Raw genomic sequence first — 144,179 nt, 5'->3', positions numbered from 1 at the left:
GGCCTAAGCACCACCGTCTATATTTAAGCACCTGACACCTTTATACAACCAAATTCTGAAACTAATGGATAAAAATCCAGTTCAGTGGATAAGGGACGAGCTACGAACTCTAAATGCAGCACATCTATTTGGAAATATGTCAAACAGTGTTGTCACTTTTAAATAAATAAATAGCAAAAAATAGAGTCTGGCATTTATCCAGTGACCATAAAGGCTGCAATGAATGCCATGACCAATGGTCAAGTGCAGATTAACATGTCACCGTCTTTTACTGCTTTGCTTAGCAGGAAAAAAACTGTGACTGTAACTATGACATGATAAACTGCCACAAACAAAAAGGAGGGAGAAACTAATCACATACTGTCATGTGAAAATAAAGTTTTCACAGCTCTCTATGAAGTCCTGAGAAAAGCTAAGTCCGCCCCATGATTCAGTAGTATGCAGAACCACCTTTAGTAATGGTTTTCTGTACTTTATCAGCCTCTCGTCATTAACACGACATTGTGGAGGGATTTTGGAGCACTCTTCTTTACAGTGTTGTTTCCATTTATTGAGGTTTGTGGGCATTATTTTTTGCACAACTCTCATTTAAGGTTCCACCACAGTCATTTCCATCGAGTTGACGGGACCATTTCAACACGTTGATTCTTTTCTTTTTCAGTCATTCTGTTGTAGATTTACTGCTGTGCTTGGGGTCATTGTGCTGTTACATGGGCCATTTTGGGCCAAGCTTGAGCTGTTAGGGTGATGGCCTCATATTTCACTCTGGAATACTTTGGTATACACAGGAGTTCATGGCTGACTCAGTGACTGCAAGGTGTCCAAGTCCTGTGGCTGGAAAACAAGCCAACATCATCACCCCACCATCAACATAGTTCGTTTGAGGTGTTTGTCCCTTTTTTTAAATCTTCACCAAACATGGAGCTATCCATTACTTCCACTATCCACTTCTCCAGATTTAACTTGGCAAACCTAAGTCATGTTGCCATTTTCCTGGCCGCCCGTACAAACAAGCCAACACTGTGATGAACTTTAGCATCTAACATGCTAACTAACATGCTAACAGACTCCATGCTAACAGAGTCGGAAATGTAGCTCTTGGATTTTCCACTCCTGGGAAGGCTGTTGCATTGTGTTAACAGAGCTCCAGAGCAGCAAACTGCCAACACTTCTGCTTCCATAGAAGTGTTCACACTTGTTCATGATGAATTAAGTGCATTTGATAAGCAGCACCTGGCTGCTGTTCACCGTCTTAATATCTATAGAAACTGTAAGGGTGTACTTAGTTTTTGAGGGGGGCTGCATAGAGTACCATGAATTTTTTTTAAGACACTGATCAGCCAGAAAAGCATGTTTAACAGTTGTCAGAAGTTTACAGTTAATCCAGTGATAGATAAAATACAGAATACTTGCAATATACAGTAAATTTAACTTAGAAAAACCTATTTCCAAAGGTAAAAATTAGCATTGAAACACAGTGTAATCGCTCGCTAAACCATTGGAAAACTACTTGGATCATATACATAGACATATATCAGTACTGTTGCAAGTATATGCTAAGAAATTTGTATCCATCTCAATCATTTTCTGCTTTTCTCTGGACTTTCTGCCTTTCATTATTGCTTTTTTTAGATTAGCAAAGACTGCGCACAGTTTGTATCCCAGCAAGAGCCAAATAAGCTGCACATACCTGCATTTGGTCAGGCTTAATAGCGAAGGAGTTTCCCTATAATAAAAGAAGACAAAGACAAGAGAGACACTTAAACTTTATCTTTATAAATCTAAACTTGATGAGTTGATGATTTTTTGACTTGATAACGAGCCATAAACAATGTTATTTACTAGAATAAAATGATAAATTGCAGCAACACCCTAACAAAGAAAAGCTCTCTTCTAAAGACCTGTTTGTGATATCAGATGCTAATCTAAACCAGCCCACTGATAACAATGTGAAAATACAGCATCAGCTTTTTAACATCTTGACACCATTACTTCACGTAAGTAAGGTCTTACAAAAGCCAGGTTCATCCTCGTGGCTTGAAGTGTCCAGCGGGAACCCTGCAATAAAGAAAAGACGCCATCTGTTACTGTAAAATTTGTTTAAGGCACAGCAGATGGGATTTCCTCATTTTCCCTGGAAGGGATAATAATAATAATAATAATAATAATGAAGAGATAGTGTATTTCTGACATGTCCTCTAAGAAATCAGTTTTAAATCAGTCGAATTACAGGAAGAAACGGATACAGGAGGAAAGAGAAACAGGAATGTTGAATGTGGCTTTGAGGTTTTTCTATAATCAGATGGTTGTGTTGACTGTTGGTCAGAGGAGAACATAACAGACACTTATGGGATTTTGCAAGAAAGTTTCGCCACAAGACCTTGATCTTGTGCTGACACAGAATGCAGTCTGTCCAAGTAGGAAGGGAACTGAGGCAAGTTTTTCTTTTTGATTAAAAAGTAAGTAAAAGCTGTGACTGTAAATGTTGCTTAAACTGGGAATAAATGCCTGAGTACAACAGTAGAACACAATTTAAATAATACTTAAGAATATTTAATCATTATTAATGATTGGCTCTCTTCCACAGTGTGTTTTTTTGTCCTGTCTTCCTCCCCTCATCCCCAACCGGTCACAGTAGATAGCCAAGTCTCCCTGAGCCAAAGGGTTCTTCCTGTTAAAAGGGAGTTTTTCCTTCCCACTGTCACCAAGTGCTCCTCCACAGGGCGTCGTCTGATTGGTGGGGGGGTTTCTTTTTATTATTGTAGGGTCTTTTCCTTACAATACAGGCGACTGTTGTTGTGATTCGTCGATATATAAATAAAACCGAATTGAACTGATGTGCTAATCACATTCCTAGAGCTTATTTTCATTGGGCATTTAACTTTAGTATATGGTGTATAAAATATGGGGTTTGGATACATAATGGAGAGTAGCTCATTGTGAAGGTTAATATGTTTTTTTTCCCAACCAAAAGTCACTCTTCCCTCTCAATCTCATTCAAAACACACGAGTTCAGACTAACGAAATCAAAAACAAAAGACTGCATCACTGCCAACCTCACTACGATTCACTGGCTACCTGATTCAACACAGCTGATTTAAATGGCTAAATTACCTCAACATGTCTTGAGATTCTCCAGAGGCCTGGTAATGAACTGATCATGTGATTCAGGTGTGTTGACCCAGGGTGAGATCTAAAACCTGCAGGACACCGGCCCTTGAGACCTGGAGTTCTCCACCCCTGTTTTAAAGTCTTCCATGGTCTTGCTCACAGGTGTCGAACTCCAGGCCTCGAGGGCCGGTGTCCTGCAGGTTTTAGATGTGTCCTTGATCCAACACAGCTGATTTAAATGGCTAAATTACCTCCTCAACATGTCTTGAAGTTCTCCAGAGGGCTGGTAATGAACTAATCATTTGATTCAGGTGTGCTGACCCAGGGTGAGATCTAAAACCTGCAGAACACCGGCCCTCGAGGCCTGGAGTTCGACACCCCTGGTCTTGCTGCTACCTACTGTCATGGTTCTGGGTTTTAAACCCAAGGTATTACATTTTTGGACTCTGAATTTCAAAAGCATTTTTTCTTTGTGTTTGCTTTTAAGCTTTTAGTAATGTCATTGAAGGTGTGTTGGTATGTAGTACTGTTTTATATTCTGATCTCTTGCGTAATCTAGCCTTCCCCGTATCCTTTTGTGTCTTGATAAGCCTTGATAAGGCTGTCTTGATAGTGGTTACTTGGTTAGTCACTTCCTTTTTTTATTTTAATACTCTGTGTCTACCCTCGTGTCTCACTCCCCTCAGCCCCACACATGCCTGCGCCTCTCTGAGCCTGATTCAGCCGGAGGTCTCTTCCTGTTAAAAGGGAGTTTTTCCTTCCCACTGTTGCCAAGTGCTTTGTTCGTCTGGTTGTTGGGGTTTCATCTGTATTATTGTAGGTACCAACAGTTGCCTTCACAGCCACAGAAACTTGTATTTAGTTTTACTTCGCTTTTAAGTTTTGGCTATTTCCCCACCTGTTCCCTCTCCCCTTATTGTCTTGTGTATATGTTGTCTCAGACTCCTCTTGTCCTTGTATTGTCCACATATCTGGCATTTGGATTTAATCGTCCTATTCTGTATTTGGGTCCGCAAAACGCAGTGGTTCACAACACCTACATCACAGATTTACTCACACCTCAGACACATTTCATCTGTTCCTGCACGCTCATTACAGAAGGACATTTTGTGTTAGAGCTGTGGATTTCTCCAGCAACTTTTAAATCGGTAAATAAATTCATTCATTATTAGAAATGTATTTATTTATGTTACCTGTCATAATATTCACACTGTTCCGGTTTAATGTCTTCTGTTTTCAGTTATTTTATTTGCGTGTAGTTGTCTTTTTGATTTTTGATTGTGAGCTCTTATTGCATTATGTAAAAGTAACTCTGTTATACAAGTTAAGTTTATTATTATTTATTATTTTGTCTTACCTGCTGATCAAAGAGAGCCCAGAACATTGGGAGGGGGATGTAGAGCACCAGAACTCGCAAAACCATCTTAATCTCCTGAATCAGACGCATCTGTAAAATAAAACACACACACACAAACAAACAAACACACACAGGTTAGATGACTTTTAAAAATATTCTACGCATCAATGAATTAATAGAAGGACTTTGCTGACGTTACCGAGTACTTCTCCTCAGCCCAGTCCAACCAGTGCTGTCTCGGTGAGTCATGTTTCGATTTGTTCCAGCGATTTTTAAGTGCAAACTGTAGGTCAAAGGTAAATAATTGGAATGAAAATGGAGTGTGTACAACGCAGACAGAAACCCAAAGTGTGAAATTCATATCTTTCTTAATGATTCTTGGCAGTAAAAAGCAGTATATCAATGTGCTTGCACTTCAGCTCTCAGATAAGTCGAGGGAGAAGTATGGGATTACTCACCCCAATGCAATTGCAGACTTCCCAAAGGATGTTTCCCTGGGGAGGAGTTCTCTTGTACAGACTGCTGCCAGCAATGAAGACAACTGTGCACGATAAATAAAGAGTCAGACTGGACTTGTTTGAGTGAAGATCACAGCGAGTGATTACCTTGATGTCAGAACAACCAAAATAATACTGAGTACCGATTTAAGGATGGTTTGTCCTCTCACAGCTGCTAATGAAGGCTTTGGGGTAATAAAACCTATCATGGTGTAAACGTGCTTCAGGCTTTGAGCACTAAAGCTCCTCCTCTGCTTCACCCTCACTGCGATCTGTCTGTGACCTCTCAAGAATTAAATCCGTTTGTTTTCAAAGCGAGGGTTCAGTTAAGCATGAATCCCATAAGGATCAGGGGTGACGGGGACCGAGAGGCAGAGACAACTGACTGTCAGGACAAATGTGGATGGACCTTGATCAAGTGTAAGGCCGGCTCGTGAAAACGCAAGCTCAGCATGCAGATCACAGCCCGGAATAAAGCTCAGATCTCGAAATGCGACTGGCAGGTTTGAAATATAGGTCAATATTTTCATACTGCAGCGCACATACCGCATTTAGTAACACGTTGCTACAAACATGGAACTGAAGATTCTAATCGAAGAAGGACAGCATGTGAGTTCAGTGCCTATTAGTGGCACTATTTTTATGCCTAAATACTGAGTTTGTGAAAAAGTTAATTAAAGCATTTCAAAAACAGCAGAAAGGGCTGTGTAAAAAAACTGTGGACAATGTAGGGCCCAGGTTTGGAGGAGGATCGTATTAATTTTATTATTCCTAACCCAGAGCAGGATGAAAAATCAGATGCTCATCAAAGTCTGAGTTTGATGCACTCAGAATCAATATCAATATCTTTATAATATACACTAGTGAGCAAGTTAAGAGAGATGAGACTATCACTATGTCGCTCAGGCCCTCACTGCTGCGTGGAATACATGTGAGTGGACGATACATGTTGAGCTTTGATATATGGATGATGTTTCGCTTCCTGTCCTCTGCCGGGCTTGTTCTGTGCTGTGTGGCTCGCTTTGATTTTCTAGATGATACTTCTGCGATACACTGTGATAACTATCTATATACATCTCCTGCTTTGGGACCGTTACTGATGTTTTTTATGCTATGTGTAACTTGATTTTACGAGATTTGTTAAAGAGTTAAAGCACATCCTGCCACAGCAGAGGTTTGTGCTCTGGCTCAATTAAAAAGGTCAGTTTTTCAGGGAGCTGACCATTTTTTGTATTTTTTTCCCTGAAATAATTGTTATTGTGCGCAAACAGAAATAATGTATTGCTTCCCAAAGAAAACTGTCAAGTTTAGAAATGCTATGTTGAAAAATCCCTTGCTCTGTTTAAAAAGCACTTAGAGAAAACTCTGTATATGTTGAGGTGTAAACTCACCTAACGCCACAACCATCAGGGCTGCAGGAACCCCAAAGGCCAAAGCATAACAGTCTCCACCAAAACACTGCACGTCACCTGCAGGAGTGGTGTGTGTTATTAACACAGCGGACCTCACTGGATATAATGTAACATGTAAAACTACGACTATACGCTCACCTCTCAATATGGGTGTAATAATAGTGGACAGGAAGCTGCCAGCATTGATTGACATGTAGAAAATAGAGAAGAACTTCTGCCTCTCTGTGGTCTAGAAGGGATCAAAACATAATCACTTACTGAGTTTAACATTGCTACAACAACTCCACATGACCACTGTTGTATTCAACATTATATAAGCTTTCAGATGAGTTTTCGGATATGTCCTAAACACTGTTTGGACACCAATAACACCGAGTAAATCTAGCACTGCAGTTTAAAGTATTATTTTTACACAGTAACAAAAGAGTTAGAGAACAACTCCAATTCCTACATGCCACAGATAACTTCTGAGAAGTATGTGTGGCTCAGTAGCTAATGTTTGATGATGGGCAGGTAGTTATCACTAGGCCGCGCCTCAAAACACGTTCTATAAAAGTTATCAGATAGCTGGGATTGGTTTCTGATAACCTTGTCTTCTTGGTGTACCGATAAAAATAATACAAATATGTCCTCAAACTAAAGAAGGCTTACATGCTCCTCGCCAAACTGGTCTCCTCCGAACGCCGCCACGCAGGGTTTGATCCCTCCGGTGCCCAAAGCTATGAGTATCAGACCTGACATGGACAGAGCACTGTAGGACACACGGACACAAAACACAAACAAACTGCTGATTCAAACTACAACACAGTGTATATTAATAACAGTACAGTACTGAAAAGAAAGAAGAGACTGGCTGAGATTGGCACTCAAAGAATCGCTGAGTGAAAACTATCGGAAACTGTATGGCACTGGGAACTGTGATGGGCATCAGTTTATCAATGACATGACGTTTATGGACCAAAAAAATAATTTTATCCTGATTCAAAACTTTTGAAATCAATGCTCAAATTCCTTCAGTGCAACAAGGATTATTAATCCTCACCTCTTCCTCTTCTAACAGTGCTGGGCTGTGATTGTGCAGAGTGATAGAATTAGCTCATGACAACTCACATGTGCAATTCGGTGCTTCCCACGGTGGGAATGGCTCCAACCGACTTGACCACATGGCCGATCACATATACAATGGACAGGTAGATGATGGTCCTGTGGGGAGCAAGCTGTGATTATGTACAGGGCATTCAGGCCTTCTTCAAAATCTCTATGTGTGCTCAGAATGATTCATCTCCAGTAACAGGCAGCGTCAGGCAAAGCTAGCAGCTTAAAAGGAGATGATGAAATACTGCACACGCATAAAATGCGCCTGTTTCCGCCATTGAAAAATACATTTTTTGCTAGCTATAAGTCAAGATTTCGAAGATGAAGTGAGACGTTTTGAGATAAAAACCCAAATTTTTGACTTATAGATGGCAACAAATGTTTGTTTTTTTTCAGTGGCAGAAGCTTAGAATGTATGCACATAAAATGAACACAGTTTGCACAATGTATTTTTGTTATTTGCTTGAATCCACACTTTAGTGCATTTACAGCTGAGAGACTCACTTGTATTTCCCGAGCCAGGAGTCAGCAATGAAAGCTCCCAGTATGGGTGTGAAGTAGCAGAGGCCGCTGAAAGCATGGTAGACAGCAGTGGAGAGGTCCTTGTCCCATTTAAGGTAGTTGAGGAAATAGAGCGTCAGCAATGCTGTGATCACACACACACACAAGCAAGCATAAGCTGTGAATCAGCTCACAGGATGGAGAAGCCCAAGCCCACACCTAAACACCACAATACATCGTAAGCCTTCAACATGACCTGTCATATTCTAAAAGTATTATTGCACTCAGAATCCTTTCAGCGAATCCTCAGCAGTTCATGAATTCAACAATACCACATGCCCTCTGTGTTTTGGTGGCTCATCCTGCACAGCCAAACATTGGTGACACCCACAGTGCTTACATTTAACCTTAGAAGATCCAGAAGTAAACATTCTGGGTTTGAGTTTGTCATTCAGGTAAGCTAAGACATTTTAACCTAAAACCAAAAAGCTGTTGGGACATTTTCTTAATAAATAAGTCATAACAGACACGAGAGTCGCTTGGGAAAGTTTAAGATGAACCCTGTGTGCTGCTAAAGCCAACATCACAACTCACGCTGTTAACTAAGCAACATCTTCATTCAAAACAGACGTCCTAGCTTTTCCCGAGCACTCGACAACAACTCAACTCTTGATCTCCGTCAGCAGATGGCATTTCCTGGCTGACTGCAATTCTGCTAGTTTGTAGCTCTTAAATTACCGTAGAGGCCACCAGAATAAATCCAAAACAACTTGGTTATTCTGATGGTTACAGAATATCAGTAATCCATTATTTTCAAACCACTTACCTCTCTGATGCGATTTCTCTTCTTTTATTTATTAGTAAAATTAATATTGTTGGTATTTTTACTAATGACTGAAATAAATGAGATGTTTGGGGTCTATTTTTTTATATTCTCTCACATTTTAGAGACAGTGTAATTAAATAAAACCCCCGAGTCTTAAGTTCACTCGGATTGAGGAAAAATGTTTGTCAGTAGCTGAAACTGTGGACACAGTGCATCAGCTTAAAACTGCAGGAAATTGCGTGGTGTATTTACATCTGTGTTTGTGTGTGATCCGGCTGAAGTAAATCTGTCACTTATGGAGATAAGTGAGGTCGTGTGAGGGAACAAGAGAGACCTTATTTGATGCCTCTCTATTATATTGCCCCAATAATACTCATAATATGTAATGTAGCAAGCTAAAATTACTCTGTGATTCCAGAAAACCTTACTTTTATTCAGGCTTTATATAGATTTGCACTGTAATATCACCCAGGCTTTTATTTGCATACCTTTCATGCCATAGTAGGAGAAGCGTTCGCAGAATTCATTCACCACTATGAAGCAGATGCTGACTGGGTAATTGGTCCCCAAAAGTTTCTAAAAGAAGCAAAATGTATTAACAGAATGAAGTTCAACGCACATTATTCTCCAACAATCACACCGAAGTAAAAGCACATCCAGAATCCACTATCTAATCTTTTTCCCCCCACCTTTGTCAAATATAAACAATAACTCGCAGGTTCAGTGAATAGTTTTATTCTTTAACAGAGAATACTCTGACATGAAAAGAGAGGAATGTAGCTGATATATTCTTCCTGTTAGTCAATCTCACAAGATACTGAAGTTAATCATTACACAGAAATAGAAGTTTTATAGGTTTAACGCTATAATGAGACCAGGCTCAGCTAAAACGAAGAAAAATATCCATCGCTTGAGATCTGAGTGGATTTTTCTGCAGTGGATGTTTAGTATTCAACTAAACACCGTGTGGGATGTTTTGATTAACAATGATCTGCAACTTTACGCTGTTGCTTGAGAGCATTTTGACAATTTAGGTCATCTGTCAGATCGTATCATTTACATCAGCTGTAGCCCTGATATGTAAAGGTATATGATTCATGTGCTTACACCTCTATATAAACTGCCTACAAGCAGTAAAACACTTTGCACAACCGGCTGCTAAAAATGGAGGCTTCTGTAGAATTTTACTGGTAATGATGTGCTCACTGATCTGGAGCTGGATGTAATTAATATGAGCTCAGTGTTTTAATCATCATCAACATCATCATCATCATAGGTCCATGGCCTCATTCAGTGAGCTTTAGGCAGTCAGTGAGTCACAGTCACTTTAGTGTATACAAGTAGATAAACACTTACTAAGAGAAGTTAGACTGGTGCGTCCCTACTTGGTAATGTTTCTTTTTTCTTTTTCTTTTTTTTTTAATTGATAAAACTTAATTTAAGGGTTTGTTTACCAAATGTGCAACGAACATATTTACTCCCATCACCATCTCTGGTTTTGTGTCATTTAATTTCAATTAATCAAAGCATGAAAACATGAAAGAAAGAAAAAACAGAAAAACAGACTCCGTTCATTTTCAACATGAGTCCATTCAATTTTATTATTTTAAATGTCATTTTAATAATCTTTTTTTATATATATATTTTATTTATTTTATATTATTATTATTATTATTATTATTATTATTTTTAACATGTTCAATGTATCATTTTTGGCATGTCAAGTGTACAGCACTTTGTGTTCAGCTGGGGGCTGATCTGAAAGTGCTATATAAATAAATTGCTTGCTTGCTTGCTTGCTTGTCTCTGTTATATTATTTTACCTCACTGTATCAACAGTTTTCTACAACTGAGGAAAATCAAAGCGTGGTAGATATTGTCCATTTTCTGCATGATAAATCTGCACAGTAAGCATATTAAAAATGATCCTTTAACGGATTTGCTATCTCCAAAAACATAATCGCTCAGGCCACATGTGGCACCAGCTTTCTCCATACAGCAGTTAGTGTGGGTTTACTTTTAAAGGGGAGGGGGTGCCTGTTGCATCATCTTACCAATAATAATTTAGCATAGCGCTTCAGTGGGAGCTTGGTCTCAAAGCAGACTTCCCTCTGTCTCCATAGCCCTCTTCTGCATGCTTCGCATACACGTCAACAACATATCTTTGCGTGTTTTATTTCCACAGACGTCCCGAGCACCGTCTGCTCCCATATGTCCCCGCGTTCCAACCCGCGTACAACTTTTCTTTTTTCTTGTTTTTCTTTTTTTTCTTTTTTTTTCTTTTACTACGCATCTTTGCGTTGTAAAAATCAGAGACGCACAACAAAAGTAACTGAGCAACTCAGCGCATAATCAGTAAAAAAAATCACAAAACAGCATGTTTACCTTTCCCATGTTGTCTTATTAGATGCGAGAGTTTGGGATCTTTACGGCAGCACCGGGAGCTCCTGACTATCATCCAAGTCCGTCCCACTCCGTTCCGCTCACTGAAGGCACAGATGCAAAAACCTCGGACACTTACACTCTTAAAGCACACTTAAAGTTAATATTCCACCACAGAAAACTGGACTTGTTACCTCAGGAAAAGCAGCGAGCCTCCGGACTTCGGTCTTTTGTGAAATATTAAAAAGGAGGTAGCAGATGAGTGTTTATATATGCGTATATTTACAACGCGTTTCACTCCCTTTTTGGGGGGGAGGTCCGCAAGTTGCAGTGAAGCGGGATCTACTTGTACAATAGAGTCGTTGTTGCACTCAGCCGCAGACCTGACTGTGGGATGGAGGGTCAAAGTGTTGTGGATGTGCGGGTCAAAGCGCATATCTCTGGTTGGATGACTTCGAGTGTATCATTTATTTCTTTTTTATTCACCCTGAGTAATATTAGCGGTGGCGGTGGTGGACGTGTGTCCCAAGTACACTTGTTAGTTAGTTGCTGTTTGAGGGATGGGTTTAAGGGTTAGGCTTAGACATTCAATGATATTAAAGGTAAACCTATAAGTCTAGAGAATACATGATGTCAAAGTAATTGCAGCTGTTGTTTCATCCCCGATAATGTACCCACAAAGGTGTGTGTGTGTGTGTGTACTTGTATTACTCATATTGTGGGGACATGCGTCTTTTACACATATATATACTTTTACACTGTCACACTGTGGGGACCCGTATTCCATTTGGGAGCAAAAAGGATGCCCACATAGTGTAAAACATTAGATGTTAGTGAACTTTGTATAGTGGTGTATTTTTGTATTTGTATAATATATTAATGTGGGCTATGTGAGTAATGTCTTCTGAAGTTGTAGAAATGTTGCTGCTGTGAGCGGATGTGTGGTGTTAATGTGGTCTAATGGTCACCACCACTAGACGCAGTTTTTTTTGCGATCTTCACAATTGTTTAAGTCTGCTAAATTTAAACATGAGCAAAACAGCACAAGATTAAAAAATGGTTTAAAGACGCCACAGTTGGAGTTCACTTTATCCATTTTTAATAAAAGATTGTTTAAAAAAACAAATTAATACTTAACAAATGTGCTTGGACTTTTAGAAAACACACATGATTTTAAAACTCACAGATACAGAAATAACTGTTAAAATTTTTGCAGTGCCATTGTTCGAAATTACTGAAAGTGTCTTACATACAAAGCCAATTTCGATTGCTTTCAAGTAGAACATGCTTTACTCATTCCAAAAGTTTTTTTCTTTCTTTCTTTTTTTTAAAGTATCATTTTTCTACTACTTTGCCTGGATCCACTATTTATAACACTGGTCAAAAACTGCAAACAACAAAACAGACAAATTAGCCTGAAATCGTAGGTGGGGCACAGATAACCAGGAGAAAAAAAAATAAAGTTGACCAGAATTATTTTTCGGAGAGGGAGAAAATAAATAAATAAGAATTTTATGATGCTATATATATATTACATACTTACTTTAAACAAATGTTTATTTGGATTTTCTATTAATATTTTCTATTAATATTCTTCTGAAATGGATCATACCAGAAGAGGTTTGAGAACCACTGGTATAACATCCCATGCAACATGCCAAACCTTGAGAGATGAGACTTAAGGAAACAGTAGATATCAGCTCCGGCTGTTTGAACATCACCCCAAAACCACCACTGGCCAACACTGTGCTGGCATTAATGACAACCAGTGTAGTAGCCAAAAGTTTAGAAGTATAGGTAACAAGTTACCGGTGCCAACATTTGGACAAAGAAGTAATTGTTCTAAAACAGTGTTTTTTCTAACTGAAATATAGTCTTAAAAAGAGGGGTGTTGTTTCGTTGGGTTGCTTCTTTTTCCAAAGCTGAATCTGAACGAACCAAAAGATTTCTGATTTGTGCAAACAATATCCTTTGCACAAATCAGACCAAAGTGGAGGGGTGTCCAATAACTGACACAGTGGTGCTTAGACAACAACCTTGTCCTGAACAGCAGCAAGACTAAGGAAGTCATTGTGGATTGCAGGAGGTCCAGCAAGACAAAACATGCTCCTCTCCTCATACACAGAGAGGCAGTAGAGCGTGTGGACAACATCAAGTTTCTGGGTCTTCACATAACATCTGACCTAACATGGTCCCTGAACACACCACACCTGGTGTGATGTCCCCAGCAAAGGCTCTTCTTCTTCAGGAAGCTAAAATGGAACAAACTCTCTTCTCAGCTGCTCATGAACTTCTACGGAGCCACAAAAGAAAGTATCATCTGTCTTAGTATGACTGTGTAGTATGGCAGCTGCACAGCACAAGACAGAAAGAACTTGGCCCAGGTGATGAAATCACCACAAGGGATTGTGGGAAATCCACTTCCACATCTGGACTCGGTGAACCCTAGACAGATCCAAAAAAAGTGCCAGACGTATCGCTGCAGACCTCACCCACTCTGGCAATGGACTGTTTTTTACTGCTTCCTTCAGGAAAGTGGTATAGGAACATGAAAACGCACCACCAGCCTGAGGTTGGAGAGACAGCTTCATTCCCCAGAGCTGTGAAATCCAATTCTCTGACTTTTTGCACATTTATTCTGCACACCTGCACACATGGATAGTGTGCATTCACTTGTCTTATAGTGTATCTGTATATTTATGTACAGTATATTTATGTATGTAAAAGGGTGTTCTCTTCTGTGCCAAGAGCTACCGAACAAAAATTCATTATGCACATATTAACAATAAAAGGATTTGTCTTCTTCTTTTTCTTCTTCTTGGGCTTGCAGCCCACAGGATCTGAGCACCTTACTGGTGTTATGGCTCACAAAGTTCTTTGGGGAAAAGAGACTTTTTCTAGTTGAACATACAGCATTAAACAGATTATAAAAGAATCCAAACAATCACAACCTTTTGACATGTAGGGATTTATTAATCACTTTGTGGGTCATGACTTGTAAGTGTAGGATTAACATTTTTCGAACAGCTAATGGAAGTGGTAATAACAATCACATGGCTGTTCAAACAAGTCACCAAAACACAGCTAAACATTTGCTTGCTCACTGGCCACCTGATCATTTTATTGTGACTATAAAAGCTATGTCTGGACAGTGACACATTAAAGAAGCTTAAAAAAATCGATTGTCTCTGTAAAGAAAGAAAATGAGTAAGGCGTGAATGAAAAATGTCTTCAGTGACAAAACAGACCACAAGAGGGCAGCATTGGTCTACGACAGTACATACTACTAACAGTAAACATTAAAACTTTCCAACAATCAGCAATAAAACAAAAATTTAAACTTAAAATGATGGATTTCCTGAAGAAAATTTACTTTATGTTAAAATGCCTTTAAAAACCTGTGCAGTATAGATTTATTTTCAGACATGATCATTGATTGGGCGTATCCACCTATTAATGTCCTTCTGTTTATGCAACTCTGGCTAACACAGAGAGACAGATAACCATGCACGTTAACATTCAGAACTACCACACACACATACACAATACAACACAGAAAAATCCCACCCTAAATACAAATATTTTATGTGCCTCAAATCTAACTGGGGACAGTAGTCCCAAATGAACTGGTGTGTGAGCTGATATAGGTCCCCAATTTCTACATAAATGAACTCACATCAAACCTCCAAACCCACACACAAGTACTACTTGTGTGTGTGCATTGACAGACATGTTCCTTAATTAAAGCAAGATTACATACTGCTTGTGTGTGTGTATTTGTGTGTGTGTTGTCAAGTCTGAACATACACAAAAATTAAAACACACCAAAGTAAAGTGATCTCTCTCCTTTCACCTCAGACAGCACTGCCATAAAGCTCCTTCTCTTTCACTTGACGTGTGCCTTTACGTTACTGCCATCTTGTGACCGCTGTTAACATTGTCACTGAAAGATGTGCTTATTTCAGTCTCATAGGAGACTACAGCTTTGTCAGTCCCTGAGGGTGCGTCCACCTCCTGTTACACCTCCTGTTACAGATGACTAAAGCTGGGCAGGCTGAGAGGCCAGAAACTCTTTTTCTTGTGGTTTGCACATGTGCATTGTGGACAAACCACTGGTCTGACAGGCAAGCTGCCGCTAGCTCAGCTTTTACTGCTCTGAGATCAGTTATGGTGTGCATTAGCAAGCAAACCACCTTCAATGATTTAGCATCATAACAGAGAAGTTCCCTCTTGCTAACCTCGCTTGGTTAACATATATGATGTAAAGAAGATTGAGCATGAAAAAGTTTTTAATAACTTCTTTAGTACATTAACAAGGAAAGCTGTGACGATGTCTCTGAACCTGTCCAGTCTAATAAAAACAGGCAAGTGTACCAGGTGCAGGGTCAGCCAGCACTTTCAGAGTAGCATCTATGAGAATGTCTAAATGTTTAACCATCTCTTTTGCCAACACTCCACGTTCATTTTTCATTCATATTTGAAATCACCCTGTAGATATTGACAGTTAACCACGTCACACATTGCTCAATCCTTTTAATTCTGCTTGTGCTGAATGCTATTTTTTGTGCGAAATAAAGATGTAGATTTTTGTTTCTGTGGTCATGAACCACTAACAGTTTTTCAGAGTTCCTCACTGGACAGCTACTACAAACTCATAATTAATATATTTTATGAATGGAGCTGGACATTAAACACAATATAAAGTATTTAAAATTAGGTCACCCTTAAACATATATAGCAGTAATATTAATCCATTTAACATTGATGAGAAATAATTTTCTTCAGAATAATTATCTCAGTTTTTATACTTTATGCACAATTTTCCACTAATACAGTTTTTTGTTTAATAAGGTGTTTTCATAGTGTTTTATTGCTCCCAATGAAATGGTTTGAAAAATTCCTCCACCGCTTGTCATTTTCAGCCAATAGTATATCATTTTTTTATAATATAGTAGATATTTATCTAACTATAGTAATACTAATAGTAATATTTTACAATTCTTCAGTCATGAAGGAGTGCAGAAGGGTGAAGATGTCAATGTAGAGGGTGGCCAGGCAGGTATGTTTGAATGTCATCCAGTTTATCTTGTTAAATTGGTAAGTAGTGGAGGAAGATGTATGTGTGCGTGTGTCTCCATTATATACTGTACAACATAAACCCAGTTCTCATGAAATAAAACTCCACATAAACAAGTGGTTAGTGAAATGAAGACTTTGAATATTAAAACAGCTCATGGAGAACCTGCTAACTTTGCTCTTGGCTCCGCCTGCTTAACTTGTCTGTCCAGAAACTGTAGGTTGATTGGTGTTGCAGGGCAAAGCAGAGTTCTGGTGATTGGCTTCACTGGTTTTCCAGCAGGATCAGGCTTCACCTCATAGTGCTTTATCAACTTCAAACACACAAAAAAGAAAGAGTACTCGTTAAAAAGAAAAACGTGGAATTGTCTATTGACATTTATTTATGTGAGCAGAAATTATACTCTTTACACTGATTACCAGCTGCTTGCCAATTGACTACTGTGTATTTTGGATGACTCAGGTCAAAGTGACTGATGAGTGGTTTGTATTCATGTGCATGCCCAGGCTGACAAAAGAGTAAACAGCTTTGAATGGGCCGAGAAGTTACTTTAGGTCAATACTGCTCCCTGAATGAAGCTAAAGAACAAGTGATTTCCAGGAAATTTAAAAAACAAATGGCACAATGTTTGGACCCTGTTTGTTTGCATATTTCAGGAATCAAAAGAAAAAACAACTTTGTGCCTTGTCTCACAGAGACTTGCAGTCTTATAGTTATAAAGTTGTATGGATCCTTTAACATAATATGCAGTGGAATAACAACCTAACCTTAGCTTCTAAGTCTTTAAAGTTGTAAGCATCAAGCTACTGTTAATTTATTGTTTTTATAATAACTTGTTCAGCAAGTATTAATTCACAGCACTCCTTCCAAACCTTATTCATTATCTTTTCCAATTTTGCACTTAAAGTTATATTTTAAGAACTTAAAGTGCAAGTTACAGTTTGTCAAAACATGCAGACTGTTTTTGGATTATGTGTATAATCTAGTAGCTTTTATCACTATCCACTCTGCTGCCTGGGCAAGACTTGACACAGTAGCTTTGCATGCTCAACTCAAAGCCAAAGTACACTGCTGTGTTGGCAAAAGTTGCTTCTTTATATGTCCTGCAAGCACAGAGCATCATTAGCATTAGGAACAGATGTTCTTACCCTGGAGAGGAGGAGATACATCTCAAGTTCAGCCACCCGCCGACCTAGACATGCTCGGATCCCAAAACCAAATGGTACTGACCCAAACGGGTGCTGCTTGGATTTATCTTCCCCTCCTCGGAGCCAGCGCTCCGGCAGGAAGGTGTGGGAGTTGGGGAAAATATTCTCATCATAGGACACGGCGTAGTGGCACAGATGGAACAGCGTCTAAGAGAGAAAACCCGTGACGTTTGCTATTGTGCTATGCCTGAACCCCAACAACCCCATCTGATTTCAGATGGCGCTGTATAGACAAGACTGCATTTATTTACTAGTAAGAGGCCAGGTGTGCTTAACATGCATGTTACCTTTTTTGGGAAGAGATGGTTTCCCACCACAATCTCATTTTCAACAGTGACGCGGGCGTTTCCTGGCACAACTGGATACAGGCTGGCGACCACAAAACGCAGCAAGGCATCAACACAGTTTCCATTTGTTCAGTAAATGCAACTCTTTGCTATCTCACCCCTTACAAACATGTAAGTCCATAAACCACATAATTGCTATGATTAAAATAAGATCAACTATTGACCATTAAACCATTATATGGTTATGCTTCTGCTGGAATTATGTATCAGGACCTTCTCCCAACTTTTAGCAAAGGGTTGCATTCATTTTTCAAAATGGTGAAGTATTCTTTCAAGTGGTTTTATTTCTTTAACTTCCATATTTACGAGCAGATAAGTGTTTTATTTCACCTTGGTTATTATCTTATTAATAAAAAGATTCCCCGCCTACCGCAGTGTCTCTCTGATGATGGCCTTCAGGTACGGCATCTGAGCTATGTCATTACTGTTTGGCACCTTGTCCCCAGGGCAAACGCTTATCACTTCCTGGTACAACTGTTCTTGGATCTCTGGCTCCCTCGCCAAATGGTACAGAGACCAGGAGATAGTGTTGGAGGTCTGCAAAACAGAGAAACACAGAGTGTAATGGTCAAAGGAGTTTGCAAAGAAAAGCGTCTGGACTTCTTTAAGTTGCTTGAAGACATTTCACCTCTCATCCGAGAAGCTTCTTCAGTTCTAAGGTCAAATGGCTGAGAGTCCCAGATTTAAACCCAGTGAGAGTATCCCCCCAAAGAGGGACAAAGGACCCCCTGATGATCCTCTAATCACATGAGCCAAGGTGTGAAAGTGGGTGTGGGACCTAATCAGCCAGGGTTTCGGGTGAGCTCATTGTGAAACCTGGCCCCACCTTGTCATGTGAATTCCTGAGGTCAGATGGCCCAGGATGTGAGTGGGCGTTAAGGCGTCTGGGGAGGGAACTCAAAACTGGATTATAGATGGCAGACAGTTGGTGTCGTAAACCACCGCCTCTGTTCAAAGATGGTCGCTCACAGTGGACATAGATGGCTTCTTTCACTCCTCTTTCAAACCATCTGTCCTCTCTGTCCAAAATGTGAACATTGGCATCCTCGAAAGAGTGACCTTTGTCCTTTAGATGCAGATGGACTGCTGAGTCTTGTCCTGTGGAGGTGGCTCTTCTATGTTGTGCCATGCGCTTGTGAAGTGGCTGTTTGGTCTCTCCAATGTAGAGGTCTTCCTCGCTGCACTGTACAGCATACACCACGTTGTTAAGTCTGTGTTTTGGAGTTTTGTCTTTCGGGTGAAACAGTTTTTGTCTGAGTGTGTTGCTGGGTCTGAAGTACACTGGGATGTCGTGCTTGGAGAAAACTCTCCTGAGTTTCTCTGATACACCGGCTACATATCTGAAGAAGCTTCTTGGATGAGAGGTGAAACGTCTTCAAGCAAGTCCAGACGCTTTTCTTAGCAAACTCCTTTGACTATGATGACCTGGATGACTGAGAACCTTCACAGACACACAGAGTGTAATGTTCTGTTGTTAATGTTTCGGCATGTTCCATTACAATCCAGTCTTGTAAGATATCCAAGTTCAGAGCTGGGCTTGGTTTGACTGAATATAAAGTTTTGTGTTTGACTTTCAGGGAGGTTGATCTTTGGGTTGAGAAATATCTTCCAGAAAACTTTCCAGCATTGATTAATGAATGGCAAACCTTTCATGTTTTTACATGATGCTTACTCATCTGCAGCATCTGAGACAAGAACACCTCATTTATATTACTCAAGATTTCAAATCCAGAACAAAGCTATTTCATATTTAAGTGGATGAAATTCTGCTTTGAGTAAATCTGTAGACAAGCATGCGACCAATGATCTTTAAAAATAACTGCTTATACTCTCATGGGCCACTTCTCAAGTTAATCAAATTTAAAATTACTATTCTGGAAAGCCAAAACTCGTACACTCATTGACCACTTCACTAGGTAGACCTTGCTGGTTTTATCCTTCACGACTGGCTTAATTATTTGTAGCACAGATTCAACAACATACCAGGAACATTCCTCAGAGACTTTGGTCCATATTGACATGACAGCATTGCACAGTGTGTGGCAAAACCAGTAGCTACAGAGGAATCAGCCCAGTGAGTAGTCTATAAACTGTATACTGAATTAAGGCATCATTCTGTATAGCAGAGTATATTTAGAGAAAATCAGCCTCCATGTGGAAAAGCACAACTGGTTTTCTAAGTCAACTTCAAATTCTTCTTTTTATATGCATTCTTTGACTTTCAGAAGACTTTTAATATGTGCAAAAATTATCTCTTAACTTGTAGCTGAGAGCTATACTCCAAGGTTGGACTGGTAATCTGCCTGATGGGCCAACACACTTGGGTCAGTATAGTTCTTTTTTTCTTTGTGAGTATAACTATACAGGCTGGCTTGAAGGGCCGCTGTGCACCGTGCATTGTGCACAGTAGCCCATTAGTTCATTTTCATTACTGACAATACAATGCCCAATCAATTCTGGTAACACAGCTGGCCCCTCCCCTACCTTCCCTGTGCACTCATGCACCTTGTAGAACAGAGTTAATGTGAAAGAAGTGTTTAATAAAGAGGAACAAACAAAAGCAAAAAAAAAAAAGGTGGAACTGAAAAGAGGAAAAGAAACTTAAATTAACCAACATGTTAGGAGCTCCACTGTCAGCAATAGTAGAAATAGAAATTAGAAGTAGTATAGAAGAAGTAAAACTGTTTCCCAGTAACTGTGTCTGTATCTAGGGTGAGTGGTGGTGGGTTGTTTTTATATAAAGGAAAACTAACATTTTTTTGGTTCTCATTAAGTGGCTATGGGAAGATGGGAACCTGGAAGCCTAAACGAATAATGGGAGACACTTTGATGCAAACAAATTTATTTTGGGAATTGGGAATGACTGAGCGGTGTAGTTATTACTCACTGTGTCTACTCCTGCCAGGAGGAGTTCAGTGATGCTGCCCAGGATCTCTGTGATATTCATCTGTTCACTGAGCAGGAGGTGTGTGAGATACGCTCCCTCCACGTCTTTGTCCAGGTGGACATTCTCCTGGATCTCCTCAATTTTCTTATTCACCAGTTCTTCAGCTATGAGAGACAACATTCATCTCATCTTATCTCATGTGAAATTTAAAAAAAAAATTGTGAGAAGACATGTTTGCCCACTAGATGGGGAAAGAGAGACACAGTTAGGGATCTTGTTGGCACACTGATTGTGTGAAATGCCACATGTAGGGTGGACTTTGTCTCTTTGTGTGTTTTGTGTGTGCTGACCTTGAAATTAGCTGATAGTGCTACTTGAAAATGTCCATGAACCCTGAACTGAACTAACCTTGGTGATCCACAACCAGTATGGAATAGTGAGTAGGTAATGTTTCCATGAATTAAATCCTACAGATTTCTGAAAACTAGAAAAATAATCTTTTTCCATTTTAAATCATGAATATTTAACAAAATGCCTGAAAATTGTTTGGTTTTTTTGCACTAAAACAGAAAAAATGTTTCAAAGTGGTTTTAAAATCACATAATGGCAGAAAGGGGATAAATATTCAGCACACCACACTTTTATTTACTGGTTAAAAATGAATGTTGCTCACCAACTTTGAAGAGATGATCCCAGGCTGCGACAAACCTTTTCCAGGACTGCAGGTAGGGCCAGAGGAACTGTGGGAAGAGGATGACGACTTGGGAGAGATGGAACATTTCCCCCACGGAGAAGATGAACTTTTGGGTTTTCTCGGGGATCACCTCACTCATGCAGCCCATACGGGTTTCAAAAAGCACTGAGCATATTCCTGTGTTTAAAAACAAAACAATGGTTTGTCAAAAGAGCTCAGTGCAATGCAACTTGACAAAACAACATCAATTTGACAGCACATGCATACAATAGAAAAACCTTCCTGCAAACAGCACAGACCACTGAAATGTGTCCAAGGTCGCTCTCGCTGATCCCTGTTCTGTGACCTTTGGAGCTGCTGATCTTGGCATCTTGTCATTCATTATTTGGCTTCCTTGGAAAAAATTTTGTTTTGTTTGTGGTTTTTCTGTTTGTTTTCTTACACATACTTTTCACCAGCTTTCTATTTTTAAAAAAACCTGATTAACCTGATAGACTGATAAACTTCATTGAGCCTCATTTCCTGGTGCATACGCGCATGTCTGCACATTAATCGTGTGTATGAATATTTCACATACAGATTTGTTCATATTTCATACCTGAATTTTTCTGTACAGTTCCTCTGACCATGCATACGAACAAACGACAGCCTGGCTTACTTAGGAATATAAACACAAGTATTTACAATTAACACTACTACTGCTACTGCTGCTACCACTACTAATTATTATTAATATTATTCTGCTATGAAATTTTGGTCATTATTTACAGTGTTCACAATATTGAAAATGCTCAGAATTGCAATAAAATAAAATAAAAATACATATAAAGAAAACATTTATATATTTAACCTTTTTCCATTTAAGCATATTCCACTGTCCCTTATCTCATCTTATTGTATCTTAAATGTTCTTATCTTTCATTACAAATGACTTCTATCATTGCCGAATGTCACTCATAGTAAAACTTTTTGGCACTATCCCATGAATGCTGGATAATCTGGCTTTTTTTTCCCTCTCAACTGGGGCTGACAGGTCACATGATCCTTGTCCTCCACCTGTTTTCTTCCTTTCTTTCTTGTTGTTTGCCAATCTTTTCATATCAACTGTGTTTCCACATTTTTCTTCTCTCAGGGGAAATGACTGAATGATTGTCACTCCTGTGGAAACACTTTTGAAAGCTGCACCTCTTCTGGCTTCCACCTCATCTCAGTCACCACTTTTTCTGCTTCACCTGGCAGCAAACGTATTTCTTTATATATAGATTAATGGAGGCACCGATAAGATGCAATTCACTAGCTGGCTGGGCAGATCCTCATGTACTAATGAGTGGTGAATGGATTTAAAAGGGAGGCTGGGGCACGAAAACAAGAACAAACAACTTGTAGTGCCAGGGGTGGTCATGTATAGACAGAGAACCAGAAGGGGCATGTATGGAGATGTTGTCCCACTGCTGAAATTCAGATAAATCATCTCCAGATTGTATGGATATTGTGTGCTGGTTCCGAATGATTCTGATTTACTAACATACGCATGGCGATGAAAACAAAATAGACTGATACTCGTATTTTATAAATCCTACAGTAAATTTGCATGCAAAACTCATTTTTTGCACCAATTAAAAATGTTTCCACACTAATATTTATGAATGAGGCCCACTGACCATTAGCCACTTGTCAGTCACTCAGCAAAGCAAACCCTGCTTTATCCTCCTTTCTGACTCTGATGGCAAGCATAATTAAACTCGGCTGTATTCAGTAAAACTGAGTGTGAGTGCTCATTTTTTGGACCTACCACTTTGATTCTTAGTTTGCTGATTGTGTTTTTACCTCTTTTGTTATTATGTATGTTATCCTTAAGTCATCCTGTTTTGGTATGAATACTGTTCAAGAGCTTGTGATGCATCTCTAGTTATTTCCCCGTGTTTATTCTTGGACTCCAGTTGAATTTTTCCACTTCACTAGACCTGACATGGAGCCACGGAGCTCATTGTTTACTGAGGTCACAGACAAGACATCTGAGGGAAAACCACCTTTCACTTTTGTCACCGAGATGCTACTGCGATCTTTTATATGTGGTCAGTTCATGTGACACAAGTTTCACATAGCGTACCTTTAAATGTAATGAGTTGTGAAAGGGAAGAAATCACATTCTGTTTATGAGGCTACGGCCAGCAGCCAGTGTATCTTAGTGCAAAGATCTGCTAGCATAAGATGGATATAACACCACCAACATTCTAAGCAAGAACGTGGCGTTCTGAAAGATGGATTTCCTTTGGATGGTGCTGCTGTCGGATTTCAGATTTATGATTGGGAAGTGGACTGTAACACTTAAAAATAATCTCGGTCAAAGTGACCGTGTTGCATTATATGACCACATTATCATATCTAATCAGCGGTCAAGGCCAAAAGAAAAAGCAGCTGTCGGCTTACTGAATGACACACAGAAAATGAGGTCTGCAGGATTGAAAAAATCAAGGACAAGAACAATTACACAGCATATTCTTCTGTCATGACCTTATATGCATACATATAAAGCCACATCATGCTGCAGTCATATAAACCACAGCTACCAAACGTGTTGTTTTATTCTTATGAAACTTTAAATGAAAAACTACAGAACAACCTGGATCTTCTTCTCGTTTCCAAGCATCTAAATGAGATGGACTGCATGAGTTTCTAAAGCTGATTAATTAACAACATTTCATTTATTTGTTTTGTTTTCTGCTGACCTTCAAAAGCAAATTTGTAGAGCTCTGCAGTCAGGTCATTGACCATGACTCCCTGTCCACTGGTCTCCCTCAGCCAGTTCACTTTGCAGATAAAATCTGACACCACCTCATTGATGGTGTTGGCATAGGAGGAGACGTGCTTGGGTTTCAGCATTCGTGGATTCAAGATGCTACGAATCCGCTGCCATTTGGCCCCCATCCTAAAAACCAATATAAAAACAAGGGAATGAGGCTCCAGAGAGCAAGTCATAGAAAATTACTTTTTTGAAAAATCATTTTATGATAATATCAATCTATAAATATAGATTTGTATATGACTTATTCTTGCTTACATTTAAATGGACTCACTTTACAGGCAAGGCTAGTAAGAGTCTACATATTTCCCTTCTTTATCAACAAATCCCATCCAAAGACCAAAGTCAACAAGGAATTAATGCTAATAACAAGTATCATTGTATCCAAAGTGCTTCAAACTGTTCAAAATAAAATATCCATAGCAAATGGGCAAGTCTCTGGAAACACGAGTGGGTGTTTGAGATCTTTAAACATATCCAAATGCATATGAATGAGTGTACCCTGAGTAGTTCCGGGTTGTCTAACAGTGTCTGAAAGCCTGTTAGTACTGCTCCAGGGTCTTAACTTTCAACACTGATAAGTGCCGCTAAAACAAGTCGGACAAGAATAAATGAGGAGCTGAGAACGTGTCTGTTATTCTGCCAAAGAAAATTGTGGTCCACAGGCCTTTCCTTTTGAAATGTTTTAGATTTTTTTATGAAACTGATGACGTCTATATTGATCTCAGTCTCTAAGACTAAAAAACAAAACAAACTAAAAACTGAGCTGCAGGCCTGGACTGAATCCCTGCATGCTGCCAGTGTTCCCTGTCAGCAACAAGTATGCATCACAAATACTAACCACAAAGTAATTTCATACAGAAGGTATGAACTGAAATGAGATGAGATTGAATTATGTTAAATTATCGTTTCCAATTTGTTAGAACTGTTTCAAGGCAAAATCAAGAGGGCATCTCACAAACATGAGGAGAGAGATGCGTAATCAGCAATCATAACCTCTATGAAGAGGAAGAACAGTAACAGTGACCTCTGTCTTAGGTCACATATTAAAAATTGTCAATCCATACTTTTAAAGGCATTGCAGTCCTATATACACCTATATATACCTACATATTGTATATTGACTGGATTATACATATGGATTTTTTCTTTTTTGTTCATAACATTGCATTCAAAGTCCACGTATTTGCTCCCATGTTAAAGAACCTGAACACCTAGCAAAGTTTGGCATAGGACAAAGTTTTTTCACATAGCAACTGACACAACAACAATCAATTTCAGACATGTTTGTTTGTAGAAAAGGAATGATCTGCAGTTGCTACATCACATGCTGTTGCAGCTTGATCGGACAGATTTCATCTGAAACAAAACAAACAGCATGCTGTCAGCCTGCTCAGAGTTACAGTGCAGTGTGGATTCAGGACACAGATGTGGTGGATCTGTGATGGTTTCACTCACTCAGTCAGGGGTCCATGGGCCTGGTTCCTGAGCTCTCTGTAGTTCCTCCAGTGGGGCATGTCTGTCCGGATTGGGTGTTTACCCTCCTGCCTCAGCACCTGCTCTATCATGTCAGCACTGGCCACATTCACCACGACCAAAGGGCCGTATTTGGACTTCCACAGGGGGCCGTATATCTTGCTGTGCTCGATCTTTGAGCAAATAATGGGAGTTAATAGGTTAGTTGCATGTTCAGTGTTATCAGGAGGTAAAATGATGTTTAAGAAGACCAACAGTTTCCTGCTGGACTTAGAAAATATCATCACATATCAGTGCTTACTTATCTTTGCTTAGACATCCTCATTATAGAAAAAATCTCTCTTACTTATCCTCCATCGTGGAAAACTTTCTCCTAAGTCTCCTAAGACTGTGACTGTCTCTCAAAGGAAAACTAATGTAGTTTTTTTTAATTCATTTATTTGTATTACAGGATTTGTTACATTTATTAAGCGCTTATTAAACCAAAATTCAATTCTAAACCCCAAACTGTGCGTGAATAGATACCACAGAGGGGTCATCTGGATGCACTGATCGCTCTAGCAGCTCCAGGGGAAGGTGCACTGTAGTTCAAACTCAGGGGGCGGACTGAACCCTTAGTCCAGAAGAAAAACGCTGTTTTCACCGTCTTTTCTAACTTACTTGCATTTGTTGCGTCGTTTGGAAATATCCCTTTATAAAAAGCCAGTACAAGGTAGTCATGAAACTCGGTCCGCCTAAATCATCCATAGTTTTCATTTTGTTGACACCCATGACGGTGCTGGTGGAGGCTGCCTCGCGGCGGAGGGTGTCCCCATAGTTGGCAGGGTTTAGTCCCGCTGTGACTCTCTGGATCCCTTTAAGCTGCTGACACTTCACACGCAGTCCGACGCTCATCAGAGATCTCCCGAGCATTTTAACCATGCAGTGCGTCTTATCTGTCCCTTCTTTGTGCCGTGACAGGAGGCTAAACAAGTGAATCAGCCCCGGTGCCTGTGCCTGTATATGTCTATGTGTGTGTGTGAGAGAGAGAGAGCGAGCGAGAGCGGTCAAATAATGCCTCTTTGTTTGTGAAACAGCAAAGAGTCTGTGTACCAGCCTCCCAACAACTGTGGACTTTGATATTATCATAAACGTCAGCAAGTGAACCTACAGGATGCTGTTTGTAACCAGCGCAAACGCAGAGGAACAAATATTATTCATATACATATAAAGCTGTGGTGAAGATAAATTAGTCAAACACATTCATAATCCACAACCTCAGTACAAATAAGGTTAATGTGGAGTTGAGCCTAAGCCCCGGTTTTCCGTTTTCCTTTAAAGGATGTTGGGGGTGGAAACACGTCTGCTTCCTTACTCTTCCTTACCCGTAGCTACATAAAACACACTTCCTATATTTATTTGTGGAAAATTACCGTCAAACACTGTTGCGTTTACGCCCGTTTCGTAGTCGTGAATGCAATTTGAATAAAATTTCATTATAGCCTGAAGCTACCGGAGGATAGCAGCTGGAGGTACGGCCTTGCGGGGATTGGTGGATCCGGTGAGGGTGGGTCGGATCAGACGGCAGAGTTTTGCCCAGCCAGACGTACCAGCTTTTGTTGTTGTTGTTGTTGTCGTCTGTTAGCTACAGTGTTACCTGAGACACCTGAGGAAGACAGATAACCGCCCTCTTCCTCCTGCTTTTAATTATCACTACGTTTTCTTCGTATTTCCGAGGCACCTGCCTTTTCTGGAAACCACTGTAAGTCAACTCTACGCGTTTTCAAATGGCCTTTATAAATTGAAAGGATTTGACTTGGCATAAATGTGTCAGCCGTTTTCTTACTTTGAAAATATTGCAACAGGAAAACATAAATGAATTCTTAATTTCCTATTCGTATTACTACTACTACTACTAATAATAATAATAATATTAAATATTATTATAATAACAATAATGAGTTCGGAGTTATTAATAACGATAGTAATTGGTGACCTAATGTTATTCAGGTTCATGCCTATGTCTTTATTGTCGCATTATTTGGGGTGCATATAGCTTTCTGTATAAAACCAAAAATGAGCACAGTGCTAAAAATGTGTAAACAAAAAACAAAAAACCCACCAACAACAACAAAAAATCAACAAACAGTTACAAAATGACTTAGCATATTGAAGCAAGACTGCCTAGCAAAGGCGAGGATGATTGATTTCTGTTTTTCAAACTTTAAAGCTGCAGCAGTTTGCAAAAGTTTAGAGAATGTTGTTCTTACCCAAAGTGCGCTGAGTGTATCTAAACCTCACAAATCCCATTGAAGTTTATTAACTACTTTTATTGTTTAGGGATGTTTGAGTTCTACTTGGTAACAAAGTGATAATGTTTAACCCAGTGCCTCCACTCATGAGTGGAAGTTTAGAGAAGCCTAGTCTTTGTTTTTCAATTTATATTTATTTTAACTTAAAAGCTTTGCAATTATTACAAAAAGTGTGACAAAACATTTTCAAACTTTACATTTTAATCATATTTTGAAACTATTTAAACAAAATACACACACACACACAAGAAAAATGAAACAAAAGATAAAGCAAAATTAAAACAATGCAGACACATCGATAAAACAACAAAAAAGCAATTACCACATGTCAGGTAACATAGCTGGAAATCTCAGTTAATATTGCACCTATATACTAGAGCTGCAAGATGTTCAAAAATACATCATATCTGTTTTTTGGCCTTTGTTCACTCTTCATTTCTGAGGTCCATCTGCTATAAATAGACTTCTATTAACTTTGCTTGGTGTTTGCTTACAGATCCACTGACCTTTGTCACATTTCCCAGTACACTCAGTTCAGGATCTAAAGGAACAGTGATTCCCATGATATGAGTTAATATATCTCAGAGGTCATACCAGAACAGGGGCACCTTTGTACAAAGCCAGGTAAAATATCTCTATCACTCTTAAAAGGTATGTCTGAGACGTCAGGATTGGGTAGATGTCATTTCTGTGGTGTGACATCTACAAAGAAGAAAGCTTTAATGAACAAGTCTGAATATGGAATTAAAATTGGTATTGAATAACTATTCATGGAATAAATCTGATAAGAGATATTCCATTGATGCTATGTTTAAATCTAACTTCCACCTCACTCTAGATTTATGCAAACCTGGTTTTGGGGTCCGACTCTGTAAACGGGAATGTGCTTTAGAAATGGACTTTTCTCCCATTCCGTGCTGAACGAGTCTCTCTATTTCATGGCCTATATTTGCTCTGAGAAAAACTGCAACTGCAAATAACATAAAACTGTATTATTGAAGAGATTTTATTTCCTCTCCAGCTGTTCAAGGACATGAAATGTCCATCTTCACAATAGTCTTATTTATCTAATCTTTTACCTTTCATCAGTACTCACTGTCAACTTTCTGACTTTCAATGCCAAGAGGCGTTTATGCCAAAGGCAACTAGGCGTGCTCCACAGTGCTATTGCCACATGAACCCTTCGACATTCAAAGTTCATCCTATTCACAGAATGTATGGGAGGATCCTTGTATGTAGGTGGTACGTTAACACCTTCAAAGTGCTATTTGTGCATGTAGTCCCAGAGGCTCAAAAAGACGTGCTTCCTAAATCATCCTGATTTTGCTTTAAAGAAAGTTAACATTGGTGCAGAAGTTGAAGAATTGTGCAGCTACTTTAATCAAATTAGCTACGTTGGTGAACATATTTAGCTCTGTTTTGAGATCTGCAGCTCCTGAAGGCCCAAATACAAAGTTTTAACTACAAGTCTCGTCAAAAAGTGCACTGACACATGCACAATAATTGGAATTTAGGCCTTCAGCAATCTGCTTTCCCCTTTCCCTCATCGTCCAGTTATATTCCATCACAGCGTGTAATTACCTTTAACTCTATTCTCTCTCGTAGTTTCTGCTTTTTGTCTCTGTCCTGTCTTTCCCTATATAGTTATGCAGGTATCTCTGGCTCTGCAGCTGCACGTTTCTTATTTGCAATTAATGGTCCAACTGACGGAACGAGTGTTTATTTTTCTGTTGCAATCTTTACTCTCCCCACGCTTTCCTTACTCCATGGCTGAGGCAGATCGTCTCTGATAAAAGTGAATTTTTCCTCCTATGTGCATGTAAAGAAACTATTTTTTCCTTCTTTCTACAGCAAGGGTTTGACTTTACAGAACAAAGTGCCTGCAGGATGATTTATATTTAAACATTTTTTTTAATAAACAACGGCAAAACGTGTGGTGTAGAACTATTGAACTAACTACAAGGAACTATTTTGGGATAGTTGTCAGCAATCAAGAATAAATATTTTTAGAAGTGAAAATATTATTTTTAAAAAAATCAGATCTGCTTAAATAGGATGCTGCCGTTTCTATTTTCTACTTGTTTGCAATAATTCAATAAATTCTAGAAGTCGTGGTTTTGTGCCTTTCAACTTTAATCTATCGCTCAGTCTGTCAACAGAGAAATTACCCGTGATCTTAGTCTTTTATGTAGAAGATATGTCTGCTCTCTGCCATAACAGAGTTGTGAAAAGAAAACTATACGTGTTTTTACACGTACCCTTTCTACGGGCCACAGAAAGGAATTCACTGTGAAATTCTTTCCACATGCTGGAGTTTTCTTACATCACACTGAAATGAAAACCTAGAATTTACTGCGACAGACAACCCTCGCCGTGTTCGTAATGGCTGATTGGAGAAAATAGTCATCTACGCCTTTAGAGAGGCGGCACATTGCTCTCTGGTAATACTCTACTATCCAATGTAAATACCTATCCTATCATACAAGTAATACACCGAACAGTGTAACAGATAGCTTTCTACAAGTTAGTATGTCAGTAAAATAATAACTCACACATCACTTTATTAGGCACACTTGTTCAACTCGTTGACAACTTAAATCTTTAATCAGCCAATCATATGGCAGCAATTCAATGCAAAAGGTCGCCTGGTCTGATCAGCAACACTTAAATGTCAGCGTCAAAATTTGGAGTAAACGCCAAAGCACAAAGAGCTACAGACGCTGAAGTCATATGAATGAAAATTGACGCAAAAGCACAGGAAAGCATTAAAATCTTTATTTTTGTATAAGGAAATTGCTCTCAAACAATTCTGTGGGGTCACCTCTCTCGCTCCTTTAGGCTAAACATGTAACTGAATTTCTCTATATTTCTCTCTCATTCCATCTATCAGTCAGTAGGGATGCCAAAGAAATTCTGGACCATAAACAGCAGCTTGTTGCCTGTTGCGACAGCTCAGCAGTGATGAGGGGGCCTCGCAAGAAAATCAATAGGAAGCCCCATGTTATAAAAAAGGCTGAAGGAAACAACACAAGGCACATGAAGTTCTTTAAGACTCACACTCACTATTTACTCGTACTTCCAGTTGCTTGGTTGGTAAAATATATATAAAAGATAAGCAATTAATCATTGGTCGAGTATATTTAGAGATATAAAGATTCAAGTATTGCAGGTTTAAAGCTACAAAGCATGACTCTGAGTCAGCCAACTACATAGTGGACTACTTTGCCTGAAATAATACCCAGCTGTATACTAAATCATCATGATACACAAGGTTTTGGAGACATCCTACTACTTCAGGCTGCAATAACCAATATTTATTTTAACAATGAATACATGACTAGTGCAATGCAAGGTGGTCTGAGCTACAGATAATCATCACCTACCTTTTCAGTTCTGCTCCGTGGAGCATTTTAGCATCTTTCAGCCCATGGTTTTGATATTGTGGCCTATTTCTCAGGAGTTAAATAAGAAGCAAAGCGTGGAGTTATATTCATTAGACTTGCATTCTTTGTGTGATGGCCAAAACAATAAAGTTATTAATGTAACTTTAAATTAAAAAAAAAAAAAAAGTTTAAGTAAACCAAAGTAAAAGGTTTACTTAAACTGAAGCAGCGTGGCTTTCATTTCTGTTAACACAGATATGTCTCTAATAAAACAAACCTAAGCAGCTGAGACTGACCTGAAGCCATCAACTTATATCTTATCTAAGCACAACTAAAGTTTTTTAATGTTTCTAAGCTGAATTGAGGAAGCCAAGTTATTGTTTAAGACGATTACATGAAGACCACTGTCATCCTGCCACTCACATTTTCCTGGTCGGTTTAACTACACAGAGGCATCCAGTGAGATCCATCACAGAGTGCACATCATATGTTACAGCTTCTCTCACATTAATGACATCACAGCGCTCTGAACTAAGGCATCTTTAACATACAGAGTCTTCACACACAAATATAAAGCAACACATGTGACATAAAAACTGATTTCTGGCAGAGAAGCAGCACATTACATTTGATATGTAGAGAAGACTGTTCCATATTCATGGAAGCAGGACACTGACAGGTCTGTGACTGGCTCCTTCACTCCTCACTGTAAATGCTCCTGAGATCTGCAAATGGGCAGACGTGTCCTGCTGTTCAGTCGTCACTTTCACTGCCTGATTCACTCAGCTGAAGGTCATTTTCTGCAGCAGACGGACAGACAGCAAGTTAAGATTATATACATGTGTCTTTAAAGCTCAGTTTACTCTTTGCACAGGGTCTCTGCATCACTTTTGTATGGTACAGTTTGTTTTGTTTCACCTCTCCATTTTATTATGCAATTCAACAGTGGTTTATAACTTTGGAGTTTAAAGAAATCATACAATTAAACACTTAAAAAAATATGAATAATAACACTAATAGAAATGAATAAACAAACAGATAAAAGAAACACACGAACAAGAGAAACCTATGGAGAATTTACAGAGCTTATCTTGGAAAAGCAAAATGTGTTTGACACATCCTATCCTGCCAGACAAGACAGGTGTAAAGAAGAAAAAAAAAAAAAAAAAAAAGGACAAAACAACACTGAATAGAGTGCGTGAAGCAGCTACTAATGTGAGTAATGAATACAGTTGATGGTGGAAATACGCTGCAGGGTTATTTAGTTAGCCAGACGCTTTAATAACCGTCAACTACAAAGCTACGTGCTAGTGAACTGACTGACATGTGGATGGAGCTTAAGACTTCCTACTGCTTTCATACTGGGTGACAATAACGAGAACTGCCACTAAAGAGAGAACCTGCCCTTACATGTTATAATGGAAAACTAATCTTTCAGCACTGTGGAGCGTATCATTCATGCGTTCATATTTATGGTGACAACTTTAACTTAGGAGCAACGAAGTGGTATCAACTTTCATGTAAAGATGATGTCCTTCTTACTCAGATGAAGCTGAGGGGGTTACTCACTGAGCGTGTTCATGAGTCCTCCTCCACTCTCGTGGTGGTGGCTGTTGGAGTCGGTGCTGGTGATGATAGGCATGCTGTGGTTGACTGAGGGTGCCGCGGACGTACGTTCATCTTCTGAATCGCTGCTGCTGGAGCTGTCGTCGCTGCTGGAGGACGATGAGCTGTTAGAGTCTGAGGAGCTGTCACTGCTGCTCATCTGCTCCATGACTCGAGCCTCGGCCATCAGTTCTGGGGGGAAAAAAAAAGACGTGGGTGTTAAAATGATCTTGGTTCCCTTTCCAATTTTAAGGCAGGAACATCACCTGTGTGTCCCATGTGTAAAATAAATACAGGCAGTCTTTTATACTACCTTTTGTCCAGCCCCAGAAATGCAGAAATATCCAAATAAAACATATCAGAAAATCATTTCATGTTCTAATGTCCTCTGCCAGGGAAAGCATGCTACTTTAGTGTATCTCCATAAAACTCTGACAAGCTACAGGTTTATTTTGGATCACATCCAACATGACTTCATAACTAGAGTATGTTTTTGTGAATATGTCTGCTATTTCTAGGATCGGAATCGAGAACTGGTTCTTCTAGAGAATCGGTTCCCAGTAGACCAAGTGCTTGAAATCCTAAGTCTCTTATCGGCTCTTGCACTCTCGCCACAATCAGCTGATTTCAGTTTGTGTGTTGGAGGAGGAAATAATGGCGCAGTCTGCAGCGTGGATATGGACATGAGTGATGTTAAAGCTGAGTGAATGCTCACCCACACTTTTAAGAAAAGTGTTCTGTGTAATATGTGTAATGTCTTTAAAATATGCTAGTTAGAGAGGGTGGTGACAATGAGCCAATGAGAATCGATAAGGAATCAATAAGTGATATTAATAATGGAATCGGAATCGTTAAATTCTTATCAATTCCCATCCCTAGACATTTCTGCATAAGACTTCAAGATATGATGACTAATTTGTCTAGGGGAAAAGATGAGTCTTCTTCTGCTGAACCCAATAAAGACTATGTTACCTCTCTCGATGTCATCCATTGGGGATGCTGGGGAAGTCTTCTCTTTCGGTGGAGAACTTTTAGTGCTGGCTGGGGTTTTGTTACTGCTGCTGTTATTACTCCTCATCTGCTGGCCCAGACGATTGGTCTGCTGCTCCAGTCGAGAATGAATCTTACTGCTACCCTCAGCCCTGAAAATCCACAAGAACGGGCAAACACGGACACGCAGGAGCTTTTAATACTTTGACAGGACTGTAAAACGAGCTGTTTCTTTCAGCTCTCTGTAGTTACATTACCACGTTTTTTTTTCTTTTTAAAAAAATGTTGATAAACCTTTCATTCTTTCAAATTTCTCTTTTTTGGGGGGGGGTTATATCGAATCAAATAGTGACAGTGGCACCTGCTGCCACACAAATTTGCAAGTGTAAATAAAATACCAATTTAGATTAGTATGCTGCTTCTTTTTAACCCCACCTCGTCTTTTTCACAGCTATGTTGCTGTTGAGCTTCTCCAGTCTGTACTCTCCTGTGTCATGGTTTACAATGAGGATGCACTCTTTCATATAAGGCCTCTTGGATCCCTTGAAGACCGTTACAGGAGCACTGGAACCCTAAAAAGCAAAATAAATGTAAGTAAGTATGTATGTAAGCTAGCCGTCACAGTACTATTATGCTAATTTTTCAGAAAATATTTTAACAATTTCTCAAAAGATCTGTCAAAAATTTAAACCACAAAGCTGAAAATTTTGTTGCTCCCCTCTCTCTCTCTTTCTCTAACACACACACAGAAAGTTGAGATCAGCAACAGTTGAGATCTATTGCGGATTGCAAACACTCATCCAAGTTAAAAACATGAGCTCAGTGTCCTAAGCTCTAAAAGAGCTCTTGAAACAAGACTGCACCATAATCCACCTCTGAAATCCACATTTATGTCTTCCAGTGTAAAGCTCTAGAGCACCAGACACTAACCTCTAAATTAGGCAACGTAATAGTGACTTGCTCTCCTTTGCCCACTTCGAGCTCCCCTTCACATGACGTATCAATGGATGCTGGTTTGAAGTCATCTGTGGCAATTTAAAAAAAACAACAACAATTTTAAAAAAAACGCAAACGAAAATCAAGAATTTGTAAAATAACACATACATAAACAAGGTATATGTACATCATATATAACAATGTGTACCATGTTCTAATAATGACAGTGACATTGCTGAATTTGTAAACGTAAACCACGGATGTATTTGACAGTACTGCAGTGGGGTACCGGCACCAGCAGGTGGTAGTGTTGTACAGACTTAAGCTGAGCTAACATTAGCTAACATATTGACAACTCAGAGCTTAAAGTCTATGTATATCTCAGAGTAAACTTACTTAGAAACTTAAAGAAATATAGTTTTACAAGCATGTCTCACCAGTAAGTCGACAGCTACGAACTGACGAAGCTGCTAAACTGGCTACACATCAAACAGCTGTTTTCGGATCTTCAGCTAATGAGCTAACTAGCATGCTACGGTTAGCGATCACAAAACCAAACGAGTGAAACCACCACTTACATCGCACTGTGTGATAGGCACTTTTAGGGTGTTTCTCAAACGTTTCTCCCAATTTCAGCACATGTTCTTGATTGTCAAAGTTGGAGTAAGCCGTTCCATTCATTCTGTGAGTTTCATGAGCTGTAAACTTTGAGTTTCCGCTGCTCTTTTTTATCCGATAACCATCTAAAGCAACAGAACTTCGGCCAGCTCATTGGCACTTTAAGTCCCGCCCCTTGATAAGTACTGTTCGTTATGATTCGTCAAGCGAAGTGTTTCATTTTCTGATTGGTTCAGGGTGTGCCAATCAAGATTTTGACGACAGAGCAGAATCAGTGAAAGAACCGTCACTCAGCGCTGAGCAATGACTGTAGAAATCTGAGTGTTTCCAAATCTCTGTTGTTTAATTATAATTCGATCGCAAATTTGTTGTTATTTGTTTTTAAAAGAAAAAAATATATATCTTGTCCCAGGCTAGACAGACTGTGAACGAGTATGCTAAATAATTGATGGTAATTATTTCAAATGTATTGCTGTGGTGCTGTAATAGTGAAAAATATTGCAGGGTTTACTCTGAGGTTGCTTAAAATGCAGTCCACATGTAAAACAAAACACGAATTCATACTGCTTATTTTCAATATGTTAACTTTATAAGTTTTGATGTTGTTTTTAACCTGTTTTTCTGTTTAACAAAGTAAATATTTGCATTTCAGCACTTACCCAGTAGCTTGTATGCTAAATTAGCAGCATCACTGGCGCTATTAGCTGAATAGCTGAAACAATGTGTCAGAAAGCCCTGGCAATTGGGGATTAATGAACTGTTGCCGTAACACTTACTGATTGCAGTTTCAAGCTCCACAGGCTTCAGGGGGTCTGAGCTCTGTGAACCTTGTGGCAGTGAAAATCTCCTTTTCTGTTCTCTAAACTGTTAATGACTCCTAAGCCTCCTAATTCCTGCCATGCCTGCATTTTTACAAAGGCCATATGCTCTGCTGCCTTCAAACATTAAAGGATCAGCATCTAAGTCAATTGGAATGATTACACCAATGCATTTTCACCAACTGGTCACAGCATGGTTTTTCTTATCCACTTTGGACAACATATATATGTGCAAGCTGGTGGTTGAGTGGTGGGGAGTGGAATAAGAGATGACAACAGAGAGGAAATTGAAACAGAAGTGGGACTAAATAGTTATCTCTTCAGCGTGGTATTAGAGTTAGAGTATAAAAATTGTAAAATAGTTAATAAAAACATTATCATGTTATTTTAGGCAATCTTTTTCAGTCTTATTTATACTTGAAAATTAACCACAAACGGATTGCAGAAGTAAAGCAGTTCAGTTACTTTGTATCTGTATCCCATGTGAAAAAGATACCAGCATGAGTCTGTCTCCATGGATGGAGGTAAACAGCAGCTGTCCTCTGGTGATATCAGTTACTGTGGGGGTTGCCCCTGGACTCTGCGAGGTAAGGTTTACTGTTTCCAAGCAACAATCCGCAAGTTCACAATACAGCGGCTGAGCCACAATAGAGAGTTGCTGCAGGTTGTAAGCCACTGGCAGTGGTGAAAGAGATGACAGCAACACTCTGCAAGGGAGTGGGGGTGGGATGCAAGCTCAACCAAAGCTATGTACTGTGGGTACAGGCTCGTTGGGTGCATACAATTAAATCTTCAACCTCATAACAGTGCAAAAATAATAAATTAGCAAAGGTTTTATTATTGTGTCAGCTAAACAAACCTGACTCGGTTACAAGACACCGCAACTTGATGTAAGCCAAATCCAGTAGGCTGTGGATACATCTGCAAACGGCACAGATAAATCTATCTAAGTAACTTTAGCAATCACATTTTCAGACTTTCACGTCATCAATTAAGTTCACATTTAATACATTATTAAATCTGATTATATAATCCACCTTTTGGGAAACTCCTGAAACACGTGAAAAACTAAGCACAATTAAGAATTCAGGTTTTTTAATGACTGGGAGTGATTATTCTGCAGTAAAGGAAATGGGACAACCATTCCACTTTTCCCATAGTGCACAGCTCACACAATCGTTTCTGAAACTGCAAAGGCAGCAATACAACCTAAATGATCACAGCTACAGCATAAATACAGCGATGTTAACCTTCATTCTGTATCCTTCGGGTAAAATGCACCTTTGATCACAGCTACAGACTTATCATATACTCCATTTGTTTTTATGCTGACGTATAGTTTGAGACACACATCTTATTATCTGTGAACTACTGCAGTGTGACGGCTTTCTTTGGCTCTCGCTTTCTCTTGTTTGTGTTATACATATTGCGAGGAAGCGCTTTTTGCAGCATCTTTCTTGATAATGTGATTTTGATCTCAATAAAAGCTTTGACTGGGTAAAAAAAAAAGTGAAATAATAACAGTATGCGCTGTAAGAATTGCAAATTAGATATACAGTCATGGAAAAGAAAGTTTTCACAGGATTCTATGAAAAACAAAGATTAAACCCCATTAATCACCAGCTTGCAGAACCACCTTTAGCACCAATAACTTGAAGTAATTCCTGAAGTGAGACTCTTACATTGTTGCGGGGGAATTTTGATTCACTCCTCTTTACAAAATTGCTTCAGTTTATTGAGATTTGAGGCCATTTGTTTATACACGGCTCTCTTAAGGCCCTACAACAACATTTTAGATGAGTTGAGGTCTGGACATCTTGATTCTTTTCTTTTTCAGTCATTCTGTTGTAGATTTGCTGTTGTGCTTGGGATCGATGTCCAGATGGACTCACATTTTGCTATACAGAGGAGTTCATGACTAAATCTGTGATTACAAGGTGTCCAGGTCCTGTGCCTGCAAAACAAGCCCAAACCATGACATTTCCACCACCATGCATGACAGTTGCTATGAGGTGTTTATGCTGATAACAAACAAATCTCCACTTTGGTTTTGTCTGTCCTTTGTTCCAATAATCTTGTGGTTTATTCTGATGCAACTTTGCTAACCTAAGCTGTGCTGTCATGTTTAATTATATTTTCTGGCTTTGCTTCCTCATTGGCAACGCCCCAAACAAGCCATTACATGTTTATTTTTTTTTTCTAACTGTACTGTCATGAACTTGAATATTTATCATACTAAATGTTGTGTTGTTGGTGTTTTTGTTGTGTGTTTTTTTTGCACTTTCTCTGATGTATGACCTTGGGGTAAATTTGCTGTAATGTCCACTCTTGGGGCAAGGTTAGGGTTGTGTTTACACACATCTGAGGACTCCAGACTAGCCAACTGATGAAACTTGTGTTTTTATAAAGTTTTTTAATTAGCAGAATTTAATTAGCAGCAAGTGATATGAAAACTTAACACATTTTCATGTCAAAATGTTCTTTTTCATATAACTATATAAATACATGCAAGTGTATAAGAGGAGACACAACTGGGGGGGTATCAGTCTCAGATCTGATCATGTTTTTTGTATGGTTTTATACTCCACTGGTTTCATGACTAATGTGACAGAACATTTTATGTAGTATGATGTGTAGATGTTTTGGTTTTTTTTGTTCCAATTTTTTGTTCATTCACTGTTAGAAGTAGCAGTGCCAGCATGTAGCAGACACACATCTCACTCAGACCTGACTGGCAGCATAGCATAATCTGCTCACCCTCTGCGTTTGGAGTTTTGAGGGGGGCTGGGGAGGGGGGTCAGTGTGGCAGTTTTTTCATCTGGGCCAATCACGGGCAGAGTGGGAGCTTGTCCAGTGCTACTTTCACTTGCAGTCGTAAATATCAATTTCACAGAACATCCCACCAACAACACGACTAAAAATGTGCTGTTGATGAATACCAGCTGGCTCTAAACCCAATTTCACCCGTCACTGTAACACATCGCATATTACTGAGATGCATTAGATATTTTATGATCTTTATTTTTGACTTATCAGCTGCAAACTCCATATATTTTTAACATTTACCAGGTTTGCAAATATAAAAAACGTATTGGCTCTTTAAAGTTTAGAAATAAAAAACAGATTGAAAATAATTAACTTTTAATGACAAAACAGTGACATTATTATTATTATTATTAGTATTATTATCATTATTATTATTATTGTTATAAACAAGAAGTGCCTCGTTTGTTACCCCGTTTGCATTACTACTACGTAATCATAAAGTTGTAAGGTGAAGGTGGCGTTTTTACGAGCAGCACCTGAAGGCAACACAGTTCCCAAGGAGAAAGCCGCAAAAGCAAGAGGTCGCGTATCCGGGATCCTTCGATAGAAATCCATCAAAAGAGCACGAGGGAGGGACAGAGTGAACGAACGGCCGTGTGGCGCGCGGTTTTACGTTAGTGTCGTTATCGATCCACCTGCAGGGACCCCGGTCTGTGTGCAACCGGCATCAGATTCTTAATTGTGAGGAGCTGCGAGGATTGAACCTGCTCTGTGAATCTGAGCCCACGTATAAAACGAGACGTCTTCTTCTGATGCGATGGAGGGGGAAGCGTCCTGGGAGTAACTTTGAGTAAGTAAAAAGATTAGGATGTATTTTGTCGTTTGAATTAGAAGAGCGGTAACAGCTGATTGATGCTGGCAGCTGCATCACCAGGCAGTCAGGTTCAGAGTCACTGGAGCGATCCCTGCAGTGATTTGTGAGTGCTTTTGGTCCTCAGCTGGTATGACTGACCTGCACATAGCTGCTTGAAGCTTTCTTTCCCCGTCGCTATATTAATTATACATCTAGTATTCTTTGTAAGCAACCCAGGATAGGGTACTTTGTGTTAGGCGGCATTTTTTCCACACAGGGTTAAATTTTTAATTTCGTGACTGTTCATATTACCATAGTTCTACTTTATATCTTTACTTCTTTTGCTCGTTGAGTGATTAATTAATAATTTATTACTAACAAAACTGCAAATCACAACTTCAGAGTTCTTTAATTCTCAAATAAACCATCCACTAATTTTGAAAATTGGTCATAGAAGATAATATACACATACATTTAAATTAAATTCAGTTTTTCTTATATAGGATCAAATCACAACAACGGTTGCCTCAGGGTGCTTTATACTGTAAAGTAAGAACCCTACAATAGTACAGAGAAAACCCCAACAATCAGACGACCTACAGATGACCCGGCAACAGTGGGAAGGAAAAACTCCCTTTTAACAGGAAGGACTCAGGGAGGGGCTGTCATCTGACAAAGACACACTGTGGAAGAGAGCCAGTGCGGATATTCCTGTATCTATTATTTAATTAAATGTCTTTTGAAGCTTGGGAATGAAGTTTCAGCTTCAAGTAAAGTGTACATAAAAAATGGAAATTAGAACATTTCAGCAGCTTTATAATATTGATAGCTTCAGCAAAGCCAAGATATGAAATTTGGTCATATATAAGTCATATATAAGTTCTTACATTCCAAGAACACAATAACTAGAAAATATTTTGTATTTTAGCCTTTATGAATAAACGAAAAATAATTTCATTTTACAAATTGCACTTTTTGTAAAAATGAGCAGTTTTTGTGGCAAACTGGGACAATCTCAGGTGAGGAGAATTAGAGCGATGAATATGTTTTATAGCCAAGATGGGAGAGTGTAGAACAACGCAGCTACACAACAGTGATTGTGTTTGTCTTCATTATCTGCTTTCTCTCTGTGATGCCATTTAGTAAATGAAATAGGAAAGCAGTGCAGTAATATCTTATTTCCCTTGTGGAATCTGCGGAGTCTCGCAGTTTTACCCTCGGGGCTCCTTTAGTACAGCATTTTTTGGGATGACTGGGTCTCAGCAGTCATCCAAGCCATGACTGGAAATACCTCTAGGATTGATGGGAATACTGGCTAAAATCCAGACTGCAATCAGATAATGTTAATGAAACTGTTATACTCTTGCAGCAGTTTTCTTTGTTTTCTAGGAATAGAAAATACTGTATGAAAGACCTCAGGCTTGCGGTGCATACATATTTTATGAATGTGGACTTAGTAGGAGGTGTTTTTTGTTTTTTTTCCACCAATATAAGAGCCACATGACTCTACCTGAGTTGTTACTGGTGCTCTCTCAAAGGCATTTCCCACTGGACATGAGTTACTGCACCCTGAAGCCTTTTAGTGCAGTGCTTGCACAGCTTTGGGTATGTTTTTAGGCAGAAAGGATTTACTCATTAAGAGAAATCAAATTCTTGGCAAATTGATTTCTTTTGCCAGTAAACCCTCGCTATTGCTGTCTCTTCCATTTTCGTTCCCATTTTCTGTGAAGGAATTGAACTGAAGCCTTTTGTTGAGACTCTGCCGCCTTAAACGAACCTATCAAGCAGTTTCACTCTGTAAATCATCGGGTAGGGAGATTACATTTAATTGTAGATGTTTCAGAACCGGCTTTGCATTGGGGAATTTGAACTTGTGAACTAAAATTCGAAGGTTCTGGCTACAGCTCCTAATCTTTCATTCGTAAAAGACTTTATGCCCGTCTGATGTTGGCAACAGATGTTAAGTGAATTTAAGATAAACTTGCTCTGAGGGTGTTTATTGCTTGATAGGCTAACGCTCAGCTCTGTGAGAGGTCTCACACTGGAGAGTCTCAAAGATTTTCCTCCTCAGAGTCTGGCTTTATTGCTCCCTATCTGATCTCTGCATGGACTCAGTCGGTGCAGTGATGTGATGAAAGGCCAAGCGGTGGACCTGCAGACTCTCACAGCTTCATGCAAGCTACACACACACACACACAGATATGCACAGCCAGCTAAACAAAGTCAATTATATTAGGTGAGTCTGTCAGGCTAAGCTGGGAGAAATGCGTGGAAGGTATACTAAAGGGCCCAGGCTTCTAATACTAATGCGCACACTTGTGACAGGCATTATAAAATACTGGCTTTGTTTTGGAGAAAGATCAGCCTGACTGGACAGAGTTTAATTACCTTCCATTTACTCATTGCTTCAGATCAGGCACTTTTTTAGTCCATTGACTTCCAATTACTTTGTTCCTTAGTGATGATCATTAGTGTGGTCATTAAAGGATTAGGTTCTATGATACGAGCCTTTTCTGTTTTTTGCACAGTATACAAATAATGACCAGGAAATTAAAACAGTGTCACTGCAGTGTTAGCTTGCATATGATTACTGTTTACGATTAGCTTACAATCTTTGTAGTAATGAAGATTTTTGCCATCCAGTATGTTTTTTCCATAACAAGGAGAGCGCTTGTGAGTAGAGTTTAGTTTGGAAAAAAAAGATGTTAACATGTCAGATTTTAGAAAAAATTATAGTCGCTGGGTAGGCTGCATAAAACTATACAATGTATAAAAACGGAGCATACAGCTGTATGTAAGAAAATATATAGTAAGAAAACCCATACAAATTAAAACCAACACATCATTCCAAAGATTGCTTTCAAACTGTCTCTTGTTCAAATTGGCTATTTTTTGCAACATGTGGTGAACAAAATGAATACTGAGAACATGGATCATTTCACTAAACATCAGTTTAAATATATTTAATGTGTAAATTTACATACACAATTAAAGTAATACATTGGTATTTTTGGTCCTGTGGCTTTCTGCACTCACCTGCTGAGGGAAGCTGTGAAAAGCAGTTGAGGTCTAGAAGCCTCGCATTTACAATCAGTTCAAGTTATTAAATCAACTTTGTTGCTGAAGTGTTCTTATTTATTTTGATGTTGATTTTGATGTTTTGGTAGAGCAACGTTAAAGTCTGTGTGCGAATGGGTCTCTGTGTCAGTCCTGTAATAGCCTGGTAATTTGTCCAAAGTATACCCAGCATCCTGGCCAAGGTTAGATAGGCTTCAGCCACCATGACCTTCACAGTGTAAGTGAGTATAGATAATGAGCAGATGATTTACGTTACACCACTGAAATGTCTTATCACCGAGGTGGATTTCTTTTTCAGGAAATTACCATTTTTATCGTAACACAACAGAGACAAGAGTCTGTATGAACGTAGGCAAAACATTTCTGCTTCATTGTTGGCGCCGTGTAGAAGGCATTCAGCCTTGGTTCAAGAGTGCACACCTGTAAAGAAAACTGAGGAAAATTTAAAAAATACATCCCAAATGATGCGCCGCAAAAGATCGCCCACATATCAGGTTTGATCGGAATGCATTTATCAGGTCTTTGTCTTTGTTTTGTTGGGTTTTGGAATTCAAGGCAAAAACAACAATGATAAGAAGAACATGTTGGAGGCAGCCAAGCAGCCTCAAACCTCATAGAGTGAACTCTTCTTCTCCCCCGAGAACCTCCTTTGTTTTTGTGTCCTGCCTTCAGGATAAACTATAATGCATCCCCCTGTGTCCTGTTAGAACATCAGTCACAGCTGCATGCTCAGCCACATGAAGGCAGCTTGACTGACAGTGCGAATGAGCGTTCATTTTTTCCCAGTGCTCCCCCCTTTTAGCTATGAACACCACCAACAAAGGCGTTGTGCATGGATGACAGTCCGGGATCTCCTATACCAACGATGGGCAACCCCTAATTACCAGTGGAGTAATTAAAAATGTGGTAGCTGTGGCAACAGTCATGTGCTTCTAGGAGACCATCGAGAAATGCCCGAAGTAAAACAGTTAACAAGCCTCTTAAAGCTGGATGCACGCACCCTCAAAATATTGCAGCACACTCTTGCAGTTTTCAGTGTTCAAAGTCAGAGTGAACTATCCCAGTTAAGCAGTTTTGAGTGATGCAGTTCAGGTTGGGTCATACAGAGGTATTAGTTGCGTTTTCTGAGGGAACAGGAAGGCTGGAGTGAAAATGAAAACAGCTTCATAAGAGGCAGACTGAAGAGCAGGAAGGTCACTCGATAAAATGCTAATACAAGTGCTTTGAGTCTATGTGCTGTCAAGTCTGACGAAGAAGGGTGGGCTTGTTGGCTTCAAGATCTCTCCAAATAAGCCCACAGAAAGCACAACTCTTACGAGTTCTTGCACGGACAGACACACATTCAGCAGTTTGTTAAAAAAAAAAAAAAGAGTGCAACTAATGACATTGATAGTTTATCAGTCTCCTTCTCCACAAACATTTACTGATTCTGACCATGAGATTCCCAGCCTTGGGCTTCAAATGTTTTTAATCCAGCATAGTTTACATGTAGTGTATTTTTGTTTGGTATTTTGAGTTGATTCCTATTTTCTGCAGTTCAGCTTCAGCTTCAATTCCAGTACTGTACTTTAAACTAGTGGTAGGTAATTGTTACTTACTTATGCTTTCACAGACAAAACCTAAAAACTCACAGTTAGATAGATTTTTTTGGACTAAATTATCAAAATTTATCCTTAATAGTCAAAATTACATTAAGTGCATCAGTAGTAGTCATCCTGCACAACGATGTATAATAATGTCTTGATGCATGCTCAATCATCCAGTTAAGTAAATCCCAAAAGGTTGATTCTGTTCATCTGGACGTAGCGTTTTCAGTGGGAGAAACGTTTCGTCACTCATCCAAGTGACTTCTTCAGTCTCAGCTGACTGCAGGTTTCCAATCTTATAAACAGTACATTTGTACAATAACTAAAACCAGCCCACTAAATGAACAATGGGCTGTGAGGTCAGTTCCTTGATCATTAATATGCAAACTGTCATGACCATTGATCAAGAACCATTGATCAAAGACCACTGATCAATGGCCATGAGTACCATTCAGAGCATTGTAAGACAGTGAAAGATGTACCCTTAGGCCTCCTCTTCGATTCAGAGATGGTCTTTCCCTTTTCACGTTAATGGCCTCCTTGACTCTCCGCTCAAACCAGCGTTCCTCCCTGTCCAGGATGTCTACATCCTCGTCATTGAAGTGTCCACTGGCCTGTAGGTGTAAATAGACTGCAGAGTCCTGGCCTGACGAGGTAGCTCTTCTGGTTGTGCCATCCGCTTCACCATAGGTTGTTTGGTTTCCCCGATGTGTAAGTCATGGCAATCCTCCTGGCACTTAACGACGTACACTATATTACTCTGTTTGTGTCGGGGGACCCGATCCTTGGGGTGGACCAATTTTTGACGCAGCGTGTTTTGGGGTTTAAAAGCCACAGAGGAAGACTGAAGACTGAAGAAGTCACTTGAATGAGTGACGAAACATTTCTCTCCTTGAAAACACAAAGTCCAGATGAACAGAATCAACCTTTTCGGATGTATAATAATATAAGTTTTAAAATGAGCCTTTATAAAGAGACTCTAAATCTGGCCAAGCTGTTAAAGACTGAAGTCATTCATGTTGATCTACAGTACTATGCAAAAGTCTTGAGGTCCCCCTCATTTTAGTATTTTCTGCTAGGCAAATGGGAAATAGGTCCAGCAATTTATTGAAATGTGCAAACATACATGTAAAAACAGTATATAAGGCAATTTTGTACATTTCTAACAAGCTTGAAAGTCAATATTTGGTGTGACCAACTTTATTCTTCAACCCAGCTTGAACTCTCTGAGACAATCCTTCTTGAGTTTTAATATCTCCTTTGGATGTTGGCTGCCTTTTGTTCCATTTTCTGTCAAGTTGATCCCACACTGCTTCAGTAATGTCGAGGTCCGGGTTCTGGAGAGGCCAATCCATGACTGACAGTGTTCCACTGTGTGTTATGTTTTATCCAAGTATGCTTTGACTGAGCTGGCAGTGTGTTTGGGATCATTGTTATGTTGGAAAATGGAGCCACTGCCAATCAAACAATTTTTTTTCTTTAAAAAAAAAAAGAAATTTAGGGCGGAGCTGATTAGCATATTAGTTTTTTTCTTTGAGATACTGGTACTCACATGATAGCCACTGCAATTATATGATTATATAGAATGTTATAGTGTTGATTAAACATAATATATAAGTATTTAACATGAGCCTATCCTTAAACATCTGGAGCAGAAACAATCTCACTACACATAATACAGTTTATGTGTAGTGAGGCGTTTTGATGATATTTTATTGCTACTTTTGCTAAAGTAATGGTTCTGAAAAAGCTCCTCCAGCACTCGTCATTGCCAGCTAGTAGAAAATCATTAGATGATATAATATATCAAATAATATTTTACAATCCTTCCGACAGGAAGGGGTGCAGAAAGGTAAAAACATGCAGGATGAGTGCAGCAACCTATAGGAGGCAGTCGGCATATATAAGAGAATAAAAGACAGGCAGCAAAAAATGGTACATCATCAATGCACATCATACACAGATAGTTTCTGGCCTATCACAAGGAATCATCTTGGTGCAAAAATACTTTTTCATGCCTGTCAAACAATATTACTTTTAGCATTTTTTTGTACAGTCAACTAAAGAAATGGGAACAAATTATGTGTTTTTGCAACAGACTGTTAGTAACAAAGTGCCAATATTTAGATATATAGGCATATATTTCCTCTGTATGGGAATAGGGGTGTGGGGCTTACATCCACCAAGGCCTTCAAAGTTATTAATTAAAAATTGACAAAAAGACTTAAAGCTTAGAAACTATGACGCTTACAATTGTGGTATTTAATGTTAACATATAGGAAGTAGCATGTAAAGATTTCAAGGTCAGTAGATTGATCTGATAGGCAAAGTGACAATAATGCTATATAAAGTGATTTAAATCTGTTTTTCTTACTGCCAGTGTTTGTGTTGACATCATATATGCAGACAGGGAATGTTATATGGGGATTCTAAATATGTTACTTTACTATAACTACATTACAATAACAGGTTATAACCGTTTAAATACATAACAATTTGAATACAGGTTTGTGACAAATGCTGTATAATATGTCAATTTTAAAGAAATTACAAAGAGGTCTATCTTCTTGGAGGTAAAACAAAGAAATGAGGGGGTTACTGAAGAGTTTTGCACACTATTAGTCCACACAGGAGAATGAAAACAGAAAATAAGCCCCAAACTTGCTTCAGACGTGTATTTTAAGGCATTTCTCTTTGCTTACACCTTTCATTTGTAATGTCTATGTGCTCTCTGCAAGGTGTAATCCTCTCTAATGTAGCATCAATCCAATAATAATATTATGTGGATTAGCCTCTATAATCCATTCAGGTTTATTATTCAGGTAGTATTAACGTACTGAAGAACAAAAGCTGCAATCCTGTGGCCCAACCAGTCAACAGAGGTATTTAAGAAGCATATTTTAAGGTGTGTTTAATCATTTCAGCAAAAGACCATATTATACTTTGAGCGCTTCATACTGCCTTTAAATACACCATAAAAATGTGTGTAAAAATGTCATTTCATACATCTCTCATGTCTCTCCTAATTGCTGGAAACCTGGCTGCACAGCTCTGTATGTTAAGTGATGATAAGGCAGGTTTCGAGTGAGTCAAACAAAGGATGAGGGTGGTTACTTGCAAGTTACCTCAGCAAGCAGCAGCAGCAGGTTCCTTTCAGTGCAGTCATTTTAAAAAGCATAACCTTGCTGACAGCCTGTGGCAGCGTAAATGCTCCCTCAGTCCGTGCCCTCTCCACCCATCATCTGGTGTAACCATGAGTAAGGCTTCACACAGAGCTCCAGCTGTGCTCACTCTCCACATCCAACCTTTTTCCCTTTCCCTCACCAGCAGCCATTTGTAACACCGCTCTCATTTTCTGTGCCTCTTTTTTGCTCTTCCTTCTCTTCACTGCATGCTCCAGTGATCCTATCTGTTCTGCCTCTGTCCAAATTTTCATTTTTTTCTCTATTGCAAGCAGTTTGTTCTCTCTTTTTCTCCAACTGATAAGAAAAAACACTGAGCACAACTGAAGATAACTGTGCGTTACATCAGTGTTAAATTACTGCCTTTTTCACTAGGAGTAGGGCAAAGGTTCATTGAGACAAAGTACTAGCCTGGTGCCCATAGAAGAGGAGATGTGGTAGCTTGAAGTCAGCCACTTTGCAGCAGGATGGATACTGCAAACTGCTGTAAAAATGTATGTATGTATCTATCTATCTATCTATCTATCTATCTATCTATCTATCTATCTATCTATCTATCTATCTATCTATCTATCTATCTATCTATCTATCTTTATATATATGAGCCATTCCAGAAAGTTAGAGGCCCCAGTCACATTGGCCTAGAGACCAATCGGCAACCCCTTGGATAAAGTTAGTCACTAAAAAAAATTATATATATATATTATATATACCATTTGCAACCAAAATAATTATCTATATTCTGTTTGCAAACGCTTACTGGAGGTCGATGCCATTCATTGTGAAATAGATCGCTAAAGTCCGATTACAGAGACTTACAGACCAGTCAGTGACCCCTTCAGGCAACCACAGCTCACTAAGGAAAAATCTGTACTCCTCAACCAGTTGGCGAGAGGTTGCTGCCAGTTGCCAGGTAAAAATCAGTCACAAAGGGCTATGTAGTGCTGCACCAAAAATTGGTTGCTAACATATTTTAGCAGTTCCCCATCATTGCCAACCGTGATTAAATGTGTTGGTTGCAGCAGTAAGCCATAGTGTTACTTTAAAGTGGAAGATTCTCCGTTTCAGATTTTCTTTGCACTTTTTTGATTACAGCGTAGGGAGTCGTTGGCAGTTTTCATCTTGGTGGCAGTCTGCTAGTAACTAAAGCAATCACAGGGACGTTTCTGGTGCAGCAGCCTCTTTGCGACTGAGTTCATTTGGCAGTAAATGCTTGGTAGCTTGTCAGGCATATACATTTTTCTCTTTTTCCCAACTTGTGGTTGGTGACCAGTCTCAAGGTCTGCATGACTCAGGCAATTGATTTCACAGCAACTTGCAGCAACCTCTAGCAACCACTTGCCACTGATTGGGGATTGCACATTTTTCCCTACCAACTTAAGGTTGTCAGGACACGCAAACAGGTCTCTAAGTCAGAGTTAAGAAAGCACATCACATATTTCTACTCTTACTGAAGCAATATGGCATGAGGTTCAGTCCTCCATAGACATTGTTTATAAAATGTGTGCACACAAAACAGGGAAAAAAAATTTCATATTTACTAAAAATATTAAAATCACCTGGAAGTGTTTCATAGCAGTGAAATTCATTTAAAGGTTATATACTGTACAAGTTTTGATGGATGTTTTCCACAGCCCCGCTGCATTACGATGCAGAGTATTCTCACCTGATCGGAGCTCTGAAACTACAAGTTTCTAAAGAATTCTGTCGACAGGAATAACCTTCCCAGCAGGAAGCCCTCTAGAAATCAACCATGAGTGTCTGTTCCACAAAAAACAAAAATAGCAAAGACAAAAATAGCATTGTGACTTAGTAGATTTGTGCCCAGGACCATTTTTATTAGTGAGGTATTACTCATGTTAGATTTGCCATCCATACAGTGAAGACAGTAGCATTCTAGCAGCTATATAAACATATATACATTTTCTCAGAGGAGACTCCACTGGGTGTGAGTGTGTGTGTGTGTGCGTGTGCGTGTGCGTGTGTGTGTGTGTGTGTGTGTGTGTGTGTGTGTGTGATGTGAAGCCAGATGCAGAATCCTAATGAGACTCGAAGCCGCCGCTGCCTCTTTGCCACCTGACAGCTCGAAGGCGGATTCTGCTTTTGTGTTTGTATTTTGTGTGTGTTTGCAGTGCACATGTTTATGTCTGGTGTCTACCGCCGGACTATTAGGATTCAGACAACATTTTTACCAGAAGACGGATTATCCTAAAAACAGCTGAACTGGCTGCCAGTGTGTGCAGAGACGTTGGTTAGTTGATCAGCGGGGTCTCAGAGGAATGTGTCTGGTTGAAGAGGCTAAAGACTCTGTGCTGATTTTCAACTTCGCCTTTAGCAATTTGGTTGGTGAAATATGGATTAAACCGCTGCTCTCCACCTTCCACCCTCCTGTTTCTCCCCATTTGTCTCTGTCTTCTGTAAAGTGCTATAAGGGACAATGCCATTTAAAAAAAATGTTATCCTATTGAATGTTACAAGAACCTAACCTGCAGAAAATAAAGTATCCAGATAGCGGTAAAAATATCAAACAAAGACAATAAAAATGGACTTGACCGGTCCCTCTTGTTCTTAATATTTTTAACCTTGTACAAGCACAGCTTCTTTTTTTTTAAACTGACCTTGATTTGAAATAAATAGCCACCAGAGTGCTGAGAAACCTGCAATCCCCGGGTTATGTTGTTGCACCAGTTCCCAACTACTCCTTAGCACTGACATCAAATAAAAAATAAACTAACTGCAAAAAGTAAGTTTGTGTTTGGGTGATTTCTTTGTTGTAACAATGTTTCTTGGCAACAAATTTTATACCTCTGTAAAGCCTATTTATTTCCCCTTAAATGGTGCCACATTTGTAAGGAAAATGCATTTATGGGTTGAGCAGCAGAGTTAAGTATGTAGAAAAACTTTCCAGATCTTTTGCCAATGCCAAACAGCTTATTTTGTTAATAACTCTAGTTTGGTGCCGTTTATTGGATTGGGTGATTGAAATTTGAAGAAAAAGACAACTTATCAATTTAGCAATTTATTCATTTAACAAACGGGCCTGGCACCTCCTGCTCAAGCTCATCGCCGGCTTGGTGATACACTGCCATGGGATAGCATCCCATTATTCAACCAGCACATGTCAAAAGTCAGCTAGTGTGGTCGCATTCGTCACTCTGGTACGAATGCAGAACAAAACCAATCAAGTGTTCAGTGGGGTTGAGGTCAGACTGCAGACAGGTTTAAAGGAAAATAAACAGGCTTTCCAACAGTACCAGATTAATTGCCAAGAAGAATTGTTACAAATGAAATAATCGAATACACACATTCTTCTGTACTCTCGGTGCTAAATTTATTCAATTCTACTCCTTTATTGTCTTTACTTGTGTGGTAGTTTACAATCTGGATAAAGGAGCCTCTTTATAAATATCATTATTTTATTATTGTTACAGTTTTGAATTTGAAGCTTTGAAAATTTGTGTAGCATCATCAGGCAGTCAAATCAGGGTTACACCTCCAGTGGACTCTGTCATGCCTGAACAGGAAGCTGTGTGTTCTCTTGTGTGCTCACCAACACACCGCAAGTGTATTTTTGTTTCAAGTCTATACTTCTTTTCATCAGATGTTTTTAGAAGGCTAAAGAGGCCATTTATGTAGCACCTATACAATTACTGTTACTAGGGAACATTATGATACATCAGAATGGAGTATCACAATATACTATGACATTTCATCCAGTGCTTAGTTAAACTGTTAAATGTAATTACATATTTTGTGGGATTTGTATGAAATATTTTTAGGCACTCACAGTGCCCTAGGCAGTCTTTATGAAAAGTTTCATCAAGATTGAGCCACTTGTCTAGGAGGAGATGGGGACCATACAAACATAGATATGCTACCATCATTATTATAGTAAGTGCAGTGAGTGGGATGTGTGAGTGTTTCAGTTGGGAACGCTGTCTTTTATTTTCTGCTGTTTGTCTAGAATCCTGCCTGGAATGTGGCCTTCATATAAATCACAAGATCATCCCAGTAAGAGATATTTTGGGGGATTTTTTCTTTTTTATCCTAATCTTCTCCATGAAAAGCTTATTTTTATTTTATGTGCTTACTGGCAAGCACTGAGTTCAAAAAGCAGAAATGGCTTTTTGTTCTCAAATGACCTCACATCTGTTTTGGTCCCATAGAAATAAGAAATACATATGAAAATGGAGGCATGTTGCTGCAGACGGTCCTGGGATCAAAACTGAGGCCTTTCTGTGGGTTCTGTCCTGGTACACCAGCTTCCTCCTAGAGTCCAAAAAACACGTGTGAGTTAGAGTAACTGGTGATTCTAAATTGCTCATAGGCGTGTCTGTCTCTTGGTCAGCACTGAGAGAGACCGACCCTGGCCCTCAACCCGTGATAAGTGGGAAAGGCACACAGTGACCCTGAATTGGACCGTGGATGGAAGAAAATGGATAGATTGCTGGATCGTGTGCAAACATGTATAGACTTAACCGTATGCCTTCTGGTGGTAGTCCAGATGTCTGCTTTTGAAAAAGCCTCACTGACACAGGAGGAGTGATGGTGTCAGTGTCAATATGAGGGGTGATTCCTGCAGAAGGGTCCACATTTTCAAGGTGCACACAATCATTTGTTAGCAGTGGTGCAGAGTCTGGTGGAGGCTGACAGAAAACCTTTGAAATTTTTATGTTTAAAGAGAGCCATTTATGGGAAACCTGAGGTGTGTGTACACCCTGGCAGTGGCATTTAGTTATTCTAGCATAAAGCCGTAATGCTTTTCTAAGGGCTTTACTGTGTGTCATACAGCAACCTTGTTTGTTTCCTGCTACGACTGCGCGATACGATGACATATATCATATGATAAAATGAAAACGTCTGTCATTTCACATTTTGTGGTATTTCAGAATACACTGTGGCATTGCTACTGGCACTAAGTGTGGACGAGCCCAACTACACAGCCCTGTTTGAGTTTGATGGTGCACTTTATCTGAGATTGCATTGAGACTTTGCAGTCGTGTTTTGCAGACAGGCTTTTTTCCTGATGACCATGCAGGAGAAATGATAGGCTCAGGGAAGCTCCGCATGAGGATCGTCTAGTGTGTGTCACTATGTATAATGCTGTGACCAAAATACTGTTTTTGTTCACAGTCTCCATGTAGCCATCAATGAGTATCTAAATATAAGTATATTTTTCTGTAATAATAACCCGTGGTAGGTCATATGGGATTTTAAAGTTTTCAAGGTGCTAGTTTAGCGAGCATTTGTGTTGCTGGCTCTCAGGCTGAATATGCAAGATACGTTGTTGTGACATTTTACATTACATATGCTATAATTCTAACTTGAAGTGAGTTGTTTACTTGTTATAGCGTACATATTTATGGTGAGGCTTAGTTTGCTGCTATAGTTTAAGCTTGAAAAGGTCCATGGTTACATTTTGTCTCTTACAAAATACATTGTATCGTTGTGTTTTTTAAGCAGTTTTTTTTCCTTTTATAGTTTAGTTGGTCTCATATAATGCTACCTGATGAAGAGTTTTGTTTTGTAGGCTTTGTATTAATGCTATAGGACCTTTAGCTGGACCTTTAGTTATTTAGTTTTTGAAGTGTCTTCTATTTTATTTATTTACATTTTATCGGAACTTTTTCAATTCAACATTTGCCCTGATTTTCTAAATAAAAAGAAAAAAAATCACATAAGAATTAGTACCATTCATTTTTAAGTATCTAATTAAATGTAATTTTATTTATATAAACTATTCACAACAACATGTGCCTCAAGCAGCTGATTTAAAAATTAAAACAGAAATAATCCCTTCTGTGTGGTCATTATATAAGCTATTTGCACAATTTACAGAAAATGCACTGTATCATGATATATAGTGTTATCGCAATATGAAATGCATAATATCGGGATATGAGATTTTGGTCCCGATTTCCTGCTCTCTCTTTAGGCCTTTGCATACATCACTGTCGTGAATTAATGTTACAGTAACCAGTCGTAGTCACGTCTGACTACAGACATAGACCCCATCCTGATACTGATTAATTGCCTCCAACAGTTCACAGCCACTGCTTGTTATCTTTTTTCCTGCCTATTTCAGTACCATTGAGACAAAAAAAAAAGACCTTCCCACTGAATATTTTGCATCATAATACGTCTCAACCAGCCCCCTCTCATTGATGTGTAAATGCTGATGTTTCTGAAGTACGCCCGAGCTTCCTACTATTACTGTGAAGATTGCTGCGGTTGAATTTTTATGGCTAATCTGTTTTATTTTTGCCTCCCACGCAGCACAGTCTCGACGAGCAATTGTTTCACATGAGAAGAGGAACAGCATTGATCTGTGTTTCTTAGGCTAAGCTTCCCTTGATAAGTACGAACCAGCCAACATAGCTTGTGGTTTGTTTTCAGTTTTGGAAATGGATTGGGTCCACTGCACCATCTGCAGATATGTTGCACTGAAGCATCAGTATGTCAACAACTGCGTGCTTACTGTATCTACTGAAGTGATTAATTTAAGCTGAATATTAAGCGGCGTCAATTTACTAGATGATTAAAGCTCAGTCTTGTTTCTGCTTCTGTTAGGCATTTTTCTAATTGACTAGTAATTATTCAGACGCATGCTGGCATGCTGTGTAGCCTGTAATGGAGACCAGGGGATCTGTTACCTTAACTTGTGTTTTTACTTGTTTATGAATGATTGATTTTGGAAGCTAAATGAAAAGACACACGCATTATTATTATTGTTTAGGGATTCTTTATTGACTTTAGTCGATATTCTGGGAGGATTGTTTAAGTGTTGCTTTATGTTGGGAGAGCAGAGGAGTGAAAGGTGCTTAGGTTCCCTGCTTAGGAACCCCTGGGGCAAACTGAAATGACAGCTCAGGGGAGGTTAGTCTGGGTGTTTCTAATGTGTGTATTTATGATTAAAGCATATGTGTTATTGAATTATATACAGGAATTTGTATGTGTAAATATTTATATATATATATATATATATATATATGTATTTATGTATGTATATGAGGTTTTACACTTTTACCTCATTCTCACTTAATACTCACTGAAATGAATTTAATTTTGCAGGCATTAAAGTCACATGGCAGTCATATTTCATTAATTACATTAATTTTATTTTCATATACATTCATGCACTACTGCTTTGTTACCGGTTTATATAAGTTGCATTCATCATTTTTTTTCTACTTTCTCTAGTTACCTGTCAGCTGCTGGTTTAAGTAAAAGAAGCAGCAGGGTTCAAATATAGAGGGCAATCATATGGACTGAACCATCTGCTGTCATTGCATGGGGGAGAATGTTTTCAACAGGAAATTTAAATTAAATGTATTTATTGTCCCTGTGGTTTCCCCCTTTGCATCTAAAAGGGTTTACTGCATTACTCCACATGTTGAGCTTTCATTTGATTAGGGTAGATTATTTGTTAATTTAAGCCTTATCTTTGAGTAGAGTTCTGCTTAGTTGGTCTCTTTTATGGGCCTGCTTATTACTTAAAACAGCCTGTGTGAATTATGATGTGTTTTTAATATTATTTTTGCCTTTTGGGGTAGAATAGAACACACGTCCTTTGTCTGCTTGGTAGACCATTCCAGAAACGTACCTGAGCCAGGTAGAGTGTAAAAGGAAGCTAGGTGCTCTCAGAGACCGGGGGTGGGGGGTGGGGTCTGTGTAAATGTGTTTGAACGCCTGTTCTAATAATAAAAGCAACATATTTATTTCAGCCTCATGCTTCTTTGTTTAAACCTGAAGCTACTACCAGCCAAACTGATATGTCCCAATCAGATAAAGAAGAGTGATTTAACGTCGGGAAAAAGTGCACGACTTTCATTTCCATGAAGTGACATTTCAGTCAATTATCCATTACCTTGGCAACATCTGTAGGAGAGAGCGACGAGAGAAGCCCGGAGATGGTGTGCAAGAGATCCAGAGGAACTTTCTGGTAAACTGCAGAGAAGAATAGATTGACAGAAAATTGGATTTCATGGCTTACCATCAGGAGGGCTGGGTTCATTCAGTGTGCTGTGTGGCTGCAGGCATGCTGATTATGATAGCATAGCTCTTCTGTGCACACAGGACTTTAAGTCTGCCAATACTTGGCTAAAGACGGGGTATGTGCATACGCGCATACTGCACACTCACATATTCATTCGCCAACACATCTCACAATATAGGTCATAAAGGGTTTTTTATGTAACGGTTGACATGGGAGTTTAATGGAATCCTGCAGTTGCTTCTCTTTCCGTTCAGGCCTACTAAGAGCTGCTGGAAAATTAAATAATGAATGAGGTTAATGGGTCACGATGGTTACATGTGACCCTGTTTTCCATTTATTTCTCGTTTTCCAGGAAGGTCACCTGTTCTAGTGCACTGCCTGGTCCAGTCAATAACAGCACACATACAGCCTAGTTTGTTGCTGCTGAGCAGATCCGATCATCTAACTAACAAACTCATGTTTTAAGAGCTTAGAGCTGCTTTCTTGGGATTAGCAGCAGCTGTGTCAAAACGTCAGTCACCTGATAACAATTTCAGTTGAATATCTTTTGTTTTTGTTGTGACTTGAAAGAAAAGGTTGCATTTGGGAAAGCGCCAGTAGCTCTTGGATTTTATTGCATTGGCATTTCATAAAGTAAATTGTTCAGTAGAGTATCTGATGACAAAAATATGGATTAGTTCTAACCGCAGATGATAGTAAAGCTTTCTCTACGTGCAGAGTTGTGGATATTGTGCACCCACACGCATGCAGAAACACATACTTTGAGTGAATGAAGCAGCAATTTTAGCTGACGTATGTGGGCCACTTCCCCTGCTGCCTCCTGTCTCAACACTGTAGGTCAAAATATGTTCACATACGAATGGTTTGTGTTCAGCATCCAGCAGAACTTATTAAAAAAAAAGTGTGTACTTCCACAGACGTGGCTGCAGACTTAAAGCTTTGAAATGTTGGTAGTGCTGGATGGAAAGTCAGAATTCATCAGGAGGCCAAAATGTCTGTACAAAATGCAGTAATAGCTGTAATTGTGCTATTTTAAATATTTAAATCACTTTAGAAACACACTAGTGTTGCAAAAGCCAAATGAGTTATATGTGCCTTTTTTAATTATGTTTTTTTTAACAGTTTGTGCTGGATCAGGTGACCTTGAATGTTCCAATAGGCCTTGGCTGCTGGGGGTTTCCCATGATGCACTGAGTGTTTTTTCTCCACTCACCTTATTTCACCTGTATGTGTTTATACACAACTCTACATGTTATTATTAGTAAATATTAATCCCTGGCTCTGTCTCAGTGTGGCACATATTTCCCTAACGGCCGCGGCAGACGGCTATCCCTTCCTGAGCCTGGTTCTGCCTGAGGTTTATTCTTGTTAAAAGGGAGTTTTTCCTTCCCACTGTTGTCAAACGCTTGCTCATTGGGCGACGTTTGTTTTCTCTGTGTTATTGTAGGGTCTTTACCTTTTAATATAAAGTGCTAAAAAAATGAATTTTTATCATTGGGCATTTGTAATTTCATTACCCTTTGTATGTTTTAAAAACTCACTGGAAGAATGAAAAATGAAATGTTTATTTACAGGTAATATATAAAAATAACTGAATAGCGCATTTCTCATTCTAATTACCAGAACCTCCTGAGGTTAACCTTTGTCAGTGGACAAAGCCCTAGTTCATGGGGTAAATATAGTTCACTGTGCCGAGCCTGTGGTTATGTTTCTGTATGTGTGTCACTGTGTTCCATTGTGCATTGTGACCTTCATCAACCTCCACCCATTCACTCATCACTCTGCTGATTGTTAGGCATCAAAGGTACATACTGTGGTCCACAATGGCATTGTGGTTGCCAAGCAATCAAGCTCCAGATAAATTGACAAAGGACATTTTTACGACGTCCTGTATTAACTCAGTAACCCCCCTTTCCAATGTAAACATTTCCGTCTACTCGACAACAGTATATTATTCCTGCCCTGAAGAGCTAACAGCTGCAGCCATTGTGAAACAGTTAAATTTGCATTAAATGAGGAACTTGCTTACATATGTACTGTACTGGGCACGGTATGTGTAAAATAAATTTTACCAGCTGACATGACTTCACTTCCTGTTCTGCTTGCTGGTTCAGGGAAACCCTTTTTTCCAGTTTTAGGACGCTACATTCTTCCAAACTCCCCGGGATACTTAGTCAACACTAAAAGCTGGCTCACCTCCTTCATCTCCATGTGTAGAACCTCCCCTGAGTCATGGAAGCTATGCTAAATTTAGCAGACCTCAAAAAGTAATGGTGTGGCAAGTTCTTATTGAGTTTTCAGCCCACAAATATCTCTCTCGCTCTACCTCGCTGTGTTTTGCTCCCTATGCTTATTTTCTCAGTAAAAGGTTTGTCCGTGACTCACCCACGGCAGAGTGGGGCCCTATGAATTATTGAACCAATGGTGGAGCTCTCATAAATAATCTAACTGTATATCGCTGGGTGAGCATGTCAGTTCATTGGATACATCTCATCTTGAGTCTCACTGTCAGTACCACCTAGACCTGGGTCCAGTAACAGCTAAAGGCCAACCTGGACATAAACTGCTGCACATAGATGCAAACTCGACAATATACAGATATATGGAGCATTCTCATTGGCTTCTATTGAAAGCAGTCTGTCTGGGCTCTCAAACAGAAATGCCAGTAGGCAGTACAACACAAGCCAATGCAGACTATATTGTGGAGGCCACTTGTAAAGAGTCAGTATTAATAGATATGCTGCACAGTGGTAAGAAGATTCTTGGTTTGGATCTCCTGGTTAGTTTGCCAGTTTCTATGTGAGATTGCATGTTGTTCTTCTGCCTGAGTGGGTATCCTCTGAGTCCTCTGAGGCCTCTCCTTATTGTCCAGAAACATGCACATTGCATTAATTGATTCTAAATTGGTAGATTTAGATAGGCACATAAAGTGCTTAAGCATATAGAATAAAGTGCTTTATGAATATCTGCAATCTTTAAAGTGCTTTCAGTTGTCAGTAAGAGTAGAATTGTGCTATTTAAATGTCAGACCATGTCACTGTGCTTTCTTCTGAATAATATGTTATACAGTTGTAGTAATGAGGAGGGGATAAAGTGGGCAAGATTATCTGGAATAGCATTCGCCTACAGTTAATTAGTCATTCAGTCTAATTTGCAAGTTAATACAACCAGTCAAGTGAGCTATGACATTAAATCAGAAAGTACTGTCATCCCATGGTCCCACCTCCGTCATGCATTCATGCATGCAGATGTCAAAAATGTTGCAGCCATGTATATCAGCATCTAGTTAGCTCTACCAAATGAGAGTGAGCTGCGCAACGAATATCAGCAAACACACAGACTGTGCATGCTGGCATGCAATCTGTCTTCCTAGTTAAAGGTACAGTGGCTGCATTTTGGAAAAAATAAAACAAAGCGAAATAAAAAATTGACATGTGATAAATTTTTTCCAGAGATGATGTGAACAAACAAATAAAGCTCACGTGTAATGTCGTAATTAATTTGATTTATTATTTTTCCCTATCTGACCTTCTTTTTACATATTTTACTGAAATTACAGCCACTTGATACTGTGAAATGTGACAACAAAATAAACGATAATTCATAACTCAAATGTTCAAAACAGCTGTACAGTTTAAATAAGTCTCAGAGTTTCCAGTAATGGCCTCTGGTGGACTGGTGCAAAGCAGGCGCTGGTGTTTATGGTTACTGATAGCTTAGGACAAAGGTCCCAGTCAGTCACTTACAAAATGACTGACCACCTTCTAACAAGCTTTATCCTGGTTAGGAGTTGGAGAGCAGCCGTGATAACTCAGGCAACAACAATATGTTGTTGACTGCAGTTAGTTAAATTCACAAAGAGCAAAGCCATGGCGGCAGTTCCAACGAGCAGTACAGATACCGAGCCTGTCTGCAAAGAAAACTCTACTGGAGCTCACAGCGCACAGTTCAAATCAATTTCGAAGTTAGTTTGAGGACAGCTACACCAGATATCAGGGTTCACCCACCAGCCCAATCACTCTGTAACACCTTGGTAATAAGCCAACTAACAGTTATCACCCAGTATTTCTGAAGCTCTGTGACACTTTGTATCCTCTTTAACCTCATGTTGTAGAGGTTAAATTCCACTAAAGCCATAGCCATTGTTCCACATAAATAACCAACAGTGTCGAGAATCAGGTCAGTTTCCTTTTCTGACTTGTGGCTCAGAAAAGGAAATGTGGGACCCATGATACCCACCCATTCCCTGTGAATAGTTTGGATATTTACCTGAGATCTGTCGGACTTTAAGCAGACTTTGGACTGATTTGGGAATTTGCTTTGAGTCATAGAGCTCCACAGCTGATGAATTCAGGGCTGCAGTCTATGTGTGAAAACGGCTTTAAATTTGAGTCGGTGAGTCACAAACAGAGCTTAAAAGCAGCTGAATTTTAATCTGAAGGACTAAAGCTATGGGCTGATAATGACACTCTACGTGGGAGTTTGTGGTGATTCGGCTAAACTAGCTAAAACCATCACTCAATGCAGTCATAATGATGTCCTTGAGTGAGTGCTAATTATGTCTAATTAGGTCTAATTGTGTAACCAAGACCACAACTTTTTTTTTTTTGAGTGTTTGGATTTTCGGAGTGAATTGGTAAATGATTTTGTGTGTTGTATGTGTTTATGTGTTACTTACTTCTGTGCACTGTCTGCAGGTTCCAGTCTCTATGCTATGAACAAAAACATTTTGTTAGGTGTCACTGTTCACATATAACTCTTGGACAAGAAAGGAAATAAAAATGTCAAACTACTCATTAATTAAAGAATCCAGCAGTAGATTAATCTGTATTGATGTAGTACAGTAAGATTTGGCAACAGTACAATTCAGTCTCTGGTCTGCCAGCATGCCGTAGGTAATGTCGGTGAATTAGGTATAGAGCCAGCTGAGGTGGTGTGGGCATATGACTAGGATGCCTTCTGGGCTTCTCTTGGGCAAGGTGTTCTGGGCATGTCCTGGGGAGGAGGCCCCAGGGTGGAACGAGAATATGCTGGAAAGATTACATGCTTATTCTTCCCTGGGAACACCTTGGTATTCCCTTGGACAAACTGGAGGAGGTGGCTGGGGAAAGGGAGGTCAGGGCTTCTCTCCTGAGGCTGCTGTCCCTGCAACCCAGCGTTAAATAGGTGGTAGAGGATGGATAAAAGGAAAAATTTTAATTAATGTGACAATTTTTTTTAATTTTATGACTAATAGAACTTATTATTTTATTGTTATTTCAGTAAAAAAGTAAAAAATATAATCATAAGTTTATAAGGCATTTCTTTTTCCGTCTGTCCACAACCAAACAAAAGGCTAGACCAAAACATTTTAAGCATATAATTAAAGTGTTTTTTATTTTTTCAATTTTTTAAAAATTCCCCTGTTTGTTAGTAATAGTAATATAACAATATACTGTAATTGTGCCTAGGTTTCTGAAGTAAAAGATTTCATGTTATTGCAGTACGTGCATTCTCTGTCATCGAAGGGTCATTTCAGATTCTAATTGCTCCTTATTTAATGTAAAACTGACTTCTAGATGAGCCAGTTTGCTGGTGACTACATGCAGTACATTCATGTACTTGACCATAAACACCCAGACCTCCCTCCTTCCTGTGATTAATTCTCGTTGCAGTCACAATATTGATTGTTTGACGTGTGGGAGAGCTGCTGAATATTGGAGAAACACTTCAACACCCTTGAACGTTTTAGTGTGGTTCTGCTGATGGCAAGCAGCCTTGAGATGCAGAGCAGCAGGTGCTGAGTGAACACACCCCCTACGGCGAGTGGGCAGCATTGACCGCTTATAATGGTTTCACCAATGGTTTCACTTTTTCTCCTGTTGCTTTGTAGCTGCTTTTTGCTTTCGTGGTTGATGAATTCGGACCAAGAAAGCAAAATAAAGACACCGGGATTTTTTAAAGGTTTGGCATGTATGAATATAAAAAAAAAATAATAGAACGTGTAGGTTTTTGGTGTAATTGTACAAAAAACAAAACAAAAACAAAAGCAGTTCTCTTGGCAATTTGCTTAGGTGGCGGGCTGTTGCCTGCATGGTGCCTTTCGTGACTGTTATTCCCACAGGAAGTGAAGGTTGTGGAATGCCCCTGCAGTCTCTCTCCATATGCCCAGAAAAAGAAACACACACACACACACACACACACACAAGCAAGGACAGCAGAGGCTTTGCTTTATTGTGTGGAACACTATATTTATGGATAATGTTTGATTCTTGGCCTATTAATATAGTTTATTCCTACGACACATGTTCCTCTGAGAGAACCGAACATCAGATTGGATTTTGAGCATCCCTGCTGGGTAAATAAATTTGCATGTTAATGAAAGAAATTGATTTTATCAAGACAAAGACTCCATATTAAAACCTCTCCTGTTTCATGAGAAGGCAAGTCTTTTATGCAAATGTAGAAATATCTAGAAATTCACTGATTTTTGTAATTCAGGATAGGCGGAAAGACTCAGTGATCAGTATCTTTTTTTGCTCTTCTTCATCTAATGAAAGTCTACATTGGGAGTCTTTCACAGTGAAAATGCCACAAACTCTTTCACATAACATGCATATTGGAAAAATGCATTTTGGCATGTTAACAACAAATTGTCCAAACAAAGCAGCTAAATAAATTTGGGCTTTACATTAAACAATGTTTTCAGATATTAAACTATGACACATAAATTGTCTGTTCCTTGCCAAACATGCAACAAAGTGATACATAAAAAGAAAAACACTATGTATTCCTTTTAAACTACCAAAATCATCATGGTTTCTTCAACCATTTGCTCAGACTTAATCAATGATTGTATCAACAGTTAAAAAAAAGCACTAGCAGTCAGATGAAAAGTGGAAGCAAACAGCAGTCTCAAGTCCCGTGTTTTGTTGATCCATTTATCCACCCCAACCTCCTCCTTCTGTAGATTTATAGCTACAAAATGATCATGCTGTTTCCTACTTATCAGCCTTTTATTCACTCGTAGGCTTTGTAACTTTGGTAGCACATACACAAAAAACTTATATTATCACGATGCTTGCGATTTTAAAAATGTGGGTATGTGCGTGTCTGAGCTGATGCTTGCCAAAAGATTTCTTTTCTATACCTAGGGTGTTTCAACAGCTGGTTATACAAATATGTTAGAAACAACGTGAATAATTTATCCAAACTATTGACCTGTTTTTGCACCAATAAATTACAAATTTGACAGTAGGCCACTATGAATGGTCCACACAGAGGTGCTTTGTTTTATACCCTAATGCAATATTGTTGCAAATTAAATGCAACAAATATTTTTACAATAAGTTCACTCTTGTGGCCTTGGGGTTTATGGACAGAGCATGGAAAGTTGGATAAGATACATTTTTGTTGGGATGATAATCCCGAATAAGCCCACACAGCTTCTGGTAACATTTAGGTTAACAATCATGTGCGGCGCTGAGCTCCATACTGTGCTGGATTACTCTGTCCAGGACGCCGTGTGAATTTCTGTGTGTGATCCAGGTCATTGGCTGTCAGAGCAGCTGTCACGTTACTCTGACTGACGAGAATTGAAACGCTGAGAATGAAGGATTAATCAAGCATAGTAACGTGGCCGGGATGATGACACGGCGCCAGCACCTGCCAGCACTTCGCTCTGCGTTTGTCTGAGTGTGTCTGAAAAGCACCTCACAACTTGAGCAAGACAGCCGCTTCCCGGTTTCCATGCCAACCGCAAGGGCTGTTCATGTTGGAGCATGCTCAGTTTGGCTACCTTCCCTGTAACAATAGCCAGTGAGAGGGCTCACACTCACACACACTCTCTCTCACACGCACTTTACTCCAGCTCGCAGTGGGAGCGAGACAGAGAGGATAGGCTGCCCGCTGCGCTCCGGAGCTCATAACACACACAACGAGCAACAGACACACGCTGCTTTGTAACAAAGGTGAGTACACAAACATACAAAAATTCCTTTCACTTTTATGGCCTTTATTATCTTATGCGAAAGAGTTTGTGGCATATGTATCCTTCCCTCTGTGCTGGAAAGACCTGCAGAGTGGAGACAGTTGTTACCGGTGGAAAAACTAGAGCAAAAAGGAAAGAAGCATGTGGTCTGGTTGGTGAAAGAGCTGCATGGAGTCTCTTTCTTAAAATGCCTTTGAAATGAGGCCATTATCATACTTTCACTTCCCTATGTTTCAGCTTGCAGGTGGTCTCTTACAAACAGGGGGTCTTGTCATTTTATGAATGGTGAAAGCAGATTGAATATTTATTCTGCTCAATCGGAGGTGTAGTAGTTGACGATGCAGGGATCGCTCAATAATTCATAGAGCCTTGTATGGAGGGAAGTCAAGGGATGACAGCAGGTGTAATGTGATGCTTTGCATGGACAAAGATAGATGTTCTAGGCTTCTTTTGATAGTACAGCCCATTTTTACAACCTACTTTTGCTTATTCGTGTGTTCGTATCGGACTAAAGCCGGCAGCTTGTGTGATCACTAAATGTGTAACTCAAAAGGGCAAAGTCTTTCCTGGAGGAAAAGCGGCATAAACAGATGCAGTCTGGTGTAGATGCTCAGACATCTCTGAAAACGTTGCATGATGTAAGGAGTTTCTTTTCAGGTCTGGATGACCCTCTAAAGATTTTGTGCCTGTATGTGTGTTGCGGTCTGTCTGCCTGTCTGTGTGCGAGTTTGTACCGGGGCCGTTCTACATAAGCGATATCCTCAATATGAGCCATCACTCCCGCCCCGTGTCTCTCTGAGGCATACTTAGAGATTCACTCACAGGCAGACATTCACTGCCCGCCTCCCACAAGATTAATTATGGTGGCTGATAAATTCCTGTCTGGTCGATAGTGTATTCCTCTGCAGCTGGCCAGAGCCTTGTGTTTGTGTTGGTGTATGCTGATGGTTATTTAGAGAGCAGCATGAATATCAACTGGCCTTGGCTGTGGCTTCGTGGAAAGCAGAGGTGAAGGAATGGTTGATCAAATTAATAACCTTTTTTTTCAGTGCTTATGAACATTAGTCTTGTGTTGGGATGGTTCCTTGCAATAAAGTATGTTTTGCAGTTATCTAATGACACCATATAACTCCTTATACCGTTACGAATGACCCGTTTTACCAACTTGTTCAAACTTTTGATTACTTGAACTCCTTAATTTCTTTTTTCAAGCTGTTTATTTCAGCCAGCTGTAGCTTCCATGGTTCCATGTTGATGTCCTGAAATTGATTTAGGAAATTTGATTTAGACCAACAGTCTAAAGCTCTAAATAATTACATTTGCAGTAATAGTTGCAAACAGAAAACACAAAGATCTAATTAGAGATACAGATACAGTCATAAGGCATTGAAGATTTGCACATGCAAACCTATTCTCTACTCTTGTTCTATATTGTGTAAAGGCTCAAAGATATTAGCACAGTTTAATTTATCCCCAAAGCCTTTGTTGGGTGTCTTTTGCACTACAGGGATAATTGATCAAGAATCAATGCAGCAATTGATAAAGAATTGGACCCATAGGCAGAATCATTAAAGGCATTGGTATCAATAAATTCTCATCAATACTCATCTTAGTCGGCAATCATTGTCTATTGGCACCGGAAGTGAGATCTTTTGGAGTTGTTGTTTGTTGGTTCTCGATAAATATAAGTACAGCCGGATGTCTTTATTTTTTCTGTTTATACTTTGTATTTTTCGACATCAGGTAATGTACAAGACTTTTATCGGGTGGCTGCTGTTGCTGGAAGTGATGACAGTGAAAGTTGAGACTTAAGTAGTAAATGTGCTATAAAATCAAAACAAAAAGCTAAAAGAGGCAAAAAAATTGCTTGAGATAGACTATTAGAAATTTCTTGTGGCTTCACATCACACACTCTATATAAAACACTCTATTTAAAGCCACCTAGCAGCCATGGCCACCTGGCATTCAAAGTGGCACTTCTTGCTGGTAATGGAGTCTACAACGAACGACTCACTTTTGGGTCAAGCCTCTAGTGGCTATTTGAGGTACTACAGCCACTTGGATTAGAGCCTTTTCATATTAGTAATTTGTTAAATTATTGTCTGCGTAATGTTCTTCTTCCTGTTCAGTTACTTACATAACCACCCTAATGCCTGGATTATACTTTCCCTTTTGGTCCAAGTGATATAAATTTGATCATGAGACTGTGAATGTGAGGGTCGACATCCGTTCGTTTGACTGTTTTTTGCGGCCGTGAGGACTCATCTGCAGAGATTTCATATTACAGTGCACCAACCGTGCACGGGCACCAGGCGGCGGACTTCAAGTGTACATTAAAGAAGTCTAACAGCAATGTCTCCAGCTGTCCGTGTCTGCAACAGAGTATAATCAAGGCTTAAGTTTCCCCTGTCTTTCTCTTCTCAGTTGCCTGTCTGACAAAGACACACAAGGCACACACAGCAGTACCTAAAATTTTCAACTGAGAGGACAATTGACAAATAAAAGAGGAGAGGATGGGACACATGGCTGCCTAGGGAGAAAAGAGAAAAGCATCAGAGAATGGAAAGTTGTAGAGTGATGGATGGTAGACAGTGGGAGAGAGAGAGAGGCAGTCTTTCACCCTGCGGGAAATTGGAAAATAAATTGAGTTGACATAGGCAGGTTTGCATAGAGATATTGATGCTGGGGAGTGGGAGAAGAGAGGTTTTGACTCGGGGCTTAAAAGGTTCACGCGAGGCTAATCATGTCTGTACCCACCGGTTAGGATGACCAAAAGGTTTCCTGGGGTTAGTAATTAGCTATTTCCATCTGCCATTTATAGAAAGATACAGTCCGATGTGGTTGGCTCTTCAGCGCTAATTAAATGGTGCTTTGGTATATAGTTAGGTGTATTTAGGAAAATGAGGAAGAGTAATTCTTCTAACAAAATCAGAGGAATAAATATAGCTGTTATTGGAGCATCTTGTGGGTGAATCTTCTGCTTGGTGCAGTAAAGTGGGACCCACTGTGGGATGTCAAGTTTGATTTTTAGTGATGTTCACATCTTGATGGCTTAGAGCAGACAGCTAGAGTAAGAGTAAGGTGTCATGCATGCTTTTATGAATGTGTGATGGAAGTACTAGTCAAGTCAAAGTCAAAGTATGCTATGTGTTCAACTATATATATCCATTGCAGGAACTTTCCCCGAAGACAAGGATCTTCTGGGAGTCATTGCTTTTCCACCATGAGGACTGGAGTCTAAATTATGTTCTGGGGAAATTATTTTAGCCCTCAGAAGACCTTGGCGAGGTGCAAGGACTCTAAATGTGCACCAACTTTGGGCGGATGGGGGAAGTGCTGCACTTCCACTGGCTGCATAAGATACATGCAGCATTTGGACCCATATTTTAGAAATTGTTTCTATCTACAAAATGATGAGAACATTTTAAGGTCAGGAAAGATTGTGGACAGAGTTTAAATCATCAGTGTTCCATCCTGTATTGGGAAAACCTTTCCTTTGCGGGACGGAGGGACTCTATTCTGACCTTTCCTGTATACCTTTCTATATAGTAGATGAAAATGAGGCTATGTTGGGCACTAGCATTCACTTTAATTGACGAGGTATAGAACAGCAAGTATGATATGAACACGAACACTGGGAAAAAGTAGTATTTGTTCTATATTTTGACCAAATATCAATAACATGAAGAGCAGAGGGAGTACACAGGTCTGAAAGACACAGGAGCAGGCCGTGCATTAAACTGCATCTATGTAAATGCACTCTCATACATCACAGAGTTCACTGAGCATTTGAGTGTTGATGCTTGTTAGTCAGGTCTCTGTAAACTGAGGGGACAGCTGATCAATGGCTCTTCATCCTTTTCATTTCCAGTCCCAACACCCACCCGTCCACCCCCACGTCTTTGTCTGTGCTGCTAATATACATCCCTCCAGCTCCATCTTTTCATCGCTCTCATCCCTTCTTCCTCCTAACCCCTGCTCTTCTTTTCTCCTGTTTCCTTGATGCTGTTTTGCCTTTTATGTCATCTGAAAGACCCCTCTCCTCTCCTCTCCTCTCCTTCCTGCACGGCATGCTGGGAGTGTGAGTGAATGGGTGTGTGAAGGTGTGTGGTGAGTGCGTGGAGCTGCTGAGTGAGTTTGGGACGTTTGGTCTGCTTTTTTCCGGAAAACTTTGGGCTTATGGGTGGTTAAAAGGTAAGGCAAGTTTATTTCATTGTGTTGTGTGAAGTGAAGAATTTTAGTTAATTGGCCGGTTTTACCTTGAGTCATGGCGTCCCTCCCCAGTGAGGGTTCGCCTCCCCTGTCTATTAGACATGGGGCCAGGGTGGTGGCACCCCAACAGTACACCGTTGAGCAGGTTCTGCTAGCTGTTGGTGAACAGGTGGGCCATGAGAACATAACTTATGGCTCTCGGATGAACAAGGCTGTGGAGCGCGCTGTAGATGCCGGTACGGGAGAACAGCCGGCTCGGTGCGGACGAGCAGCCGTCTACGAGCAGCGCTGTCATCGGCGAGCCGCTAGCGGCGCAGGGTGACAGAATGGAGGTCGCAGCCAGTGCTCCACATGCTGCGCTAGAAGAACAGGGGATAGTACAGGGGACCAATGAGGTGGAGGATGGATGTGATGACATACAGGACAGGGAAAGTGTGGAGGAAAATCAGGACAGTGGACAGACCAAAGCAACGGCAAGTGAGGTGGGTGTTGTGAATGTAATTTCAGGTTCTTTGAGCGCAGAAAATGAGGAAGACGACTTGTTGGAAGATGATTCCCTGTCACAATGCTCTGATATTGTTTCACAAGAAGACCATCAGGAGTCGTATTCCTTAGCAGATATAAACCGCTTTTTGGATGAGACATTTGGTATGCAGTCTGTGGAAGTCACTGAGTTTTTTCCAGATGTTGATCTTTTTATAAAATCTGTTCTGAAAATACAAAGAGTTGTTGGTTATGAACAGTTGAGTAAACAGAAAAGATTCCGTCTTAAAAAGATCCTGACTAAGTTGAGGAGGGAAAAACGAGGAAAAACTCCTTTAAAAGCATCGTAAAATGTTTGGAGCACTAAGGGTGTCTTTCTGGAAGCGTCTCACTGTCTTTTCTCTCTTTCTCCTCCTCTTCTCTCTGTCTTATATGGCAAGCTTGAGAGTAGGTACACTTAACATTAATGGGGGTAGGGATGGGGAAAGGCGTGGAGCTTAGCAAGAACAAAAACATCGATGTGTTCTTTTTACAGGAAACACTATAGATAATGAGACAGAATGGGGAATGAGTTGGAGTGGGCAGGCTTTTTTAAGTCATGGTACTAACCTCAGTGCAGGTGTAGCAATTTTATTTTCTAGGCACCTTCACCTGTCACATGTTTCTGTCTGTGAGATAGAGCAGGGAAGGGCACAGGTAGTAAAAGCAACCATCAAGGGAATTTCTTTTGCTTTTATGAATGTATACGCCCATAACTCAGCTGCGGGTGGTGTGCGATTATTTCGTAAAATTAATGATGAGTTATCAAAATTAAATAGTGGTTCAATAATAGTGGTGGGGGGAACTGGAATTGCACAACCCACCCTTCAGTTGACAGAAACACAGGAGAGCCTCACCCACCTTCGGGCTCACTTTTGTCTACAGTCATTCTTCAGAATGATTTGACTGATGTGTGGAGAAAGCTCCATCCCACAACCAGACAGTATACGTATGTAAAAGTCTCTGAGAGCAATGTGAAGGCAGCTAGGCTTGATAGATTATATATCAATCAGATGTATAATAATAGACTAGTTAAAGCAGAGATTTCACCTGTTGGTTTTTCTGATCATCATTTAGTGACTGCAGATATTTCTTTATTGATGCATTCTAACATATGTTCGCACTGGCACTTTAACGTGCAGCTGTCAACGATTTCGAAGAAGGCTATATATGAGGTGGCTGTAAAGGTGCTGAACAGGGGATTGTTGGCTGGTGTTCTGGAGTCGAGGTGGTCAGGTGTGTTTGCTCCGGGGTCATCTCCGAGGGGCAGCTGGAGGTCCCTGTACAAACCTCCCATAGAGAAACGCAGTGCGGATCTCCAGCGGAGAATAGTGCATGGGGCCGTGGCTACAAACAGACACGTGGCACATATGGATCCACGAACAGGGTCCCACTGTCTTTTCTAACTGCGGAAACACTGCAGCACCTGTGGCTTGGCTGTTCCAGGCTAGCTGGCCTTTTTTCATTGCTGCGGCAGTGGCTTGCTGGCCTGGGAGTGTTTTGGAGGAGGGTCTCTTTACCCTGGGTCCGAGGTACTCTGCAGCGCAGCGTAGGAAGGTTTGCTTGATTAATTTTTTAATAGGTCAGGCGAAGATGAGTATATGGCTCACAAGGAGGAACAAAATGAAGGGAACAGGATCTGTTAATTTAGAACTTATGTTTAAAGGGTTAGTGGGTGCACGTTTGAAAGTAGAGTTTGTTTATTACAAGATGGTGTCCAACATTGAAGAGTTTGTCTCTATTTGGGGCATTAATGGAGTTTTGTGCAAAATAACTGATGATAATTTAGTTTTGAATTTTTGAAAAGAGCCGAATGGCGTGTTTCCTGGTTTTGTTTTGTTTTCTGTGTTTATTGTATTTGGGTGGGGTCGATGGTGGGAGGGGAGGGTTGTTCATATGTTGATTTGGCATTCATTTTCAGTTATGGTTGTGAGTTGAAGTATTGATGTAATAAAGGTGTGTTAAAGGTCAAAGGTCTCCTCTCCAGTTTAAGCCAGTCATAAGTGTGTCCTTGGCTTCCTGGGGAGCAAGAAAAGGGGCTTTGCTTCCTTCCCCCTCCCCTGTTCATTCACTCCCTCCTCCTCTCACTCTCCCTGTCTTTAAAAAAGGTGTGAGTCATGTGATGACATCCAGAAGAGCTTCAGCACATACAGATCCTCATAGGCGCCTGTAGGAGCCAGTCAGTCGATAATCAGGGCTCGATGTATCTCTGATGGAGCTGACAATGAGCTGACAAGAAAGGCTTATGGAAAACATTGACACCCCCCACAGCAAGGTCAGGGTTCAGCATTGATCCGGTGAAAAAGAGGCGACTGCAAGAACACATGGCTGAATTTAAAAGCAGTTTGTCTAACGTTACAGAGTCACAGAGTTTCGTTTCTGCCGTGTTTTCTCTGACTGCTTGGAAAGTCACATCTTCCAAGTCATTTCTGATTCACTGAGTCTGGCTAGTATTGTAACAGGGGCTCTTTTGCAAAGAACCAGATTTTCAATACCAGAACTTTGTAGTTTTGATATGAAATCAGTTTGTAGTCCAACTGCTGCTGACTAGTTACGTGTGAGTAAGCTCTGGTTGCAGTTCATTTGAAATAAAAATAAATACAAATGAAATAAAATAGGGGAAAGGTCTGCAACCTATTTGTCTCCAAGTATTAGGAGCCTAGTATTCATATTAATAGCATATAATTACCTTTGTCAAGCAAGTTATGTTTTTTTTGGTCTGCCAGCCTGCCTGTAAACACAATAGCTCAAAGTTTTAAATGATTTCAGTTTAAAGAAATTAAAAATTTAAATTTAGCATACACGTACCGAGGTCTTCAAGGTCAATGTAATGATTTATTGGTCAAAAATTGACAAAAGGTCTTTTACCTTAGAGACTATGATTCTTACAAGTGTGGTGTGGTGTGTTGTCAATATATAGAAAGTACTGTATTATCCTGTCTTCCTTCTCTCTCCCCAACCGGTCCCTGAGCCTGGTTCTGCTGGAGGTTTCTTCCTGTTAAAAGGGAGTTTTTCCTTCCTACTGTTGCCAACGTGCTTGCTCATAGGGGGTCATATGATTGTTGGGTTTTTCTCTGTATGTATTATTGTAGGGTCTACCTTACAATATAAAGCACCTTGAGGCGACTGTTGTTGTAATTTGGTGCTGTATAAATAAAACTGAATTGAATTGAATTATCTATAAAGATTTAAAATATAATGAGGTAACTTGAGCTAAAAATTTAATAAGCTCAAGTTATTCATGTGCATGTAATTACAAATCAATTGCTATTATTTACTCACCTCCTTTTATCTGATTTTTACTGCACTACAAGGACGGAGGCTTGTGCTCTCTGAGTGCTTCTTGTTTAAATCTTAAAACTTTTAATGCTTCTCAGCTTCTCAACCTTTTTTTAAGGAGGCACTTAAAAAAGGTTTCAGTTCTCCTTTAATCATCCTGTAGTCAAATGGTTCAAACTGGGTTATGACCACTGAGTGATATATTCTGTGTCAGAAATCTCATCCATTTATTGAACTGTCAAAAGTTTTAAACTCCAAATCTTAAGAATAACCTTAAGTTGCTAAGACCAGCAGGGCATTATTGAAACATTTTTCCCTATTTTGATGTCAAAGAGGATTTTATTTTTTCTCTTCCAAGCAGCTGCCTGTAACAGGGTGGGTGAATAAAACATGGCACAATCTGTTTATCTTCCTCTGAGTGACAGGATGATTTAGAAAAAAAGTGCTCCCTTTAAAAAAAAAAACACTGACTGCCTTCATCATCAATATCCATTCCTCTTTTTCAACATCCACCTTCGTCCTCTCTTATCCCCCCTCTCTCTCATGATTCCTGGTGATGGGGAGGGGGTGAGGCATGCAGCCATCTGCTGCCCAGCAAATCCTTTCCTGCCTTATCATCCTTAATTTGTTTATTAACGCCACTCCTGGGACAGCAGTGATACCTCTATCTCTCCTATCCCATCAATCTCTGCTCATCTTCCTCTCTATAGTCACCTAAGCTCTCCGCCTCTTTCTCCTCTGTGAGCTTTTATCAGATGTTCCTCTTCCACTCAGTTTGGGCTCTTCAGCTCTGCAACTGTTTGCTCCCTTTATTTTACCTGATAGCATCAATTTCTTCTTCTGTTTGTCTACGTCTGCCTTTTTCTCCCAGAAGACAGATTGTAGGAATGAGGTCAGAGACTGTGTGTTCGTGTGTCTGTGAGCAAGTGAGCATATGGATGTGGATATGAATGTGAGGCGACTGTTGAGGGTTTGTTTATGTAGGTGTTGCTCTTGCTGATGTCATTATGATCCCCTGCAGAAAAGACAACGGACACAGGAACACACCCTGGGGATAGGTGTGTGTGTGCACGCATGTGTGTGGACCTTTCATTGAACCTGGCTACTGTCATATTGTATTTCTATGGAATCTATGTTTGCCCACACTGGATTACTAGATGTTTTACCTTACTGCATATTCTTTTATCATATTTTCTTGCCTCGGGAAGTAATTAGAGATTAAAGGTTTACTCTAGCAACTCCTAGATCTTTGGGGACTGCTTTGTTTTTCTGGAGCTTAGATATTTAGCTGTTTTTTGTTATTTAACTCAGATGTTTTATTATTTGGTCAGCTACTTGATACTGTTTAGTAACCTTTAAAAATCCCGAAACACACATACACAAAACTGTAACATCCGTCTTAACTTTAAAAATGCAAATAATTTGTGAGTAGTATGAAGTATTTTATTACAAATACAAGAGAAAATCTCTTCAAGTGGAACTGGGGAAATAAAATTTATTTCAATAAAATGAGATTTTGTTATTGAGAAGACACAAAAAGTGGGTGGGGTGGTTGTGGGTATCAAGGGTCTCACAAACAACATATTATTATCCCACAAGAGATTTTGAAAAAGGAAGTCTGATGGAAAATGTCTGCTTCTTTGATAAAACTGGGAATTTAACATGTGCAACTCTCAGCGTCCAATTAAAGTTGAATGGGTGTGCACTGATGAGATGAAGCTTAACATTCACTGTGTGGATAGGCTGATAAAACATTCATTAATTTAAAATACTTTGGGCATGCAGTTTGGGGTGAACTTTGGTACGACTCTGTAATGCTACAGTTTTTATGAGCTTCTGGCCGCAACTGCAGCCGAGGCTTACGCTGCTACTTTATTGTTTCTCAGAGAGGGAGTGAAAGCAGCTATCCTGCTGTGCTTTTTCGCTTCGCTCATGTATGACACAGTCATTTATGGTTAATTCAAATTTCTTTGTTATATTACAGTATATAGTTAGATGACAAAAACACTTATAAACAGTGTTTATAAGCACTTAACAACAGGATGATGTATACATGTAACAATGACATATGTATACAGATAAGATAAGATAAGACTTTATTGATCCCACGGCAGAGAAATTTGTGCGTTCCCTCAGCTCAGGTACAGATAGCAGAAAAAAATACAAATAAAATACAACAAATACAAAATAACTAAGAGAATACACTATATACAACGGTAGCATACACAGTATGTGATTATGGATAGAGGGTTGTAGAAATATGCAAGACATAAATTTAACTGTTCTACCATTACTGTTACTATGTAAGAAATAGATATCTATAAGTATCTATAAGTATAGATATGTACACTCACACACACATGTACACACTAAATATACATATGTATACATATAGATACACATATACCTGCACACGTCCATACATATAAAAGGTGCATTGTCGATGTCCACAATGTCCAGTGACTCATGACATCGTGATTGAGGAGCTAAAGAGTGTAACTGCATATATACAGTACTGTGCAAAAGTTTTAGGCAGGTGATAAAAAACGCTGTAAACAAATGATGCTTTCAAAAATGGAAGTGTGAATCATTTATTTTCATCCATCAACAAAATGCAGTAAATTAACCAAAGAGAAATTTAAATCAAATCAAGATTTGGTGTGACCACCCTTTGACTTCAAAACAGCATCAATTCTTTTAGGTACACTTACACACAGTTTTTGAAGGAACTCGGCTGGTAGGTTGTTCCAAACATCTTGGAGAACTAGCTACAGATCTTCTGTGGATGTATGCTTCCTCACATCCTTCTGTCTCTTCATGAAATCCCAGACACACTTGATGATGTTGAGAGCAGGGCTCTCTGGGGGCCATCCCATCTCTTCCAGTACTTCTTGTTCATGTTTATGCTGAAATTAGTTCTTAATAACTTTGGCTGTATGTTTGGGGGCAGAATACATTTGGGTCCAATAAACATTCATTTATATTTCTGAAAGCATTCTTTGTTTACAGCATTTTTTCACACCTGCCTAAAGCTTTTGCACAGTACTGTAGACTTATTTGTCTTCTTTGCAAGCTACATATAATCCTGTTTAGTTTTAAAGACAAAGTCTAACCTGCACACTGTGGGTTTGAGGTTGACATGGTCAAAAACATACATGTTTAACCTGTAATTTTAAAAAGAGACATTTAAGGGAGATAGTACGTGCATTGATTTCATTGGTCAATAATCGAAGATCCAAATTGTACTGAACACTGAACATATACTGGATTCACATATTGGCTAAAATCAAGTGAATTGGAAATTATAATAAATATTGTTTTAATGTATAGAGGTTAATAATTGCTGTATGTGTGATGATGCATGCCCTCAAAACGACATGAATGAAAAAACATGGTCATGTAGTAATTTCATTGACGGGATGTAAAATATTGATTTAGCCTTCACGTCTGAAAAGTAAAGCCATTGTGGGAGTGGCGTAAAGCTGAGCTGAGTTTCTGAGCTTTAAATGAAAAAATGGAATAAAATGTGTCTCGATGAAGAAGACAGTATCCTAGGCTTTCACCCGTTTCATGCTGGAGTAGTCTGCAGCTTGGGTGTGCCTCTCAAAAACAAATAACTAAGGAAGATGATGAAGCTAAAAACTGGAAGAATCAACAGTGATAGATGGCAGTGCAACGTGGGTTCAATGCACTGTTTGTAGTCTGTTATAGATCTGAGAGTACTGTGTTCTCCTCACAGAAACAAAGAACGCAAAGTTGTTTTGTTCTTTTGACTTCAAATGGTGCATCAGAGCTGCAGCCTTGGGCAAGCTGTCTCATGCGCAAACACTAACTCGTTAATTCTCTGCATCACTTAAATGTCAGCATTTCCTCCCTGCTTTACACAAAGCTTAAAGTGGAGATTACTCATGACATCATATTCTGTCTCTGTTTCTTTTTTGGAATGAGGCTCTCATTTGTTCATTCATGATGCAACACAGATGAGCAGTGATGATGGGCGCGCTTCATTTCTCCTCCTCAGAGGGAAACATCTCATGTTCATCCAAAATCCTCTTTGTAGATCAGAACTTTAAATTGCCACACGGGTTCATAATCACCGTAGTGCAGCTTGCCAGTTAAAAGGGATGTACTGGAGTTTGATCTTGTATCTGTAGGGTGTGTGTGTTTGTGTGTGTGTGCTGAGCCTTCACATACCTGTGGCTCTAAAAGTAGCTTTGTATAGCCGTGGTTATGGATGCAGCCATCAATTTGACAGATCTGTGATGTTCCATGAGTCAGTGGGAGAGGCTGGCTGTGGCATGACAGAAAGCCACTCTGCTGATTGGCTAACACATACAAACATATATATGAAAATGGATCATACCTTCTTTAAGCTTCACTCTTGGGTATGCCTATTTTTTATCACAGCTTATTTTCCTCTGCAATCACCAGGTAATTACACGGCTTGTTGCTTCATCAATTAAACATGAGCGCCTGACATGCAGACTTACAGTGTAGCACAATATTGATCACACCATTTTTTGATATGACAACACGAGTAAAATGTTTCAACAAAAGCGGTGTTGACTATTTTTTAATTGAGATTGTTATTTTAGCTGTTAGTTATTGTCTTTTTATTGCACCTTGATTCTCAGAGGCAGCAGACTCTCTAGAAAAAAACACTGTTTAAATCAATAGTGTATAAAATGTAATTAATCAGCCCTTCGATTTGATTTAACGCAGAGCCCTGGATATAACACAGAAACACACATATGCAGTAGAAGAAACTAGGAGGTAAAGACCAATCAACAGGCAAAAAAATCCAATAAAATAATACAGTAAAGCTAAACAGCGCCCCTTTAAAGATAACAGCCAGTGCTTATTTCTCAGTGAAAACCCGTCTTGTATCCCTTCAAAGCGCCAGTCTTTCCAGACCATTTTATCTTTATTACAAGGCCTCATATCACACGATAGCTGCGGTCATCATTTGCATTATTGCTCCTTTGAACTGTCTCTCTTCAGCGGAAAAGACTTCCTCTTTTGTCCTCTTTGAATGCGTGCACATCTGCTGTGCCGCTCATGGAAAACCTCATGCAAAAGAAGCAAAGTGTTTGCTCTCAGGTCATCTGCCGCCTGTATTATTCATCTGCAACATTTCCACCTCCCAACACATGAAATATGAATGAGACCGAGATGACCTGGAACCACTGAAGAGGCAGTGCCCAGCAGGGCAGTTTGACTTGGAGGGACGCTTTAATGCCACTCTGCAACTTATATTTGATCTTTAGTAATGTTCTAAACTCTGTAATCGAGCTAAATTTTGTTTTTGAATTTTTGTACTTCTCCTAGTTTATTAGTCCATTCTAGACCTGCCGTTCACTCAGATGGATAAAGATTTTTTGGACAGAACCGCCAAGCCAGTCAATTTGGTGGTCAAACAGTGTGTCTGCAACAAACAGGGCGATAGGAGATATGTGCTATGGAAGAAGAAGCTTAATGGAGAATTTCGCCAACTAAAACTAACTAGTAAAAAACTGGGGGATAATCTCGCAACAATCCAACCAATTATAAAAAGACATGCAAATTGAGGCTCAAATTGCATCTACACTCTGCACATAGTTGGAGAGGAGCAGGAAGATATGATCTGTGCTCAAGGACTTATTTTGTGCAATATTTTCAGTCTAGCATTTTTATCACACTTTCAACTTTGACAGCCAGCATCCTCCCTGTGCCCATTGTGCTGCCATCGTAATCGAATGCAGGTTTTTTCACTTGCTGTTAAAGCGTTTTAAAACCACTTCGCGCTGATGCTCGGCGCCCAGCCGGCCTGCTATGAAAACAAAGTGCACTTCTTATTTTTACATATGCAGCCCAAAATAACCGTTTTCAGATTCCCGCAGAGACGAGCACTCAGCAGCTGTAGTAAAACTTCTCTACTGTACAGCTCTTCATATCTCCACAGAGACCTGTAGTTCACACACATACCACAGTCATTCTGCCTAATTAGGGGTACTCTTCCACACTTCCACCTTTTGATGTTGCCTGTGCTCGGAGCCTCGCGGGCTCCCCCGCCCACTCCCTGGCCTCCCCTCCCTCTGATGAGACTAGTAGTGTAGGTGTTGCTGACAGTGCCCCCGGGTGGTGCCTCATTAACCCACATTTCAGTGGCTGATGGTAAACAGAGAGCCATGGGGGGGGTTAGTCTGTTTGTGGGAATGCGTCTGAGATGTAAAATGGAAATGCTGAACGATGCGTTTGAAGATACTCTTCAGCTTGTGCATACCAGGATGTTTTTTTTTCTTTGTAAACCCATTTATATTTATTTTACATCATCCAATTCCCCATGTAGTACAGTTATTGTCAAACTAGTCTATTGTAATGATGTATTCATTTACTGCTAGAAGCTGGAGCTTAAAGATTGGAAAGGCATGATTTCTGCTTATTCATTCTAAATCCCTAAGTGGAAAAAGCCCACAGGATGCTGCTTGGCTACTATTAAGCCCCAAAACATTTAGTTAAATAAACAAATCCACAGTTTGAAAGTCTTTGAAGGAGATTAAATGTTGTATCGTGTTGCAATCTGTATCTGCAAGCCTACAGGTGCTGTTTCCCCATTCGTCACAGGTCATCATTTTCCTTTACTGATGAGTAACAGTGTAGTCTGAGGTGTGGGTGTGTCATGCTAGTATCAGCTGGCACAGCTTTAAGCTTCTAGCTTCAAGCAGGGTAAGGATCAGTTTACAGAAGCTTGGCTACCTCCTCCTCACATTTCTAGATGCTTTTTTCCCCTTAATCGTGTAGTTGTCATCCCCAGTAGGAGCTGACTCAATTGCACATCTTACCTGGAGCCTCAAAAGAGATATTTTATTTTCAAAGAATTATGACACATCCAGTCGTATTTGATGTGAAAAACTGGTTGAGATTCCCTTGAAAGAATACCTTGAAGCTGGAAGAAGAAACTGGGAAACACTCCACTGAAAACCTCTGTGGATTAGAGCTGATGTTTTTCTTGTTGTGTGTTGTGAGAGAAACGATTTGAAAGGACTGAGGTGATGAAGCTGATGCCCATCCCCCAGGACATCACTGCTAAAAAGCAGACTCCTTTTCTAAGTAGTGTTTGTTTACTGTTGTTTTACCTCAAACCTCATGATATAGCGCGAGAAAATCTGAAGTAATGATATTTCTGATAATACAGAAAAAAGTCGACATTTTATTGACATTTGCAGCAGCATTTAAAAGCGTAAGTGAAGGTTATTTAATAATAACACGGCAATAGATCTAGGGCAGAGATAGCGCAGTAGGTAGAGCGCTCACCCCGTGATTGGAAGCTCAGCGGTTCAAATCCACCAAACAGCTACCCTGAGGTACCCCTGAGCAAGGTACCGTTGTTACGCACTGCTCCCCGGGCACTGTATTGGTGGCTCCCCACTGCTTCACATGGTGAATGGGTTAAATGCAGAGGACAAATCCCCTACGGGATTAATAAAGTGTATAAAAAAGCCGCTTTTTACTACAAGCCTCATCCAAGCACTTTTGTCGCTTTGTGTAACATTAACACACACTTACACTCAGATTTATGCATCAGGGGCAATTTGGGGTTCAGTGTTTTGCTCTAAGAATACTTTAATATGCAAACAGGAGTAGTTTGGGAATCAGACCGCCGATCTTGCAATTTTTAGGTGACCCGCTCTACCGCCTGAGTCACAGCTGCACCAGTTATATAGCATAAGCTAAGTGTGAGCACACAAGTAGCCTGGGTAGTGTTTTATCTTGAAATTTAAAGTAAAAGTACAAAGTTTACATTTTTTAAACTTTAATTTAACAATAACTAAAGTTACTTAACCTTAAGCCTGCATTATAATAAAACTGGAAAATATCCGGTTAAGCTTTTTAAACATTTGCCCTTCCTGTCATAGCTAGCCAGAGCAGCTAGCCAGGGTCGTTTGTTTACTTCTGGGTTGTACATCATCAGCTGCTGGCATCTCCTCCTCCGTAGCCTGGTTGTACATATGTTTCTGCATCAAGTGGTGAAACAGGTTTGTTGTTTCCACCTTCAGCAGGTTTTCAACAGTTTGCCTATTTTTTAAAGCACTGTGCTTTGTTGCAGGTTGTAGAAGTAGCTCCCTTTTTAGGTATTAAATCCTCATCTGAGGCTCTTGCTTTCAGACATGATATGACATTATGACACTTTGTGATCACATGAAAATTTATACTATTATTATTGCGATCGCTATGATATGGTACAGCTGTATCAAACTTATTAGCAACATACTTACTGTGCTGTTTCATTACAATTTCAATTTTTCCCCCTAAAATGGGATTAAGATGTAGTTTCTTGAGAAGGTTTCAAGTCAAGAAATTACATTAAAATCTTGCTTGATTAATATTTTGTCCTTAAAAACATTTTCTGTAACGGTTCAAAGTCTACTGCACATGTTCTCAGACAGGAAAAGACAAAGTTTTCCACAAGGCTGCTCACACTCCAGTTCCATCCAGACCCTTATCTTCTTTCTGTGATTAGTATTTCTTCAGCCTCACTCTTCATTGCTTTAATTTGCATCTAAAACCATTTAGTAAACTAATCCTTCTAATAGAAGTAAATGTATAGACTCTGATCCCTCAGTGCTCCGACCTCTTCCCTCTTCTCTGTGCATCCTCCCCCCTGACAGGAGAATGAGAGGCACTTCACTTCATTAGGTTACTAGTTTCTTATTACCTGCTGAGCCCCGCGCAGCCCTCGTCTTGCAGTGTGTGTGTGTGTGCCCTGTCTGTCTGTCACAGCAATGAACTCTAATAGTCTCAAATGTAAGGTGACTCATCTGGAATGAGCCATTGTTCTTGATTACAAATAAGACTGGGACCTCTATTATTTATTTCTACTGTTTTTTTATATATGAGAAACACAGTATATTTGATTTTCCATCATATCAAATGAAAAAAGTTTTAATTGATTCATTTTATATTCATTTTACCACACAGATTGCACTGAAACTCCTTTGTGCTCATGCCTCTAAATGCTTGCCTGCAAGTCAGAGCCTAAAATGAAACATTTCGATCATGTTGTTAGAATTAAGTTCTTTTTCCCAGAAGAATTTCCTCTCTGGCTCAATCTCGCTTGTGTGCATTAATCTAAAATTGAAATGGCGGTCAGATGTTTCTTATGTAAGACACTGCAGATAAGCATCTCAATCAATGGACTTTAACGCAGAGGCCAGATTGCTCTGGAGGATTGAAGCTTGGTGTGGGTCGACGTTCACAGGGATAGAGGCGTAAACTGGTGGATCAGTGCATGGCTGACAAAGACAGAGGGCAGGCGAGCAGGAAAAGCATCACATCCAGGTCGCTTATGCAAAACTAGAGGCACATATGATGAATATTTCAAAAACCAACGAGCTGTGTTTTGTTTTAACTCCACCTGATTCATCACTGCCTCACAGTTGAACTGCAGTTTGTTTAAAAGGATCGCTGATTTGCCTAAATGTCTAAGGAAACTGTTATCGTGCCATAGCTTTCTTTATTTAGACAGACGCCTCACCCACTTAAAAGAGGACAGAGGCAGTGATACTGTACACTTAGCATTTGGTGGTGATTTATGACTTATGAGCTTTCTCAGACTGCCTCACATTTACAAAGTCTGCTCCCTTGGTCACTGTGGAAGTCATTGTTGTTGCAGGCGGCTGTTATTGGGGCTTCAGAGGTCTCTAAAAGGGAAACCAGTCGGTCGTATTTCAGTGCCGCTTGTGGCTGCTGCCTTCGGGCTCGTGTAAAGTGAAATATCACAGCAGCCGCCTGTGTTGGAGCTGTGTTGGAGACTAGGCTGCGTGCTGGCACACAGTGTGTGGACAGCAGTCTGCCATTTTCTGCCACATGCTGAGTTGCAAGCGCAGTGTGTCTGTACATTCAAGTGCATGTGCACTCCCACGCATTTGAAGTACTCTAAGGCGCTGCGCTGGCTTGGCTTAGAAGACATGAAGATATATTTTAATCTGGCTTTGTCTGTGTTTTTTTATCATTTTGTGCACAATGTTTGGTTTTTTTGTCAAAAAAATCTTCGTGCATTGTCTTGACTCAGTGCCGCAGCTGATGTGAAGCGCAGCGTAAAGGACAACAAACACATACGGATCTAATTGACTGTGAACGTTGTCTTCAGAAGTTTACTGCCACTGCGCATCCAGCAATGACTGAGCTGATTTAAGTCAAAAGCATCCTCCAGATTTTCACATTCTGCCCCTTAGGTGACTGTCAAAAAGCCTAATTTTGAAGTTTTGAAACCAGTTTGGCCAGTACGCACAGAGGTAATCGGAAAAAGTTGAATTTATCAGTCTCTGTTTGTCTCACCGTGTGCCCTCGCTTGGCCTCGCTGTGCGCTCCGGCAAGTCTGTCACCCTCCTGCGGTGCCTTCCTGCAGCTCTTTCCAGCTGTGCTAACGCTGGCTTGCCTTCATTTCACACAGCATAGACCTTCTGATTCAGACACCTGCTGAGACGCAGCACACTTTGGCAGCAGGTAAACCTTTTCATGCCGTGTCAGGTTTAAGGGTGTTTAAATATTGTTTTCCCAGTCAGCCCGACCACCTCACAGAACGCTTGAGGGAATCTTTTCATAGTTTTTGCAGACACCATCAGGACGTGAGGACCTTGATGTAACTTCAGTTTCTGAATGACATATTTAAGTAAATTTTCTTAATGCCTTAAGTTTCAAAGTTAGGTAATTAAATCCACGACAGCAGCCCCACCATTACCCTAAATGATTTAGGCATGCTTGGAATGTGTAGATTTTGTTGATATTATTAGAAACTCCTGATTTCTAAAGGCTGGGCATTGATATTATATAGAACCTCAATATATTTCATAGCTTTTATCACGCTTTTCTGACCCACGACTTTGCTTATAACCTTAGAATAACAATATTTATTAATGCTACACCAGTCAGCCACAATATTAAAACCACTGACATGTAAAACTCTGATCATCTAGTTACAACACAATATTGTTTTAGGAAACCTTAAATGCTGGCATTCATGTGGAAGCTACTTTGAAAATCTAAGCACAATGTGCCTAAAGACTGTTGGAGATGAAGCATTTGCCCTTATTTGATGAGGCTCTCCCCAACGTCAGTGGACCTCCTCAGCCCAGCAGGACAGTGCACTGGACATTTCCCAAGAACCGCTCAACAAAAGGTCTAACGCACTGACCTGGCTTCCAGACTTCCCCTATTACATTCCAATCAAGCATTTGTAGGATCTACTGGAACAAGCACAATCTAAGGAAGGCTCCATCCGGCAAACCACGGGACTCAAAGGATCTGGTGCCAACGTCCCGGTGCCAGATACAGGCCACGCCCTAGTGAATGCCCTGATGGGTCAGTGCTGTTTTAGTGGCACATGAGGGACCTACAGTGCTCTAGTGTTTTTGCCTATTGGTGTGGAACATAGCAAAGGCACAAAGAGTAAAAAAGGGAGCTGCCAGACTCCCCAAAATGCCAAATCTGTAGCCGCCTGATTTTTGATGGCAGAATTTCTTGCATCTTGTGGATAAGGTTTGGAAGAATGAAAAGCTAATTATGCTGGAATCTGAGCTGTCGCTGTACTGGCAGAACAGGTCTGTAAGCAAAGAGTTTTTAGGACACCTGCTGCAGTGTATTATATTTAAACACTGAAACATCTAGTCACAGATTCAGCGCTAACTGCTTATTATTCTAATTCAGTAGAAATGAGGCCTTCATTACTCACAGGAAGTGTTTTATTGTGTTATTATGCATTAGAGGCACATGTGACAAAATCATTGTAGATTTTAAACCAGTTTTGTTAGCTACATTTAGCTACATCTTTAATTTTTTTTAAAAACCACTTGCAGATTACTGGAATACACCGGGCGGGGTTGTGTTTAGTTCGGGCTTCAGTGTGGTCACTGGAGACCAATCACATCTGCTTAGGACAATGCTTGGAATCCCACCAAATGTGGCACCCTGCTCTGTGTGGTATAAATTATATGACTAACAATGTAACTCAAATTTTTCTCAGAAGTTGCATTAGATTGTACAGAGCAGATTAGGAGGGCACGACATACGATAAGAAACTACACAGCGAATACAGCCAGTTTTCAAAATAAAAGACTCAGGTGCAGACTGTGTGCTTTGCCTCTGCAATGCTCCTGTGGTGCTTTAAGCTAATATTTGTATTCTCTTGTGGTGGATAAACTTTCATTGTTGTGGTTTTTTAAATAGATCACTCTTGTCAGCAGCAGGGATCCTGTTTTCCCTTTTTTTGAATCAAGATGGTTGTGATTCCTGAAAACATGACAGCAACCAGAATATGTTTACATCCTTTAATGTATCTGTTTTGTGATGAACCCATGGCATTTTCAGGAAATGTGAGCATTGAGGTGTGTGAATTAGTGTCAAGCTGAGAGGTTGCCAGACAGGCACACACATGTATAAATAAACACACAAAGATGGACGCACACACATAAATACACACCTGCACACAGATCTGGATGAGATAGACGGGCACAGTCTGCATGTCTGTAGGGAACACTAGGAGGTGTCAAAAACCATGAGCACATTATTATCACCTCTTCTACTACCGCACAGGATCTGAAAGACATCCAGCCTTCATCACTCAGACACACACACACACACACAAAGAAAGAGAGATGAGTAATAAGACAGCCTACTCTGTCTGCTCAGAAACACTTCTGCATAGTTTAGGAGGTTCAGAAGCACCCATGAGGAGAGGATGAATGAAACGGGCTGGAACGGCAGGGAATTGGCTCAGTGATTTAAATGCTCGCTGGATAAAGACAGAAAAAAATAAATAAATAAATGGGTCACTTCAGTCAGTGGCGATAACCAATTTCTCATTCCCTCTCTGTAAAGCCTATCGGTTTCAGTGGGATTGTCAGAGCGGGGTTATTCCATGAGCAAAAAGGCAGAGAGAGAGGGAGTGTGTGTCACCCACTGTCCCGCAGTACTGAGCTTAATTCTAAGCATTCAAATCTGTTTGAAATCTCCAGATCTGGGGACAAACAAAATGTGAATGAAGTAAGCTGCATCATATTTGCGGGGGAGGACCAGGAGCCTGTGTAGAGGGGGAGTGGGGAAAAAAAGGAAAAAAGGGCGGATCTACCCAAGTCCCTGCCAATCATCCAGCACTCCTGGGATGGAGGAGGGGGAGGTGTGGGGTGGGGTTCATTTCTAAATGACAGCCACTTGTCACAGCTTTGGAGCCAAAGCACTCTTCACTTCCCCGCATCCCGCAAGGGGCAAGGGGGGAAAGGAGACTGGGTGGGTGCTAACGTCAGAAATCATGTGACCTGAGCTTTGCATGAGTCTCTGGTAGATTTTCTCATCATGTGGTTGAAGATGGTGGTGGTGGATGGAGGTTTAATCAGAAGAGCTGGGGTTTAACACAAGGTGGGCCGAGGCTTTTTTCTGTTTTATTAGACTCTGTTCTTCATCAGTCCTGCAGATTCATTCATCCCAGTCTTAGATGTGTGTTATCGGGTCAGTCTCTTTTGTTTTTGGCCTGTTGTCCTAGATTACATTCGTGTCTGCTGGGCAGTAGTAATGTATGGAATTTACGTCATTTGCTTCACTGCTTTTATTGTTAGCTTTACTGTTCAAAAAATACCCATTAGTTGAAATGCAACTGGAGGCTGGTGTAGTTACAAAGTGTTGTAGGGTGATTCCACACTGGATGGCTGAATGTTAACTAAACTTCGATGTGCTTTATCTGGTGTGTTGTTGTGTGCAGATTTATATATTTTTATATGATACCAGACTGTTTCTTAATATATTATTATGTCATTATAATAGTGTTTCTTGATAAGGGCCCACAATATTTCAGGATCATTTTAAATAATCTTATTTAATTTGATTAATCGTTTGTGTTTGCTAAATGGATATTTCGCTAGAACTTCAAAATTTAATTTCACACTGAGGCTTCTAAGCAGGTCCAACCAGTATGGGTTTCCTCTCTTACTACACTGTAATTAATTGCTATAACAATGCATGAAACTGCATGTCAGTCTTTGAATACACTTGACTTTTTTGAATTCTTTGAGGAAAAAATATACGCAGAAAGCTATTTTACAATAACACGGTACATTACCTTATTTTCCTTGAGTACACCTGTAATTTATCTGAGCAAAATGATGGTGCATCAGTTCCTCAGTTAGTTTGTTAAATGCTTAATTGAAGTCATTAAAATCATTTTATAATACAATGATTCAAAGTACTGTGAAATAACCCTCATAACACTGTTTATTGAGATTACAGGAGCATTAAAATGCCATTCTCATAATAAGCAAAGAGCTGACAGTATTAAACTGCTAAGCTTATATGTCACCCATCACAATAATGTAATATTTTTGTATTGGAAGAACCTGTTTATGCAGATTACATTAGTTTAAGTGTAAAATAACAGTATGTTGCTGGCAAATCTAGCTGTCCGGACCTAACCTTGTAATGTAACAGAAAAATGTGTTAAATTGTGATTTCTGATGAAAAATAATTACTGTATAAATTGTCCTTTTGTAAATATATATATATATATATATATATATATACATATATATATATTCTCCTCAGAGTGTTTTCCAGGAAGTCCATGAACGGCCTAACTGATTAAACACACACATGTTCGTGTGATGTGCATAATTCAGGATGCTACTCTCTCCTGTCAGAGGAACACTAATTATGTAATTGACTCAACATCTAATTCACTCTAAAAAGGAGGACACGGTTTGTTTTACAGTATCAGGATACATCTGCTATTCAAGCCTTAAGTCTCTGATGCCCATTGTGTTTCTCTCCTTTACTAGCAGACCTTACATACAGCTGCACCTGACAGAGCGATCGTGTTTTTTTACTCCGAGAGTTTATTATTATATTTAGAAATGGCAGCTTATTGATTGATGTCCTGTTTTTCTTGCCTTTCTCTCTCTGTTAACTTGTAGCTCAGGGCGACGTCTGTCTGGCTCGTTGGACGCTCCAGACGGATAGCTGTGCTGAGGGGAGTCTGAGAAGAGGAAGCTGGGCACTGTGGGATCTGAGCCAATGACCTGTAGGAGGAGAGAAGCAGCATAGAGAGTTGATTAAAATGGGGTAAGTTTAGAAGATCAGACGGCATGCTGCCAGCAGGAACTGTTGGCTGAAACAAGAGGATTTCGCTCCAAAACCGATCCTTGCAACATGATGCTCACTGTTAGGTAAAAAGCAGATGTGCTGACAGCAGAATAAAGACACGCTTGTGTGTTTGCACATAGGCACAAATAGAGTTGTGGTCTTTTCACAGCAGCGACTTACTGCCATACACTTTATGCTTAATTGGAAATTCTCGCAACTCACAGAGTGAAGGTTTTATGCTAGATTTTCTGAAGGAGGAACCTAAAGACCTTCAGTGTCAAGGGTGGTTTAGATGCACAGTTTTGTGTTATATTAAGTAAAAGAGGATACAGGGATAAACTGTGTATGTGACTGAAATAAGATAAAGTGACTAATTTTGTGTCAAATCGTGATATAATTGCTCTGTGTTTCAATAGGACAAAACTACTGACTTGTACCTTTGTCTGGAAAATAACCACATGGAGATGGATTTATATAGATACCTGAAAAAAATATGTGGACACCCAGTCTTAAAGTAGCCTCTTCTTTTCAGGTTTGAAGCACTGAAACTTGAATTTAAAGATTTACTCCAATTCACAAGAGGATTATCACCTAACACTGATGATGGCTGGCGAAGCCTTTCTTGCAGTTGGATTTATTTCTGGTCCAGCAACATCAGTTTGACACAGGAAATGGAGTTCCCAAATGGTTAATGTTGCTACAGTTTGACAGTCTGAAGCATTTAAGTGGGTTAGGATGTTAAAGTTCAAGAGATTACAATTAGAAAAATGGCTTGTTTAGAAGGCTTGCCAGGAGAAAACCTCTTCTCTCTAAAAAGAACTTGGCAACTGAACAACTGAAGAAACCGTAAGACTTCTGGAACAATGTCCTTTGGGCAGACAAGACCAAAGTGGAGGTGCTTGAAGAGGCACAGTTTGGAGAAAACCAAGCACAGGATGTCAGCACAAATGCCTCTTACACACTAATAAGCATGGTGGCGGAGGGGTGATGATTTGGGCTTGTTTTGAAGCCTTGCTTTGTTTGAGTTAACCATGAACAAATGTGAGGCCATCAGTCTGACAGCTAAGGCTTGGCCCGAGTTGGTTGCAGCAGGACGATGATCCCAAGCAATGCAGAAATGCTGTGGTGAGACTGTAAGAAAACAAATACATGGAAAACTCAATGAACTGAAAAGAGGAGAGGGCCAAAGTTCCTCCACAGCAATGTGAGATGCACACACTCCTAGAGACAATTTGAGGTAATCATACAGAAAATTATCAGGTTATCGCTGCTAAACGTGGTTCCACAAGCTATTGAATCATGGGGTGTACTTAGTTTTTTTTACAGGACTGCATGTATGTGCCATTAATATTTGATTTGACTAGAAGTGACTGGCCTACTTCCAACTAGGAAATACAAAACTAGATCAAAAGTCCCTGAAATAGACACAGACCATTTTGGCCATATAATTTTAAATTGAAAGACTCAGTAATACACAAACTGACTTATTAAATTGGAGATTTTTTTGTCAGTGTTCTCAGCAATGCAGTAACTCTGACACTGAATCCAATCATTTGAATGATTTATTTCCTCATTTTGAAGCTGTCCTCTCCGTACGCTCTGCCATCATATCTCGAGAAATCAGCCCCTGTGCATGCTGGACATGGTGGCTGATTTACTTCCCTGCTGGTGGGGATGAATTATTCCTCAGTTAGCTTGGTGACAGAGGGAGCAGAGAGCGCGAGACCTCCAGAGAGCATTTACTCTGGCAGTAATTCAACCAGAGAAAGGCACAGAGAGAGGGAGAGGCACAGGCATGTCGAGCAGGATGCTCCCTGCTATTCAGACACTCACACTAATTTAAAGCCAAATTTCACATTTCAGCATTTTTTTCCCTCCCAGCTGAACTACGCACATGCATATTGTATGTGTCTTCTAAGCAGAATAGCAGAGAAATCACTAAAAGACATCACTTAGTTTTGCAAGTAGTAAGTCAAAACTGATTATAGAAATAAATCTGTTCATTTTGCGGAAACAAAAAAAAATACTGGAATTCCTTTACTTGGGGATGCAAGTAGGTAGTGAATGTACATACTTAATAATGATCAGAAAGGCATTAATGAAAAGAGGGCGTGGTGCACAAGAACCTGTCAGCCAAATATCAAAGATATACAAAAATCTATCAAAATGATTCACAAGCATTAAGATACTGATCGGTGTAAAGCAACAGAACATACAAAACCTACAAAAATGGACTTGAAATAATGTAATTTCCCCAGATCACGAAGTATGATTCAGCCACATGAAGTAATATAACAAACAGAAAAAGCTACTCTCATTCTACAACAAAGTGTTAGTCAATTCGTCCTTCTCTGTTGCATGTTTGCATTATTAAAACAAATAATGCACAAATCTACTTTCATTTCCTTTAAAAAGAAAGCATTTCCCAAACCAGCTGGACACGGGTTTACATGCCTGAGTGTGATTCAGTCAGGAGTATTTTCTTACATTTTTGTCATTGTCAGAGTAATCTACGTATGGTGATCCAGAGTGTTCAGGTAGCAGGACAGTGAATTTGAGATTAAATGAAAATGTACTGTTATGTGTGCATCCGTGGTAGAGAAGCAGCATGCGACCTTGTGCAATGCATAACAAAAAATAGACAAAAGGAGAAGTGAGATATATCTGGCTTTAGATAATCACAGTACTTGTTAGTGCAATCACTCCACTCTTGTTTTCTAAATATGAAATATATAAAAATGTCACCAGTCTCCTACTTGTTTAAGATAAAGATAAAATGATTATGTTTTTGTGAATGTGGTGTGTCTTTCAGACTCTGCTGCTTCAAGGATTCATTTTATAAAAACAGATTCGTGTTTTTGTTTTTTCTGTTTTTTTGAGCATGTTCATCTAATTAGCAGCCAACGAATAAAATCCGAGGGAAACCGCCCACTGATTAACTCGGATCGCAGGGCTGCTTACCTCTAACCATGTAAGGAATGGCAATTTACTTATTACCGCGAAGCCTTGGAGAAGCGTGGCGGCCTGTTCGTGCTTTAGCATTTGAGAGCATCTGAGTCTGGAGATGATTTGGATTTTATTATTCACATAATGCATCAGGGATGAGCCCTCTGAGTCCCTGTTTCATAACCATAGTCATAATCACAGCCATGACCCTGCGCTACTCACTGTGATGTAGACCCAATGTGAGATATGGAGAATGAGAATTTGTATTGGGCGGTGAACTTGCTATTTGTACTCATTAAAGAGAGCGAAAGAGCCACAGTACACCCGGTGCCATCTTGCCAACTGTCTTGGCTCCTAATCAGCAGCTATACTGTCTGGTTAGTCTGAAGGAAAAAAGCAGAACCATCCGCCAGTGGACTGCCAGGCAGTTATCTTCATTACTGTCCCCTCAGCTTACTGCTTTCTTTTAACATCACACTCATTTCCTCTTCGTCTGTCTCATCTACTAGCTTTCTCTCATTTTTTTTTCACTATCCTCCACTATCTGTCTCTCAATCTCATGTTTTAATAGCCCGACAAGCCAGGCAATAATCCCTCTATTATTATTCTTGCCGCAGAGAAAGGAAAAAAAAGAAATAGCCCAAGGGGGCAGATAGAACGCTATTTATATGATATAAATGTGATTACTCTGGTGAACGAACCAGGCTTCAGAGACACTGTCTCTGTGTCCAGAGTCGTGGTTATCCAGTACTGATGTGTACTAAAAGGTCATTTTAGAATCTACGCTGAAGAGTAATGTTTCAATACTGAGCTGTGTTATGATAGGGGAAACATCTAAAGTAATGAAATTCACGTTTGAGGCTGTGAGCTAATGTTCCAAGATGTAAAGTCATTTCGTCAATTTCTTGCTTGGGACCACGAATAAAGACATTCTGTCCTTTCTTGTCTTCATCGCTGCAGGCTGCGGATCTCTGTACCAGCTCACTGCACGTCTGAGGGCTGCTCGCTCTGCCCCGAGCCATGCCAGACGTGAAGCCTCCCCCGCCATGTGACTACCCCTCTACCTCCTCCGTCGCGGCCTCTGCCGGCTCCCCTGCTGGCTGCACCTCTCCGCTCGACCTCGTCATGGACGTGGAGCCCTGCATCACCAACCTCCCCTTATCTCCTGACCCCCTGTCCTCCTTCCCCCGGCACAGAACCAGCGTCCCTCACTATCCAGGCTTTCATGGTCCACCTTTTCCCCTCATGGCCCGGTGTAACAGCAGCACCTTGCTCACAAACTTGGGGCTCAGGTACTGTTCCGGCCGACAGGGCGCTCCGGGGATGGAGCCAGGTCAGGGAGCAGCCTCGGGAACCTGCATTCATACTGGAAGCAATGGCAGCAGGCCTTACAGGAGTATGGAGAACTTAAACTGGAACACTCTGGCAGATTCTGGTCTGTGCTCACTCAGCAGTGCTCCCTACAGGAGCGTGGACAGTGAGTTTATCTTACGCTACACCTCCACTAGCCACTGGTATGATGGGTCTCCAGACAGCTCCCACGGACTGGTACCCAACCCAGAAAGCCTGGCGTTTTACCCTCGACCGGGGCTGCCCAGGAAGGACCTGCCACTTTTCCCTCAGTTGCTGTTTCCAAGTGGTGTGGATGAATGGGATGCGAGGAAGGGCCTAAGAGAGAAACTCCGCCTTCAGAGTGCAAGGTCAGCTGTTGAGTCTCTGAAGCCCCTCCCACTGCGCCCTACGGTGTCCCCGTCCGCTGTACCCATGGAACGGGAGAGTGTGCATCATGGGAAGTCAACAGGTCCTGTTTCCTGTACAATGCGCATCACCAGCCCAGAGGAGATAAAACAGGAGGTCTTGAGGCGTTTACAGCTCCGTCGGCAGAATAGTAGCCCCAACCTGGCTCTCCACAGCTCCCCATCCACCCAGCAGGCAGTTAAGACATCCTACACAACAGACAGTATTTCAGGTAACAGAAGCGGATCAGACTCTACATTAGAGCCTCGAAGACCTCCTTTGGGACGCTTGCATATACCTACTTTTGAGGAGTTTAAGAGGATGCGGCAGATGGAGAGGAAGCAGAACCTTGAGTCCAGAGTGAATGCTACACCATCTGGAAAACCTGTGGCTGACCTGCAGCAGGATCCAGGAGCATCAGACGGTGCGATAATCCTTTCTGACCCTCAGTTGGGTTCTTGTGGAGAGCAGAGAGAAAATCCCGAGGCCATCGCCTCCTCCGAGAAACGTACATTCAACACTGTGAACGCTAACGGCGCTGCAGCTCCCGCTCCCTCCTCCATCTCTGACACCAGCATGTACTCTCCCATCCGCACGGGGCCCTCTCCACGTTCACCCCTGCCGCCCCAGGGTGGCTCGGCCCAGGAAAAGGCCAGCAACGTAGGAGGGGATGATGGGAGTGCCAAGCGTAGGAGGAGCAGTCTGGAACCTGCTGGGTCACTTCCCTTTCCGCCCAACAGGGAGAAGTGGGAACGACCCTCCAGCTGCTGCCCTGCTCTTCTGCTGGACGGGACCGAACTGTCTAGCTATGGAGCCAAGATCTATAAGATGAAGGATGGTCTCATTGGCTCTGCACTGGACCTGATCAAGAAGAGGTTAGTGGAAGAGGCGTGGCAGGAGAGAGAGGAGTGCTGTGTATGTGCTGGTTGTTGTAAAGTTAAACTAAACATGTTGTCTATAGGTTAAATTACATAACATTGCATAATAGTGGTGGGAATAACCATGACTATGGAGTTGTTCCCTTCTGCTACTGCACACAACCATCACAACCAAAGATATATATGTATAGAATATATCCTTATTTGTTAAATATAAAGAACTAAAAGAACTAAAAAGATGTAGGTTTATGATTAACTCTTAGCTTTCAGTACTAGTACAGTAAAGTGTATTTTGTACATACAGTGGCACACGGCTTACAAATAAGCACGTTCTTTTAAAATCCAGTTAAATCTTTCTAATGGAGAAATTAAATCTCACAATATACATTATCCGATCCTTGTAGGGGCTTACAACCGCTGAAGTGCATGTGTTTATCGGTAAAGTATATGCAGGTACACTTCCAGCGTTGTATCAGTGTATGCCCGTCCATCTGTTTAAGCCCGCACGTGCTGTTGTGTTATTGATTTATCTCAGTTATTGTGATAACAGCTGTCGGAGCTAACGGGGTTGGCTCTGCAGACGAGACTGTGGGCGGGAGCCTGGCATGAGGAGGCAGTGACAGACTGGAGGACGCAGACTTGTTGTTTCCCTGGTTCTCCTCTCTCAGTGTCATCTGTTGGCTAAATAAATGCAGGCTTCACTCCACTGTGGTTCATTCTGATCAAGGACAAACAAGGGAAGGGTGTGTTTTACAGCACTGGGCACCCATTTAGGTCTTCTTGCAGTGTAAATATTAGACCCCGAACAAAGAGCTGCTTGATAAGGTCAGTTGAGAAATATAAACTCCACCCCCCCAACGGCCTGGTGGTTTTGGTAAATGAGAGATAGACGGTATCTTTCCCTGCCAGTCTGGACTCTCCGCTCACTGTCGCTCCTTTGTCTGCACTGCTAGAAAGAATGATGGATGACTGCATGAAGGCAGCAGAAAAATATCTGCTGCGTGTGTGCGATTGTATAGATACAGAATATGTTCAGTATGTAAGAGAGCAGAGCTGTAGTCTAAGGCTGCAACTAACAGTTATTTTATTTTATTTTTACGATCAGGCTTTATAGACTATAAAAGCATGAAAGATGCTCCAAGTGATGCCTTCAGGAGGCTTGGTTTTTTCCCTTTAATCTTTATAACAAGACCAGTATTAGCTAGCAGCTCGGTGGACCTGCATTTGGTCACACTGGTTGTTACCATTACAGTTATTACAGTTTTTCTGTGTTCGTTTGAGTCTTTTGAATTATGATTGTATTTATGACCAATGCGAGAGACAAGCTTTAGGTTAAATTAGTATAAATATTATAATATAAGCAGAACTTTTTGAAAGCAGTTGACTCACCGTCTTGTAGACATCCAGAGTCTCAATAAACACGTCGATCAGAGCCTCATCAGGGAGGTTGTGATAACAAATTTCGCCCAACAACCAAAAGAGAAAATTAAGGATTTTCTCTTTAATTGAAATGTATTTTAGTTAGTTAGCATTGTTTTTCACATCCATTTTTGGTTTTAGTTGACAATTTGCTTAACCCTTGTGTTGTCCACGGGTCATTTTTGTCCTCTACAGAAATCTTTTGCTATCAAAAATATGTTTTTTATTCATCAAATGGTCTGAAAATAACAGAAGTTATTCATTACTATACTATGCATGATTGGAATAAGTTTTAAGTAATTTGATTTATTTATGGGGTTTTAATTCGATTTTATAACACCTGTTGTCCTCGTGGACAAAAATGACCCCAAAGTACAAAGTGTTGCAAAAGGCCGTATTTTCACAACATACTGCTATCAAACATCTTTGATCTTGGATCACTGATGTTTGGGGTCAAGCACTGGTCATAACAACCACAACAACAACAACAACAGGCAGCACAATGAGGAGGCAGGTGCTCTATATTCAATAAAATGTTATTTATACTGCGCCAAATCAAAACAACAGTCGCATCAAAGTGCTTCGTATTGTAAGGTCGACCCTACAATAATACATACACAGAAAGTATGCTCACAAGCCTCCATTGCACTAGAGATTTGCATACTTTGATGAGCATACTTTTTTTTACCATGTTGTGCAAAGCAATGACCAGTAGGACAAAGCACATATTGTCCTCTAGTATAATGAGGAGGAAGAATCAATGTTCAGGAAGATCCAGGGTTAGAAGATATAGAAAATATTGTCAATATTTAGAGCACATGCTACCCTTTCTCTGAAAAAGCACATCACCCACCTGCAGAAGTGGAAGAAGGCTATGAAGTGAAGAAAAGTGATGAAGAATCTGAACTATGTTCAAGTAGGTTCTCAGGCATCCAGGGCATTGTAGTCTGAGGAACTTGGAAAGAAAGTGACTGGGCTTCTTGAAGTTTCTTGAGTTTTCAGAATGTGAAACTGGAATAGAAGATGTGTCAGAGGACTGCACATCATCCATTTCAATTATGATGAAGACAAAGAATCAAGCAGGAAAGAGGAGTCAGCTGAGACGGAGGAATATTTGCAGTAATGTGAGGAAACATTGATCTGGTCTTCTAACATCCCAATGACAGACGATGCATGACTCTCTCATGTGCCACAGAGAAAGATAATCTATCACAGTCCAAGCACATATGCCAGGTCCCATACTCCTTCATTGGCTTTTCTACTCGAGCACTGAACGCATTATACACAGTGTTCTGCTTGTATTCTGCTTTTTAACGTTCACATGCCAATGGATGCATCAGAGACCAAGTTGGGGTTCAGTAACTTGCCCAAGGACACCTTGGTAAGAACTCCAGACTAGAGCACACAGAGACTGAACCAACAACCATCCAATTAGCAGATGAGCTGCTCTACAGCTAACTCTATGACGAACAAGGAGGGACAACAAGAGGGGAAAAAAATGGATCGAATGCAGCTGTAGTCTTATGTGGGTATGTTGATTCTACATCCGGTGGAGTCGCTACGGACAGTTTATGACATCCTGAGTCTGGTAGAGCAGTTTTAAAGGTGACACAAGATTAATCATAGAAGCGCAAAAAGGATATAATTTCTTGATAAAGACACAATAGATGATCATCTTGCAGGGCCCCGCCCGTCGGGCTATATGATCGCCCGACTGGAGATATCACTAGCTCCGCGACGTTGGGCTAGCGATTTTGCGAGCCCTGTCGTTCATGACACAAACGCGCTCCCATTTGAGGTGTATGGAACAAGTGGGTGTTTCTCCTGCTGTGATGTAAGATCCTGATACTGATGTGACTGTATGAGCACAAAGTCCCGTTCAGAGGACTCTGTCCATTCCAACAGAACATCCCAAGTAAACCTATGAGATAAAAACATGGCAGTATGTGATGCCAGGTCCAGCTGTACATGGAACATGCTAGTGTACGATGGCAAACCGTCTGGCCTGCAGTCAGGACACGCGAGTTGTCCCTAACATTGCAGGTTTCCAAAAGAAAACAATCATCTGTAACAACTTGTTTACTGTATATGACCCTTGCCTGCAACTGCAGAAAAGAAAGCTGTCCATGATGGGACCAGTGCAGAGGAATAAACCTGAGCTTCCTCCTGCACTTGTGTCAAATATGGACATGAAAGTTTGCCTTCACTCAGACCCATGCCCTGGTGTCCTACCATGCCAAAATATAGAAAACTGTCAGGTAATGAGTTGGAATAAAGTTGAATAAAACCTTGAAACACAGAGATGGATGATATTTTATACTTATGGCTTTATAAACAGTCAAAGCAAACAGGGTCATTTTTGAGCGCAGAGGACAACAGATGTGATTATTTGCTGCCAGTAAAAAACTTGAAGTAGTTTAAAAACAGCTTTCTAAATTAACTTTGACATATACCCGTCTGTGATCATCTGCTAAAGCAACTGACTCTGGTTGTGAAACGATAATCACAATAACTGATGATTTGATTTATTTTTTACCCGAAAACAAAGAAAAAATTCATTTTTATGAGGTTTTTAACAGACTTAAATTTGAAATGGAATAAAAAAAATGTGTCAGAATGTTTGAATTAAGTTTTAATTAAAAGTGGGGGAAAAATCCACTTCATAGTAATTAAGTATCAATCAAACCAGATGGGGACATTTTTGACCCCTGAGGACCACAGGTGTGATTATGTGCTGCCATTTAAAAATTATAAATGGCTCAAAAAAAACTTTTTCACTAAAGTTCAACATAGAGCACTCTGTAGTTAGTCAGATAGTCAAAATTATCTGAACTTTTAAATATTTTATTTTCTTGTTTTGTTTCCACTCGAAAACACAGTGTATTTTATGTAAACAAGGTCTGGTGGCCCTAAAATGTAAAATGTTGGGTAAATTTTGTGTTAATGTGTTGGTCTTAAGTAAAACTAAGACGTAACATTGAATTGATTGACAAAGTATACTTTATATTTTAAAAACAGTCAAATGAAGTGGGGACATTTTTGACCCCTGAGGACCACAGGTGTGATTATGTGCTGCCATTAAAAAAATGTAAATGGTTCAAAAAAAATTTTTTCACTAAAGTTCAACATACAGCATTCTTTAGTTAGGCAGATAGTCAAAATGATCTAAACAATTAAATATTTCATTGTCTGATTTTATTTTCGCTCAAAAACACAGTGTACTTTATGTAAACAAGGTCTGGTGGCCCTTAAATGTGTAATGTTGGGTAAATTTTGTGTTAATGTGTTGGTCTTAAGTAAAACTAAGGTGTAACACTGAATTGATTGACAATTTATAATTTATACTTTAAAAAACACTCAAATGAAGTGGGGACATTTTTGACCCCTGAGGACAACAGGTGTGATTATGTGCTGCCATTTAAAAATTATAAACACTTCAAAAAAAACTTTCTCACTAAAGTTCAACATACAGCACTCTGTAGTTAGTCAGATAGTCAAAATTATCTAAAAAATTAAATATTACATTGTCTCATTTTATTTTTGCTCAAAAACACAGTGTACTTTATGTAAACAAGGTCTGGTGGCCCTAAAATGTAAAATGTTGGGTAAATTTTGTGTTAATGTGTTGGTCTTAAGTAAAACTAAGGTGTAACACTGAATTGATTGACAATTTATAATTTATATTTTAAAAAACAGTCAAATGAAGTGGGGACATTTTTGACCCCTGAGGACCACAGGTGTGATTATGTGCTGCCATTTAAAAATGTTAAATGGTTCAAAAACAAATTTTTCACTAAAGTTCAACATACAGCACTCTGTAGTTAGTCAGATAGTCAAAATTATCTAAACAATTAAATATTTTATTTTCTTGTTTTATTTCCGCTTAAAAAACAGGGTGTATTTTTTGTAAACAAGGTCTGGTGGCCCTAAAATGTGTAATGTTGGGTAAATTTTGTGTTAATGTGTTGGTCTTAAGTAAAACTAAGATGTAACACTGAATTGATTGACAATTTATACTTTATACTTTAAAAAACACTCAAATGAAGTGGGGACATTTTTGACCCCTGAGGACAACAGCTGTATGGAAATCGGGAGGACATTATGAGGGTTAATATTGCTAAACACAAAGAACAGCTGAATCTGAGTCTCTTTAAATCTAAGAAGAAACTTTTAGAGAGACATTGACCTGACGATGGGGCTATATGAAGCATGAAGTAAGAGACGTTGGTTTTTGCAACAAAATTTTGTGGCAGTCTCTCCTAAAAAATTCTGAACGCCTTGAATAAAACCCAGAAATCACAGTGACAGTAAAGGAAACAGTCATGAATGTCCCTGTAAAACAATATGTCCAGCAGTTGCAGAGATATTTCACTGTCTCCCAGTCCACTAATCAATTGCTCAGCTGATGCTGTCAGCAGTATTACAGTGCTCGTAAAGCCCCTTCACATCTCCAGCATCCGGAGTGGATTCATCTTTTATGTACAAAAAAAAAAGCACCCATAATGCAACACACCCCGCACTCTCCTGAGATTTAAATACAGCCCGAGGCTCTGTGAATGTTTTAATACTTGGACATTTATTAGTTAATTAAACATGACAGTATGCTGTGTGATCGCTGCACCCCGAGGTATCTGATGTCCGTCGCGAGACTCTTTGTTTAGGTGTATTGTGCAGGGTGTTGTGCTTTAGCTGCACTATTACAGTAATATTCATATTATCACACCTGGGAGCGTTTTTTTCATAGGCTGAAGCATAAAGCTGCACCACTGAGTTAATTGCACTCTGCAGTAATAGTGTTATATAGAGACGTCAAGAAGAAGGTGGTGTGTATGAGATTTTATTTTTATTTATATCTATTTTCTGTGTATTCGTCTCAATTGAACGCAGTCGCCCAATCAGATTTATATTGAATTCATTTGAGAGATAGATGGATCAGCGAAGGTGACAGCCAGGCTAATTGTGGTGTCACGTTGTGCAGTGTTGAGTGCTGATCTATCACATGCAGCGGTTTCCTGATAAATTAAACTACAGGTTATTGGATCCCATGCATCATCCAGAGTGTGACAGCTAATACTGTGATAGAAATGCATTTTAATGACAGTTTGTTCAACGGGAAAGCGATCGGATGCTTCAGAGCCGGGGGATTAATTGTATTGGGCTTTTTGCCACGCTCGGACCGCTTTGACTTGGACATCTTCATCTGCTGTGCTGGTGTTTCTTGAGAAACAGCGTGCAGGTTGCCAGAGTTTCATGCAATTTAATCTGCAAAGAAGAAAGTAGTTGAGCTGAAGCGCACGTAGCTGCCACGCAGCATATGAAGGACGTTGAAAACATTTTTTTTTTTTACGACATGTCCAGAAAGGGCTCAGCAGTTTAACTGCTTTGGGAGGGACAGAACTCAGAAAGACACTGTTATGTAAGAACCATTAGAGTAATAAGACCTCGTGTTAAGTCAGCACACACACGCTGAAGAGAAGCCAAAGGAAATTTAATAGCAGAGCTGGTGCTGAAACAATGAATCGACTGGTTCTGGGCCCCAAGAACACCAATGAATTTCTTATTTTTCTGTCGGTTATTTGCCATATTAATATCTTTGAGTTATTTTTTCTACCATTTTCCATCAATGTATGGATTAAACAAACAAGCAATGAAGCAGTCACAAGCTGAATGGATACATACATAAATAGAGTAGTCATAGTAAGTTTAGCAGTGGCTATCACTGATATACCTACTGTGTGGGGCTCACTTGTGACCAGTTGGTTTTCAGACACTGTTGGGCTGTTTTTGGTATCGAAGGACCTTGGCAGGGATTTTTTGGTCGATGTGGGTTGCAGGGTGTAGAACAAGCCTGCTCAAAGAGGTTTAGGTCTGGGAAGATTAAAAGACAGGTCATTGTAGTGTTTTCTCAGGGATTCCCAAAGGAAAACTGCCGTATAACGACATAATCAATCTTATTTATTCTACTAGTTAATGTTTTAATGTTGTGGCTGATTGATGCTTTGTTGTTGTAACTTAAAACACAATGGAGAAGACATTTCACTCAACATTACAGTAAAGCTCGAGCCAGTTTTACTGAACTCTTGGGTCAAACTCATGAGACTAACCAGCCGCTGTTCTTGTCAAATACACGCCTTTGTGAAGAAAGTCAGTACATCAGGAATTTACAGCCCGTCTTTCCCTGTGAGAGCCCAGACATCATCGAGACTCTGTTATGGGTTTTGATCCCTGGGGCAGTTAAGCTCGCCCGGCAAATAAAATAAAAATCAGAAACACCTTTATTTTGAGTAAAAAAATACAATAATGTGTAAAACTGATGTCACAACATTTTTTTCTCGCAGTGATTGTATTAATATGGTAGTTTGCACACGTGGCTACTGGACCGTGAAGTTTAACAGCGCTGAAAAAACAAAATCAATATACAGCATAGCAGTTGGTTCTTTCTCCTGAAGTTAATGGTATAAGCAAAATGTAAAACGCCACAAATCAATATTTCCTCCATTATTAACACTTCATTTAGATGACTTTATAAAAATCATAAAGGAGTTAGCAAGAGAGAGGGACAGAATAAACAGGGGAGGCGAGGAATTAAGATAGACTGTATATAAGAGAGGAAAGTACTTGTTGGTTTGTGAAGTTCTGTTTCCAAGCCTCAGTGTTAGCATTTTGGCCGCTACTATGATGGTTTTGTTCAGCCAGAAATGACCATATTTGGAGAGAGTGCGAAGTGCTAGTCAGCTAACTAGCTTGCTAGCTAGGTTAGCAAGTAGCATGCAAAGACTGTATCGGACAGACACAGATACTTGTTAATCAGTGCTAGCACGTGTAAATATTACTGAAATTTAATCTTGAACAAACTGTTAGAAAAATTAACCACACAGCAAACAAAGTTATTTGTCAGATAATTATATTAAAAATGTTTCACAAGGAACCGAAACTACAAGTGGGTCCAGTTCGGCAGCTTGCAGATAGCTACCAGCTACCAGTCCGAATGTTAAGCCTTTATAAAGGTTAAAAGGTTGAGCACATAGACATGCATAGGGGTTATGATATAGAGACTTTTTTTTTGCTGATGTAAAGTTGTGCAGTTCAGCATTAGATTTTATAGCGACTTTTAGAGGGCAGCGGACATCAACATAGTGCTGCCTGTGTATAATTAGCTTTTAAGTTGTTTTAGTCCATTCTCCGAGTAGGGCACATTTACTGCATGACTCGGCCGTAGAGTAAATGTCCCCTAATAAACTCAGTGTAAACGAGCTCTAATAAACTCATTGTACTCATTCACTGATGTTGTTGCGATGCACTTAACGCGATGCCTGGCCACTTTTAAGGTGCACATCTTGTGGTTTTATGGTCAAAACGCCTCTGGATTTGTATTTGCTTTGGTCTGTTTGTCTTCTGCTATTACAAATGCTTGTATAAGTCCCCGCAGGCATGTATTTTTGGTTTGTGTGTTCACTGATACGCGATTTCCCGTGTAGTGAAATTCCTGTGCAGCAGTTCGTCACTGACTGTGTGCTTTTTTGGGATGTCACAGATCTCATGCTGTCTGTGTGCAGCAAGAACGAATCCCCAGTTGTCAGACAAAGGAATGAAAGAAAACTATAATGCCTCCACGTGTTTGTGCGTGGCCACGAAGAGGCATTGTCCCCATGGTCCGTGGGGTTCAGGTGTTAATGTCTGCTGGTGGGCCTAATTACTGTGCTCCTGAGGAGGAGCTTAGGGTTGGCGGGTGGGCTTTGGTGGCCACAAAAAGAGGAGAGGGATTGATTTGGAAGTCTGGGTGGGTAGAGGAGGAGGAGGTGGTTGGGTGGGTGGTGGAGAAGACATAGCAGGAAGAAGAAAGGCATTTGAGCTGGAGAAGGAAGAATGAGGAGGAATGAATGACAGAGATGCTATAAGCAGAAGAGGGCTCTGCCAGAATTATAATTTCCCCCTCTTCCTTCATTCAATACCTTTTCCACACGGCCCTCTTGTTCCCTCCTCTTTTTCTTCTATCCCCCTTATCCTTTTGCTTTCTGTTCCTTCCCTTTCACCCCCCCTACCTCCCAATCTCCCACCCTTGTCTTCACCCATCTCTCTCCCTCCCTCCTCTCTACCTCTGTCTCCTCCTCTCTCCACCAGCTGCAGTGCAGAGATCTCCGCCGAGACCCCGTCAGGCTGTCAGGTGACCGGGACGGAGGCTGTGACATCACCGCCCCTCGGCTGACTGTCAGCCCTCCGCCGTTGCCATGGCAACGTCGGCAACGGCCTGCGGAGCCGAGGCTGGCGAAGAGGCACCTGCAGGAGAAGGAGGAAGAGAGGAAGCAGGAGAATGCGTAAGGAATCTTTCTCTCTTTTTTTGTTTTTCATGTCGTAACAGCGTTCCCCGTGCGCTCCTTAGGTTGCTTCTGCTTTCTGCCGTTGCCTCGCAGTGTGCAGAAACACACTGATCTATTGGTATTCATCGGTGACTGGGACAAGCAAGGGGACTGCGACACGCACACATGCACATCCCTCACATATACTGATGCAGAGGTATTTGCTGAGAACAAGCATGCAGCGGTCTGTCTTCCAGCTACAGCTCAACGACTGAGGATGCAGTAAAAGAAAAAAAAGAAAAAAGGAGGATTAAGCACCCCTCCAGCAGTGAGCTGCTGCTGGTAACTGAGCGCTCCATTCCTGCTCTCTGCGTGCCTCCTCTCTCTCTCTGCTGGCTGGCTGGCTGCAGCTTGACACCAGGCTCAGCTGCAGCTAGCATCGTGCTCCTCTCTGCATCTGCAGACCAGAACAGGAGAGCCGGACTGACATGGAGTCGTACCTCGCTTGCATGTTGCAGCAGCTGTTAGGTAGCTTAGACAACAGATGTCGAGGTGCGTTTGCTTCTTTCTTGCCTTCGTTTATTTCGGGCTTTAAATTCACAGCCTCTGCATTCACCAGAGAAACGGGTGTTATTTGATAATTTAGTAGAATATGAATTATTCTCCTTCATTTTATCCGATAGCTGCGAGCTGTGTGAAGCGATGAAAGTCTTGCACCTTTCAGTCATATTTAGTTGCTCTATTCGTGTCTATGTTTAGGGAGATAATGGGTAATCTAAAGCCATTATATGTGTTATAGGGGATGCTGACGATGCCTTTGGGGTGACGAGGAAGATGCTATAGCTATGACCTTTGAACTTTATATCTCAGGTTGATTCTCAGGGGCTTGTGAGACCCTAAACGAATTTCAGAGATCACTCGAGGAGTGTTTGTCCATGCTGAATGCTGCAGTGTTTGGGGAATTCCTTGCTTTAACCTCTAAAGAATTTGTCATCTGGAGGATATCTCTCATCTTCAAGGCTGGGTGGTTTGAAGTTGCGATAAGAGCAGAATTTTCAAAGCGTGGCCTCGCTGAATTTACAGCCTTTTTACGAGACTTGGCAGACGATTAGTGCTGCAACTGACTGTGAAATTTGGATTCTTGTCAGTACTACAAGCCGGGATCAGAGCGATAACCAAGATTTGTTATGTAATGATGTCATGCCAGTGAAGATGGTGACACTGTGCATGGTAACTGCTCTCACAGGCACACACACACACAGAAACACGCAAGCTGGAATTTCAGTCTTGTTGTCATTGCCACCTTTAGTACCTCAGAGAGCTTTGCCCTCTTTCACCTGTTGCTATAGCAACACGACCATTTGATTGACACACGTGTCTTTCCAACTGGCAGCACGCTAGTCTGGGCTGCAGGCGCTCCAGCTCGGACGCAGCCTATGAGCTGGCTGAGACGGTGAGAGCGCAGCGTGAGTGCCGCCTGCGACCCCACTACAGTGACCCCATGCCGGCCGACGCCTCCAAGCGCAAGCAGCTGGAGATGAAGATCGCCGCCGCCGCTCGACTCCACGGCCACCGTCGAGACCGCGATAGAGACAGAGACAGTGGTAAGTGCATAACAGGTGTGCCACATTGTGTTCCTTCTTCTTCCTCTTTAAGTGTGTAGTCCGCTGAGGTTTTAGTTAAATTAAATGGAGCTACTTTGGATAAAGAAAATCACACAAATAAGGACGACTTCAACAAAAATCTCAGTGTCACTGCAGCACTGAACTTCCATCAAAGGTTGTCCATGCGTCAAATCTGGTTGCAAGTTTTGGGTTGTAACACAAATGCAACTTTTAAGAATATGTGTGTGTTGCTCAAATATCTACCTCAGTAAACAGGAGCCACACACTAATCAACGTGATGCTTCTTTCATCCTTGAATCCAACTTTCCAGCCAACATCACTAAGGTCATTTTTAATGAATGTTGCCAAAATTCAAACACTTTTTTTGTTAGATTCTTCACAACCGGTAAAACACCTAAATTTATTGCCTCTACTTTGCTTCCACACAAATATTTCCAAGCTCAAGTCGAATGACCGTAATGAATAAAATAAAACAACTCAGGGGCCAGGTAGCTATTTAACATATAGGCTACTGGAATATCATGCAGCAAAGCTTTCTGGATTCTGTATCACTTTGACTTTTAAGTGATATATTACCTTTAATAATTCAAAAATCATCCCTGCTGAGCAGAAACTCACACAGCTGAGATTTCTATCTGCCTTCTTATGCTTTTGCCTGTGTCCAGACTGAGGGAGCATTTAACGAGGTGACAGTTCGATATCAGCATACTTCTGCAGTGTGTCTGTTCTTGACTTAAGTGCATCTGAATGTGTTACACTAATCGTGAATCAGCTTACAAACACCCCAATTTTAAAGGCCAATGTTCAAAACTCTGTGGACATTAAAATCTTGTCCATATTCTGTGTTTTTGAGATGATTTTTAGAAATCATGTACATCTCAACTACTGTGGGTTGCTGAGTGTAACTGCTCAACGGCAGGTAACATTAAATTATGATTAGTTAGAAAACTGGCAACAGCACTTTACATTTGCGGGGAAAAGGGCCTTTCAACTTTTTTTTTAAAGCTATGTAGACTTTAGAGTGTCAATAAACTTCAGTATATTGTAGCCATTTTCTCAGCTTTGATTTTGTACCAAAAAGTTATAAAGAATACTGCTCATTGGTGTATTTTGGGGTTATTAGAGGCTTACCTGTGCAATCAGAGCCTGTGATGTCCACTACAGCTGTCTCTGTCAGGGTACCTGGATCCTTGACCCAGTGTTTTCAATTTGGACCTTTTGCTATTGTTTAGTTTTCCCATGCCTGTTTCCTGTTTTATTCTTTTAGTCTTTTGTTCTGTGCATTGTGTTTAGTTCTACTTCCTCTGTGTCATTAGTTAGATTTATTCCAGATGTTTTCTCACCTGTTTCACCTCTTCCTCATTATCCAGTCTATTTAAGCCCTCAGTTTCTCTCAGTTATTTGTCTTCTCATTGACAACTCCTGGTGTGTGAACTCAGTTGATTTTAGTGACAGTCGCCTACAAAGCTGGATGGTTTGTATTTAGGCCTATTTCCTGTCTGCTAGCATGGAGCAGGTGGGGTTCATGGGTTCATCCATCTACAAGGAGGTGATTGAGATGTTTTGGCTTTGTTTTTGGGGGACTGTCAGATCATCTATCTTTTTATACAGTCTCAACATATAAACATTGCACATATTCCTATGGTGTATGGCACTGACCCCATCACTGTATGATGGGATTTGACTTGATGCTTCCTTCCTGTGAACAAATGCCAGCACCTTTACAGAACTCTTTGTCCTCATTACACCTCTGACCTCACCATGAGGTGAATCCAAATAAATTGTGAATGAGCCTCCAGCTGAGCCTGGCATTTGACATCCCATCCCATTTTTCTTTTTTTAAAAAAGAAAAAAAGGCTTTTAGAAACACATTTGTTCTGTTTTTACATCCCTTATGCAACTTGGAGTCCTGCTTGTCACTGAACATTATGGCCTTTGGACCCTGTCCTCAAGTCCACCAAACACACACACACACACACACACACACACACACACACACACACACACACACACACACACACACAAACTACCTGCTTATGTTCCCTGTCAGTTGAAGTCCCATTACACTAGTGCTGGGCAAAGGAAGTCCATCAATACGACATATGCTAATAATGACCTTGCTGGCCTTTTCCAAGAAACCTGTGTTTGTATGATTGACAAAAACTAGAGGGTAAATCCATAAACATCCTGATTGCTAATGAATCTGATCATCCTCACATCCCTCTCCCCAGCACCCGCAGCAATTCGTGGTCGCTCAGAGCCTCCCGGTGAGGAGCGCCAGGCAGTCTTGGGTGTGACTCGAACCGGACAACACCGCTGGAGCACCATCAGCAGCCTGAGTGCAGACAGCGGAGTGGTGGGCCTCAGCGATGAGCGTGACGAAGAGGACAACGAGCCTCGCCGTTACCGCAGAAGCCGGGGAGCCGACGTGGAACGGGTGGACAGCGGCATCGGGCCGGGTCTGTCCCGCACCTGGAAGAGACCGTCGGCCTCTCTGAGAGCCTGGGAGGCCCAGAGACCGTGTCCGGACTGTGGACTGAGGGACGGGGCCTCGAAAGAACGGGGTGAGCGCATGTGCGAACGTTGCTCCAAGCTGCGCATTGAACGCAAGGAAGCCATCCTGGAGTTTCTGAACACGGAGTCGAGCTACGGCGAGGACCTGCGCATCATCAAAGAGGAGTTTTACTGCCCCATGCAGAGCGCCGGGCTGCTGACTGCTGAGCAGCTCACCGTGGTGTTCAGCAACGTTCAGGAGTTAATAGATGTCAATGAACGCTTCACCGAACACCTGCAGGACAGCATCGATCAGGCCTTTGACCAGGTGACCCACACTCTCTCTGTCTCTCAGCAATAAATACCAGCAGTGCATGAGCAACGTTGGCGTCTTCTGGCTCACAAACAGATTTCAACATCTCCTGTTATTACATAATTCACCTTTAGGGTCACATTTATAACGTCATTAAATGCCATTGTTTCTTTTTTTAACTGTTACTGAGTCCAAATTCAGATATATGTAGAAGTACACTTTAGAAATTCGGTACAAACATCAGAACCACAAGTTTAAGCACACGCATTTACATGTATGCACTCAAAGCGATTTTGGCTTAACACATAACAAATCAGTGGTTAGCATTAAAGCTAAGGGGCGTTAGTGCTTCTGATAACTGTAAACATTTGCCTCTTTAACAGCTTATCCCAGTTGACATTGGGCGAGAGGTTGGGTACACCATGGGCACTCTAACAAAGAGTGACAAATAACCGTTCAGACTCGCATCCAAACCCTGCTGCTGATTTAGAATCACCAGTTAACCTGGGACGCGTGTCTCTGCACTGTTTACCCTTTGGCTGGCCCAACGTCTTCCTGTGAGCCAAATATAACTACACTAACAACAAGTCAGTAACATTAGTTACAACATTAGTTAGCTGACAGCCCAGCTCACTGGCTGCAACAGCAAGAGGGCGAAAAGATGAAGGGAATTACAATTTACTTGCAAAAATATAATGAAACTAAAAAGGGTGTGCGTTTATCCGAAAGTCAGCAGTGTGGAGCATCCATGGGTGGATGGAGAGCAAATAATAAAATAAACCTGAGACACACACTCTGGCTGTGCTGGTCCGAGCCTGGGAGTCACATAGTCACTGCAGGAAGGATGGAGCTTTTACAGCCCAGCTCACTGGGCCCAGGTGTTGCTCTTGGAGCTTATTACCATCCTATTAGTGCCTGCGTAACACAGCACAACAAAACAGAGACGCCTAGTGCCTCATCAACAAGTTTGACAGCAGTGATGTCACCAACGTCTGTTTTATAAATCAGAGTTAGTTGAAGTTAATTCAGTTAACTTATCATCCCTCTGCGTTCTATCCTGATATAGTACAATGCAAGGTAGATGGACTGATATTTATACAGCGCTGTTGTGCTTCTACTGAGAGCTCAAAGCACTACACTCGCACATGCAATTTAATTATACACACACACAAATACTCCAGTCGATGCATCAGGGGAAATTTGAAGTTCATTGTCTTGCCAGGTAAGCTTTAAGTATAGAAGCCAAGGATCAAACTGCTAACCTTCTGAGCAGGTCAGAAAGATCCTGAGCCAGCTTTAGACAGTGGTGAGAGTTAGTTAAACAGTGAAGAGTGCAGGAGTCCATCCAGGAGATTTTGTAGCACTTTGTAACAAAGGGTTTTGAAAAATGCTCCATAAATAAAGTTCTTATTACTAAAATAATTTTCTTTAAGGTCAAGCACTAAGATCAGTCTACTTTTCTCTAAAGAAAGAAATTTTCTTAAAAGAAATTTAAAGAAGGAGAGCCATCAGCCATCTTGAAAATGTCTGCCATCTTGAATTTCAAATGACTAAAGGTCTTTAACTAAAGAGTAATCAGAAATGTGCCACTTTTGGTACTTTTATTACTTATGTATTTTGTTTGTGCGTATTCTGACATATCAGCTGATAATTTCTTTCTTCCAGACACACAAGACATGAACAAAATCCCTAACATTTGTTATGTGTAGGTATTCATTTACATATTTATGCTGTTCAAGCACATGCGCCACAAACAGGGAAGTTGCAAAGTGTCTTCTGTTGGAAGAACTCTGTAAATATCAACGCTCATATCACGGTTGAAGGGTGTCTCTCCTAGCTCTGTTTCATTTCTGCTTCTCTCACTGAGAAGCATGAGTCTCAAATGCTCTCTGTATGATACTATACTTAGTTACCATTTGTTTCAAGTTTACCTTAAACCAGCTGGTATATCTGGGACTAATAATTTTTGGGAGTATTACTGTCACTCACTGATAACTGCTATGCTCACTAATTAGTACCCTTGTGTGAAGTGATGAGGCGAGAGCCAAGCATAAAGTCTGCACGTACCACTTTGGACAATGACTTTTAAGGCCGTTGCTTTCCTGTGGTTTGATTTCAGGGAGATGAAGATCTGCTGACAGTGTACATAGGAGAGATCTTTCTGGAGTTTGTCAACATGCTGCCCGCCTTTCAGACCTACTGTCTGCAGCAGTCCACCTCAGTCAACATGCTGAATACACTGGAGAAAGAAAAAGAACTGCTAAGGTACACACAAAGTACAAGGACTGGTCTTCCTGTGGCTCTGTGTGATGGCAAAATTGCTGTGGGAGCTTTCTCTTGTTCCTGCCACGGCTGCTCTGTGTAATTCTTAATGGAAAGGACAGCGAGTTATCACTTATTCAGAAGATGTTCTATTTCAAGAGCAGAGCTGCAATGATTCATATTTTTAGACAGAACTGCAGCTCACCCATGACTCAGGCTGTTTTATGATTCCCATTAATCAAGTTTTTAAGAGTTTCCCCAGAGACATAGACTGTAAGAATGTCTCCGTTCTCATCGTCCTCTTCTCTCCCTTCTCTCTTTAGAATCTTCCTGGATGTTTCTCAGAATGACAACACCGCCCTGCGTCGTATGAACCTGCGCTCCTTCCTTATGGCGCCCCTCCAGCGCGTGACCAAGTACCCGCTTTTGTTGAGCCGCATCATTAAGGTCACTCCCGAGTGCCACCCCGACTACGCGCGTCTCCGTGAGGCCAAGAGTCGGGTCGAGTCCCACCTGGAGCACATCAACATGAAGACCAAGCAGGAGGGCAACGGGGTCACCTGGTCCCTGCGCTCGTTCCGCCGCGACAGCCGCAAGAACCGGGAGGTCATCAACATCGAGATGCGAGAGGTGTCGATGAAGACGGTGGGGTGGGCGAGGGAAAACACGCGATTTGTCATGGAGGGGCCGCTCCAGCTGTCCCAGCCGGCGGACGGTCAGTGGGTGAAGAAGGGCAGCAAGGCTCTCAAGTTCCAGAACGTCCAGAGCCTGCTGATGGTGAGGACGCAGCGGGCGGGTGAGGGACTGTGCGCCGACCCAGTGGCTCGGGGGGATCAGGTGGAAAGCGGCGGAGAGAGCATTCGGGACGGAGTGCTGGTTCTGATCAAGGACAAGAGCAGCGGGAAGTTCACAGTGCTGAGAGAGCCCATCCGACTGGGGAACTGCGTGGTGTCGACAGATCCGGACTGCGAGGACACATTCGAGGTGCTTGACATCCGGCGGGAGTCTTTCGTTTTCCGCGCCTCGGACAAATCTCGCACTCAGCAGTGGTTCCACCAGATTAAGAGGTACGCTCGGGACTTGGGCACCTGGAGGAAAAGACGTAACGCTTTGCCCAACATCATGATCAACACGAACCAAACGCGGTCCTGAGACTAACCACCACTCACCTTTGTTACACTGTAAATAACCTCCTACTGCAAAAATCAGCCGACGACATGAAGCATTTCCGAGTGACTCCGCTGTCATAACTCATTAGAATTCAATAACAATAAATAAAAAGGGAAGAGAAAAAAAATCTCAGAGTCTCATGAGGGCAAGAAAACAACGAAGCACTTTGTTTTTGTTACGAAGCTGTAAGTGCGCCATACTGTCATAAAATATAATGTATGTAGATTTAATTTGAAGCTGTTACATTAACAAGAGCAAAGTCAGATTCTTGGACGACCAAATGAAAAACAAAGAAAAAAAAACACAACTTGGGTCGATCTCGTCGGCCTTGATTGTAAAGACTGTTTGCTCTCGGAGAAGCAGAGCTGTGTTTTTCAGTAAGTAACGTGTGTCTGTTGAACAGCATGACTGAACATGACCGACTGCAACGGGAAAAATTGTAACATCTTTGGTTCTTTTTAGTTTCTTTTCTTTTTTTTAATACAACACAGTGTGATGTAAGAACATTTCTCAAGGCAGAAATGTCGTCCAGATCTTTTTTGTTCGGTGGTTTTCGTTTGTCGTCACTGCCCTATTCTGTCCGTGTGCCACCCTCTACTGTACATTGGCGGTAGAGCAATCTTTCACTGCCAGAGAAGCAGTGGAGCAGAGCCTCTCAAAACAGGCTGAACAGACCTCCCGCGTCACCGTCTTTCAGTGAGAACTCACGTAACAGCAATAATCTCTGCCAGTTTCAAAGTAAGTAGCTACTGTATATGCATTTCGTTTTCCTGAGGTTTTCCTTTTGGCGTTCAGGTGTTAATCCTGCTTCACTGTGTCGTTGGGTTTTATGTGGCACATTTAACTGGAGTCTGATTGGTCGGTGGGCACGACTAAAGCTACCCTAACGCTAAGGACGCCTCTGTTACGGTCATTAGATTTAAGTGCCATGAAAGCAGTTTGTGAAGAGTCTCGTCAGTCCTCTTTGTTGGAACATCCTGTCAAACCGGGTGACGTCAAACATTACCTGTGTGTGTTAAGTGCAGAGTTTTTCCAACCTCGGCTTCAGGACCTCATGTGGAGACCACCACTGGCCTCTGCACAGTTGTAATAATATAATAACAGAGAATCAACAATCAGTTTTTTGTATTATTGAATGATTTGCTGGTTGTTTCTTCAACCAATCATTTGGTCTGGCATCAGTAATTCCTAAGAGTCTTCTTAAGAGTTTTTGGTCCCAAATCCAAACTCACTATATTCAGATTTTAAGAATATCACTTTTCAGTAAACAAATAAACCACTTAGAATCACTGACTTTCTGTTAATAGACTATCTATTATGACTTTAATACTTTAACTGATTCAATTATGCCACCATTTCTTGTCCATCCCACCCTCTGTGTAGCTGTGAGAGACCAAATAAAAGGTTGTGTTTTGAAACTCTGGCGTTAAGGTTGAAAAAGCCTGCTACCTTGACGACAAATGCCTCAAAGAAAAAGCATCCAAACCATCTCGTCGTGACGCAGTTTCAGCTGTGTTATGTGACTTAGCGATGAGCTGTTGTGCCTTGGTACTTGATCACTGTTAAATGAAAACTGACTGAAGTATTTGCAATCCGTCATAGTAGCATTAACCTCTGAAATAGACTCGTCTGCTCTCCGTCACTTGACCGAGATTCATTTACAGGCAATATAATTATTCCTTAGACAGTCCCTGACTGCTGATGTGATCGACTGATCCTCTGTCTTCTTCTAATTTGTGTTTTTACTACTCATGGTGTGTTTTGTTTTGTTTTTTTATTATTTAAGAAAGCTTTATTTTGTTTGATGCACTTTATTATTATGATTCAGTAATAGTATATTCTCCAGTGTAACTGCTGGTAAAAAGTCTGTTACACAGTCATTACTGTTGACCATACTTGATGTAAGAGAGGGACTCTGGTCGACTGAAGCCGATTCCAGCACTTTGAAACTATAAAGTCGACCCAGTCGTCGAAACCAAAACCACCAGATAAGACCAATGCTGTTATGTTATGAAGTAGCACGATCACTGTGTTTTGGAGGGCAGGGCTGCTCAGCTCCACACCAATACGCCTGTACTGTTGGAGGACGCAGTTTCAGATTTAAAAAAAGAAAAAACTAAACCTGCAGACTTTCATTAAAGTTTCTTTTCCTCATTTGCGTATGAAAGACCTGACGTTTTATTTCCTCGGTGTAATATATTGTGCATTATATTAAAAGATTTTAAACACAACCTTTATTATTGTTGGTTTTTTCCCTGTATAAAGTCTTATATAAAGTAGATGTTTGTACTTAGAATCATTCGCATCATCTTTAGGATTTCAAAGACAACAATACACACTGAACAATTGAGATCAATTTATTTGAAACAAAATCACAATATAGAAGGGAAACACAGTGATTTTTTTCTATATCAAAACACCATTCAGCAACATTAAAGTATTGAAGCAAACTGAAGCATTGACGCCCACAACAGAAACAAACCTTCAAGATGTTTCTCTCCATGAAAAACAATAAATGGACACACTGTACTACACACAGTGAGACATTCAGACTATTTGCTCGTTGGCACTGCTCTGCAAGGGTTTCTCACTGTATGAAAACAAAGAACATACCTGACTCATCACAGTAGCTTTATGTCATATGAAGTGCATCTTTGTCTTTTCTTTGGCTCGTCCTCTCCTCGAGCCTCATTTATAAATGCTACTGATGGAAATCCAAAACCTTCTGAGTTCAAACGCTTTAAAAATGTATGAATCAGTTGTCACTCTCTTTATGGATTTTAGATTTAATATCTCAAGTTTGAGTGGACCATCTTATTTATAAATGAGGCTCCTAGATATTTTTTGTGGGGGTTTTTTGTTTGTTTTTTTTAAACAATAAGTCAGAGTCCAAAGAAACACCGGGCATCAAATGCTGGTAAACAACACAAATACTTGTTTCTTTTTTCTTTGTAAACGCATAAAAACAATGACAGAAAAAATGAGCCTGGCTGGAGCGCTTCACTCTGAGCCATCTCCACCTTCTTAAACAATTAAGCATCAATACACTGTAAAGAAATAATAAAAACTTGACTGTTGTGAATGAGAGTGAACAGCTGCAAAACCAGCTCAGTCTAACAGGGATCAGAAGACTGAGAACGTGTTTCCAAAACCAGCAACAAATCAAACCGCTGATTGTAAATCATCTGATGGGGGGCGTCGCCGCCTCTGCTATCCTTTCCGACAGACTGCCATCCACCTGACGCACATCTCACGCATGCATTCGCACAGATATACGCCGATAAGCACGCGCGCACACACACACACACACACAGTCTGTCTTCGGTTGCTGGGGCCTCAGGCAGATCCCTGGCTCTCATTTTCCAGGTGGTGTAAAGTCGCCAATCTGCAGCAGCCATGGAGAGTTCCCAGCTTGGAGGCGGGGCAGCCACCACGCCCTCCTTCACCCACAGCCAATCGCGCCCTCGCCGCTCTACTTGTCACCAGCGGCCTCGGGCTCCTTGGCCAGACCGCGGATTGACAAGTCATAAACTACCTCTTCGATTTTCTTCACGTCGTACTTGAGGCCGTCGTAGCGCTTCCTCAGCGGGTCATTCTTCAAGTTGAGCAGGCGGAAGCCCGAGTCCAGCTCGTTGATGAAGTTGGAGATGCGCAGGGGCCGGTTGTAGTCTCCTGCTGTGACGCTGTTTACCGCCAAGCGTGACTGGATCGACAAACAGCATGGTGAGTTAAGGTCAAGTTATACACAGCACATCATTGTTTACAACAAACAACTAACACATGCTCACACGAATTTAATTATTACAATTTAATAACTGCCACTGACACAATTTCATTGCCGGTTAAACTATTACTATCATTTTTTACAGTGACATCTTAAACATCACTGTGTTATGTTATAATTTCCCAAAGCCCATGGTGACATCTTTCCATTAAGCAACAATCAAAAAAATTAGAAAAATAAATGTAGTAGCAACTCCTCACACCCTGCTTTATGAATGATTTAATTCATTGTTTAATGTAAAAAACAAAACAAAACCATAAGCTAGTGTCAGGTAGGACTGCATCAGGCTCCACTATAAGCAGGTACAGCCAGTATCAGATGAATAGAGGACTATTCGACCAGCAGTGTAACACAGCTGCCCACAGCCACTAACAGAATATATTACACTTGAATAAATCACACCCTTATGAAGGCCATAATCTTCAGTTTATGCTGAATATGGCTGAAATGTATCAACTAACCTTTGGAGGATATTTAACCCATAAATATAAGAAAACTTTTTAAAATCAAATAGAGGTTGGAAGGACTGTTCTAAACAACTATATTAAGTTATAAGGCATGTGTATCACGCACACACACACAGTCTACAGGTTTCAGTTAATATGCAAACTGAAGCCTGTAGAGACTGAGATGTAGCTCATGAGATTTTTGCAGTTTCTCTGAGCGATACAAAGTGTGACCTTGGGGTGGACTTGCTGGGATGTCCAATCCTGGAAAGACTAGAAATTGTCTTAAATGTTTTCCACTTGTGAATAATCTTTCTGACTGTAGAATGATGGACTTAGAGTTGTTTGGAAATAATCTCACCATCAGATTTATGGACAGAAATTATTGCAATAATACCTTTCTTCCCCAAAACACACACCTGAATGCTCCAGACCTGCAAACTGGCAAAACTTCTGCTTTTATAGAGGTGCTCAAACTTGCTGATGATCAATTAATCAAGTGCTTATCCTCATGATTCCTAGAATGTATTTAATATATAGAACATGACTGTATGTAGCAACATAACAGTTAACAGTAAACTCACCAGTTCACTTGCCATGATCAGGACGCCTGCCAGGTAGTCCTCTACATCGAGGTGGAAGCCTTTCTCTCGCACCACTTCGACTACAAGGTGGAACGAGAGGAGGAAGCAAAGATTAGCCGACTTTCTCCAGTGAGACTTAGACTTTATGACATTAAGCAGTACCTACTCCCGAGTATCTGTGCCACTTCCTCCCGCTTTACAAGAGTTTCACTCTCCAGATAGACAACAAACGCTGCTAAGAAAGCCAAACGCTGCAGGACAAACCGCCAGTGTTCATGGAACCTAAAGAGAGAAGAAGAAAGTCGAGAAACAAAGATAAAAAACACTTGATTTCTTAAGGATATCCTGCTCACAGTGAGACAGTTAAAAACACATTATCAGCAAAATTTTGCAAGTTTTGTTTCCATGAACTAAATAACAAACATTCAAAAACTCATTAGTGTTGCATAATCATGACGACAACTGTAATTGTTGAGGAGAAAGTCATTCCTACCTATAATACTGCTCCATAGGAAATTTTGTTTTCAGTTCAGCAATTTGTGTCCTGACTGTGCAGAACAGCTCCCGCGCCTTCGCACATTTGCTGGGAACTAAAGGGGAGAAAAGAGAGCATTATCATACCAGAGGTTCAAAAATCATTTTATCCAAGTATCTACAGCTCCACGGGTCACTCACTTTCTTTGAATCCACTTGGTTGGTGGACACTCTGTAGTACTGTTAGTATTTCCCTGGCAGTCTGCTCCAAGGTTTGAACCACCTTACGAATGTCCTGTGAAAAGAGGGAATGAAGAACAACAAAGCGTTTAAAGCTTCTACTAAAGTCCGAATAAAATCAATATACCTTTGCCACTTACTCTGAATACCTAAGATGCTTACAACAAAGTCTATAAGACAGAACAACAAATTCCCTCTCTAAGCAAAAACGTGCTTCGCTTGTCGTTACTTCACTCAGATGTTTGACCTTCACCGTGCAGAGTGATACATGTGCAGAATTTGACACTACAAGGAAGTTTTCACAGTCACTGCTGATGTGGGGATAATTGCTCTATCTGCACATTAACTGTAAATGTGCATGCATCGTTGCAAGAACTGACTGCTCCCTCTCATTCCCACACATGTACTCTCACTTCAAAAGACCTTTATTCCTCTTCTCTCCAGAGCATACTTCCACCTGCTTTCTACTCTCATTAGCAATCACAGTGCCATCTGCAAACATTATAATCCACGGAGACTCCTGCCTGACCTCATCTGCCAACCTGTCCATCACCATTGCAAACAAAAAGGAGCTCAGACCAGATCCCTATTATAATCTCACTCCCACCTTGAACTCATCTGTCACTCCTACCGGACACCTCGCCTCTGTCGGTCTTCACACATGTCCTACACCACCCTCATATACTTCTCTGCCACTCCTGACGGTACCACAGTTCCTCTCTATCATATGCTTTCTCTGTATCCAACAAGACTTTCTCTGTTCTTCACCAGTACATTCATATATTGTACATTATTAATGGGCAATGTTATTTTTTGTTTATTTATTTATTTTTACCCGGGTATATTTTTCAATGGTTTAAAACCTGTCTTAGGGTGATACAGCCACAACCAATCAGCAATATTCGGAATTAAAGCTATCCCGCTTTAAATTCATAATTTTTAAATTAACTTTGGCTGGGGAAAAACGCTTTACAAGCGTGGTAAAAACACTGGAGCTTGATGATATTTAGATTTCAGGAAGAGTGATATTTATTGCGAACTGTTATCGACCTGCATGAAATTTATTAGCTGATGTAGCTAAACCATAATGTCCCATTTACCAGGGTTAAATATTTTCATTAAACGTTTAACGACAATTCTTCGGCTCTGGTTAGCTGCTAGCTAGCAGTCTCTGTGAGCTAACGCTGTGCTGTTCGTGCATACCTCTCTGATGTCCTGGTCTGCGCTCAGGAAGCCCTGGATGTAACTGAACATCTCGGTGACAGACATTTCTCTTCTGAATCCAGCCGTACGCTTGATACCGAAAATGAACCTTCCGCAGCTATTCAACACATCAACGTGCACGAGAGCCGTCAACCTCCGCCTCCAGCTGGCGCCTGGTGATGATGTCATCAAAGCATAAATCTGTGTGCCAGCGTCATCGTGCATTTTTCTGTTTTAAAAGTAGAAGACAGATGTTTTTTTCTTACTTACTAATAATTGTTCATTGCTTATTTCATTTCTTCAGTGTATACTTTGGTTGCTTAATTTTAACACGGTGTTATTACAAAAAAAAGAAAAAAAATGAAAGTGATATTTTTACCTAATGAATCCAGGTGTGCAATTACAGGCAATGCTTATTTAATACAGAACTGGAAGCTAAAGGTGGTATGGGGATATGTAGCCAAGCCTAAAAAATGTTTTGTCTACAGTTAGGAAATTTGACCCTGCTTTGACCTCGGTGGGTCCACCTGGAAGACAGACTCACTGCATTACCTTATCCTCCCTGTTGATGGCGCCAAACCAGCACTTTTGTTACTGTTGCCTTTGCGTGCTGCTCGTAAACTCAGTCTTACCAGCCCCAGGTGGATCGTTCATTACGTGGGAGAGTTTGGATTTTCATCACTAATAAATAAATACGCTGCTAAAAATATAAATATACCCATCCGTCTTAAAAACTATAAGTTAAAAACGTCTTTAGCTCAACGTTCTTAAAATGAAAAACAGAAAAAAAAGGGAGTAGTAGTTTAAATCACAATTACGTCAGAATATTTATCCCCATTTTTAGGGTCATAATTTTGATTTCGTATTTTAAACTACAGTACACTGCAAAACTCTCGAGCCACCCCCAATTTCTTTATATCTTACTTGCAAGGTGTCAGAGTTTTTAAGTTGTCTTGAGGCATAGCTGAGTTTGGTACCTGCACCTGAACATTTTCTGAGGGTTGTTTAGTCTTTATTAAAAAACTTCACAGTGACCTATGCATTATTCAAGGACTTAAAAAATCACGTAACTCAAGGCACTTTGAATCTATGAAAAACTGTACAAGTGGAATACAAAATAAGAAGTGGCAGACTTAAAAACTATCTATAGCAGATGAACAGTATCTGAAAGTCATGTCTTTAGGAAATAGGGGAGGAAAATTCAGCGCAGATCTGAAACTGGAGCTGAGAGATGGATCTGACCCTTCAACTGAGCCACTAGTCTTAATAGAAGACACCTTGAATTACAATGTAGAAAGTTTTTGATTGGCACCAGCTTCATTTTTCAGTTATCAATATTCCAAAAAGCACTGCCAATACAGTAAAAGCATATCTGGATAGAAAACACACACAATGGGACCCTTTCAGACATGTATCACTCTACCCAAAACTCAGATCTCAACTTTATTGAAGCAGTGTGAGAGGAAATGACAAGAAAACTGCCTAAGAGAGTTTAGGCAGTGTTGAAGAATGAAGGTGGTCATAGCAAGTTTTGATTTTCAAGCTCATTAGAATTGCACAAACTTTGTCTTTGGCTCATATGCCGTATTTCTGTGTATGTTTGCATGTTTCAGTACATTTCTGCACCCATTTTCAATTTTTTCTAGGAAATATCTGCTAGAAAGCTCAACAGCTCGACACTTTTGTACAGTACTGTATTAATTAGAACATGAAAAATCAAATACCTGTCTCACCTTCATAACATTGTTTTTCAGCTATAATCTAGCAGTTTGACCTATTTTTACATAAAACAGAAATGAATGCATATCGTGATTCTGAACACAAAAGTAGTAATAGTATCATATTTGAAACAGTGGCACTAACATGCCCTTTAACAATGATATTGTGGGGATTGTCATAGCTTAACTTACAGTATCAAGGAAAATTCAAATAATTCTATGACTACAAGGCCCTTACTAACCTCGCAGTTCATTATTATTGAAGACATTTATAGGATTGTAAAATATCTATCTAAATAAAATGCATGCAGGCTACTGACATGTGTAAGAAACCGCAGGAAACTGAAACACGTGAGAAAGAATTCAACCTCCAATCCAACTGTTTGATTGTCTCGTTCGCTTGTAGTCGTCAGATTTCCCACAGCACCTGAAGGCATCCCGTCAGCCCGCCGCTGACGCAGAAAAGTCAGCCTGTTGATCCAACAAGTTTAAACCCCTCTGCTCGTGTGCGGACTCAGACACCGGCGCGGATTTAGACCGTTTTCTGTTCGTCTGACTCAGTGTGGTCTCTCCAGGCGTTTGAACGCTCAGTTTGTGGCTTTCACTGAAACAATGCAGCTAACTGCTACGCGTCCGAGCCTTTGAGATGGAGAAAGCCCTAACAGAAGATGACTGCGTGGATTCAGGAGCCGAGACTGGAGGGTGAGTGAAGGAGAAATAACAGATGCAGAATATCTCACTAAATGTTTGGGATTTTGGAATTGGGAAATATTTTCAATTAACCACAGCCAATGTGCATTCTCATTTATATTTAAGAAGAAGCGAGACAGCACAAAACATTTTTATTTTTATTTTATTTTAAACGAGATTTGGCTTATTAGTCTCGACGATATTCAGTTAAGTTCACAGACTTATTTTATTTTTTAAAAGTTATATATTACACTGGCTACTGAGGCAGGCTAAGCTCGGGACAAGCTGTTTTGGGATGCTAATATTTTTAGCGGAATGTTCAAGTAAAAAAAAAAAAAGATGTAATTCGAAGTTGTGTTGGCAGGAAAGCGACTTAAGTTAACGCTGTTTACTCCTTTGCAGCCATTAAACAAAGATGTGCCTCGTTGTCGCCTGCGGTATGTCACTGATTTGATGTTGTGTTGTTGTGAAGGATTTACTAGTTGTTTTCTGTATGTGTGTGTCTCTGTATGTCTCACAAAATTAAAAGACAGGTTCACTTTCATTTTTATAAGGTTTAACATGATAAACGTGATCATCGTATATGTCTTTAAGGTGTTTGGGGTCCATTCTCTATTAGGTTTTTTTTTTTTTTTTAAGTAAAGAGTAAAATTGGTAGTGAGTTTGTGTGAGAGTGTGTGTGTGAAAGAGAAGTTTGCCTTCAGGGTTTTTCAGAAAGGCTTTCTGATAGAAGATGAAGTGAGATTTTTTTTTAAATCTTATGATAAGTCTACAGAGGCAGCAGGATAAATGCTGGATAAATGGACCAAACACAGGACTTTCACCATGGAGACTGAGGTTAGAGTCCAGCTGTGGCTTGTTTTGTAGATGAAGTTAAAGTGTCGTCAACTTTTCTTTCTTTCTTTTCACATTTCAAAGCAGCTTGGTTAAGTCTAGGTAAATATAACTCGTTGTGTTTGAATAAACCGTGTCCCATATGTCAGAAAGCTGTTGTGTCTGAAAACCCTGAAGTCAAACTAATCATGATGATTGATTGAGGCATTCATGCACAGATGACCATGTCACATGATGTCCTATGATAAAGGGCTTGTGTTGTTCTTACAGATTAGTCACAGGCAAACTGCACATCTCTGAACTCCCAGATTACACATCAAGGTTTCTTTTTGCCTGTCCATTGTATTAACTTTGCCTATATAGATCCTTGTGATCCCTCACAGAGATGTATGGTGGAAGAAAGATTAAAAGCCCGGTATGCAATTAGGTTAATTGTTATTTACTCGATATATTCTTATTATAGGATTTCATTTCAGGCACGGCTTACATAAAATAGTTTATCTAGTAGTGCAAGCACAGTTTTACATTTGATAGTAATTGCACACTGTTAAGAAAATATGAGGCCACCATATCAAGCAGTCCAACCTAATTGTTGCCAGTACTCGCAGCCTTGTAGCGTCTCAGAATTTAGCCTATAATCAATGTTTGTGTGGCTTAAACCGACCACCTGTGCTGTTTTTATATAGATAGAGAGATAGATAGATAGAGATATATATAGATAGATATATCCTGATACTTTGTTCTCAATAATTCACAAATAAATGTTCCAAACTGCCATAAAAAATGTTTTTCTGTGTTGTTGATGGTTAAAAACAAAATACAAATATTACAGTTACATTAAAAGTACATAATTATATGTGAAGATTAAGTATGTGAAAAGTATTCTTGTTAAATGACAAACTCCAGGCCAGCCACCTCCACCTGCTCACATCCCCCACCTCTTCTTCCTCAATCCACTTCCTGTTTATCTTTGATCCACTAAATTTAGAACGCTTTCACTCCACCAGTCCATTGGAATAAATGAATAAAATAAACAGTATTTTGTTGGTCATAAAGTCCATCTTAACCCCCTATTAGTGAGTTTTAAATAGATGAGTCGGTCCCGTCTATGACTTTGTCTCTGCCATGTTCTTATATAAATGCTGTTCTGTCAAACGAGAAAAACAGAATACTTTATTTTTATTCCTGAACACTAACAAACCTACATGAATATGTGCGTCACGGTTGTGTTAATAGACCCCTGCTCTGGGGGAAGGAGGATGATAATGTTATGTTGTTATTGAATACAGACTTTCCATCTACCATCAATCATGTCTGGTTTCTTTTAAGCCGTGATAAAGATCCTTCCTGAATATAACCAGAGCCTGACTTTAGAGGTGATAGGCCGTAAAATGCTCACATGAGTCACCGCTTGGAACAGTCAAACGTTTTCAGTCAGCTTGTGCCTTCATCTTCATCCCTTTCTTGCCATCCTAAGTCCCTCTTCATCGCTCCTTCCCTGCATCTGAATCCGTTTCAGCTTTCCATGGGTCAAAGAAGATTTTTTTTAAAAAAAATATACATATATATATACTCAGTTTTGAGCCCACTGGGTCACCCTGCGCTCATACCGTATGCGTATGACTGGGCTGCTCCCTGTCTGCGCTTCACTTTGTGTTTATTGTCTTTGGGTGGAGATGAAGCGAGGCAGCGCGGCCAGACTGGGAACCGCAGGCGGGATGCTAGCCGGCACTGCAGGGGTAGTCCTGCCAAATGCTCACACCCAAAGGAGCCATCAAAACAAACAGACTAGTGTGCAACTGCGCACACTACTACCTCCAACTCTATTTCAGAGAGTCATAAACCTACTTTTTTTTCCACTTCTTGTCATTTTTCTTTGTGCACTCAGAGATGAGAGTATGACTTTCACTTTGTCCCTCTTTCCTGCAATTTTCTGCTTATTTCTCTTCTTCCCAATATTTATATTGCCTCTGCAAGCCCATCTTTTCTTACCTTTGTGTCCTCACGCCTGCTGCTTCCCTCACTCTTACCCATTCCTTTCTCTACACCACTAATGCCCGTTAGTTAGATTGATAACCTCCTGCTGCAGGAAATAGACTTGCTCTTCTGCTTTCTGCAGCTCCAGAGACTTTTATTAGTTTAGAGATGGACTCACAGAGTGTGTGTGGAGGAACAGTGTTCTCTGGCTGTCAGAGGACTCCTGTGGGACTAATATCGTCAAGTTGCAATGCATATATGTGAACCTGGAGTTACGCAACCTTTTCACCAAATTATTAATTGCAGGATTTGAGTTAGCTCCTCAGTCAGCATTGTTGTATGTGGGCAAACACGTATTGGATGTAATGTCATAAAATGTCATAATTTTACTCTGTCTGGAGATCAGATTAGCTGAAATCTAATTCTCCACCTTTTCTTTGAAGCTTAAGAGCAGATAAATCTTTAAAAAGTGAAGACCCTTTACTTCACCAATTACTTTTTCCCAACCATAAATCTACCTTTTTTTTCTTTCGTGTAAAGAACTCTACATAAAGACTGGTGCAACCAAAAACACTGGAGCCTGGGCATGGCTAGCCTCGCATAGCACAGAAATCAGAAGGATTGGAAATGTTTTGGCCTCTCTCCAGCGAGACTGGTTGTCATTTGAACCAATATACAAAGAATCCAGCATTATAAGAAAGCCAAAGTACAGCCATAAAAATGTAACTGTTATACTCATGTGTACATATTAAACAAGATACAGGAGTGAAATAATGAGCTTTGAGGGTAGTTTTCCCTTGAATTTAGCCAGGAGAATTTTGCCTCTTTCAAGTCTTTGTGCTAAGTTAGGCTAATCACTTCCTGGCTCTAGCTAGGTATTTCTAGTGCACACGCTGTCAGCAGATTGAGGGGGGAAAACCCAGAAAAACCAAATTATCTCAGCTTGGCCATATTTACACATTATTTCCACCAGCCTTGTAGCCACATACTTTATATGCCAGTTCTTGCAGTTATTCATACTTGGTTTGGCCAGGAAACCAAACCAGTATGTTTTTTAAGTTAGTTAAATCAACTGTGTGATTAACATTATTTTTATCTGCATGCTAATACCAGTGATGGCTTCACACTTTCAGTAGTTTCTATGTTTTAAATGTCATAAATTCCCAATATGTCTGATTCAGTAGACGTGAGCATATTTTCCGCATTAGTTTTCCGCATTAGTACAGTCATTAGTTTAAGTTGTATGACTTGTAACTTTAATGGTAGAATGTGTTACCAATCTTTTTATCCAATTTTTGGAAGGAACAAAGAAGTTGTTGCCGAACTGATTCTATAATTAAGAGAAACAATATGGTTGTAGTAATTCATGACACATTAAAATCGTACACACACACACACACACGTCCTTTTATTTCCAGCATCATGTCAATCATGTGGATAATAATAGTTATTATTATTATTATTATTATTATTATTATTATTATTATTATTGTTAATGTGTGAGTGTGTAAGGAGCATTTTTGATGTTTTTACTGGTTGAGTAGGATTGTTAGCTTCTAAAAAACCAGGAAATTTTATTTAATGTGTTAATTAACTAGGAAAACGCAGTAGTTAGAACTCAAGTAAAATACAAGAGGCTAGGAGCTGTACTGTATCTCAGTAGTGGAAGTAGTACTTGAGCAAATGCCTGCGTTTTTATCCCTTCCGTTAGAAACCACTCTGAAATCTCTGTGTGCATTTTTGCTGACCTTCCAGCTGGACCTCTCCTACTGTTTAGCCAGATGTCAGCACTTCATCTGAAATAGGAGTGTGTCATCCTGTAAATCATGTAGATTGCAATTCATATTGTAATATAAACTTCTGTCTTGTCCTCTCTGTCCACATTTCCTCTGCCTTTTTTTTTTTTTTTTTTTTAAAATCTGTTTTCTTTTGTCCTCTGCAGGTCTGATTACAGTCCTTTGTCCTCAACAAGCAGTAAGTAAAATTAACAGTGACATGAAGTATTGCTAACACACACACACAGCTCAGGCTCAGGTCTTTATCTCCCTAATACACACTGACTAAATAAATCCACTCACAGGCCAGGATTGTGTTTGTGTCTATGTGTTTTAGTGGCCTGTAAGATCCACAGCAGATTTTAGGGAAGAGTCTTTGTATAGCAACAACAACATTGTTTATTACGTTTTTCTTTCCTCTGTCCACCTCGGTTTGCATGCTACGCATTACATTTTACACGTTAGTAAAGGTTAGCAGTCGCAGGGATAAATGAAACATTTGTATTGTTGAGGTAATGAAGCTAAAGCAGAGGGAAAAACATAAAAAGCTTACATTTAATGTCCTCCTAAAAAGGGAACAATCACATTCTGTTAGGTAAGTAAACAGATGCATCATCATTATAATCCACACAGCAACAGTCATGAGATAAACTATGCAACAATTTCCGATTAAGATAAACAGCAACTGTTCACCCATGACAAGAAGCATTTCTAACCAAACTGAGTCTTTTCAGTCAGCTAATAAATTTATTCAAGTGTAGAAATGTGTTATACGTGTATTTTTTACATCAATATTTGGATCTTGTTTTGGTAGGTTTGGCCATATTTTTCATTAATTATGACATCGGCTTATGTTATAAGGCTTAGAAATCCAGCCACAAGTTTCATCCATCCATCCATTCGCTTCCACTTATCCCTTTCAGGGTCGCGGGGAGCGCTGGAGCCTATCCCAGCTGTCTTAGGGTGAGAGGCAGGGTACACCCTGGACAGGTCGCCAGTCTGTCACAGGGCTAACACACAGACAAAGACAACCATTCACACTCACATTTACTCCCGCATTCACACCTATGGGCAATTTAGAGTTTCCAATTAACCTATCCCCACTAACTGCATGTCTTTGGACGGTGGGAGGAAGCCGGAGTACCCACGCAAACACGGGCAGAACATGCAAACTCCACACAGAAAGACCCTGGCCTGATGGTGGAACTGAACTCAAGACCTTTTTGCTGTGAGGCAACAGTGCTAACCACCGTGCTGCCCCAGTCACAAGTTTAAGCATACATTTATTTACCTGTACTTGCGTAGTTGGTTGTGTGAACACGCTCTTGCCTGTGTAGTAAAATAAAGGCACATGATTCACATGGTCACTAACCATGTGACAGTCACTTTTCCACAATTTTGGACGTGTAACAATAGTGTTGACATTTTTGGGTTGAGTGAATAAGGCCCAGGTACCAACAGGTTGAGAGGGGTAAAAATACATATTCTCTGACTGGTTAGTGAGTAAGTTGATGGTAATCGGTGGGAAATTGATTGCTTCAGCCTGAATCACGCAGATTTAGAGACCAGTTAGCAATGCACTGGTAACCTTAGGTTGCTAAGGAAAAATGTGTATTCCCTGAGCAGCTGGCAAAAACTTCAGTGTAATTACTTTTGATGCTAGCAGATTGTCTCAGTTGCAGTTTCTTAATATTCACTACAGTTTGACTAGCAGCTGGCAAGTGTTGTTGCACACTATGGGCAACCACAGCAATCCAGTAGTGACCAAAGCAACATTAAAGAGGTTTCTGGTACAGCACCCTCTTTTTGATTGATTTCACTAAGCATTGGTCAGTAACCTGTAGAAATCACTTGTCAACCAATAGGGGGACTATGCATTTTTCATTAGCAGCCGGTGGTTGTATCATATCCAGTATGATAGACAAATCTGAAGCAATGTGCACATGACATGAGAGAAACATCAGCAAGTAAACTGGATAATAATTTACACATTGTGGGTAAACAATGTTACTGCTTTCCCAAGTCTCATAAATAACAATAAATGGTAAAAAAAAAAAGAAAAAAGAAAAAAAAGTAATTTTAGATAATAAATAATCCAAATTTGGACAGAATTGTCTTGCATCATTAGGCCATTTTCCTGTCTTGGGTATTTTTTACACACTGTGGGTGTGTCCATAGTTTTCTTTGAAAGTGGACGTGATTGTGAAGGTCTGTGTTTGCAGAGGCTGTGGCCTGCCCTCAGTCTGGTTGCCAGGTCTCCAGGCTTTTTTACAATGGGAGGATTATATCCAATATTAGCCCATTAATCTGGTCTGCAGGAAGCTGCGTTATCCCACTTGAACCGCGCCCGTAAGCCAGGAAGCAGTGAAACACACACAGTGATCCAGCAGAGAGTGTCTGGTTTGGTTTTCCCTTGTTGTTTCCTGTGTCATCGCTGTGTCAGATGAGCCTCTGCCCACCATTGTCATCACTGGAGGTCAGAGCTGGAACAAAATGTGCACTGGGACACTGTCCGAAAACACAAGAACTTTAAATACACACTGCAGGACAGAGTGTGACCACATTCACAAGTCCACTGCTGGACAGAAACTACTACTGAGCGCAAACACCGTGCATACATTTACAGGCTGAAATCCATCCAGAGGACCTTTTTTTTTTTTAAAGTAAAACAATTTGCACCATTTGTCTAAGAAGATATGTGTTTCTGATTGGCTGACAACTGTTCGTTTATTTTGTCTGATAAGACATCATATTTAGTTCTAAAAACGACCTGTTTTGCATCTGTCCAGATCCATCTTTAGCATGGCTCTTAAAATTTTGCATACAGCATCCCTGTAACACTGTAAGAAGTAAGGAAACTGCCATAAAAGCTGATAAGTTGTTTTATATATATCGATATCCATGAAGCCAGATGACACCAGTCAATTAATTAATCTGAAGGAATGCCTTAAAAACAGAAAGACCTCTAATTTCCTGCTTGTAAAGTCAGATAAAACTGAGGTTATTGTATTAAAAATCTTAGAAACATGGTGTCTAACCAGATACTTGCTCTGGATGGCATTACCCGGGCCTCCAGTAAGTCATTTTTGATCAATGTGCAAATTAAACAAATGTGTAGAACAGTTTTCTTGCATTTGCACAATTTCTAAAATCAGAAACATCCTGTCTCAGAGTGTCTACTGATGTATTCATTTCACAGAGGTGCATGCTGGTTTAGTCTTCTCTTGTCTTTTGCCTTCACAGAGGTGCATTTACTTTCTCCTAAGGTGGTCTTAACCCCTGACCTTTGACCTCAGCTCACACTAGCCATAAAGTCCATGGTGATTAAGTCCTTGATGTCACGCTAAACCTCCAACATCAATATGGCTGAGTATTTTTTTCACAGTAAGATTTCACGTAGGAGAAACTACAACTTCACCTGGCATGGCCTCGAAATGGAAGCTTTTAAAAATATTTTGATTTAAATTTAATATAATAATTTAATAATAATAATAAAATAAGTTACCAGTTGTGAATGAGAACGAGTCTGTTGGTTGAAGCTAAAGAAATGTGGGTTACATAAAAGTAATCTTGTGCAGATTTTAGAAACTGTGATAATTAGATTCAGAGCTAAAAGGAAAAGGCCAGCTGAGGCAACTCTTCAAAGAATTTGGAGAAAAGTAGTAACGGCAGAAGCACCACTGCTGCCACAAGCAGCTGCTTCTTAAAAAGTGGTTTTGGTTTTTCATCACTGTAGTGTAACGTTTCTTCATTAAACTCAAAGAATTAACAGCCTTTACGACGCTGATGAAACTATACAGGATGTAGTGGTTCTTTGTCTGGATCCCTGAGATGGCAACAGATTAAAATTTTAGCTTTAAAAACTTTTATCTTTAGTTAAAAGTAATCCAAGAATTGATTTTTATAAAGTAAGGCCGTATGAAGCCTGTAAGTCTGTTTATATTCTCTTCAGCCTAGCTAGAATTTTAAAAATTAAGTTTACGATTTAATATCATCTCAGACAGTCTGGAAACTTTCCACTTCTCCCACCCAGCCACGGCCATGGCAGTAATCAGGCTTAACTGTAAGCCTTCATAAAATGAAAGGGAGACCTTAATGGTTGTATGCACCAGGCTGCAAACATGGGGACTGACTCACTTCTGGAGTGTGTTCATTTAAGGAACTGCAGTTTTTGGCACTTGCATGCTGGTCTTGTTTTGCTCAACCATAATTACTGAAGTATGTGATTTTATATGGGTTTCTCTTTTTTTTTCTCTCTCTCTCTCTGTTTTTTTTAACTCAAATTTTACAAATTCATGTGTAACAGAGTGTGGTGTCTATTCACTGCTTCTTTGCCTTTTATCTGCGCCGTCTTGTGTTCACGCTCAAACACCGGGGAAGACGATGCACTGCTCTCTGTTAAAGGAACAGCGGCGAGCATCCTTTTGAACGGCAAACCACTCGTGGTGATGTCAGCCAAAACACTTTCAACACAGTCAGTTTGAATAGCACCTGATGGCCCAAGGACCACCCGTAACAGACCAGCTTGTAACACACAAACACAGACGCGCACACACACAAGGTTGGGGTTCCTTCTCTCCAGCTGAATGTATGAAATCCATGCGCCGTTTTAAGGCAGCTTGGCTTAAGTGTTACCAAATGTGCATCCTCCAGAATGAGAGTTGAACCACGAGGCCAGAACAGCGCTAAATGTGCTGCAGTCGGCTTTTTGTTAATGGCTTAATTGAAGCAGTTCAGTCTGTCGGCCTTGTTGTGGGCCCTTGTGATAATGAATGGGTGAGTGTGTACGTGCTGACTGAGTGCACAGTGAAGTAGGACAGTTATTACTGGGTACTAGCAGTCTGTTAAGCCAATGTGAGAGCAAATACCAGAGTATTCATAGTTAGCTTCATTATGTTGCCTCTGATCTAAGATCAAATTTCATTAAAAAAATATGTCGTCTTGCTGTAATTTGAGGCTAGTGAAACCAGGAAAAAGCCGTTTCTCGTCTTTTGAACTTATCCCCAGATCCTGGAAGAACTGGAAGATTTGAGATGGTTTTCCATGGATCCATGTTGAACTGGGTCCAGAAGTTCAAACCTGTGAGGAATTAAAATTGAGTTGACTATATTGAGCTTTTAACATACTGCTCAATTTACAGAACTAAGATTTAGAAATGCATGTTCACCAGCACCGAAGACAGTTTTTCAGTGTTTTTATTAGAATCTTGTTGTGTATAAATGGTTAATGGACCGGCTCTTATGTAGTGCTTTTCTGTTGTACTTGAGCATCTGAAGTGCTTTATATAACATGCCTCATTTGCCCATTCGTTCATATACATTCACACTTGGATGAACAAATCAGGAACAACTCAGGGTTCAGTATTTTGCCCAAGGATACTTTGGCATGCAGACTGGAGCAGCCAGGGATCGAACCACCGACCTTCCGATTAGTATATGGCCTGCTCTAGAGCAAACAAAAGTTACTGAAAAGTTGCTCGTAACTTTTATACTTTCTAAAATATTAAGCTCTTTAACATTTCAACTCATCATATCTCCTAAACCGTGGACTCCAGAGACGTGAGCCTTGTGGCAATATATCTTCTCCTGACGCTCAGGGTGAAAGAATTTTTTTTTGATACCATTTACCGTTTTCCCATGAATTACGTTTGTTTCAGGATAGGAAATCTGACCTTCTCTCAGATTTCAAACTCTGGAACTGAAGCCGTTTTTTCTCTCGTCACATCTCTCCCTGGGATGAGTGCTGGTTTGGCTCACTGAGATGAGCAGGCGCCCTGAGAGCGGCGGCACAGGTTTGAATCCTACCCGTGGCTGTTGTCTTCCCCGCTCGCGCTCCCTCTGCTTTCTTTACACTCTTCAGTGTACCCTTTCAAATAAATCCATCTTCAGCAGACAGTTCAGCTTCTTCACCTATTTTCAGCAGATAATTCTGTTTCTTCAACTGTTTTCGGCACATGATTTCTGCTATACAGCATTCACCCGTTATTTGTGCAGGTAATGCAACTTTTTCGAGTTGCCTTTTGTCCCTCGCCTCAGCCGTTCTGCTTCGTTCCACGTCTGTTCAGACATTGAAGGTCACATGATGTCCATGACCCTGGCTGTGTAGTCTTCACTATCTAATCAATCTATCTATCTTCTTGAGTTTGAATCTAACAGCACTTTAAAGCCAGGAATAGTATCTGTACATTTTGGTCTGACTGCTTTTATCTTCTGTGAAACTTAAGGGCTGGCGTCGTTCACATACAGAGCCCTTTGTATATTCCGCTCTGGGAAAGGAAGTCGGCAATTCCCTTTTTTTCAGGCCCTTTGCTTATGTTGCTCTTTAGGAGTTCTATAGCATGTCCTTTTGTGTCTTCTAGACAACAAAGTAAACAAGCTTGTTTTCTTTCTCACTGCGTCAACTCATGCAGTTTAATTTAATTACGTGAAGAAATGCAGACTTGCCATTTTCTTTTTCTCCCATGTATGTTGGTCACAGTGTGAGATGCAGCTGACGAGCAGAGATCCAAACAGAAGCCTGAGCTCTTATCTCAGAAGACGGCAATATATCACTTTACCTCAGTCTTTGTATGAGAACTGCTTAAGTGATTTAAGGGTGGGGGTATTTAGTTTGTTTGTTTTGTTTGGTTGTTTGTTTGTTTTTTTTGCTAGAGAGTCTCATGAAACAATTGTATAGCTTTAAGTTAAAGGGGTTCACACGTATGTTCAGCTTGGTTCAGACATGATCAGATAAGCCTCGACTCGGCAAACTGCAGACAGAATGAGATGGAAAGGCAGCTGAGTGGAGTGGGCAAGGCCGAAAAAAGTAAAGTACTACTTGTTAAATAAAAAAATAAAATACAGTTATTAATAATAATTATTAGGTTTCACGTAGGTTTAACAACCTCCTGAGTTGGTACCTGGCTTATTGATGTTTTACTACAATTAAAAATGTCCAAATTGTTGTTGGGAAGTGACAGGTAATGACTGATGATGTGAAAATGCAGTACTGAGTAATGAGCACAAAATCGCTTTACCATTATATCCAGTCAAGTAATTGAATGTGTTTTGTTTTGCTTTTCTTAGCTCCTTCCTTTAAGTGAACTTTCTTCTGATTGGCTACTCGATATTCGCCCTCTTTGATGTCACACAGATGGAGAGCTGAAAAATTGTTGGGAAGAGAGCTTTTAGATTCTATTTACAAACACGGACCTCCTCATTTAAAATCAGCATCCCCCACTGTGACTGTATGTGTACTCTATAGTTATCAGAAAATGGAAAACGGCACACATTTGAGACTTGAGAGAAAGGATATTTGCCAGAATCTGAATGAGAGAACAGCTTCTGTGTGCGAGCAACACTTTGAAATGACAGAAAAAAATAAGTCAAAGATTTATATTAGTGTGAAGACTACATTTATTATGTTTTGGCACGAGTCACTCAAAGTGATGTATGAGATTTGGAACTTGCCCCCCCCCCCCCCTTCTTTTTTTTTTTCTTAGCAGACGACAAAAGGGGCCCACATCTTGAATTTCCAAGTTCAGTTGTTTTGTTTTTACACTGAAGGCCCGGCTAGCTAAAGCTGCGACCGGAGTTCTTCTGCGCACATACACACATCGAGGAGAGGTTGAGTTTTTGCTGCTAATCACTCTCATATGTGGAGGGGCTCGCTGGAAGGCGTGTTGTTTTATCTCACGTCGTCATCTGCGGGTACTGCAGCGAGCATGTGTTCCTGGTTAACACGTATCCACAGAGACAAGGTTAAAGTCTCTGAGAATTGGACAAGACCGTCCCCTTTATAAATGGGCACTTTTACAGTGGAGTACAAAAGTGTCTGCCCCCTTCCTGATTTCCTTTTTTTTTTTATGCGTTTATTTGTCACACTTAAATGTTTCAGATCATCAAACAAATTTAAATATTAGACAAAGATAACACAAGTAAACAAAAAAAATGCATTTTCTAAATGAATGTGTTTGATATTAATTGGGGAAAAAAATCCAAACCCACATGGCCCTGTGTGAAAAACTGATTGTCCCCTAAACCTAATAACTGGTTAGGGTCACCCTTAGCAGTTTTACAGCGCTACAGAGGAATTTTGGCCCTCTCATCTTTGCAGAATTGTTGTAATTCAGCCACATTGGAGGGCTTTTGAGGATGAACCACCTTTTTAAGGTCATGCCACAGCATCTCAATCTGATTCAGGTCAGGGCTTTGACTAGGCCACTCAAAAATCTTCTATTTGTTTTTCTTGGTGGACTTGCTGATGTGTTTTGGGCCATTGTCCTGCTGCAGAACCCAAGTGCGCTTCACAGGAACAAGAACAGATGGCCAGATATTCTCCTTCTGGATGTTTTGGTAGACAGCAGAACTCATAGTTCCATTTACCACAGCAAGTCTTCCAGGTCCCAAGGCACAAAACAGCCCCTGACCATGACACTACCACCTCCATATTTTACCGCTGGTATGATGTTCCTTTTGTGAAATGCTGTGTTACTTTTACACCGGATGTAGTGGGACACAGACCTTCCAAAAAGTTCAACTTTTGTCTCGTCACTCCACAGAATATTTTCCCAAAGGTCTTGGGGATCATCAAGATGTCTTTTGGAAAAACTGACATGAGAGTTCAAGGAGAAAACCACTGGTCAGCAGCAGATTTCTCCTTGAACTCTTCCATGGATCATGCCATGATGTGTTCCTTTTTTTTTTTTTTTTTAAACATCTTTTAGCCTGCTTTACTTTGTCAAACAAGTTTTAATGATTTCTTGATTCAACACCTCTGCCAGTAATTAGGCCTAAGTGTGTTTAATGAAACTGAACTCTGCTTTAAAAAAAAAAAAAAAAGTGGTTCATCACAGTTAATTCACAATTTAACAAGAGGGGCAATTACTTTTTCACACAGGACCAAGTAGGTTTGGGTAACTTTTCTCTCTTAATCAATGAAATCATTATTTAAAAACTGCATTTTGCATTTAATTGGGTTATCTTTGTCTAACATAAAAAAAAAAAAAAAAAAAGTTTGATCTGACACATGCAAGTCTGACAAATATGCAAAACATGGAAATCAAGAAGGGAGGAAAACACGTTTTCACAACACTTTATCCCGTGTGTGTGCCGAGGATGGTTATGCACATGCATGAGTTGTATGTAGTCAATCGAGTCAGTTAGCTTGAAGACTCAAGTGGATTAAGAGCTTAGAGACACACTTCTCCAGAGCTTTACCTACAAACGCCTTACATTCCCTTCACAGGATTGGGGAGACTTAATCTCTGATTTATTCTCTTGTTTTCCAGCTCCACATTAGCTCTTATTGCCAAGAAAAGTATCGCTTTGTACAAGGTATTGGAATTGTATATTTTAGAAAGGTGGGCCAAAAAACTGCAGCTCATACAGCTTGTCTATGAGCTCGCCAGATTATCTTTCAGCTGCATTTAACACAGAGACATCTGTGAATCTAACACATTTTGATTTTTAAACTTAAACAGTGGACAAAAAAAACATAAACTGCTTCTTATTCAGTAATTTTCTAATTGATCTAATCTGGCTCCCTTGAACAAGTCAATATGTAGACATCTTGACCTTTCAGTGGATTTTTGCGAGCATGTAGCTAGTAGCTTTATGCACTGGTACAAGAAACACAACACAGAGAGAGACTAATATTCCAGTCTCTGCTTGCATGTCGGAGTATTTTGCCTCCTGCATGCTCTGTCCAGCTTCCTTACCTAAACCACATGCAGTATTTCCATTAGTGAGCACACGGCCGGGGCGTGCTGTTTCCTGCTGCGTGCTACAAAAGAAAGGAAAACTGTGGAAAATATCCAAACTTGATTCCCTCAAAAGTTGTCATGTGTAAAAAATGGCAGAAGAAAGAGTGTGGGGGTGGGGAATGAAGAAAAAAAAAAAAGACAAATATAAAAGCAAGAAACTGAGATTTTTATTTATTTATTTATTTTAAATAAGAAAGGAATGGTTATGATGATGGATTTTTTTTTTTTTAGGTCACTCTTTTCTTTTACTGTTTTTGTTTGTTTTCTAATGAGGCAGAAATAAGATGGTTAGGGCAAAGGTCTCTGACTCATGAAAACTGATCCCGGGAGAGCTATGTGCAGCAGGAGTGTGAAGACGTCAAGCTGTCTGTGTGTCGGTACAATGTGCTGTGCAGTAAATACCCTTAAAGAGCCCTATCATCCACTTGTTTGGTGTCTTGATGCCAGCTACATGTTAACAGTGATTGTAAGGGGATCAGGGTGACGTTAATGACAGCAGTGCCGTCTCTTTGTGTAGGCGCGTAGATGTGTGTTACAGGATGTCAGTGCGCCGACATCCCGCTTAAACCTGCTGTGGAACATTCTTGATCCGGATGTCATTACCGCTGTGGACAAACTGAGCTACTCTGGGTCACAGTTGAGGCTTCGTTGCATTTGATTAAAACTAAATTTGCTTTCAAATCTGCTTATAGATCCTCGGTGTTTACATTCCACAACGTTGGACCAACATTAGTTTTGTGGTGGAACAACACCAACACGAGCCGCAGATTGTGTGTCTGTGATAAGTGAGAGCAATGAGGGGGGACGAGGGCTAGACAGGGGCTGGGCCCCCTAGATCTACACACATTTCCACACTGGTTTGCATGACTTTAGATTTTTTTGATGAGGTGCTGATATACTAATTTTTGTTAGTAACTAATTTTTGGTCATTGCATTTTTTTTGTGATTTTATTCGTGAAAATAAAATAAATGTACCAAAATGTATACTTCCCACCACATCTTCCTTTTACTGAAGCTTGTAATATTTAATAGCTACATTCATAGCACCTCTACACCTATTATTTAGGTCTGTTTCATTGTAACCACAGAGTGACATTTTGAAAATGTCACTTCTTTGGTCAAGTTGAAACTGTCCTTTTACAAAGGCCGGTGGGACTCGAGAGACAAAACCCATCCCTGTTTGGCCTCTCGGTTTCATGGAGGGATTTTGGCAATGGTGAAACAGTATGTTGTGCCAGGGAAAGTAGCCTGTGTGTCCTTTCCCAAAGCACAAACAAAATGGGACAAGTCCCATGAGAACTCGGATTAAAGACTGTAGCAAAACAAAGAGTGAGTGTACATGGAGATAACAGGCAGCCGTGTGAGTTTCTACATGTAACACGCAAGAAAGAAAAGACGGACTGACGTAAATGTGTCGGCAGCATAGGAAAAGTGGATTTGCAGCACCTGCATCACAGTGCCGAGCTTTTCCATGTCGGGGGTTCAGGGAGAGGCTACACCTGAATGCATCGCTCCCGCTGCGGTCTGGAACATTCCTCTGGGCTTCAGTAATGACTCCTAATGGCACTAATGAGCCTCCACAGAGGAGCCCTGCTCCACATGAGTCTGGTAGAAAGGAGGGAGGGAGAGAGGGGAGAAAAGGTAAACATCAGAATTGTAAGAAAGATGGAGTTGGATGTGGACGAGTGAAATGGAGAGCTGAGATCTAGAGATCTGTGGGAATGGGGAAGGCGAGTGAGGAAAATATGGGAAAACTTGAACAAAGAAGTAAACAAAGAAAAGAGTGAATGTGTCAGGGAAAAATAATCCCAGCGTCCAAGGGAATTGCTTAGCAGAAGGATGAATAGATGTAGACAGTTCAGAGCAACAGATTCATATTATTTAAGAATTCACATTGTTTTAACCTTCTTATTTCTATATAAAGTTCAAAAATGCTAATTTTATCTAATTTTCTTCCTGTCCTCCCTGTTTCTTCTACCTTTTCTTCTATGTGTGCTGGTGGAGGTGACTTATCCATGGGTGAGCTTCAGGATCCCTTCCTTGTCAGCGTCCACCTCATTGCTGACCCCGGCGAGGGCAAGTTCCTGCAGCATGCTGCCGACGCCGTTCTGGCGTGGGTTCACCCTGAACTGCAGCTCTTCAGGGTCTCAGAGCGAGCCTCCGTCTCTCAGCGACCTCGGGCAAAGCGGCATCAAAACGGAAGCCCAGCTTCAGCCTGCCAGCCGGCCCTGGCGGTCATCCTGTTCCTCCAGGAGGCCTACGGCGGTGATGAGCACATACTGATGCTGCATCGCGCTCTGCAGCGGCCGCCCTGGCACTACCACCACACTGAAAAAGTCAGCAATGGCCGGCGGATGCTACCGCTGACCCCATGCAGTCAGGACTTTTTCACTCTGTCTCCCGGCACGCCGCTCTGGGCCGTGCGGCAGGTCCATTATGGGAAGGAAATCGTGCGTTTCACAGTCTATTGCCGCCACGAAAACTATGTTGATATGGTGCGGCTGTACAAGCTGCTGCTTCAGCGGAGGGTTGCACAAAAGAAGGATGACTTTTGCTTCTTTGTGGTGTACTCCAACCCTGATATGGAGATCCAGCTGTCCTTTAAGAGACTCCCACGAGGCCACAGTCCCCTGGTGTTGGACTCAGCAGTAATGGAGGTGAGGGTCCGGGACGTCGGAGTGCTGGTGCCCCTGCTGCCACACCCTTGCAGCCCAATCAGTGAGGTGCGCTGGCAAACGGAGGACTACGATGGAAATAAGATCCTGCTGCAGGTAAGCATTTTTCATTCAGTGTTTTTTTTTTTTTTTTTTTTTTAAATATATATACATCTGTGCCTTAAAATTTCCTGCCCACATCAGCCCAAATGCGCATTTGGCTATCTCATTCAGGGCCACGCTATTTAGCATAGTCACAGTTGCTGCACATCTGCAAACCACTTTGCTACCCACCTTCACTTCGCTCTTTTGTGCTGTATGGGTGTTAATAAATGTCACATCGAGCTCTTAATGATGCCTGCTGTGGTCTTTGCTGGGGGTCTTGCAGCTGCTGAGTCAGTCTCCACTAAATATGCATCTGGGACGGTGGGGAGGTGTCACAATGCAGGCATGGTGACAAATACGAATTCCTGCAAATGGAAACTTAATCTTCTTTTGAATATAGTGGCCCTCACCGAACTGTAACTTTAACATAGGAAAAGTACAACTCAACACAATTGCATGGTGTGATTTATTTTTAAAGAGTGTGTTATGTTTTTATACCTGCAGATACACCAAAACCTACACGAGTAATTTCAGTTTAATCTGATGAAATGAGGCAAGTTTATAATTAGTTGTTGGAACCAGCTGGTCTCATGTAAAAGGATTTATGTTGTTGCTCAACTCCTGAAACACGATGCTAAGGAGCGATTCACAAGTCTTTCCTTTGTGTAAGACTGTATGCTATTAAAAGGAATAAAAAAAAAAAGAAAGATGAAAAACGCACTGAAAATGGGCTTGGGCGTGCAGCAGTGTTTGGAATCTGTGTTTAATTGTGTAAAAGAGAAGCAGACAAGAGTGGCAGTTTTATAGCTGAAGGAAAAAGAAGAGCAGTTCACACTGATTCTCAATCCAGAAATGACAAGATCATACAGCAGACAAAGAAGGATTGAGTTATTTTATTGTAGGTCCTTAATTTAATTCCTTTATCTTTTCCATACTGAAAGGTGCTAGAAAAGCCCGTGTGGGTTTGAATATAAACACCCACATAAAGACTGACATGAATCAAGCGGCCCTTGTTGGAAGGGTATCACCTATCGGGGGATATGTGCCCAGGCGGTCGGAGATAAGTAGTGTTGAAAGTTCAAGCCGATTAAGCTTCAGTCCATTACTGGGATTGGAACGGCACAGAGAGAAACAATAAGCTAATAAATCATGACAATGGGCCATATGCATGATGCTTAGCTGCCACCTGGAATCAAGTCACATGGACCTTCACATTGCAGCGTTTACTTTATATTACTTTATATTTAAATAGTTTTACATCTGAATCTGAGATCATCCATAAATGAACCTATAACAGATTAGCCTGTCTTTGCAGAAAGACTACAATACATTAAATATATTAAATGTAGGCAAGTGAAACAGAGGCCCAGTGATATGAAAGGAATAAATTATCTCCCAAAACATCAACTATGTTCTGTAAAAATACTCTTTGTACAGATATGCAGAGAGGGAGTGTTTTTATTGAAAAAACGTTGTGCACAGTGTATGTATATTTTGTCAGGCTGGAATAATGGCAACACCCAGCTCCAAGCAAGAAAACACAAGCCTCTTGGGAACCTGGAACTACAGATGCAGCTGTAACGTTTCAGTATATCATAAATACTCTGACGTGTTAGAGTAATAGTGAAAATCCGTCAAACTTATTTCTGTCTATTTTTGTTTTCTTTCATTGTCTCTCTAATAAAAATCACCACATGCATCTAGTGCGGTGTAAAAGTCTCAAGCCACCCCTCAGTTCTTTATATTTTGCTGGGAAAATTGGAAATATGTGCAACGATTTACTGAAATGTGTAAACAAATATGGAAATGCAGTATATAAGGCAACAATAGTTTGTACATGTAAACAAATATTACTCCAGGCTTCTTGAAGGACATTCAAAGCTCTTGTTTGGAATTTGGCTGCTTTTTGTTCCGTCCTCTGTCAAGATGATCCCGCACTGCTTCAGAAATGTTGAAGTCTGAACTCTATGGAGGTCAATCCATGACTGATAGTATTCCATTGAGTGTTTTTCTAACCAGGTATGCGTTTGCTGCATTGGCAGTGTGTTTGGGATCACTGCCATGGTGAAAAATGAAGCCACGGATGGCTGTAGGTACTCGCCTCTCTTCTGACCTCCACCATACATACTGATGACAGGATGAACCAAAGTTTAAAAATTAAGATTCCTCACTCCATCAGACCAGTTGCCACAGATTTTTTTTTTTTTTTTTTTTTTTTTTTTTTCCCCCCCAGTCCAGTTCTTGTGTAAGTTGACATACCTCAGCTTTTACTCCCCATTTCCTTTCCTTAACGTCTTGACAGCCACACTTCCACTGAGACCATTTCTGATGAGGGTTCAGTGAAGAGATTTTTTTTTCCTGTTTCATAAGCACAGGACTTTCAGATACTGTTTATCTGCTGTAGATAATGTTTTGGCCTCCCGCTTCTGCAAAACAAAGTGATTTTGAAGGTATACTCAAAATCACTTGTTTCAAAACGTTTTTATCTTTGGTGTTTTTCATAGGTTGAACTACAGAAATGGGAACAAATTATGTTTTTGTGACGGGCTGCTTAGTAACAAAGGGCCTAAAGATACTATTTAAAACTGCTTCTTTGTTAAGGTGTCTGTTATGCATGGATACAACACTGGTTCATCACTTGAGTTAAGTGCCTTTTTTATACTTAGATGATTCATAGGTCAGTGTTGAGTGGGTTATCAACCAAAAAAAACCTTCCTCTGAAAATGGTCAGGTATAAGGCTACAATGGCTCCTCAGAAGCAAAATATAAAGAAATGAGGGCTGGTTTAAGACTTTGCACAGCACTGTACTAATTTCTCTCTTTATTTTTATCCATATGATGCAGTATATGTTTGTTGCTTTCCTTGAGAGACAGTAGCATCGTGTTTTTTAGAATTTTCGGCATCAATTTGTTACTAAATTACAAATTCTTATGATTTGGGGTTTTTTTAATGCATTAACAACCTGCTTTGGATAACTATTGACTGGACACTTCAAAGCACAAAGTGCTCCATAGGAGATGCTTTTCCATATTCATATGACGTTAATATGAGTTTTTATTAAAGGAACAAATTCTCCAGCTCATTAAATGTTTCTGTTGATCAACTGGAGTTTTTATAACCATTCCAGCTTCAAAAATGCTCCAGCTTTCCAGTAAAATTAGTCTGCAGAATGCTGCAAGTCTGGAAAAGAAATCTTCCTTTCTTATAATTCTATTTTCTTCATGGTTTGAGGAACAGGAACATAAAATGGTTCCCTATTTCATCATCTAGAGCGTCATCTCAGCAACGCAGTTTTGAAAACCACAGTCACACTGCCACACATAAGCAAAAAGCTCATCATCTGAAGACTTTTGTTTATAAACATAAATACAGTCCAAATGTGTTGCTTTCCACAGCATTGTTGAGGATTAGTGTCCCGTTGTCGTGGTTTTGCCTTCCTGAGGTCATATATCCGGCTGACCTGGCTTATCCCAGATAACTAAAGCTTACAGGAGTTGGGGTCTGATAATCACCATGTCAACAGCCTCATTACCCAGCGTCCTGCTGTGGCTCCTCACTCGCATTTTGTCCTCACAGAAAACTGAACTCGTGCTGTCATGTATTAATAGTAGACAGAGGATTGAAACTTTCACCCACACATGGACAAATAATAGTTTTAGTAAATAACGAGTGTGTGCAGCTGAGCCGCAAATGAAGAATGAACAACTGCTGTGAGATCTACTTTTTAATTTTTTTTTTATTTACTTCTTAGAGCCTCATCTATCTGTCAAATGTCTGAGCAATGCGAGAATCACAACAAATGACTAAAGGCCAAACAATGAAGCTAATGTTACATTTTTATCCAATGTCCGGATGGAAAAAGGAAATTGTGGAAGCTTTGGGATTATATGAACCTAGTGGACACAAAATGAGTGTAGATTATTGTGTTTCTATGTCACTTTTTGTGCTACAGTGCAGTCTAAACTCTTTTACTGTCAGCATTCACTGATGGTACCTGGTTAAGCTCGATACATTACGCGGACAGAGAATGTAGCTGGTCCTCCACCTTTGTCTCAGTTGGTGCTTTAGTGAAGGAATAAATGGGCATCATGCAAGGAAAAGGTGACGCCACTGCTTGAGAGCAGAAGCAGACCAAGAAAAACAAAGAGAAGAAGAGTAAGGAAAAGATAAACAGGATGAAGTGGACTGAGAGCAGAGAGCAGGATGGAGACAAAGGAGAGAGATGGTTTATAAAAGAGTCAACTTTGAGACACTGAGCAGGGAGAGAAGAAAACACAGGGGGCTTTGTTACACTTTTTATACACACACACACACACACACACACACACACACACACACACACACACACACACACACACACACACACACACACACACACCTTTAGTCTTGTGAGGACCCTCTTTGTCATAAACCAATCTCAAAACCCTGGATTACAGCTTTTTGTCCCATAAAGACTTTCAAAATAAAACCCTTCCTCAGTTCAAAGAGTAATTTTACTAAACTGAGTTGCATCAGTAAAACTCCAGAATGTTGCAGCTAATAAAATATGTAGTTTTTAGTGTTGGATAACATTTACAGTTCTCTCCAGTTTACAGGAACCAGCCCTGCAAGCAGCATGTGACTGTTGTGAAGTATGTATGTTACTTCCAAACATTACAGTTTCAGAGGTGCAAATACAGATGCTCGTGTTATGTAACTGTAATTTTTGTTTTATTATCTTAGGAAATGCTGCCTGCATGCTTTGAACTGTGCAGTATTTTTGCATCATAATTATCCAGCAGTAACATGTGGTCTGAAACTACCATCCAAATGACATCAAGGCTCATTTTTCTGTCTTCTGTTGTCCAGTTTTGCTGAGCTTTTCTGAACTATATCATCAGTTTCCTGTTGTTTGCTGACAGACGTGTCATTCAGTCGGTTCCTCTGCTCATCAGCAGCTTCAAGGTTTGATGTAATGTGCATTCAGAGATGCTCTTCTCCCTACCTTGGTCATAACAAGTGGTTATTTAAGTTGCTGTTGCCTGCCTATCAGCTCGAAGCAGTCTTGTCATTCTCCTCTGACCTCTGGCATCAACGAGACATGATCCATATCACTGGATCCTTTTTTCTGACCATCTGTGTAAACCCTAGATGTATTTGTGTGGGGAAAATCTCAAATCACCAGTTTCCAAAATACTTGGACTTGCCTGTTCAATCACCAAATCATCCACATTCTGATGGCCTGTTTAAACTTCAGCAGGTTGCCTTAATTGTGTCTACATGCCTGAATGCATTGAGTTGCTGCCATGTACTCAATAATAAAGTGACTGGTGAGTGTGTATTTGCTGTACTGGATTCAAGCTATCATTATCAGACAGAGTATTTATAGATGTTAGAAATAGAGACTTAGTGATTTCCTGCACAGACTGTAGATTGTTGTGAGGAAGCAGTAAATCACTTTCATCTTCTTCATATTTATTGTTCAACATATGGAAATGTGCAGATTCCCCTCAGTCCCTGTGCTGCTTCAGAAAATTGTCTCGGGGCTGCTGTGTGGAAAGTTATTGCTTCTGTCTGTATTGTCTTGTTGGAAAGTCGGATGACGGAGCTGACAAGAGAACAGAAACATGGAGAAACTATCAGCAGAGAGGGAAGAACCGAGCTGTGGATTTCAATATATACAGAGGAGGAAATCATAGACGAGAACCTGCTGCTGCAGCTGCCTTGCATGTTTAAGACAACAGCATTCACTGTATGTCAGAACAGGGGACTGTTGCTTCATGTGTTTCCTGCTTCTCATAATTTCCTTTTTGGATTTGTAATATTTCATCGATTTGTCTGAACAGCGCACTCTGATTTTTAAGATGCTTTACATCCTGAATGGATATATGTACACACAGGGGGTTCTTCTGTGAATCACATCAACAGCTGGAGAAGTCATCAGCATTCAAAGAGGCCAGGGTGAGAACAGGGGGTGTGGGGTGCGTTTGGAGACCCCGGGGTTCCCTTGTACTTCTTCTTCCTTCACTTTGTTGCCTGTATGTTGTGTGAGGAGTGTCCTGTTGCATGGAAGCCCTGTACAGAGGGAGGTTAATGGTCTTGAACCCACAGATCCCATGTGAACAAATAGAGCATAAAGACTGTCTGCTGTCAGAATAGGCAGGTTAAAGGAAGCGGTTTATAAGCTATAATTGTTTTGCCCTACCACCCATCCCACATGGTGATATGACCCTTGACCCCAAATTGCTGTATTTTCACTGCTTTTCTTTCCCTCCTATGCAGGTCCAGGGTGCATACTGCAAACACAGACATGATCCCTGCTACAGATCATGCGCCGTCACCGAATCTGCCTCGGCTCCGTCCACCTTCACTCGCAGCGCCACCTCTCACAGGAACCGCCGTTACCAACGGATGCCACCTCGTCCCAAAGTCCACCCGACCTCCCACTACTCCATGCCTCTGGCATGTGAGGAGCCAGACGAGCAGGAGCAGTGGCCAGACCAACAACATCCTGACAGCTGGACGTCCCATTGGACGGGCAATCGGTCCGGATCTCTCTTCTCTCTACCCAACATGGGCTCAGCCAGCTCCCGCTCTGCCTGTTCCTCTCCGGGTCCTTGTCCCAGCCCCAATTACAGGAGCCACTCCCTTCACCGGAGTTCTTCGCTCATCCCGCCCTTCCGCCTCAATGTGGACGCCCTGATCGGGGCAGAGGAGACGGATGTCGACACGGGGAACAAGGTAAATCCAGGTAGCAGCGTGGACCTCACAGTTGTGTCTGCGTACGTCAAATCGAGCCTACCACAGACTCCTCGGCCATTATCGGCCCCACCAGAAGACATTGGACCCCTCCTCTCTCCCGTCACCCAAGAGGGCACCTACAAATCGGCCACGCTGGGCCGGACTCCAAACAGCTTCTCCATCAAAAGCTCTCAGTCTGCCTTGCAGTTGTCATGTCCGCAAAGCACCAGTGCAAACACGCTGTCCTCAGCTTCAGTAAACGAGTCAGACAGCTGCAGCATAATTAGTGTACCAGTTGAAGAGAAAGACACGACAGAAGAGGAAGAACAAGAATTCTACATCTGATCTTTTGCTAAAGGGTCAGAGGACTCAACTGTGGTCAGTAATGTCAAACCTTAGTGCTGAGACAATCATGCAAGCTGTACTCTGCCCCCTGGTGTTTGATAGTAAAACAACAACAGCAAACTGAAGCAATGCACAAAGTTTGTTCTGAAATATTTGTGAATGCTACCTTTTTTTTTCTTTTTTTTTTTTTTTGCATGTGTATATATAAACTCTGTAAATGCTACTTCATATGTACTTTCACGCATTTAATGGAGCAGTCGCATATCTGTACAGAAACATTCAATAAAATTACAAATTGTTTGTCCCCGTTCAAATGTGCTGCTTAACATTCCATTAAACGTAGGGTATGTTCTACATCACTGATCATAACCAAGTAGATTTGTTGTGTAGGCCTAACCAAATGGCAACATTAAAAACTAACATGATATAAGGGGGAAAGAAGGCTTCTGCCACTAATGCTTTCACCTGGGAGTTTAGCATTTCAGTCCTGTGTGAAGTCAGACCCTTTTGGCCTGGATGCCTCGTCTGATGGGTTTAAAATTGGAAGACTGCATCTTCAAATATTAAGCTGCCAAATGCATAGAAAAATGTCTAGCTCTTTAAGCTCACCATAAACTGCCGTGCAGGTAGTAGGTTGGTCACCAGTGCTCTTCTTAAAAAAAAAAAAAAAAAAAAAAAGTTTTCTTAAATCAGCGGCCTGCCACTGTCCAAAATAAGATTTTTTTTTTTTTTTTTTTTCTTTTAACCTGTCCCGTTTGGTTCTTTTGCCATCAGAATTATTGTCTAAAGGCGAAGAAAGATGCCCAACGGATTTACTTTACCAAATGGACCATCCCAGCCTTGCCGTAATGGTCCATTTGATTCACCTTTTATTGTTTATTTTAT

At 40.4% G+C, this 144,179-nt stretch overlaps 6 protein-coding genes and 1 long non-coding RNA gene across 11 annotated transcripts in view; 3 read left to right on the top strand and 4 right to left on the bottom strand.

Annotated features, from left to right (window-relative positions):
* The window catches only part of slc15a2 (solute carrier family 15 member 2), a 23,244-nt gene extending 11,718 nt beyond the window's left edge, over window positions 1–11,526 (bottom strand). Inside the window, exons 1-13 of the mRNA XM_005475385.4 lie at window positions 11,376–11,526; window positions 11,185–11,285; window positions 9,288–9,375; window positions 7,977–8,118; window positions 7,488–7,580; window positions 7,029–7,128; window positions 6,516–6,606; window positions 6,357–6,434; window positions 4,927–5,009; window positions 4,668–4,751; window positions 4,469–4,558; window positions 2,014–2,058; window positions 1,691–1,726 (exon numbers count right to left, since the gene is read on the bottom strand). Of these exons, the coding sequence (XP_005475442.1) occupies window positions 1,691–1,726; window positions 2,014–2,058; window positions 4,469–4,558; window positions 4,668–4,751; window positions 4,927–5,009; window positions 6,357–6,434; window positions 6,516–6,606; window positions 7,029–7,128; window positions 7,488–7,580; window positions 7,977–8,118; window positions 9,288–9,375; window positions 11,185–11,193 (939 nt within the window). The 5' untranslated portion in view covers window positions 11,194–11,285; window positions 11,376–11,526. The remainder of the gene's footprint in view (window positions 1–1,690; window positions 1,727–2,013; window positions 2,059–4,468; window positions 4,559–4,667; window positions 4,752–4,926; window positions 5,010–6,356; window positions 6,435–6,515; window positions 6,607–7,028; window positions 7,129–7,487; window positions 7,581–7,976; window positions 8,119–9,287; window positions 9,376–11,184; window positions 11,286–11,375) is intronic.
* Window positions 11,527–14,235: 2,709 nt separating this feature from the next.
* On the bottom strand, window positions 14,236–27,102 carry cyp27a3 (cytochrome P450 family 27 subfamily A member 3). Of its 3 annotated transcripts, XM_005475384.4 has the most exons (10): window positions 27,086–27,102; window positions 26,334–26,679; window positions 25,656–25,846; window positions 24,124–24,323; window positions 21,374–21,571; window positions 20,701–20,864; window positions 18,184–18,350; window positions 17,754–17,835; window positions 17,407–17,613; window positions 14,236–16,571 (listed from the first exon to the last, which is right to left on the bottom strand). In XM_005475384.4, exons 2-10 carry the CDS (start codon window positions 26,592–26,594, stop codon window positions 16,413–16,415), a joined length of 1,629 nt encoding a protein of 542 aa, XP_005475441.1. In that variant the 5' UTR covers window positions 26,595–26,679; window positions 27,086–27,102; the 3' UTR covers window positions 14,236–16,412. The 3 variants fall into 3 exon arrangements, with proteins under 3 accessions (XP_005475441.1, XP_013132823.1, XP_013132824.1); XM_013277369.3 differs by lacking the exon at window positions 27,086–27,102 and having other exon boundaries at window positions 26,334–26,900; XM_013277370.3 differs by lacking the exons at window positions 14,236–16,571; window positions 27,086–27,102 and having other exon boundaries at window positions 17,427–17,615; window positions 17,755–17,835; window positions 26,334–26,915.
* A 3,615-nt stretch (window positions 27,103–30,717) lies between these two features.
* On the bottom strand, window positions 30,718–35,669 carry eaf2 (ELL associated factor 2). Its single transcript, XM_003454902.5, has 6 exons — window positions 35,457–35,669; window positions 34,873–34,967; window positions 34,378–34,514; window positions 33,925–34,094; window positions 32,917–33,144; window positions 30,718–32,147 (listed from the first exon to the last, which is right to left on the bottom strand). Exons 1-6 carry the CDS (start codon window positions 35,557–35,559, stop codon window positions 32,101–32,103), a joined length of 780 nt encoding a protein of 259 aa, XP_003454950.1. The 5' UTR covers window positions 35,560–35,669; the 3' UTR covers window positions 30,718–32,100.
* Window positions 34,411–34,879, top strand: LOC112844119 (uncharacterized). The gene is made up of 2 exons (XR_003216719.1): window positions 34,411–34,532; window positions 34,692–34,879. It is a non-coding gene; the product is annotated as an uncharacterized LOC112844119 (long non-coding RNA).
* Window positions 35,670–63,561: 27,892 nt separating the features above from the next.
* arhgef49 (Rho guanine nucleotide exchange factor 49) lies at window positions 63,562–112,060 on the top strand. The gene is made up of 9 exons (XM_019352415.2): window positions 63,562–63,724; window positions 86,694–86,841; window positions 90,769–92,460; window positions 101,964–102,157; window positions 103,288–103,369; window positions 103,533–103,743; window positions 105,996–106,585; window positions 108,690–108,835; window positions 109,156–112,060. Exons 3-9 carry the CDS (start codon window positions 90,829–90,831, stop codon window positions 109,982–109,984), a joined length of 3,684 nt encoding a protein of 1,227 aa, XP_019207960.1. The 5' UTR covers window positions 63,562–63,724; window positions 86,694–86,841; window positions 90,769–90,828; the 3' UTR covers window positions 109,985–112,060.
* A 281-nt stretch (window positions 112,061–112,341) lies between these two features.
* tsn (translin) lies at window positions 112,342–116,928 on the bottom strand. The gene is made up of 6 exons (XM_003454903.5): window positions 116,734–116,928; window positions 115,492–115,585; window positions 115,310–115,406; window positions 114,983–115,098; window positions 114,817–114,896; window positions 112,342–113,705 (listed from the first exon to the last, which is right to left on the bottom strand). Exons 1-6 carry the CDS (start codon window positions 116,920–116,922, stop codon window positions 113,475–113,477), a joined length of 807 nt encoding a protein of 268 aa, XP_003454951.3. The 5' UTR covers window positions 116,923–116,928; the 3' UTR covers window positions 112,342–113,474.
* Window positions 116,929–118,859: 1,931 nt separating this feature from the next.
* On the top strand, window positions 118,860–143,608 carry fam124a (family with sequence similarity 124 member A). Of its 3 annotated transcripts, none has more exons than XM_025903722.1 (4): window positions 118,861–119,153; window positions 123,895–123,926; window positions 135,468–136,240; window positions 142,491–143,608. In XM_025903722.1, exons 1-4 carry the CDS (start codon window positions 119,098–119,100, stop codon window positions 143,292–143,294), a joined length of 1,665 nt encoding a protein of 554 aa, XP_025759507.1. In that variant the 5' UTR covers window positions 118,861–119,097; the 3' UTR covers window positions 143,295–143,608. The 3 variants fall into 3 exon arrangements, with proteins under 3 accessions (XP_025759509.1, XP_025759507.1, XP_025759508.1); XM_025903723.1 differs by having other exon boundaries at window positions 118,862–119,153; window positions 135,474–136,240; XM_025903724.1 differs by lacking the exon at window positions 123,895–123,926 and having other exon boundaries at window positions 118,860–119,153; window positions 135,474–136,240.
* Window positions 143,609–144,179: the final 571 nt, after the last annotated feature.

The sequence above is a fragment of the Oreochromis niloticus genome, linkage group LG16 (genome assembly GCF_001858045.2).
Source record: "Oreochromis niloticus isolate F11D_XX linkage group LG16, O_niloticus_UMD_NMBU, whole genome shotgun sequence".
In the NCBI taxonomy this organism is placed as follows: domain Eukaryota; kingdom Metazoa; phylum Chordata; class Actinopteri; order Cichliformes; family Cichlidae; genus Oreochromis; species Oreochromis niloticus.
This window is presented reverse-complemented; position numbering and strand designations above follow the sequence as displayed.

Bases quoted from the DNA above. Each gene is read 5' to 3' on its own strand.
- cyp27a3 (XM_013277369.3), bottom strand. From the start codon at position 26,801: ATGATAATATCAAAGTCCACAGTTGTTGGGAGGCTGGTACACAGACTC. The intron at 24,324-25,655 runs GTGAGTGAAACC...ATTGGTTTTTAG, and splicing joins GCCCATGGACCCCTGACTGA to GATGGGGGCCAAATGGCAGC. The intron at 20,865-21,373 runs GTGAGCAACATT...TGTCTCTCATAG, and splicing joins GGATCATCTCTTCAAAGTTG to CTGAAGAACTGGTGAATAAG.
- eaf2 (XM_003454902.5), bottom strand. From the start codon at position 35,559: ATGAATGGAACGGCTTACTCCAACTTTGACAATCAAGAACATGTGCTG. The intron at 34,515-34,872 runs GTTAGTGTCTGG...TTTGCTTTTTAG, and splicing joins TTACGTTGCCTAATTTAGAG to GGTTCCAGTGCTCCTGTAAC. The intron at 33,145-33,924 runs GTAACATAGTCT...TTTTCCCCCCAG, and splicing joins AATGGATGACATCGAGAGAG to AACTGATGGCCGAGGCTCGA.
- arhgef49 (XM_019352415.2), top strand. From the start codon at position 90,829: ATGCCAGACGTGAAGCCTCCCCCGCCATGTGACTACCCCTCTACCTCC. The intron at 102,158-103,287 runs GTAAGGAATCTT...GATTCTTGTCAG, and splicing joins GAGAGGAAGCAGGAGAATGC to TACTACAAGCCGGGATCAGA. The intron at 103,370-103,532 runs GTAACTGCTCTC...TCCAACTGGCAG, and splicing joins AGATGGTGACACTGTGCATG to CACGCTAGTCTGGGCTGCAG.
- tsn (XM_003454903.5), bottom strand. From the start codon at position 116,922: ATGACATCATCACCAGGCGCCAGCTGGAGGCGGAGGTTGACGGCTCTC. The intron at 115,099-115,309 runs GTAGGAATGACT...TTCTCTCTTTAG, and splicing joins CCTATGGAGCAGTATTATAG to GTTCCATGAACACTGGCGGT. The intron at 114,897-114,982 runs GTAGGTACTGCT...TCCACCTTGTAG, and splicing joins AGTGGCACAGATACTCGGGA to TCGAAGTGGTGCGAGAGAAA.
- fam124a (XM_025903722.1), top strand. From the start codon at position 119,098: ATGGAGAAAGCCCTAACAGAAGATGACTGCGTGGATTCAGGAGCCGAG. The intron at 123,927-135,467 runs GTAAGTAAAATT...CTATGTGTGCTG, and splicing joins TCCTTTGTCCTCAACAAGCA to GTGGAGGTGACTTATCCATG. The intron at 136,241-142,490 runs GTAAGCATTTTT...CCTCCTATGCAG, and splicing joins GAAATAAGATCCTGCTGCAG to GTCCAGGGTGCATACTGCAA.